We start from the raw sequence: 144179 nt of genomic DNA, 5'->3' as shown, positions 1-144179 counted from the left end.
TAGTTTTCTGAACTCACACTCATATTCAAAAAGCATTCTCTCTTGTTACTTGTACTATGACCTATTTTTCAAGTCCTGCTACCTGCGTTTACTATATCTTTCTTCTTTGAACTGGTATATCCTGATTAAGATTCCAGCATCACAACAATGTGTTTACTTAATACCTTTACTTGCATATCTTCCTACTGCTTGTGTTTAGTTCAGTGTTTACTTTAGCATGCCATAATTTCCTTCTATTATGAATCCCAAACCCCCTACCCCAATGTGTTCGATGCTTAGGGTTTGTTTGAGGCATGACAGTACTGAATATTACTACCCTTGACTCAAGCTTGATCCCTGGGATCCTAACCTCTATGACTCTCTGCTATTGTATGGTCTGGTAGGCTTATAGGTTTGCCAGCATCTTCTATTGCTGTGCACGCCCAAAGCTTACCCTTGCCTAAGCATAGGCTTTTTGCAACTTCCCTACCCCCTGAGCCCCTTTGTATGAAGTTATCAACTTGTTTGTGGCTGTTTCCCTCTCCTTTATTCCCTCTGAACTCTATTTCTCCACTTGCACTCTCTCTTAGACTTTAAGTTCTGGCCCCCTCTTGTGAGCCTTGCCTTGGGACCCATTGAGCTCCCTCTGAACTTGGACACTTGAGGACTGACCCTTCCACACTACACTTATCCCCATTTTGATAATACAATTTGGGTGTGAGCACTGCCCGGAGTCCCATTGAGGCTCTTAGGAAACTCTGACATTCTCAAATTGGAGAAAGGCTTCGGATCAATGGTCTTTTGAGTTGGTCTATCTCATAACTCAGAGAGGAAGTCAAGAATCAGGCTTCCTCTGGTTGTACTCTCTTTTTTACTTTTTTTGATGTAATTTTGTTCATTTTGGCTTGTAATAAGTTGTAATAAACACTTGGGGTTGGCTAGTGAAAAAAAGTGTGGGTAACTATGCATGCAAAGGGTAGAAATCATGCCTATAAGTCTGTTCTAATTCTGCATATTCAAACTTCATATAGAAATCATGCCTATAGGTCTATTCTAATTCTGCATATGCAAACTTCATATAGAAATCATGCCTATAGATCTATTCTAATTCTGCGTATTCAACTGCATCTAGATATTATGCCTATAGGTTTAAAACAAATTCCTGCACTTAGATACTATGATTATAGGTTTAAAATGAATTTCTACATTGGATACTATGTCATACGGATTTTTCTGCATTTCGACACCAAGTCAATAAGGTTTAAAATCAACAATGTATAGAAAGCATGCCTATAAGAGTTTCTGAACGAATCTGATTCGCTTAACTCAATGTTAGATCTAAAAAATCAGTAATAATGGATACTATCAGTTGCAGAACTTGTAATCAATTCGTTTAAATTCTACCTCTCGTTTGATAATCTGAGTCCCTCACTTAACTAGTTTAACAAGTATGCATATAGGATTTCAAATAATTCGTTTCGAGTTTTAATGTCTTATTACCTCCTGAATCCAGTAGATACCATGCCTATAGGATCCTCGTATGAACACTTAGGCAAGTCTTAGGGTAATAACTATAAACTGAATCTATTTCTATTAATTATTACAACCAGCAGGCATGCCTAATTCGGACTTCTTATCTGAGTTATGAAATAAACCAATCTGCCTCAATATTTAAAATCCTTCGTCTTTAATTTTTTAATCAGACCTTAAACAGTATGTGAAAGTCATGCTAATTATATGCTTTTCTGTTTAAGGAGGTATACCTGAGCCTTTGTTTGTTCACGTGCTTTTCCCCATAATATGCAATATGTGTTTTGTATGTCGCCTTAGCGTTTTTACCCTTTGAAACCTCAAATAAGCCTAATATCCCTCCCTTTTAGGATTAGTAGTCCTAAGTGCCTCCGAGACTGATAGGAGTGGGATGGGTAATAACATGCAATAAGTAATCAAGACCGATCCGCGCTTTAAATACCTTAACGGGTAGGAAGGGTAGATATGGATATGATGACCACGCGATAATGTCATGTGTAGCCCCTCATTGAGGAGTGATTACTGGACATTGTGTGGGGTGATCTATATTTTTAATAAACCTAGGACTCCCCTCCCTTTATTCTTTATTTCTTTTTTTGCATTTAAGCTCTTTCTTTTAAAAATCAGCTTTTCTAATTGTTCTTTCAAACTTTGTTTACTTTCAAACCATTATGTGTTAAAATCTCATCTTATTTGAGCCTTATCTGCTTATATGTTAAATGCATTCTAAATTCACAATAATTGTCTTGCCGGGAACCACACTAGTAGATTCTGAGGGGTGCCTAACACCTTCCCCTTAGAATAATTTCAAGCCCTTATCCTATCTCTGGTTATTCAAATCAAACTCTTTTGGTGTCCTAATGTACCCTAATCATTAGGTGGCGACTCTTCAAATGCAAACCCAATTCCCAAAAGGAATGAGTTATCCTTCCAAATGTCATAAACCCGATTTCGCGAGAAAAAAGGGCGCGATGGCATAGCGACTCTGCTGTGGATCATTTAGGCTTTTACCATGTTAGACTATTATTGTGACTTTATGCCTCTTTATGTGCAATTACTTGTTTAATTCCTTTAAGCATTCAATTCACTTTTCAACTACAAAACTAACTTGTCTCTTGTTTCTTTCCTTTACTGCTTTCCTTTACTACTGCTTTAAATTATGAAACTGTTGTATTTACTGCTTTCTTAAACGTGCAAATACGTGACAACATGCCTTTACTTGTTGCATAATCATGCTCAATATCATACTCCACTCGTGCCAAAACAAATGCCATAGCAACACTTATAATGAGTGGTTGCGCTCTTCCGATATTATCACCCCTAAATCTGGAAAAAGGCATATTTGCGGTAAAACCAGTCGATCAACGGTGTAGTCGACGGTTCCGTGCCTTTTCCTCTTGAGTTGTCCGCTCAAGGTTACCAGTCTAAAACCCTATAGAAACTTTACTCTGTTTAACTGTGCATGTATCATGGTCAAACCTAGTCGAGTCAATTATGTTTTCTGCATAATGACACTTTAAGATAGCCTTGTCCAAAGTCCACTGGTATCCCCTAAACCCAAATGGACACTACCACGTTCTGTGCATTCATTTGGAGAACTAAATGCTTTTATACTAATTATTGATATTTAAATAGTTGAGTCTGGTGGGGGTAAGGGCCTAACCCTTTTGTCTTGCAGAAATATGAGGCACGAAGTCTCCAGATTCGGCATGGTCACTAACATCCACACAAAATTGCTAAGCTGGTGGGAGGATCTTCACTCCAGTGATCAGACTCTTATCCGAAAATATCTGGGAAATTTACCTTCCCTCTTGGAATTCCAACCCAACAACAAGATCATAGAAACTGCTACTCTATTTTGGGACTGTGATAGGTCCGTGTTCCACTTCGGGGATATTGAAATGACACCTTTGCTGGAAGAAATAGGAGGATTGGCCGGTATACCATGGGAAACTCCGGGTCTGCTAATGCCTGAGAACCGCAAGGGCAGGGGTTTCCTCAAAATGATGGGTCTAAAGAAGAATCCAGATTTGACATGTTTGAAAGAATCCTACATCCCTTTTGATTATTTGTACGAGAGGTACAGTCACAACAAATCCTACCGCACCTATCCTGACGAGTTTGCTCTCACCTCATTGGAGCATATTCACCGAAGGGTCTTTGTCTTCATGTTTTGCTTCTTGGGGATGATAGTGTTTCCGATGAAGAAAGCAAGGATCCATACCAGGTTGGCTATGGTAACTAAAACTCTAATGGAGGGAATTGGTGGACAACCATTTAGCATCGTTCCCATGATTATTGCGGAGATATACCGATCCTTGGAAAATTGTCAACAAGGAGCCAAACACTTCGAGGGCTGCAATTTGCTACTCCAGCTCTGGCTCATGGAGCATCTCCAAAAGGGTGAATACCGACAAGAGATTCAGCTAAGGGACTGGGATGATTATATTGCCTTATATCATCGAAGACGAATGAATTACATGCCCAACATGTTTGCTCAACTGGGAGGCGCCAAGGGATGGGTAGAGTTGTTTGAAAATCTAACTGAGGATCAAGTACAATGGATGTTCGAGTAGTTCCCTACTGAGGAGTTTATCGCCCGATCTAGGGATGCACCATTTTTGATACTAATTGTTCTGAGAGGAACATATCCTTACGTCCCTCTCCGGGTTATGAGTCAAGCTGGTAGGAAGCAGGTTGTACCCAGGGTCGATAAGATGAGTCATTTCCGGGCTGAATTTCAGGATGATGATAGCCCTTACAATTGCCAAGCCCAGCATATGTGGCACTGCAAAATCATCATGGAAAAGGATACCATCGAGCCAGATAGATACCACACCGGTTGTGCTCCCTACTATTCAAGCTGGTTGGAGGATATTCATAATGGTTTGGGTCAGCCCGAGTTTGTTCGAGGCCACAAGATCATAGATGAAAAGGTCGAGGCACATGTCAAATACAATCAACTGCGTAAGAGGATTCAGGAGTGTGAAAGCGAGCACCGTGAGATACAAGAAGCCAACCAAAAGCTGATTGAGGAGTGGAAAGACATGGCTGTCAGTGCTAATAAGCGACTGGGATACTTGGAGCGGGGCATAGTGGAGCTAGAAAGGAAATTTCTCGAAAGAATCGAGGATTGCTAGAATGCTGAAGGAAATGAGGGCGGACACCTAGCCAGAGCCTACCTATTGCTGGGACTTCACGAGCTAGGAAAGCTATTCGACGGAGCCAAAGATGCTGAGTCTGGGGAATGTCCTTCAGGGACCAAATATATAGGAGTTTTTCTCTTTTTGCTTTATGAAATATAATAAGGCCAATGACCATTAGTGACTTTTATTTCCTGTTATTTAGTGTCGATTTGGGATTCGTCTACTTTTTATCAATAAAATGAGGCATTTAGCATTCCAAGTTCTCCAAATTAATTTATCGCTAGGCCTACCTCGGGCACAAAGAGGTCCCCAAATTAGGACACGATTTACATTCTTGCATTATGTGTTTAAATAGCGCAACATCTTCTTATAATCCTGACTAACTTGGTTACCTCTTGTTTTTATTATTCTCCTCCCCAAAGGTTAGTTCGTGTACTCTAGCAACATTATCTTATTCCACGAGATCCAGGGGCCCTCCACCCACTCCTCCTCTTAGTCCTGTCAAAAACAAGAACAAAGGGAAGATGAAAGATTTGAACATTGCCAGAAAGGAGAACTCAACTGAATGGGTAGAGGTCACTCATGGTCATGGTACTCAGGTTTCCAAGGAAAATGCATCACAACTCAAACAAAAGCTGTTGAAATTCCAAGAAGAACTTGATCAGGTTCGGAATCTGGAAAATCTGTCATTTTCCCTCACCACTCCGGATGTTAATTTCCCAAATGCTCAGAATCCCACACCGCCACAAAATATCCCAAAGCAACAAAACCATCCCGCTCCTCACCACCACTGCAACACCTGCCATACTTCTAACAATACTCCATTGCTCATCCCAGAACCCTTGAACTATACAAATGACCACTTCCACACTCATCATAACACCCCCATCTACGTGGAGACCATGCCACACTACACCCAACCCATCTCAAGCACACCCGAGTCTGATGATAAAGACTCACTTATCAAGAACCTGGATAAAGAACCGAAGAAGCTAACTAGCCGAATTCAAGGCGTCGAAGGGAGCAAGGGAATTGAAGGGCTAAACTATGAAGATCTTTGTATACAGACCGGCGTTGAACTGCACAAGGGTTACAAACCTTCAAAGTTCGAAATGTTTGATGGTACAGGGGATCCAAGAGTCCATTTGAGAAATACTGTGACAAGCTAGTCGGAGTAGGGAAAGACGAGAGGATCCGCATGAAGCTTTTCATGAGGATTCTGAAAGGAGATGCTCTGTCTTGGTACATTAGCCAAGACCCGAAGAAATGATCAAACTGGGTGAGTATGGCGTCCGATTTCATGGACATGTTCAGGTTCAACACAGAGAATACACCCGATGTGTTCTACATTCAGAATCTAAAGAAGAAGCCTATAGAAACATTTCACGAGTATGCTACTTGCTGGAGGTCCGAAGCTGCTAAGGTCAGACCTACCTTAGAGGAGGAACAACTGAACAAATTTTTCGTTCGGGCTCAGGACCCGCAGTATTATGAAAGGTTGATATTGATTGAGAGCCATAAATTTTCTGACATCATCAAGTTGGCTAAAAGAATCGAAGAATGCATCAAAAGCGGTATGGTTACGAACTTCGAGGCCTTGCAAGCAATAAATAAGGCCTTACAGTCAGGTGGTGTGTCCAAGAAAAGGGATGTAGGAGCCGTAATGGTTGCACAGAGAACCAAATCTCTTATCAAATACCAAGCCTACCCAATACCTCCACTCACATATCAGCTTACTCTGAACTACCAAGCACCCTAACTCTCTTACCAAACTCCACCACCCACTTATCAATCACCTCTGCCTCCCGCAAATCAACCCACTTCACCCAAATATTCCCAACCCACACATGTTTACCAAGCCTACAATTCTCAACTATCCCACTATCAATCACCTCATACACGCCAAAACATCCCTAGACCTCGACCAAATTTTGATCACGGACCTCCTAAACAGTATACAACCATTGCTGAACCTATTGACCAGTTGTACGAAAGGCTCAAAGCTGCCGGTTATGTCACCCCTATCCCTGTTGTTACCCCTGAGAACCCTTATCAGTAGGTTAATCCATACAAATCCTGTGCATACCATTCCGGTATAAAAGGACACACCATCGACGAGTGTCGCTCTTTGAAGGACAAAATCCAGGCTTTGATTGACAATAAGATTATTGTGGCAAAGGAACCCGCTCAGAATGTCCGCGATAACCCTCTTCCAGACCATAAGGGTAGAGGTGTGCACATGATTGAAATAGAGGATGATTGGGATCCCGAAGGATTGCTCGAGTTGATCGCAAAAGGTAATGATCCGAAGAAACCAATAGTTACCCTTAATCCGATCGTGGTTTAGATTCAGCCCTCTGGGGACGCTGAGGTGAACATGTCTGTGACACTTGAGTTTGAAGCAACGTTGTCACACCTCCTTTTTGCGCGCCCGCCCCGAAGGGTAAGATGCGTGGGTGGAGTTTTTCCAATTTAAGTGACAATATTCGAAATGTGATTATTTATTTAATTCAGAGTCTCCACTTGGGAAAGGGTTGGCTTTTGGTGTCCCAAGTCACCGGTTTATCTTGGATCCCAAATCGAGGAAATTTTCGACTTTTCCAAATGAAGTCTGCGAACCAGAAATTCTAAGTAAGGAATTCTGTTGACCCGAGGGAAGGTGTTAGGCACCCTCGAATCCCGTGGTTCTAGCACGGTCGCTTAAATTGTTATAATGGCTAAATATCTGATTTAAATACATGTTATGACTTACGTGCTTTTATTAAGTTTAAACCGCTTTTATTATTATCATTTATTTTTATAGAATTGCAACGTCGTGAAAATGCATCTCGAACCACGTCACAATCAATGCACCCGTAGTTGTTAACACATTTCGACTCCGTTGAGATTTGAATTTGGGTCACATAAATGCGCACCCGAATTTAAGAATGTAATTTAATTAAGTCGCGCCTAAAGAGTCTAACGCGTTATTATCTTTGGGGAAGGCAGTGAAATTCACTAAACGGCCTATCCTGAATTCTAAATAATTATTATGTTTATTTATTGAGGGCCCCGCAATTTTGCATTTTATTTAGCGAGGCTCATCTCTATTTTAGAACAAGGATATCCTAAAGTGGCTATATTTCTAATACATTTGTCTCTAGGAAGATAAAGGAGAAAAATACTAAACTTACATGTTTAAGCAACTAACATGCTAAATCCCTACTATATATGATGAATCCAAATTTTTGCTTGATCGCCTAATTGGTTGTTTATGAGGTAAGAACTATCTCATGCCTCGCCTTTAAGGAGTGAATAAGTTTTGTTAATTTGCTAAGGGGATTGCAAGCAAACTAATAACGTACACTAAATTTGCATTAAGAAACGACCTTCCAGTTCGGATTGCAGAACTAGCCCATTTGGTCTTGATAAATGAGATTAGTTGTTTATTAGGAAAACCACTGTTGATTGAACTCAGAAAAGTAGTCGCGTTATTTCGAAACGATGAATCTATATTGAAGCTCGTATCGAAACTATGTAGAAAACAAGTAGTCCAGTAGAAGAGTCAGCATACGTTATTACCTTGTTAATGTAACGCTGCAAGAGAATTAGTTTGGGGCACATCTTATCTTGGAGTCAAATAGAAACGAATGTAGCAAATTCGATGGTTCAGAGATATAGGCAAAATACATACATGTGCTTGCTATGATTCTATGTTTATTGTATCATAACTGAAACAAAGCTAACGATTGCATGCTTTAAAACACATCTGATTTATCAAGCCAATGCTATCTACTTGTTCATCTCAACTTAGAATACATGTTAATTTATACAGAATGTTTGCAGTTTGCAGTTAAACAAATACAGGCCCAACTAACATTCAACCTATTTTTAACACCAATGTTATAACATAAACAGATGTTCATTTCTTTATTTCTGCTTCAACTTCAAACTTTCAACAATACATGGTTTCAGAGGTTGTGTACCTGGAAATATTTGACAATTGAAGAAGAGGGCAGTCAGCAGAGTAACAATGACAACAAGTGCAGCAGCAGTAACAACAGGTAACAAAATCCCAATGCAAGATGCAGTTATAGCCAATGGGAAAAGGTAACAAAATGACAGCAACAAGCAGGGGAGTGGGCTCAGAACTCAAACGGTCTAACTCCAAAAGAAAACAAACCAATAAGAACCAAACAGCAGAAACCTGACTGATACTTGAGAGGAAACCAACACTTGTTTGAAACAGGTCAAACAAACTGGGAATCGAACAATTAGCAGGAAGAAAAGACAGTTTATGCTTTCTGTATAGCCACCCTCTATCTCCTTTCTTTCCAAAATCCAAAATCAGTGTTCAGTTTTGAACTTATGCTTGAATTATCAAAAGAAACCTTTTCCAGTTCCCTCTATCTCCTTTCCTAACATCAGGTGGTATTCTTTTCCTCTCCTCCTATATTGTATGTCTGTGTCTATTCCCTCTGTCTGTATCTCTGTCTGTGTATCTCTATCAGCTCTCTCTTTTCCTCTTCTATCCTCACAGTGTGTGTATTCCTCTCCTATAATCTTCTGGGTCCTTCCCCTTTTTCAGATGTCCTCTAACCTCTCTTTATAAGCCTTCACATTACCCCCTTTAACAGCCTGTTTAGAATATCACCATACCCCTCCCTTGTGCCTTCCATTTTCAGTTCCACTTTAGCTAATTAAGTATTAAACCCCATCATTCCCCTGGCAGGCTTAAACTTTCCCATTTTATTAACTAAAAGCAAGCATGGGCAGCAGGATGTAGTCTGACAGCACATGCTGTCAAACCATTTTTAAATCCAAAGCCCTTTTATGCAGGAAACAGGCTGTGCACAATGCACATGCTGTGCACAAGTGCACATGCCATCAACTCAGATTTCAATTAACAATCTACCCTCAGATTCAAATATAGCAACTATAAGTGAACCTACTTGATCCTTACTTTGATTCAAACAAAGTTGCAGCAAAGCAAATCGATTTATTTTTGTTTAGACAGTTGAAACTAATTGACGACACATGTCGACTCGACTATATTAGTTATAACACATACAATCATAGCCAAAAATCCGACATTTAACAGTATCACACAAGGTTCGCATTATATTGACTAAGCAGAATTGCACTCGAGGAGTCAACTAGTCAGTCCAAATTTGAAAATCAGCTAATTGCACAACACTTACATTCATATTATCAGAACAAATGGAAAGACTTAATCAAACAACAGAGGTTCAGGCAAAGTGGTCAAGGCACAGTTGATAAAAGTCAAGGACATAAACAGAACATGAACAGACCCTTACAACGATCAGATGAACCAAAACAAATAAGAAATGAAAGAACTCACCTTAAACCTTGAAAAATCAAAACCTTAAACTCGGACTCGGTCAGGCCTTTCTTAAGGCTGAACGGACTTTAATCGAAGTGTTTCTCAGATGAGAAACACTTCGATTAAGGTCCATTAGACCTTAATCTCTTCGGTTTGGACCAGGTGGACCAGTGATGAGGAACACTAAGTTTCAAAAACTAGATCCGGGATTCATGCTTCCCTGGTCAGATTCGGACCAAACCAAGTATGGTTTGGTCACGAGGGGGTCTGGGGAGTGTCTGGTATGAGTTTAGGGCAGATCGGTGTAGATTAGGTTCCGACTCGAATCTTCAAATGAAGATTCGAGAAGGTGGGATAGGATTCGAGGTGTGTGGTTGGTAGATTTGGGTTCGGGACGGCAAGGGGGGTTCTATGGTGTTAAGGGCGAGGTCATCGGCGTCTGTGCCACCGGTTTTCATGGTGAAGGATGCAGGGGCGGCTCTAGGGTTTGATGGGGAAGATGGTGAAGACGGGAGCTGGGGTATCAGATGGGGGGGCAGGGTAAGGTTAGAGACTTATATAGTTAGTGGGTGGGCGGATCCTGGCCGTTGGATGAGATGTGATGAAGGGCCAGGATCCTTCAGCTTGAGGGAAACAGTGTCGTTTCATCTTTTAGAGGGTTTGGGTCGGTCCGGGTGGAAACGGGTCGGGGTCATTAGTGGGTTATGGGGAGGCGATCTTGGCCGTTGATCAATCTGAGATCAACGGCCCAGATCGGTTTGGACCAAAACGGCGTCGTTTGGACACCCTGGGTATCAGCTGGTGCGGACCGGGCAGGCCTGGTTTGAACGTTGTTTGTTTGGGCCAATTTTAATAAATTGGCCCAATCTGGAAGAAGAAAAGATTTTTTTTTCTTTTTTTTTTATTTTAAAAACAAAACTAAGCAAAAAAAAAATTAAATTAAAATTAAATACATACTCAATACAATTATTTGCACACACACTAAAATACTTCAAAACAGGTAAAATCAAACAAAATAAAATTACGGACGAAGATGCCTATTTATGATTTTCTGTTTAACGACCGGATTACGGTTCGAATTATGCATGACACACACATTTTTTGTATTTTGTTTTAATAAAGTAAAAATGGGCAAAAATCGTAAATAACCAACAAAGTGCCATGTAAAAATCCAAAATTTGTACAGCAGGGCCAATTATTATTATTTTTTTATTTCTTTTGGAGCGATTGTCGTGCGAAACAAAAATCACGTGCTCACAGCTGCCCCTCTTTGTTCGGAAACACGAAGAGTTTTCGTGCAAAGATAAAGTGAGCGTGTATGAGCGATTTTTGCCTATGGACCACTCCGTATGAAGCATGTTTTTGAAAGATCTGACCGAATCTTGCTTCAAAGATTTCCTACATATCCTGGGCTAAACAGGAATCAGGTCAATGTAGTTCGAGAAGTTTTGGTAGCTGGGACTACCATGGGATTGCAATGCTTGCTGCTACTGCTATTGCTGTTGTCACTGCTGCGTCACTAACCGCCTTATTACAACCAAACGAAAATTGGAAACTGAACTAACTACTTATATGCATGTCAACTGCTAGTTACAAGATTCCTATCTATGATTCTTTTACGACTTGGTCTTGGGTCTTAGCTGATTCTGCTTGTAGACTCCGATCTGAATCTTGATGCTTGCGAGTTGCGGCGACTTGTTTAATCTCTGGGATATTGAGTGAGACGCGATTGGCAGGGTTCAGGACCTTAATCAAATGTTGGAGTCAATCCGCCTTCCATTTACTCCGATATCTCGGGACATCTTCTTTTTTTTCTTTTTCTTCTTTGATTGCGAACTGGGACACATCTCGTGGGTCATTTTGATCCATGTGGCTTGAGGTTAGACCTGCGGGAGGAAACAAACGAACGAAATTTTCTGCCCCAGTTTCACTAGGAAAATTTCGTTAATTATTCGCCGGGAAGTTCATAAAATTGATGAAAGAGGATATGCATGCTCAGTTCAGGGTTCGAGCCCTAATACCGACTAGCTGGGGAAGGGTTCAGTTTAGGGTTTAAAACCCTAATGCTGACTAAAGGAAAAAGTTCAGTTTAGGGTTTAAAACCCTAATGCTGATTTATGGAAAAGCTCAGTTTAGGGTTTAAAAACCCTAATGCTGACTGGAAACAAGAGCTCAGTTTAGGGTTTAAAACCCAAATGCTGATTGCATGAAAAAACTCAGTTTAGGGTTTAAAACCCTAATGCTGGCTGAAAGGAAAAAGTTCAGTTTAGGGTTTAAAACCCTAATGCTGACTAAAAGGAAAATTCAGTTTAGGGTTTAAAACCCTAATGCTGATTGCATGGAAAAGCTCAGTTTAGGGTTTAAAACCCTAATGCTGGCTGAAAGGAAAAAGTTCAGTTTAGGGTTTAAAACCCTAATGCTGACTAAAAGGAAAATTCAGTTTAGGGTTTAAAACCCTAATGCTGATTGCATGGAAAAGCTTAGTTTAGGGTTTAAAACCCTAATGTTGGCTGAAAGGAAAGAGTTCAGTTTAAGGTTCAAAACCCTAATGCTGACTAAAAGGAAAATTCAGTTTAGGGTTTAAAACCCTAATGCTGATTGCATGGAAAAGCTCAGTTTAGGGTTTAAAACCCTAATGCTGGCTGAAAGGAAAATTCAGTTTAGGGTTTAAAACCCTAATGCTGATTGCATGGAAAAGCTTCAGTTTAGGGTTTAAAACCCTAATGCTGGCTGAAAGGAAAAAGTTCAGTTTAGGGTTTAAAACCCTAATGCTGATTGCATGGAAAAGCTCAGTTTAGGGTTTAAAACCCTAATGCTGGCTGAATGGAAAAAGTTCAGTTTAGGGTTTAAAACCCTAATGCTGATTAAAAGGAAAATTCAGTTTAGGGTTTAAAACCCTAATGCTGATTGCATGGAAAAGCTCAGTTTAGGGTTTAAAACCCTAATGCTGGCTGAAATGAAAAAGTTCAGTTTAGGGTTTAAAACCCTAATGCTGACTAAAAGGAAAATTCAGTTTAGGGTTTAAAACCCTAATGTTGATTGCATGGAAAAGCTCAGTTTAGGGTTTAAAACCCTAATGCTGGCTGAAAGGAAAAAGTTCAGTTTAGGGTTCAAAACCCTAATGCTGACTAAAAGGAAAATTCAGTTTAGGGTTTAAAACCCTAATGCTGATTGCATGGAAAAGCTCAGTTTAGGGTTTAAAACCCTAATGCTGGCTGAATGGAAAAAGTTCAGTTTAGGGTTTAAAACCCTAATGCTGACTAAAAGGAAAATTCAGTTTAGGGTTTAAAACCCTAATGCTGATTGCATGGAAAAGCTCAGTTTAGGGTTTAAAACCCTAATGCTGGCTGAATGGAAAAAGTTCAGTTTAGGGTTTAAAACCCTAATGCTGACTAAAAGAAAAATTCAGTTTAGGGTTTAAAACCCTAATGCTGATTGTATGGAAAAGCTCAGTTTAGGGTTTAAAACCCTAATGCTGGCTGAATGGAAAAAGTTCAGTTTAGGGTTTAAAACCCTAATGCTGACTAAAAGGAAAAGCTTAGTTTAGGGTTTAAAACCCTAATGCTGGCTGAAAGGAAAAAGTTCAGTTTAGGGTTTAAAACCCTAATGCTGACTAAAAGGAAAATTCAGTTTAGGGTTTAAAACCCTAATGTTGATTGCATGAAAAAGCTCAGTTTAGGGTTTAAAACCCTAATGCTGGCTGAATGGAAAAAGTTCAGTTTAGGGTTTAAAACCCTAATGCTGACTAAAAGGAAAAGCTCAGTTTAGGGTTTAAAACCCTAATGCTGGCTGAAAGGAAAAAGTTCAGTTTAGGGTTTAAAACCCTAATGCTGACTAAAAGGAAAAGCTCAGTTTAGGGTTTAAAACCCTAATGCTGGCTGAATGGAAAAAGTTCAGTTTAGGGTTTAAAACCCTAATGCTGACTAAAAGGAAAAGCTCAGTTTAGGGTTTAAAACCCTAATGCTGGCTGAAAGGAAAAAGTTCAGTTTAGGGTTTAAAACCCTAATGCTGATTAAAAGGAAAATTCAGTTTAGGGTTTAAAACCCTAATGCTGATTGCATGGAAAAGCTCAGTTTAGAGTTTAAAACTCTAATGCTGGCTGAAAGGAAAAAGTTCAGTTTAGGGTTTAAAACCCTAATGCTGACTAGAAGGAAAATTCAGTTTAGGGTTTAAAACCCTAATGCTGATTGCATGGTTGTCTTGGATTAGACCTGTTTCAACCTTTCAGACAAAGAATCATTTGTTAGTTCGGAAATGACGGTCGGTTTGGTGACCTTGATCGTTCCCAGTTGCTTTCTTGCGTCTTTATTTCTGTTGTGAAGTTCCGCCATTGATTTGATTCGAATGGCGAAACCCTTCTAGACTGTTCAGGCTTGTATTTCCAGATTCTGCGATGATTTGCCTCGTAAGGCCTCTTTTTTTCTTTTTTGTCCCGTTTTGATTGGAGGTTCTCAACGGGGATTTTATTGGAGGTGTTCTGTGGGAATTTGCACAAAAGGAAGCTCTGTGGGGGGGAATATTTACAAAGTGGATTCTTTGTGCGGATTCTGTACAATGGGGTATGCTGGTTTTTTTTTGTTTCAAAACGAGTTTCCCAGGGTTTGTTGGGTAAGCTTGTTGGGGAATATTTACAAAAGGATTCGCTGGGGATGTGCTGAGGAAACTCCAACGGGGATTTTTTTTTTTCATACTGGGGAGACTCTGTGGGAGATTGTACAGAAGGAGAGACTCTGTGGGGATTTGTACAGGGGGAGACTCTGTGGGGATTTGCCCGAAGGCGGACTTGCTGGGGAAGATTTCAAGATTTCTCTCTTTCCTCTTTACTCTAAAACACCCTCAAACGTCATGATTCATCATGCTTGGGTAATCATATCAACGAGATGAGGTGCTTTCCTTCATGAGACGGGATTCCGTGCAAACAAACCATGCCACCTACTCTTTCCGGTGTGTCCTGAACTCGGGGTTAAAATGCAAAAGGGATTCGAAAAGAAACAAAGCAGGGGAAAACAAATCAGAAAAGGAATACCCTTTTCGGGACGAGAAAGACTTATCTGAGGAAGATAACGCTGGCTTTAAATGACATGACATGCTCTTTGGACTGGACGTCCGACCTTCCATGAACTTGCGTTTTCCTGAACCAGAACAGATCTGTGATTCCAAAACCGGTGGAACTTTGCCGAGACCTTCTTGGGGTGGCGTCATTCCTTTTCGGCCAACAGCGCCCTTTGCGGGTTTTCACTGGCTGACCTCTCTCATTTCTCTTCCTGTCATCGCTTGATAGCACTCTTTGCGAGTTTTTACTAAACAAGCTCTCTCATTTTGGTTTCTCTACTCCCGTCGCCTCGTGGTGCCCGAAGGTTTTCACCGCCGAGACTCTCTCATTTTATCTTTCTCAATTCAGAGTGTGCTGGTCTCCATTTGTGACGCTTATTGGTTCCCCACCATATTTGGTAATTGATTTGAAGGCTTGTGCTTGGTAAAGAGAGGTAGATGATACTAACTTCTCAACTGCTCGACGTGCCCCGGTTTTCAATTTCAGGGTGAATGGGATTTTATTGTCGGTGTGACTGAACCTCAGGGAGAGGCTGCCTACGTATCCTTTCGGAATCAAGTCAAACGTAGTTCAGGCCTCAATCAATGTTTTGTTTTGTTTTTGTTTTTTTGTTTTTGTTTTTGTTTTTTTGTTTTGTTTTGTTTTTGTTTTGTAAGCTGCTCAAAAGTTGGTAGAGAGAATTGGGTAGTGTTTGGGGAGTAGTGGGGGATAAAACCTTCGCCCTTTTCAAGCGTGTCAGGACCACTGGAGTATGATTTAGACGTAGTACCTCTTGACTGCATCTGCATTTACTGCTGTGTCGGGGTCATTTCCTTCGATATCACCCAGATACAATGCTCCTCTTGGCAATATCTTCCTTACGATGTATGGGCCTTTCCAATTCGGAGCAAACTTCCCTTTTGCTTCCTCATGATGCGGCAGAATACGCCTCAGTACCAATTGTCCTACTTCGAAATTCCGGGGTCGGACTTTCTTGTTGTAAGCACGGGCCATCCTTCGTTGGTATAACTGTCCGTGACAAACTGCGGTCATCCGCTTTTCATCAATCAACGTCAATTGCTCTAACCGAGTCTTGACCCACTCGCTGTCCTCGATTTCTGCTTCGACAATGATTCGAAGTGAAGGAATTTCTACCTCTGCCGGTATTACAGCCTCGGTCCCATAAACCAAAAGATAAGGAGTCGCTCCCACCGATGTGCGTACCGTAGTGAGGTACCCCAATAATGCAAATGGTAACTGCTCATGCCACTGTCGGGAACTTTGGATGGTCTTCCTCAAAATCTTCTTGATGTTTTTGTTTGCCGCTTCCACAGCACCATTGGCCTTTGGCCGATAAGGCGTGGAATTCCTATGCGTTATCTTGAATTGCTCGCATACATCTCCCATCAAGTGACTGTTCAAGTTTGCTGCGTTATCTGTAATGATAGTCGCAGGAATACCGAAACGACAGATAAGATTTGAGTGTACAAAATCCACCACAGCTTTCTTAGTGACCGACTTGAGGGTGACAGCCTCTACCCATTTTGTGAAGTAGTCTATGGCAACCAGTATAAACCTGTGTCCATTCGAGGCCTTTGGTTCAATTGGTCCAATGACGTCCATGCCCCAAGCGACAAATGGCCAAGGTGCGGACATGGGATGCAGTTCCGTGGGAGGCACGTGAATCAAATCACCGTGCACCTGACACTGATGACATTTCCGAACGAAGCTAAAGCAATCCTTTTCCATGGTCATCCAGTAATAACCTGCTCGAAGGATTTTCTTCGCTAAGACATACCCGTTCATGTGAGGTCCGCACACACCTGCGTGTACTTCGTGCATGATCTTCCTCGCTTCCTCGATATCGACACATCTTAGGAGATTGAGGTCCGGGGTCCTCTTATATAACAATTCACCGCTCAAAAAGAAACCACTTGCATGTCGCCTAATGGTCCTCTTTTGATCTCCAGTAGCGTGCTCGGGGTATTCTTGCGTCTTCAGGAACCTCTTGATGTCATGGTACCAAGGCTGCGTATTTGATCCCGCCTCGATTACACTGCAGTAACCGTGTCTTTCCTTGATTTGGATTTCCAAAGGATCGACGTGGGCGTTGCCCGGGTAGGGTAGCATTGAAGCCAAAGTAGCAAGTGCATCTGCCAGTTCATTGTGACACCTCGGGATATACCTGAACTCTATTGATGTAAAGCGCTTGCTGAGGTCCTCCACATGCTGTCGGTAAGGGATAAGTTTGACATCCCGAGTTTCCCATTCGCCTTGAGCTTGCCGGATAATCAGGTCAGAATCTCCCATAATCAGTAAGTCTTCGACATCCTGATCGATTGCCATATGCATGCCCATGATGCAGGCTTCATACTCAGCTGTATTATTTGTGCAAAAGAAACGAAGTCTAGCTGTGGCGGGATAATGCTGACCAGAAGGCGAGATCAAAATTGCCCCAATCCCTACACCCTTGGCGTTCACGGCTCCGTCAAAGAACATCTTCCAAACATGAGCTTCCTCCGAGATCACTTCTACGGTGTTTACCTCTTCATCTGGAAAGTAGGTATCCAATGGCTGGTATTCCTCATCGACCGGATTTTCGGCCAAATGATCTGCTAATGCCTGGGCTTTCATTGCCGTGCGAGTGACATAAACTATGTCAAATTCTGTAAGCAAGATTTGCCATTTAGCCAGTGTCCCAGTAGGCATTGGTTTCTGAAATATATACTTCAAAGGATCCAACCTGCTTTTGAGGAACGTAGTGTGGGCTTGGAGATAATGTCTCAGCTTTTGAGCAACCCATGTGAGAGCGCAGCATGTCCTTTCCAGCAGAGTGTATCTGGCCTCGTAGCTAGTGAATTTCTTGCTCAAGTAGGAAATTGCTTGCTCCTTCTTTCCGGTTACGTCGTGTTGCCCGAGGACGCAACCGAAAGAGTTCTCCAAGACTGTCAGATACAAGAAAAGTGGCCTCCCTGGTTCTGGAGGGACCAAGACTGGGGGATTCGAAAGGTATTCTTTGACTTTATCAAAGGCTTCTTGACACTCAGTTGTCCATTTGATCGCCGCATCTTTCCTTAAAAGCTTGAATATGGGCTCACACGTGCTTGTCAGCTGGGCAATAAACCGACTGATGTAATTCAACCTGCCCAACAGACTCATCACGTCTTTCTTTGTTCTCGGGGGAGGTAGATCTCTGATGGATTTTATCTTAGTTGGATCTAGCTCGATTCCTCTCCTGCTTACGATGAAGCCCAAAAGTTTGCCCGACGGAACTCCGAAAGCGCATTTGGCTGGGTTTAGCTTCAAGTCATACTTCCTTAATCTCTCGAAGAATTTCCTCAAGTCTTGGATGTGATTATCCTGCGTCCTGGACTTGACTATCACGTCGTCCACGTACACCTCTATTTCCTGATGCATCATGTCATGGAAAATGGCAGTCATGGCCCTCATGTAAGTAGCCCCCTCATTCTTCAGACCAAATGGCATGACCCGATAACAGTAGGTGCCCCAAGGCGTGGTGAAGGCAGTTTTCTCGGCGTCTTCTTCATCCATCAATACCTGGTGATACCCAGCATAACAATCTACAAAAGACTGTATCTTGTGTTTGGCACAATTGTCAACGAGGATGTGGATGTTGGGCAGCAGGAAGTTATCTTTAGGACTCGCTTTGTTCAGATCTCGGTAATCTACACATACCCGAGTTTTCCCGTCCCTTTTTGGTACCGGAACCACATTCGCCAACCATGTTGTATATTGGACTACCCGGATCACTCCTGTTTTCAGTTTCTTGGTGATCTCCTCTTTAATCTTGTCACTGACCTTAGTTTTGAACTTTCGTTGCTTTTGTTGAACTGGAGGACAATCAGGATGAATCGGCAATTTATGAACCACTAGATCAACACCTAGTCCCGGCATGTCATCATATGACCAAGCAAACACGTCTTTGAATTCAAGAAGAAGTTGAATTATCGCCTCTCGCGTTTTCTTGTCCGTGTGAATGCTTATCTTGGTCTCCCGGATTTCTTCCGGGGTTCCTAAATTTACCGGTTCAGTGTCATTCAGATTTGGCTTAGGTTTATTCTCGAAATATTCCAACTCTCGGTTTATCTCCCTAAAAGCCTCTTCCGCATCATATTCTGGTTCTGGGTTCATTAATTCGCAGTTAAATAACTCATTGTGATCTGGGCGTGAAGTCCGCAAGCATGTCATATTTAAAGCCGCATTATTAGGACTGAAAAGAAAGATAAAAGGAAAAATAATAAAATCAGAACAAAAGAAAGAATGGGAAAGCAATGATGATTTTTTTTTATATTTTCTTTGGAAAGTTGGAAGACAACAATGTTTACAACTATGAATTCAAAGCAACAATCGAAAAGAAGAAAACGTTCAAGTCATGTCCTGGAGATAACTTGCGACACAGGAAAGGTGGCAGGACAGGTCTACCCGGACTTCCATCTAGTCGGGAATGGCGTGGCCTCCCAGTTTTGGAGTTTGGCGTTTGGCCCCATGTACATCATCTCAGCAGCGCTTGTGCCTTCACCTGGTTGAACCATGTGGACCTCGTAGAGCATCTCTCTCATTGCCCCACATACCTCCTCGATTTCCTCAGCTGTGAAGACCTCATCATCTTCTTCTTCAATGTACCTCGGCCTGATGAAAGTTGCATATAAATCCGGCAGCGGTTGAGGTAACTTCCAACCTTCATTTTTCCTTTTCTTTGCCCACTCTTCGTCTGCTGGAGTAGGTTTGAAACCTAGTCCAAAAGGTTTCTTGATGATTGGCAAAGTAATGGGTTCTGTTATTCCCTGAAGGGTTCGCCCAAGCCCCTTCCCCGGCCTAAATCCATGCCGGATCATCTCTTTGGCCACCATAAACGAGGCGTTAGACAGGAAAGGCTGGGGGCAGGGTATTCCCTCTTCGTGCTGCTCTGCCAGTACAACCTCGAAAGCTTGATAGACCGTATGTTCGCTTCCTTCTCTTGGTTCAAGGTACGGGATGGATGGGTCCCGATAAATGGCATGCTCATCTTCCCCATGGACCACGATCTCTCGGTCTTCGTACTCGAACTTCACCATCTGGTGAAGAGTGGAAGGAACGGCTCCTGCCGCATGGATCCAAGGTCTGCCAAGGAGAAAATTGTAGGATGTGTCCATGTCGATTACCTGGAAGGTTACTCGAAATTCGACTGGTCCTATGACCAACAACAGGTCTATTTCTCCCATGGTATCTCTCTTGATGCCGTCGAAAGCTCTTACGCAGACATTGTTGGGTCAAATTCTTCCTGTCCCAATTTCCATTCTTTGTAGCGTGGAGAGCGGGCAAATGTCAACACCTGATCCCCCATCCAACATTACCCGCTTGACATAGTAGTCCTCGCATTTAACTGTTAAATGCAAAGCCTTGTTGTGTGCCGCTCCCTCCGGGGGTAAATCATTCTTGCTGAAAGAGATTTGGTTGACGGCGAAGAATCTTTCTGTCATACGCTCTAGTTGCTCCACCGAGGTTTCAACTGGTACATATGCTTCATTCAGGGTTTTCAGCACGATCTTTTGATGCTCGGTTGACCTCATTAATAATGACAGCATGGATACTTGCTCAGGGTACTTGCGCAGCTGATCTATCACTTCGTAATCCGACATTTTCATTTGTTGGAAGAACACTTCCGCTTCTTCAACACTCACGGGCTTCTTTGGCGGGAAGCGCCTTTGTGTGGCGTTGTTCAGTTCTTGGGTATTTGAATACCTTCCAATGAAAGTATTTTCTGGAAGTTCTCCCATGACCTCTTTACCTTTGTACATCACCAAAGTCTTTTGATAATTCCACGGCACTGTGGACGGGTTGGTCATTGGCTTTTGTGGCACGCGTCCGATAACCACTGGCTCATTCAGCCGAGGTGGTTGAATCGTCCCCCGGACCACATAGGCCCCTTTTGGCACGTACATAGGTTTTGTCTTTTTGATCCCGAAGTTCTGCGTCTTCTCAGCTCGACCTCGTGGTATGTAAAGAACTCCACCCTTTCCTGGTACCACTTTCTTCTCCACCTTCTTCTCAAGCACTTTCTTTATAGTTTTGGCCTCTTCCCCCTTTTCTGGTTTTTGGTTTGTTTCAGGCCTCTTCCCCGTGTCGACAATGGCAATTATGGCTCTCAGAGCAGGGTTGAACTCTTTGTCTTCACAAATCATTCCGATCAGTGGCCCATTATTGTGAGCGGGCAATGGATTGTTAGTCACATTCGGGATCTCTTCGTCCCTTAGCACTATTTTCCCCTGCTCTATCAAATTTTCGACCACTCTTTTCAATGACCAGCAGTCGTTTGTATCATGTCCCTCGGCCCCTGAATGATAGGCGCATCTGACTCCGGCTTTGTAAGAAGGTGATGTTGGGTTTTGCCTCGTTTGGGGAATTGGTTGCAAGAAACCCAACTGGACTAGCTTAGGGAACAAAGTAGAGTATTGTTCACCGATGGGCGTGAAAGTCCGTCGTCGAGGTGGCTCCTGAGGGCGAAAGTTATTCTGTGGGGGTTGTGGGTTATAGTGGTTGCGGTATGGAGGCTGATTTCTGGGAAGTGGAGCTGGGCCTCGGTTGGCTTGTTGTGGTGGATGGTTATAAGGTTGGGCGTTCATGACCATATAAGGTTGATGAGCATATGCCAAATTTGAGTGGGGGTAGTAGTGTTGTGGGGCTCTTTCCGAAAAATGGGGCCTGGGATGACGATACTCCCTTGCTTCAGAGGCTGCCATAGTCGTTTCTTCCTTCTTCTTCCCCCTCGTCGTTCCTCCGGACCCGCTTTGGACGGCCTGGGAGGTCGCCCTTATGGCTGCTTGACTCAAAATTCTACCCGTTTTCAAACCATTTTCCACCATCTCTCCAATCTTGATCGCTTCCGCGAATGGCTTACCCATAGCTGACATCATGTTTTGGAAATAGTCAGACTCTTGAGCCTGGAGAAAGGTAGTGACCATTTCCACTTCATCCATGGGAGGCTTCACTCTCGACGCCTGTTCACGCCACTTAATAGCATACTCTCTAAAGCTTTCCGAAGGCTTCTTCTTCAAATTCGACAGAGAGTTTCGGTCTGGCGCAATGTCGATGTTATACTGGAATTGTTTTACAAAATCTCTGGCGAGATCATCCCATATATGCCATCGGGACATTTCCTGATCCATATACCATTCCGAAGCTATCCCTACTAGACTTTCCCCAAAATATGCCATTAGCAGTTCTTCTTTTCCGCCGGCTCCCCGCAATTGGTTGCAGTATTTCTTAAGATGTGCAATGGGGTCACCGTGCCCATCGTATTTCTCGAACTTTGGGGTCTTGAAACCCGTTGGCAGGTGCACGTGAGGGAACATGCACAGGTCGGCGTAAGAGACGCTCTTCTGTCCGCTCAATCCTTGCATATTCTTCAAACTTTGTTCAAGGCTTCTCATTCTCTTGGCAATCTCATTTTGTTCTGCAATTCTGGGGTTCTGATCCTGCCCGGGTGCAAGCTCGCACTGAGGCGGTAGAGGATTAGTGCTGGTAGCGAACCTAGTTGGTTCCATTGAGAACGATGGTGCTTGGAATGTAAAAGAGGATGAGTCAAAGCTTGGCTTGTACGTGGTAGGCTGTGCCGTAATCGGGCAAGGCGATGCAGTAAAGATGTTCATGCTTGCATCAGTGGATGACATTCGGGGATGAGGCTCAGAAGGCGATCCAGCAGAGAAGGCTGAGGTGGCTGGGTACCCGAATGGGGTAGCAGGATAATTTATGGGGACATTAGAAGTCCCACTTGACCTGGAGAATAATTCAGGGAATCCGGGGACGACACTTGGCGGCTCTTTCCCATTATTCCAGTCGTCCAGCATTTCCAACATGCGGAGCCGTAGGATTCTATTTTCCTCCGCAGTTGCGGATTCAGGTGTGAGGACGGCTGAGATCGAGCTTTCCTCGGAAACAGGGATTGTTTGCAATGGAATTTCTGAAGACATTTCCACACTTCCTTTTGACCTGGTGAAGTAAGTGTGAGTACTGCTTCTGGCCCTAACAACAGGTAGTTGAACACTTCTCCTTGACCTCGTGAAATATGAGTGCGAGGCCAGACTTTCACCAAACCAACCGTCTTTTCAAAAACCCTGGAAATACTCAATGACAAACGCACGGTTAATTTGTAGCAAATAACAGATAGTTAATCTCACGTTGGGCATGATGCACCTATACAGTTAAGTGGATTACTATATGTTTGCTACGAGAGCATGCGTCATTCCGGCATTTTTATTCTTTCTTTTCTTTTTCTTTTCTTTTTCTTTTATGTTATTTTTGCAGTAAAAGAAATGCGACCGGATCCGATGAGGATTGCCTACGTATCACGATGCCTACGTGAATCAGATCATTACATAGTTCGAAAAACACAAATGGCGTAAAAGAAGCAACCTTTTTATTGTTGAAGTGGTCTATTACAAACTACATTTTGCGAAAGAAAAAGCAAACTTCGAAAATAAACCTAGACTCAACATAGACTAAAATCACCCTGATGGAAAACAGGCAGAAAATGCTAAGATACAAATTGACTTATGAGTGCATTATGGTTTTGAAAATTGGTGTCCGCGGGGCATCGTTCGGCCTCGCCGCGGTCCTAGGCGTGAGATCCCTCTCAAGTTGCTCCAGCTCGTGCATAGTCTGCTTGACATAACCCATTACTGCCGAGAGGACGGTAATGCTGGACATGTTCTCACATCGTAGGCATCGTCTAGTGATGGCATGGGCAATGGCTTTGATCCTATCTCTGGTCTGCTTCTTTTCTACGAGCAGGCGTTTTATCTGATCGCTGCATATCTTGAAGACTTGAGCATCTTGTACATGCTGATGCTTCAGTCGCCGTACTTCCAACTTCATCTGGGCTATTGAGTCGTACCAGTATCTGCTCTCAATTTTGAAATCCTTGGCCTGATTAACTGCTTGGATCTCAAGTGTAGCCAACTCTCTCTTCATTTTAGCAACAGTCTTCTCGTGGTCGCCTTCCAATCGATTCAAATATCAGCGATGCTTATCTGCTCTTGTATCCCATTGTGCCCTGAGCTCCGCTATGACGTTTTCAGATTTCTCCAAACCATCTCGCCATTCCCTGATTTCATTTTTTAACCTTTTTATCAGCTGCTCGTCTGATCGACGCCTCGGCTGTTTATCTGCATCCACCCTTATCTGTTTGATTTGGCTTCTGAGTATTTCGTTCTCCTGAACTAACCCGTTCCGTTCTCCCAAATTGGTAGCAGTTTGCACATTATGTTCATATTTCAATTTTTCCACTTGTTGCTTTAACCTGCTGATTTCGGTGCAATAGCCTCTTTCTTTTGCTAACCAATCCCACTGCTTTTGTGATGATTCGGTAAAATTCCGGATGTGGGGTCTCTTAGCTGGCCTTTCATGCTCGAGTTCCCTTCTGTACCATGCAAGGTAACCTGGCGCCGTTTCTCCTTTGGCTTGATCCCGCACGCAAGTATCTGATTTCAAATATTGACCCTCATTCCAGATTTGGCGAATCTTTGCTTCTGGGAACTGTCCGTTAGGACTTATCTCAATTGCTTGAGTGCTTAGATCTTCCTCATGAGGTACTGTCTGGCATTTTCCGAACTGTCTTAAAACTCGGCCGGGTGCGTAAGGTTGAATGCTCTTAAGCCCCATCAGCAAGAAATGAGTTTTAGCCGCTGACATATATAAGACCTCATCAACGGGCAACCATCCCAACTTCCATTGTATTTGGCTGGCAGTAAGAGCTTGAAAGAACGAGGTCCAAGCCAGGACTCCTTCGGGCAAACTGATCTCTTTGGCTCTCGCGTAAGATTCTTCTATGCGGGTCTTTTCCGGGGAACCATGGCTCAAAATCTCGGAATGATGGCAAAGGTGCTCGGTCATCCATATCTGCAGGAGCAAGTTACAACCTTCGAAGAAATTTCCCCCAGCTTTACAAGCTGTGAGAGCTCGAAAGATGTCGGATACCACCATAGGCGCGAGAGTACTGTCACTTTGCGTGAGTAAAGTGCTGACGACCCCAGATATCTTCAAATCAATGTTTCCATCTTTCCTGGGAAATACCAGAAGACCCAGAAACGTTATCATGAACGCCACCCGTCTGTGCTCGTCCCACTTCTGACGAACTCCTTTGCTGCACAGTTTGTTGATTGGATTATTGAATCCCCCCTCGTGACCGTATCTATCATATATGAAGCATGGAGTACAGAATCCGGCTGCTAGATCCGGGTTGTGGACTGTTCTAGGTATTTTCAATGAATCCAGGAACCGATGTACCGTGACGACTCTTGGGGCGACCAAGTATTTTTCCCTCAACGGAAGTTCAGTATTCCCGATGTATCCGGCCATTTCTTCCAAAGTTGGGGTGAGCTCAAAATCAGAGAAATGGAAAACATTGTGCGCCGGGTCCCAATAGGTAACCAAAGCTCTTATGATATCTCCCCGAGGCTGGATTTCCAACAGACCCACAAGACCTTTCAGATATTTCTTAACCTCATTTTGTCCTTCAACACCTAGATCATTCCACCATAGCCGTAACTTGACAGGGATTTTGGTCATTATTGAAAAATGTTCATTTTGCATCGTGCTCATCCTGCACATTTATTAAGGTGATTTTAAGAAAAATGACTTGACTCAAAATATTTTACAGAGGGGATCAAGTTTTGAACACGGTCTTTAAACACTTCGGGGACGAAGATTTTAAGGCTGTGTGGGTCTACTGGACAAAATGCTAAAAAAGACCCAAAAGGTGGCTATTTATGCAAAGTCAGCCTTCCGGCGTCCCTTTCGGGAACATTCGGCTATTTATGACAAAACAACGTCACCTGACTTATTTACGACTCTTTTAAAATTTTGACACATTTTTTTTATTTATTTATTGATTTTGGCTATTTTAGCGAAAATGGGGTTGAACCCGACGAGGGTTGCCTACGTATCTCACATCCGGTAAGAATCAAACCGGCGTAGTTCGGACATGCCGTAAATAGGGAAAATCGAATAAACCTAGAAATCAAGAATACGTATTTTGATTTTTGAAAAGAGATAAAGACTAAAGAAAATATTTATTATATTTTTTAGGAAAATTGGACTATTAGTCTGAATTCATAAAAGGGGTACTATGAAAGAAACAACATTTTTTGAATTATGAACTTTCCATTTTTTTTACTTTTAAAATAAATACCTTTTCTCTTTTTTTTTTTGATTTTGAAAGTGATAAAAGAAAATTATATTTTTTTAACTTTCAATAAAAAGACAACTTTTTTTTTTAAGAAAAATTCCGGCGAGGTTTTGATACTACTTGGACATTGGTTTTATTTTCCAAAATAAGTAATTATCTCCCCTACGCTGCTATTTTTCTTTTTTTTTTAGGAACCGGTCGACATGCGGAACCGAAGCAAATAAATGCACAACACAAATAGGAATGCAGCATGATGGTCTTTTCATTTCAGGTTGCCTGTCCTAGACGGACCCAACCCCTGTGTTGAGTCCCCTAAGTCAAATGCAACATGATGCAAATAAGCGTTCCTACTAGGGATCCGGCATGAGGTTTCGTTATACTAGGTTTATAACATGGGCATTTGTTCTAGAGTGTGTACCCGAGCGGACAACTCGAGTCGAGGAGGGGGCTACGTACCGGGGACCCGCGAGATCGTCCGGCTTTGTAACTTGTCCGACCTCTTTCTTATTTCAGGTATTGACACTAACAGAATAGGGAGTCTCGACCAGCGAGCTTCTCCCCGGAGGTAAGAAAAGAAGGGTTTCGGCACAGTTTATATACAGTTCAGATAATATCAAAGCGGTAAAAGACAACATTTAGCACGTTATGCAAAAACATGTAATAAAGATCAGATAATAAAGCCAAATATAACAATTATTCTAAGCTCGAATTCTTGAACCCTGAACCAGTGGTTCTGGGTTACCCTCCCCAGCGGAGTTGCCAGAGCTGTCACACCTCCTTTTTGCGCGCCCGCCCCGAAGGGTAAGATGCGAGGGTGGAGTTTTTCCAATTTAAGTGACAATATTCGAAATGGGATTATTTATTTAATTCAGAGTCGCCACTTGGGAAAGGGTTGGCTTTTGGTGTCCCAAGTCACCGGTTTATCTTGGATCCTAAATCGAGGAAATTTTCGACTTTTCCAAATGAAGTCTGCGAACCAGAAATTCTAAGTAAGGAATTCTGTTGACCCGAGGGAAGGTGTTAGGAACCCTTGAATCCCGTGGTTCTAGCACGGTCGCTTAAATTGTTATAATGGCTAAATATCTGATTTAAATACATGTTATGACTTACGTGCTTTTATTAAGTTTAAACCGCTTTTATTATTATCGTTTATTTTTTATAGAATTTGCAACGTCGCGAAAATGTATCTCGAACCACGTCGCAATCAATGCGCCCGTAGTTGTTGACCATTTCGACTCCGTTGAGATTTGGATTCGGGTCACATCAATGTGCACCCGAGTTTTAAGAATGTAATTTAATTAAGCCGTGCCCTAAGGGTCTAGCGCGTTATTATTTTGTAGAAGGCCATGAAATTCACTAAACGGCCTATCCTGAATTCTAAATAATTATTATGTTTATTTATTGAGGGCCCCGCAATTTTGCATTTTATTTGGCGAGGCTCATCTCTATTTTAGAACAAGGATATCCTAAAGTGGCTACATTTCTAATACATTTGTCTCTAGGAAGATAAAGGAGAAAAATACTAAACTTACTTGTTTAAGCAACTAACATGCTAAATCCCTACTATATATGATGAATCCAAATTTTTGCTTGATCGCCTAATTGGTTGTTTATGAGGTAAGAACTATCTCATGCCTCGCCTTTAAGGAGTGAATAAGTTTTGTTAATTTGCTAAGGGGATTGCAAGCAAACTAATAACGTACACTAAATTTGCATTAAGAAACGACCTTCCAGTTCGGATTGCAGAACTAGCCCATTTGGTCTTGATAAATGAGATTAGTTGTTTATTAGGAAAACCACTATTGATTGAACTCAGAAAAGTAGTCGCGTTATTTCGAAACGATGAATCTATATTGAAGCTCATATCGAAACTATGTAGAAAACAAGTAGTCCAGTAGAAGAGTCAGCATACGTTATTACCTTGTTAATGTAACGCTGCAAGAGAATTAGTTTGGGTCACATCTTATCTTGGAGTCAAATAGAAACGAATGTAGCAAATTCGATGGTTCAGAGATATAGGCAAAATACATACATGTGCTTGCTATGATTCTATGTTTATTGTATCATAACTGAAACAAAGCTAACGATTGCATGCTTTAAAACACATCTGATTTATCAAGCCAATGCTATCTACTTGTTCATCTCAACTTAGAATACATGTTAATTTATACAGAATGTTTGCAGTTTGCAGTTAAACAAATACAGGCCCAACTAACATTCAACCTATTTTTAACACCAATGTTATAACATAAACAGATGTTCATTTCTTTATTTCTGCTTCAACTTCAAACTTTCAACAATACATGGTTTCAGAGGTTGTGTACCTGGAAATATTTGACAATTGAAGAAGAGGGCAGTCTGCAGAGTAACAATGACAACAAGTGCAGCAGCAGTAACAGCAGGTAACAAAATCCCAATGCAAGATGCAGTTATAGCCAATGGGAAAAGGTAACAAAATGACAGCAACAAGCAGGGGAGTGGGCTCAGAACTCAAACGGTCTAACTCCAAAAGAAAACAAACCAATAAGAACCAAACAGCAGAAACCTGACTGATACTTGAGAGGAAACCAACACTTGTTTGAAACAGGTCAAACAAACTGGGAATCGAACAATTAGCAGGAAGAAAAGACAGTTTATGCTTTCTGTATAGCCACCCTCTATCTCCTTTCTTTCCAAAATCCAAAATCAGTGTTCAGTTTTGAACTTATGCTTGAATTATCAAAAGAAACCTTTTCCAGTTCCCTCTATCTCCTTTCCTAACATCAGGTGGTATTCTTTTCCTCTCCTCCTATATTGTATGTCTGTGTCTATTCCCTCTGTCTGTATCTCTGTCTGTGTATCTCTATCAGCTCTCTCTTTTCCTCTTCTATCCTCACAGTGTGTGTATTCCTCTCCTATAATCTTCTGGGTCCTTCCCCTTTTTCAGATGTCCTCTAACCTCTCTTTATAAGCCTTCACATTACCCCCTTTAACAGCCTGTTTAGAATATCACCATACCCCTCCCTTGTGCCTTCCATTTTCAGTTCCACTTTAGCTAATTAAGTATTAAACCCCATCATTCCCCTGGCAGGCTTAAACTTTCCCATTTTATTAACTAAAAGCAAGCATGGGCAGCAGGATGTAGTCTGACAGCACATGCTGTCAAACCATTTTTAAATCCAAAGCCCTTTTATGCAGGAAACAGGCTGTGCACAATGCACATGCTGTGCACAAGTGCACATGCCATCAACTCAGATTTCAATTACAGACCAAGCCTTAGGTTTCTGAAATCATATTAACAACTATAAGTAACTGAACTTGGTTCTTAATTGATTCAGGCAATGTTCAACAGAAGCAAATCGATTTATTTTTGTTCAGACAGTTGAAACTAATTGACGACACATGTCGACTCGACTATATTAGTTATAACACATACAATCGACACCAAAATCAGACATTCAAAAGTATAGGACACATGATTCGCATTATATTGACTAAGCAGAATTGCACTCGAGGAGTCAACTAGTCAGTCCAAATTTGAAAATCAGCTAATTGCACAACACTTACATTCATATTATCAGAACAAATGGAAAGACTTAATCAAACAATAGAGGTTCAGGCAAAGTGGTCAAGGCACAGTTGATAAAAGTCAAGGACATAAACAGAACATGAACAGACCCTTACAACGATCAGATGAACCAAAACAAATAAGAAACGAAAGAACTCACCTTAAACCTTGAAAAATCAAAACCTTAAACTCGGACTCGGTCAGGCCTTTCTTAAGGCTGAACGAACTTTAATCGAAGTGTTTCTCAGATGAGAAACACTTCGATTAAGGTCCATTAGACCTTAATCTCTTCGGTTTGGACCAGGTGGACCAGTGACGAGGAACACTAAGGTTCGAAAACTAGATCCGGGATTCATGCTTCCCTGGTCAGATTCGGACCAAACCAAGTATGGTTTGGTCACGAGGGGGTCTGGGGAGTGTCTGGTATGAGTTTAGGGCAGATCGGTGTAGATTAGGTTCCGACTCGAATCTTCAAATGAAGATTCGAGAATGTGGGATAGGATTCGAGGTGTGTGATTGGTAGATTTTGGTTCGGGACGGCAAAGGGGTTCTATGGTGTTAAGGGCGAGGTCATCGGCGTCCGTGCCGCCGGTTTTCATGGTGAAGGATGCAGGGGCGGCTCTAGGGTTTGATGGGGAAGATGGTGAAGACGGGAGCTGGGGTATCAGATGGGGGGCAGGGTAAGGTTAGAGACTTATATAGTTAGTGGGTGGGCGGATCCTGGCCGTTGGATGAGATGTGATGAAGGGCCAGGATCCTTCAGCTTGAGGGAAACGGTGTCGTTTCATCTTTTAGAGGGTTTGGGTCGGTCCGAGTGGAAACGGGTCGGGGTCATTAGTGGGTTATGGGGAGGCGATCTTGGCCGTTGATCAATCTGAGATCAACAGCCCAGATCAGTTTGGACCAAAACGGCGTCGTTTGGACACCCTGGGTATCAGCTGGTGCGGACCGGGCAGGCCTGGTTTGAACGTTGTTTGTTTGGGCCAATTTTAATAAATTGGCCCAATCCGGAAGAAGAAAAGATTTTTTTTTCTTTTTTTTTATTTTAAAAACAAAACTAAGCAAAAAAAAATCAAATTAAAATTAAATACACACTCAATACAATTATTTGCACACACACTAAAATACTTCAAAACAGGTAAAATCAAACAAAATAAAATTACGGATGAAGATGCCTATTTATGATTTTCTGTTTAACGACCGGATTACGGTTCGAATTATGCATGACACACACAGTTTTTGTATTTTGTTTTAATAAAGTAAAAATGGGCAAAAATCATAAATAACCAACAAAGTGCCATGTAAAAATCCAAAATTTGTACAGCAGGGCCAATTATTATTATTTTTTTATTTCTTTTGGAGCGATTGTCGTGCGAAACAAAAATCACGTGCTCACAAACGTCATCCGCAAAGGGACTGGTACCAATTGAGGCCGAATTCGTGACTCCAGCAAATGCACCTCCACCATTTGAAGTTGTGGTTTTACCACCCAAAGCACATATTTCGTTCGGAGCGAAGATAGTTGCGCCGATCCCAGTGGCGATGTCAGCCATAACATCATTCCATACTAAGGCTATACCATGGGACTATACAGCCGAGGCAAGGAGGAAAGGCAAGGTTAGGTTCGAGGAAACTATTGCCACACAGGGTATGACAAGAACTGGTAGGGTCTATACCCCTGAACATCTAGCCGAGTCAAGCAGGCAGACCTCCAACCGGCCACCCATTATTGAGACAAGTCTAGACGATCTTAGGAGACAGATACAGGCCAAGGAATACTCGGTCATTGACCAGTTGAACAAAACACCGGCGCAAATCTTCATCCTTGCTTTGCTACAAAATTCTGAGGCACACAAGAATGCTCTGTTGAAGGTGCTGAGTGAAGCATACATACCAAGCAACATCACTGGCGGGGAAATGGCCAATATGGTCGGACAGGTATTGCAAAGTCACAAAATTACTTTTCATGAGGATGAGCTACCGCCTGAAGGGTTGGGGCACAACAAAGCCTTGCACATCACTGTGCAATGCGAGGACTACTTCATTACCAGGATCCTAATTGATGGGGTTTCCAGCCTCAATATTTGTCCGTTGGTCACACTCAAGAAGTTGGGTAAGGGACTGCACGAGATAAAGGATGAAGCTATCAACGTGAAAGCCTTCGATGGTTCCCAAAGGTCTACCATTAGGGAGATTAGTCTGTGTTTGCAAATGGGGACAACTTGGTTCGATGTTGATTTCCAAGTGATAGACGTGCCAGCATCTTACAATCTGCTGTTGGGGCGGCCATGGATTCATGTTGCTGGAGCCATAGCATCAACACTGCATCAGGAGGTAAAATTTGAATGGAATCACCAAGAGGTGATCATTCATGGAGACGGTAGTAACCCTATATATAGTCGCCAGACCATCCCGTCAATCGAAGGAAGAAAGAAGCTAGGAGGAGAAACTTACCATCACATCAAACGAGTAAATGTTGTTGACAAGGACAAATGGTGGGATAACAAGATCGAGAGTATACTCAATTGGTGTGGGTACGAACCTGGCAAAGGGCTCGGTAAGAACCTCCAAGGAATCGCTAAGCCCATAAAGCTCAAGAAGCATGGCACTACTTTTAGTCTAGGATATGAGTATACCTGGGAAGAATTCAACAACTGGTCGACACCATGGAGTGGTCCTTACTATCCGTTGGAGCAGCCAGTACCACGCTTGGAGAAGACTTTCCAACCGGTCGATGTTATCTATGGGTCAGAAGAAGAGGAAGCACTGGCAGCTATGAGAAACTTGTTCTTAGAGGACAATGATATAGATTACTGCGTTGTTCTTGAGGAGGAGGGGGAGGAAGGCCCTTCCATACAGGCCGTAAGCAGAGGGGCCCGCCTCAACAATTGGACCATCAGGACAACCAGAGCCCGACAAGCCTCGGGGTAGCAAGGCTAAAACAAGTACTATTTTATTTACTAAAAGATTTTGTTTTTTTCATATTTTCAATTCGCGCAATAAGTTCTTCAATGTTCAAAACAATTGTGCAATTTATCAAAGCATTTTAACTCTTTTTTATGAATCAACACTTATTACTATTGTTTCTCTCATTACTTTACTTATACAACATTACTATTACTTATCTTGATGAATCAATTACTGTGACATGCAACGAGACAACACAACAAACGGACATAGATTCAGAGGAATATGACAGACCAGAAGAGATTGTTAAAGAAGTTGAGAATTTTGAGAACAGACCTAAGTCCAACCTGGACGAGACAGAAGTTGTTAACCTGGGGGATGTAGAAAACGTCAAAGAAACACGAATCAACGTTCATTTGTCGCCATTAGAAAAGAAGGAATACACAAAATTTGTAAGGGAATATAAGGACATATTCGCCTGGTCGTATGACGACATGACTGGTCTGAGTACATCTATTGTGGCCCACAAACTGCCAACCGATCCAACATGTCCACCGGTAAAGCAAAGGCTCAGAAAAATTTAATCCCGATATAAGCTTGAAAATCAAGGAAGAAGTTACTAAGCAGGTCAAAGCTAAGGTTCTCAAGGTAATAGAATACCCGACATGGTTAGCCAACATCGTGCCAGTACCAAAGAAGGACGCGAAGGTCAGAGTCTGTGTCGACTACCAGGATCTCAACCGGGCTAGTCCGAAAGATGACTTCCATTTGCCGAACATACACATCTTGATTGACAATTGCGCCAAGCATGAGTTGCAATCATTTGTAGATTGTTTTGTTGGATATCATCAGATCTGGATGGATGAAGAAGATGCTGAGAAAACGGCTTTCATTACGCTGTGAGGAATGTACTGTTACAAGATGATGCTGTTTGGGTTAAAGAATGTTGGGGCCACCTATATGAGGGTCATGGCTACTATTTTACATGATATGATACACAAGGAGATATAGGTGTACGTACATGATGTTATCATCAAATCCAAGAAGGCTACTGATCACATGAAAGATTTGAGGAAGTTCTTCAACAGGTTGTGAAGGTACAACCTGAAACTGAATCCCGCAAAGTGTGCATTTGGGGTTCCTGCTGGAAAATTACTTGGGTTTATTGTGAGTCGGCAAGGGATAGAACTGGATCCATCAAAGGTCAAAACTATTCAAGAATTGCCACCGCCAAAGAACAAGAAGGACGTAATGAGTTTCTTGGGGAGACTTAACTACTTCAGCCGGTTCATAGCACAATCTACAGTTATCCGTGAGCCAATCTTTAAGATGTTGAAGAAGGACGCCGATACCAAATGGACTGATGACTGTCAAAAAGCTTTTGACCAAATCAAGGAATACATGTCAACACCACCAGTCTTGGTCCCGCCCGAGCCAGGTAGACCTCTATTACTCTACCTCGTAGTATTGGATGGAGCATTCGGTTGTGTTCTGGGGAAGCACGATGAAACGGGGAGGAATGAGCAGACCATCTATTACCTCAGTAAGAATTTCACCCCGTACGAGGCACGATATTCACTGTTAGAGTGCACCTGTTGTGCTTTAACTTGGGTAGCCCAGAAGCTGAGGCACTACTTCTGTGCCTATACTACATATCTCATATCAATGATGGATCTTTTGAAGTACATCTTTCAGAAGCCCATGCCCACCGGCAAGCTAAACAAGTGGCAAATATTATTGAGTGAATTTGACATTGTCTACATAACTCAGAAGGCAATCAAGGGACAGACACTAGTAGACCATATTGCTAAAAATCCCATGGACGGAGAATACGAACCCCTAAAAATGTATTTTCCTGACGAAGAGGTATCATTCATATGAGAAGATATTGCAGAATCCTATGACGGTTGGAGAATGTTTTTTGATAGAGCAGCAAATTACAAAGAAGTTGACATAGGAGGGGTCCTAGTATCAGAAATCGGTCAGCATTATCTGGTGTCTGCCAAACTTAGGTTCCCGTGTACCAACAACATGGCCGATTACGAAGCATGCATCCTAGGGCTTAAGATAGCTATGAACATGAACATTCAAGAGTTGCTAGTGATCGGAGATTCAGACCTACTTATACATCAGGTCTGAGAAGAATGGAAAACCAAGAACTCAAAGATACTCCCATATCTTCATCATGTACAGGAGTTGAGAAAGAGGTTCACAAAGATAGAATTCCAACATGTTCCAAGAGTCCAGAATGAGTTCGTCGGTGCATTGGCTACCCTATCATCCATGATACAACATCCAAACAAGAACTTCATTGATCCCATTCCAGTAAAGATCCATGATCAGCCAGCTTATTGTGCCCAGGTTGAAGAAGAAGCAGACGGAAAGCCTTGGTTTCATGATATTAAGGAATATTTGGCAAAAGGAGAGTACCCAGAGCTTGCAAATCCTACTCAGAAACGCACGCTTCGGAGGTTGTCCAATAACTTCTTTCATAGTAGAGGAATCCTATATAGGAGGACTCCTGATTTGGGATTACTAAGGTGTGTCGACGCAAAACAAGCATCCAGGCTACTAGAGGAAATTTACGTTGGGACCTGCGGTCCGCATATGAACAACTTTGTCTTAGCAAAGAAGATACTCCGTGCTGGTTACTTTTGGATGACTATGGAGATGGACTGCATCCAGTATGTTCGGAAATACCACCGCTGTCAGATACATGTAGACATGATAAAGGTACCTCCAAACGAGCTTAATGCAACAAGCTTACCATGGCTGTTTGCCGCTTGGGGGAATGGATGTTATTGGACCAATGGAGCCCGTTGCTTCCAACAGACACAGGTTTATCATAGTAGCCATTGACTATTTCACCAAATGGGTCAAAGCAACATCTTATAGAGTAGTAACTAAGAAAGTCATGACGGACTTCATCCGCGACCGCATCGTTTGTCGATTCAAGATTCCAGAATCAATCATTATTGATAATGGTTCCAACCTCAACAGTGACTTGATGAAAGCTATGTGTGGAACCTTCAAGATCAGGCATAAGAATTCTACAACCTACAGACCTCAGATGAATGGAGTCGTAGAAGCCGCCAATAAGAATATCAAGATGATACTAAGGAAAATGATAGAGAAGCATAAGCTGTGGCACAAGAAGCTATCATTTGCTCTGTTGGGGTATCGCACCACAGTCCGCACATCAATAGGGGCAACCCCCTATATGCTGGTTTATGGTACAGAAGCCGTCCCGCCGAAGTAGAAATTCCCTCCTTAAGGATCATACATGAAGCAGAACTCGACGATGCAAAGTGGGTGAAGAGTCGTTACGAGCAGCTGGCTCTTATAGATGGAAAAAAATGAATGCAGTTTGCCACGATCAGCTTTATCAGAATAGAATGTCCAGAGCCCTCAACAATAGAGTCAAGCCAAGCAGTTCACGCCGGGGCAGCTGGTGTTAAAGGAAATATTCCCGCATCAAGATGAAGCCAGAGGGAAGTTCTCTCCCAACTGGAAGGGTCCATACAAGGTTCACCGGGTTCTAACAGGAGGAGCCCTCATACTAGCAGAAATGGACGGAGAAGTCTAGCCAAAGCAAATCAATTCAGATGCAGTCAAGCGATACTATGTGTAATCTTTATGCTTTCCTATATGATGTAAATTGAACTATGCCTAACTTGATTCCCGTTTAAGAGGGGATACGTAGGCAGCCCTATGGGTTTGGTCATAATTCAATAAAATTTTCATTTCCCCGTGCAATTGGAAACTGGGGCAGAATTTTGAGGAGGACCCTCAAAATTCCGAAGTTGATTTTAGCCGGTTATCGCTAGCAACAGTCGAAAGCATCAACCCAGTAAACTGGGGCAGAATTTTGAGGAGGACCTCAAAATTCCGTAGCAAGAAAGGTCACAATGTCTTGAACCACGTCACAGTTGTCGGTTCAACTAAAGAAAACTATTCTCAATTATGTATTTATATCATATTTCTACAAAATCATGCATGTTTATTACCAAAATTGCCTTGTTTAGCAAATGCTACCCCAATGATACGCACAATATCACCAAATCGGAGCCAAGTAGGTCAAGCAAAGCCAGCGGGGATGCAAACTAACCTTTCCCCCTTTACTAACTCACAATTTTTCTTTGGATGCAGGCACTTGAGTTGCAAAATCATCAAAAATACTATACACTCACAAGACTCACATTGTTCAGAAATACAACTCTCAGAGTCGTTGCACTTACTCATAGTTGCTATCCGCACGCAGTATTCCCAATAGGCACAATGTCCCCAGCAACCATAATATCACAATCAGCTATCAGCTAAGAAAACTCTGTTACCATCTGCCTTTTATTTCTTGCATAAAGCTACCATTCTGCCTTCTGAGTTTAAGCTCTACCTCCATTCGCATTTTTACACTGCATAAGGATACCATTCTGCCTTCCGAGACTAAACGCTGTCTCCATCTGCATTTTGCATTACATAAGACTACCATTCTGCATTCCGAGGTTAAGCTCTACCTCCATCTGCATTCTTGTATTGCATAAGGCTATCATTCTGCCTTCCGAGACTAAACGATGTCTCCATCTGCATTTTGCATTACATAAGGCTGCCATTCTGCCTTCCAAGGTTAAGCTCTACCTCCATCTACATTCTTGCATTGCATAAGGCTACCATTCTGCCTTCTGAGGTTAAGCTCTGCCTTTGCATTGCATAAGGCTACCATTCTACCTTTCGAGGTTAAGCTTTACCTCCGTCTGCATGGCTGAAAGATCGCCGCCTTATTTACACCTACATGGCTGAATAATCGCCGCCTTATTTACACCTACATGGCTGAAAGATCGCCGCCTTATTCACACCTGCATGGCTGAAAGATTGCCGCGTTATTTAAACTTGCATGGCTTAAAGATCGTCGCCTTATTTACACTTGCACGACTGAAAGATCTCCACCCGCTACATTTACATGGCTGAAAGATCGCCATCTTTACATTTGCATGGCTAAAAGATCGCCATCTTTACATTTGCATGGTTGAAAGATCGCCACCTTCTTTATTGCATAGGCTGAAAGATCGCCAAACACTGCATCTCATGGGCTGAAAGATCACCAAATTATCCAAAGTCGTCATTGTTCGGAGTCACCATTTTCATATCCCGAGAACACCATATCATGGCCTGAGGACCCATTTTTAATCTTTTGCATATCATTATTCAAAGGAATCATGGTTCGGAGGCATCATTCTCATAGCCCGAGAGCATCATTTCATGTCCTACAAATCCTTTATTATATACTTCATGGCCCAGGACATCATGGTCTAAGGACGTCATCCTAACCGTCCGAGGACAAACATTCATGGTCCGACGGGAATTTACATCATGTTTAAATTTACGCACAATATATGCTTGTATTACTTATTTGCAGGTGAACCGGCGAGAAATGGTCATCTCGGCAGGAGCGATTCTGCTCCAGTTCCCGCAACCCTATTAGACTCTAACCATTCACCCCGTCCTACATACTGCGTCCGTTCTTGGAAGTCTCCATCGGCATACTCCTCCGACGGATCCTGAACTACATATGACCTGATTCCTGTAAGACCAGGGATATGTAGGCAACTCAGGAACCAAATCATGGCCAAACCTCTTCAAACTATTTCGTTCGGTCAAAATTGGCCATCATATCTTTACCCGTTAACTCTTTCATTCTTCCCGGGTAAAGAGGGGCAACTATTGATACCTAATTTTTCTCTGTATATTTTTAATATGCAAAATAATTTTAAAATAGCATGTATATGTATATACAAGTATGGACCCATGTTTTATTATTTTTCCTAAATTTTTAAAGATTTTTAAATCAATTTATTACCCTATTTTATCAAGAAAACCCAATAATTATCCCCGAAATTATCATTTTTGGTGATTCATTTATTAGATTCTCATATTTATACTAAAATATAGCTAACATAATATTTGCATATTTTTACCAATTTATTTAGTATTTTTAAAACTAAATTGCATATAATTGCAATATTGGCCTCTTTTAAGATTTAATTGTAATTATATTTATAAAATTGACTTCATTATTTTTCATTTGATAATTATGTATTATTAATCATTTTAGTGCCTTTAATTTATTTCCAGAAATTATACTATTTTTAAAATCAAACAAGGGAAAAATGGCTATTTAAATACTAGCGCCGTTTATTTCAATTATAGCCCTAAATCAACCAATAGTTAAACCTAGCCTGAGGCCCAATTACCTTGACCCAAATCCTAATCTACCCGACCCATGACCCTTTTAAAAACAACCCGCATGGATCCCCTACCTACCCATTCAATCCAGGCCGTTGATCAAAATGATCAACGACCACCCTTAACCCTTTCCTAAATTAATCCCGACCTACCCCCAAACCCTAGTCATTTTTAACCTGCAGCCACCCTTGAATTCCCCCTTCTCCCAATTCTCTCTCAAGCTCCTCTCAAACCCTAGCCGCCTCCCTCCGCTTCCACCCTAAAATCGCTTGAATCTATAGCTTCCAAAGCCATTAAAGGCATGTATCTGCCACCTATGACTCCTACATGCTCAATTACTATGGTTTCAAGGCCAAACCTTGAAGAAGCTTGGCCCAGACCCTGGAGGATTTCAGTTCTATGCTGTCTCCGACCTTGCTTCGGCCAGCCATGGCTATTCAAGCCCGATCTTGACTTCTCCTACTTAGATCGATGAGTTTTCGAGACTTTCTCACCATTTGGGGTTCTTCTGAAACCCCAACCTTCGAGGTTCTTCTGATTCTTTTAGATCCATTTTAGATCTGTGTTTTCCCTAAACTTTTAAACGTTTTCTCGAGATTTCTTTCAAAGCTCTGCCTTCAAAACCTCTTTTACCTTTTTCCGATTTAGGGTTCTGTTAAGTCATTTCGAGGTTTTTTCTGATTTTAATATGTTCTACTATGTTTATTTATGTTGTTCTTCTACTGGAGTGTGCATGTTAAAAGTCTTAGTCCTCTTTGAGATTTCTGAATTTATGTGTTAGTATGCTTTGCCTGATTTACTTGTTTTCATCTCTATACTCTATTAATGGTGAAAACCCTAGATTTTGGGGTTCATTCAAGTTCCGAGATTATTTGATATGTGATTTAGTTGTTAATCATGCCCTGAATTCGATGGGTTTCGAAACTCTAATTCCTTTGGACCTATTCGAGTTTCTGAAGTTGCTTCATCTGTTGTTCGATTGAATTTCTAAATCCTTTGTTTCTTTATGTGATTCTGACTTCCTGCTAAACTCTTCTATAAGGTCTCTTTACTTGACCCCTTTGCATGGTATTTGATACTCTTTCTTTTCTCTATATTGAGTTACTAAGATTGACCTATGTGACTACTATGTTCCTATTGTCCACTACTTACTGGCTCTGTGGTTGCTTGACACTTCTCTTTGTCCTAAATTCAGCCTTGCATGCCTAATACTTATGTGCTCTTTTATATGCTAAATTTTCTTCTAAAATGACCTTCAATTTTGGGATTGATTTCAAATCTCCTTGAATAATTTTGATTGCATTCATGTGTTAAGTGATTGACTCTTTCCTTGTTTCGCCTTACTGATTTCCCTGTTTCTTGAGTTGATTTGAAAACTTTCCTTAGACTTGCAATTCTCCCGTTCCTAACCTGATTTCTTTGTTTATTCATGGGGAACCCCTGTTATTATCCCCAAAATCAGTAATGTCAAATCCCTGACTCCTCGATTTACTATGTACTGATTGTCTCTATATTCTGCAACTTTACTTTGTTTTCTTACCTTATTTGGTTAACCGAGTCTTTCAAAGATTCTTCCCTTAATTAAACCCCTATGTATTTACCCCTAATTGTCTACTTTGCACAAGATGTTTACCTTATATCTTTCCTTAAATGATTTCTGCCCATTATCGTTTAAGTTTAAACTCCTTAATTAAAGGAAGTTCTTATACTGATTGATTTTAATTGGTACACAATTCTATAATTATTTTCTTGCCTTATTTTCTGCCTATTTTCACACTATAAATACATGGTTTTCTCATTACCACAGACACACACGAACACTTTTAGTTTTCTGAACTCACACTCACATTCAAAGAGCATTCTCTCTTGTTACTTGTATTGTGACCTGTTTTCCAAGTCCTGCTACCTGCGTTTACTGTATTTTTCTTCTTTGAACTAGTATGTCCTGATTAAGATTCCAGCATCACAACAATGTGTTTACTTAATGCCTTTACTTGCATGTCTGTCTACTGCTTGTGTTTAGTTCAGTGTTTACTTTAGCATGCCATAATTTCCTTCTATTATGAATCCCAAACCCCCTACCCCAATGTATTTGATGCTTAGGGTTTGTTTGAGGCATGGCAATACTGAATATTACTGCCCATGACTCAAGCTTGATCCTTGGGATCCTAGCCTCTATGACTCTCTGCTATTGTTTGGTCTGGTAGGCTTATAGGTATGCCATCATCTTCTATTGATGTGCACGCCTAAAGCTTACCCTTGCCTAAGCATAGGCTCTTTGCAACTTCCCTACCCCCTGATCCCCTTTTGTATGAAGTTATCAACTTGTTTGTGGTTGTTTCCCTCTCCTTTATTCCCTCAGAACTCTGTTTCTTCACTTGCACTCTCTTTTAGACTTTAAGTTCTGCCCCCTTCTTGTGAGCCTTACCTTGGGACCCATTGAGCCCCCTCTGAACTTGGACACTTGAGGGCTGGCCCTTCCACACTACACTTATTCCCATTTTGAAAATACAATTTGGGTATGAGCACTACTCGGAGTCCCATTGAGGCTCTTAGGGAACTCTAACACACTCAAATTGGAGAAAGGCTTCAGATCAATGGTCTTTTGAGTTGGTCTATCTCATAACTCAGAGAGGAAGTCAAGAATCAGGTTTCCTCTGGTTGTACTCTTTTTTTACTTTTTCTAATGTAATTTTATTCATTCTGGCTTGTAATAAGTTGTAATAAACACTTGGGGCTGGCTAGTGAAAAAAGGGTGGGTAACTATGCATGCAAAGGGTAGAAATCATGCCTATAGGTCTGTTCTAATTCTGCATATTCAAACTTCATATAGAAATCATGCATATAGGTGTATTCTAATTCTGCATATTCAAACTTCATATAGAAATCATGCCTATAGGTCTATTTTAATTATGCGTATTCAACTGCATCTAGATATTATGCCTATAGGTTTAAAACAAATTCCTGCACTTAGATACTAAGATTATAGGTTTAAAATGAATTTCTGCATTGGATACTATGTCATAAGTTTTTTTTTTGCATTTTGACACCACGTCTGTAAGGTTTAAAATCAACAATATATAGAAAGCATGCCTATAGGAGTTTCTGAACGAATCTGATTCACTTCACTCAATGTTAGATCTAGATATCAGTAATAATGGATACTATCAGTTGCAGAACTTGTAATCAATTCGTTTAAATTCTGCCTCTCGTTTGATAATCTGAGTCCCTCACTTAACTAGTTTAACAAGTATGCATATAGGATTTCAAATAATTCATTTCGAGTTTTAATGTCTTATTACCTCCTGAATCCAGTAGATACCATGCCTATAGGATCCTTGTCTGAACACTTAGGCAAGTCTTAGGGTAATAACTATAAACTGAATCTATTTCTGTTTATTATTACAACCAGCAGGCAGACCTAATTCGGACTTCTTATCTGAGTTATGAAATAAACCAATCTGCCCCAATATTTAAAATCCTTCATCTTTAATTTCTTAATCAGACCTTAAACAATATGTTAAAGTCATGCTAATTATATGCTTTTCTGTTCAAGGAGGTATACCTGAGCCTTTGTTTGTTCATGTGCTTTTCCCCATAATATGCAATATGTGTTTTGTATGTCGCCTTATTGTTTTTACCTTTTGAAACCTCAAATAAGCCTAATATCCCTCCCTTTTAGGATTAGTAGTCCTAAGTGCCTCCGAGACTGATAGGAGTGGGACAGGTAATAGCATGCAATAAGTAATCGAGACCAATCCGCGCTTTAAATACCTTAATGGAGTGGAAGGGTAGATATGGATATGATGACCACACGATAATATCACGTGTAGCCCCTCATTGAGGAGGGATTACCGGACATGGGCGACACCCGAAGCAACACTCGCTCTCCGATCATGAATGTCACATCACGAACCTTACGGTGGGCATAACTCTTTTGCCTGGACTAAGCTACATGAAGCCTATCCTGAATGATCTTAATATTGTCCAAGGCATCCTGGACTAAATCCGTACCCAACAACCGAGCCTTTCCCAGCTCGAACCACCCAACCGACGATCGACACTGTCTACCATATAGTGCTTCATAGAGAGCCATCTGAATGCTCGACTGATAACTGTTGTTGTAGGCAAACTCCGCAAATTGCAAGAACTCATCCCAAGAACCTCCAAAGTCAATAACATATGCTCGGAGCATATCCTCCAAAAGCTGAATAGTATGCTCGGACTGTCCGTCCATCTGTCTGAGGATGAAATATTGTGCTCAACTCGACCCGTGTACCCAACTTATGCTGAACTACTCTCCAGAAATGCAAGATAAACTACATACCTTGGTTGGAAATGATAGACACAGTCAAACCATAAAGACGAACAATCTCCCGGATATAGATCTTAGCTAACCTCTCTAAAGAATAGGAAACTACCACAAGAATAAAATGTGCTAACTTGGTTAGCCTATCAACAATAACCCATACCGCATCGAACTTCCTCTGAGTCCGTAGGAGTCCAACAACGAAGTCCATAGTGATACGATCCCACTTCCACTCAGGAATCTCAATCTTCTGAAGCAAACCACTAAGTCTCTGACGCTCGCACTTTTCCTGCTGACAATTCAAACACTGAGCTACGTATGCAATAATATCCTTCTTCATCCTCCTCCACCAATAATGCTGCCACAAGTCCTGATATATCTTAGCGGCGCTCGGATGAATAGAATACCGGGAACTATGGGCCTCCTCTAGAATCAACTCTCGAAGTCCATCCACATTAGGCACACAAACTTGACCCTACATCCTAAAAACTCCATCATCTCTCATTGTAACCTGCTTGGCACCACCGTGCCGCACTGTGTCCCTAAGGACAAGCAAATGAGGATCATCATACTGCCAATCTCTGATACGCTCGAATAATGAAGACCGAGCGACTATACAAGCTAGAACACGACTGGGCTCAGAAACATCCAACCTTAACTAATTGGCTAAAGCCCGAACATCTAAAGCAAGTGGTCTGCTCGACCAGAATATACACAAGGCTGCCCATACTGGTTGACTTCCTACTCAAAGCATCGGCCACTACATTGGCCTTCCCCCGATGATATAAGATGGTGATATCATAGTATTTCAATAGCTCCAACCACCTTCTCTGCCTCAAATTGAGCTCCTTTTGCTTGAACAAATACTGCAAACTTTTGTGATCCGTGAACACTTCACATGACACGCCATAAAAGTAATGCCTCCAAATCTTCATCGCGTGAATAATGGCTGCTAGCTCCAAATCATGAACTAGATAATTCTTCTCACGAATCTTCAACTGTTGTGAAGCATATACAATAACCTTACCATTCTGCATCAACACCGCACCAAGTCCAATATGAGATACGACATAATACACTGTATAAGGCCCTGAACCCGTGGGCAAAACCAAAACCGGTGCCGTAGTCAAAACTGTCTTAAGCTTCTGAAAGCTCGCCTCACACTCGTCCGACCACCTGAACTGGGCACCCTTCTGGGTCAACTTGGTCATCGGGGATGCTATAAATGAAAAACCCTCCACAAACCGATGGTAATAACCTACCAAACCCAAGAAACTCCGGATCTCTACAGCTGATGTAGGTCTAAGCCAGTCCTTGACTGCCTCAATCTTTTTAGGATCCACCTAAATACCCTCTGCTGATACAACGTGACCCAGGAATGCTATTAAACTCAAACAGAACTCGCACTTCGAAAACTTAGTATACAACTGACTGTCTCTCAAAGTCTCAAGAATAACTCGAAGATGCTGCTAAAGCTCCTCTTGGCAGCGGGAATAGATCAAGATGTCATCAATGAAGAAAATCATAAAGGAATCCAAATAAGGCTTGAACACCCGGTTCATCAAATCCATAAAAGTTGCTAGGGCATTCCTTAACCCAAATGACATTACTAAGAACTCATAATGCTCGTACCGAGTGCAAAAAACTGTCTTAGGGACATCAGACGCCCTAATCCTCAACTGATGGTAGCCAAATCTCAAATCAATCTTCGAAAACACTTTAGCACCCTGAAGATGATCAAATAAATCATCAATCCTAGATAATGGATATTTGTTCTTGATGGTGACCTTGTTCAGTTGCCGATAATCTATACACATCCTCATCGATCCATCATTCTTCTTGACGAACAACACTGACGCACCCCAAGGCGAGATACTAGGTCTAATAAAGCCCTTATCAAGCAAGTCTTGTAACTATTCTTTCAATTATTTCAACTCTAGCGGGGCCATACGATATGGCGAAATAGAAATGGGTTGAATGCCCAGAGCCAAATTAATATAAAAGTCAATATCCCTGTCGGGTGGAATCCCTGGCAGGTCTGTAGGAAATAGCTCTGGAAACTCACGAACAAGGGCACAAAATCCATAGAAGGAACCTTAGCACTAGAATCACGAATATACGCCAAATAGGCCAAACACCCTTTTTCAACCATGCGCCGAGCCTTCATATATGAGATAACCCTGCTAGTAGAATGACTAGAGTCCCTCTCCAATCCAAACGTGGCAACCCCGGCAATGTTAAGGTCACAGTCTTGGCATGATAGTCCAATATAGCATGATAAGGTGACAACTAATCCATCCCCAAAATGACATCGAAGTATACTATATCGAGAAGTAGGAGATCTACACAGGTCTCAAGACTCCCAATAATGACCATGCATGAACGATAGACACGATCTACTATAATAGAATCACCCACCAGTATAGACACATAAACATGAGCACTCAAAGAATCACAGGGTACAACAAAATACGAAGCAAAATAAGAAGACACATAGAAGTATGTAGACCCTGGATCAAATAAAAATGAAATGTCTCTGCTGCATACTGAAACCGTACCTATGATAACGACATCTGATACCTCGGTCTCAGGCCTGGATGGAAATCATAACATTAGGGCTGGGGCCTACCACCCTGAACTATATCTCTAGGACGACCTCTTGATGGCTGGCCTCTACCTCTAGCGGCCAGGCCTCCACTTCTAACGACCTGACCTCCACCTCTAGCGGGCTGACCCCTACCTCTGGTTCCTTGACCCCTGCCTCTAGCTGGCTAGGTGAGTGGTGCCAGAATCATGGCACGAGAACTCTGCTGTTGCGACTAAACACTCATTAATCTCGGACAAGCCCTCCGGATATGACCATACTCACAGAACTCAAAACATCCACCTAAATGCTGCGGCTGAGGAAACTGAGACTGACCCTAGCGGGTCGACTGACCATGATAATAGCTTTAAAGAGGAGGTGCTCTAATAGGAGTTGGCTGTCCTAAGGAGGTACATAAGAACCACGTCCCCTTGAAGCTTCATGAGATGCCTGAAGTGCTGAGTGAAATGGCCTGGGAGGATGGCCCCTACCAAAAGAATCTCTACCTCTAGACGAGGCACCACTGAACCGACCCGAATGAAGAGGTCTCTTATCAGACCCCTAACCACTCCCCTAAGATAGAACTGCCTCAACTCACCGGGCCACAATGGCCGCATCCTGTAAAGGAATCTCGCTCCCGGTCTCCTTAGCCATCTGCAATCTGATAGGCTGAGCGAGTCCCTCAATAAACCTCCTCACCCTCTCTCTCGGTGGGAAGTATAAGAAGAGCATAACGGGCCAAGTCAATGTATTTGGTCTCGTACTGAGTGACGGTTATAGAACCTTGCCGGAGACACTCAAACTGCCTCCAATAGTTTTCCCTTCAAGTGATAGGGAGAAACTTCTCCAAAAATAGCTGTGAAAACTGATCCCAAGTCAAAGTAGGCGACCCAGCTGGTCTAGCCAAACAAAGTTCCCTCTACCATTTCTTGGCGGAACTTGATAAGTGAAAAACAGCAAAGTCGACCCCATTGGTCCCCACTATCCCCATGTTCTGAAGAACCTCATGGCAACTGTCCAAATAGTCCTAGGGATCCTCTGTAGAAGTACTGCCATAGGTAGTAGTGAAAAGCTTGGTGAACCTGTCCAACTTCCACAAAGCATCAGAAGACATACCTGCTCCATCACTGGTCTGAGCTACCACACCCGCTGAACTACTCCAACTAGCTGAGCTGCTAGAGTTTGAAACTAAGGAGCCATATGCTCCGGAGTGCGGGTAGCGGGAGTCTATGCTCCTCCCCCAGCCTGAGAGATGGCTGGTGCTACAAGAAGTAAGCCTGATTGGGTGACACTCTCCATAAGGCCCACTAGACGGACCAGAGCATCCTAGAGTATCGGGGTGGCGATGAACCCCTCTGGGACCGGAGCTAGCCCTGTTAGAACTGTCTGGGCCAGAACCTTATCCTCAAACTCTACCTGAGGCTCCGCCGCTAGTGCTGCTACTCGAGGTTTAGGCTGAGCCCTGCCCCTACCTCGACCTCTAGCGCGACCTCGGCCTTGTCCTCTGCCCCTCGTAGGAGCTGCCACTGGGGGCTCAGGCTGGTGATCAGCTGATGAAGCGGTACGTGTTCTCACCATCTGCGAAAGAACATAGTGGAAGTTCAATTAGCATTGAGGAACCAAGTCGCACGACAGGAAAGAATAGATGTAAAGTTTTCCTAAACTCTGTAGCCTCTGAGGATAAGCACAGACGTCTCCACACCGATCCCCCAGACTCTACCTAGCTTGTTCGTGAATTGTGAGACCTAATCAACCTATAGCTCTGATACCAACTTGTCACGACCCGAATTTCTCACCTTCGGGGCCGTGATGGCGCCTAACATTGAACTCGCTAGGAAAGCCAACATCACAGTTTATTCACCCTTTTCCTTTATCTTTCAGATATATATATGACTCAAAAAGATGAATCAAAATAAATAAATGCGGAAGAAACAATTTAAAAGCTTAACTTGAACATTTACGAAATCTGAAATAACATCTACCCAGAACTGGAGTCACAACTCACGAATTAACTACGATTACTACAAATAATGGTCTGAAAGAACAATATACATCTGTTCTTAAGGTAAAGTAAAAACAGAATACAGTAAAAGTAGAAGGGAACGCCAGGGCCTGCGGACACCTGCAGGACTACCTTGGGTCTCCTGAACTGAAGGCAACACCCTCGAACTTTGATCAGCCACTAGCTCCGAAATCTGCACAGGAAGTGCAGAGTGGAGTATCAGTACAATCGACCCCATGTAATGGTAAGTTCTGAGCCTAACCTTGACGAAGTAGTGACGAGGCTACGATGGGGCATACAACATATACAACCTACAACAGTTTATACTAATGGAAAGGAAATAAAGAATGTACATAAATAATAACCAACATTAAATAAATCCAGGATCCAACTATACTACTACTTTTCAGCTATAACCAATCCTTAGAGGGCTTTTCAATATCTCAATAATAGACTTTCAATAGAAATACATACCAAGAAACATAACTGATATGGCGTGCATCCCGATGCCACCATATAAACAGCATCGGTATCAATAATCTAACAATAATAGTATCAATATTCAAGGATAACAGTATCAACATTCTCCCTTATTCCTCCTTGTTGCAGTGCGCAACCCGATCCCATCTATCCTTCCTTATTACTCCTTGTTGCGGCGTGCAACCCGATCCCACCAGACAATCACTTTCCTCCATTATTCCTCCTGTTGTGGCGTGCAACGTGATCCCAACATATGTATATATCAACACCAATCACAAAGAGAAAATACCAAGAATTTTACAAGTTAACTCAATTTCTACATTTCTACACTTCAACTCGTATAATGGGTTATCACTACGATTACGAACTTCACCCATGACGGCTAATCAGCAAGACCAACTAAAGTGCACCATAAGGCACCAACAACCTAATACAAGCTAACAATATAAATAAACGGAACCATGAAACAATTAGATACTCCAAATACGAGGGCAACAATTAATATAAATCAATTAGACATGGAGACATTTATGGCAAATAGCAATTAAAGCATAGAAACAATTTAAGCAGGTAGCAATTAAGACAAGGAATGATATAATAGGAAACGGGGAAGGGAAACAGCTAAACATGGTAATTTTGGTGGCACATAGGTACTCGTCACCACACCTATACACTAGACACATAGAATTTCACATAGCAAATAAGTCGGCGATTCCTATTCCCTCAAGTCAAGGATAGACCAAACACTTACCTCAAGCCAACGGGTAATTCAACACTCAACCACCGCTTTGCCTCTCGATTCCACCACCAATTCACTCGTATCTAGCCATAATTAATTTAATAACATTAATAAATGATAAATAAACCAATTCTGATGCATGAATATGAATTCCCAAATGTTTTCCCCAAAAACTCAAAAATCGGCCTCGGCCCCGCTTGGTCAAAACTCGAAGTTCAAACCAAAACCTGACTACCCATTTACCCACAAACCCAGATATGAAATTAGTTTTAAAATCCGACCTCCAATTGAGGTCCAAATCCCCAAAATTTGAAAAACCTAATTTCTACCCAAAAACACTCAATTCCCTAAGAAAAACCCTAGATTTTAAGATGAAATCATGTGAAAAGATGAAGTAGATTGATAGTAGACTATATTACACGATGTAGATGCATTTATGCTCTAAGTTAACAATACTTTATTGATGTTTTAAGTGCTAAATGATAACAAAATGCTCTAATTGAGGTTTTTATGCTTTGCAGGAACTACTCCAAGTTAGGAGGAGGATATAGAGTGTTTTGGGGTCAATTATGTAGATAAAAGGCCAATCGAGAAGAGCCCAGATGAAAATGAGAAAGAAAAGGTGAAGTAAAACTGGGCAACAATCCCTCGCGACCGCGGTGGGACCGCGGCTGGAACGCGATGAAAGAAGGCGAAAAACAGAAAGGTTTAAAATGACTCCGGTTGTACCGCGGTTGTTCCGCGACCACGGTCGATCTGGAGAAGGCCCAAGAAGTTTAAGGGCTAAAGTTAAAATCGTGTAAAACTTATCCTAACCCTATATAAACTCAACAAACTCGCCCAAGTAAAGGAAAAAGCTTTTTTTTTGACTCAATTGGAGGCAAGAACAGGTGTGAGAAGATCAAGACACCATTAGAGTTTTTCATTCATCTTCTTGTTATCATTATTTTGTGAATTATGAATGATTTTATGGTTTTATCTTGTTTTACTATAAGTAGCTAAACATTTAATCTAGGGCTGATGGAACCAATTGTTAGATGAAAGTTTGACTCAGTTTTGTTATAATCGAGCTGGGTTTATTATATGATTATTCAACTATGTTTTGTATGGTGATTAATTGAATGGGCCCTTGATTAATCGTGTCTAATTGCCTTGTGTTGCTTGAGAAAGAATACTAGGTTAGATAGTTGTTGAACAACATTACTTTTGGGTAATTAAAGAGATTTATTACTTTAATTTAAAAGTGGGGTTAGAAATAACGAAACTTTGGTGGCATAATTTAGAGGTGCATAAATTATCAGCTAGAGTAGCTCGAGAGAATGCTCTAGTAAGTTATCGTAGTTAATCGAGAGATAATTGCTGTAACCCATAGCTCATAATCCTCATAGAGTATTATGGCGAGATTATAGCAAAAGAGTTAAGAATTAAACTAGCAATTGAGGAAATCAATACCCTAGATATTTTTACCATTGAATTATCTTTGATTTGGACTATTGTTAGTTTTAAGATCATTTTTCTTTAGTTAAGCAAATCCAAATATTTATTGATAAAAATCTTGTATCCGGAAATTATTTGAGCTTGTACTAGCATCATTAAGAGTTGTAATAGATAGGTTAGTTCCCAGAGGATTCGACTCCGGACTTGTAGACTGAATTATATTTGCAACGACCACTTTGTCTATTATAAGGCATAGTTGGGCGTGATCAAATTTTGGCGTAGTTGCCGGGGACTTAACGGTGTTATTTATTGTAACTTTGAAGAATTGCTAGGATTATTAGTTTAGATCAAATTTCTGTGGTGTTATAAATATTTCCATTGAAATTCTCACGGTTGAACTCTTCTGTAACTCATGTGCATACCTAGAAGCTCTTTGAGAATTTGTAAACTCTTTGAAGGACTCTCAGATCCCGAGAAAGCATTCCGGACATTGAACGGGGATAACAGGAAGAGCAAACAACTACAACAAAATGAACAAATTGAAATTGAAATGGGTGACGTAGATAACGTCAACGGGAACATCAGGAATGATCAAGATGACCCAAACGTCAGAGTGGTGGCACCTCTTGTGCCAGAAGCTGCACTTTATGATTGGGCACAACCAACAACTGACAACCTAGCCACTGCCATTGTTGTGCCCCAAATACAAGCGGAAACATTCCAGATCACCAACAACATGCTGCATCTTTTGCAGAATAAGGGATTGTTCTCCGGGTCACACATTGAAGACCCTCAACAACACCTGGAAAATTTTTTGTCGATTTGTGTGACCCAAAGGTAGCCAAATATGACCCTAGAAGCCATCAAGCTATTACTTTTCCCGTTCTCTATGACTGGGGAAGCTTAGACTTGCCTGAATTCGCTCTTAATAAATTCCATTGCCACTTGGGAGGAATTAGTTAGTAGTTCCTGAACAAGTTTTACCCACTTAACAAGATTGCAAGACAGATTGATGAGATATTGTAGTACAAGCAGCAGCCCACTGAGACCTTGCAAGAAACTTGGGAAAGATTCAAAGGGATGCTAGTGAAGTGTCCCCACCATGGTATTCCAGACCAGATGCTCGGCCAGAGATTCTACATGGGGTTAGTAGACAATTTAAATGCAAATGTTGATGCTTTAGCTGGGGGTGCATTTCTGAGCAAGACATTCACAGAGTGTAAAATCCTTCTTGACAAGATGTCCCAAATTCGGGTTGGATGACAAGAGGTATGACCTGACACCAATAGTGCATTCAGTTCCTCTTGACCCAAATAATTCACATGTAGAGAACATAGCCACACTCATGACTCAGATGAGTATAATGACAAAGAAGATTGATGAGATGGGTACAAAGCAAGTGCATATCGTTGACACAACAAATGGAGGACTGTGTACACCTTGCATTAATTAGTTGTATGTGTGTTCATGGAGTGGAGAAGGTGACAACCAAGGGTTAAGAGAGGATATGAATTATGTCAACAATTTTGGGGGTAAGAGGCAAGGAGGACAACAATGGAGACCAGCACCCAACCAGCAGTCCATACTGAACATGCCACAACCTGGAGGTATGCAGCCCCAAGGCCAAATAGTGCCATACCAGAGACAACAGGGTTATCAACAGCATCACCAGCAACAATTGACATATCAGCCACCTCATCAGCAATAGGACGACAACATGGTAGAAATCAGGGGTATGCTGCAATAACTCATTGGAACAAATGGTAAGATGCAGGAAAAGTTGGTAGCTCATGACTCAGCAATTAAGGGTATTGAAACTCAACTGGGGCAGTTGCCCATGGCCTTAAATAACCGCCCCCAGGGAACACTGCCAGCTGATACAAACATTAACCCCAATGAGCAAAACCCGAATCAACTGATGGCAGTAAGTCTCCAGAATGGGAGATATTTAGAAAAGGAGCAAGAAGTTGCTCAATCCAGAAGAGAGACTACACCAGCCACTCCAGTTCCATTAGAGATAGATAAATTAGCAGAACTCACTGAAGTGGTGGTTGAACATGCTCAGGTTGTTAAGGGTAAGGCTAAAGAAAGTGAACAAGTTGCAGAATAGGTGGTACCTCTTGTGCCACAAAATTCCAACAAAGAACATCCAGCAAGGATTGGACAAAGAGTGATGCCTGCACCATTCCCATAGAGACTGGTAAAACAAAAGAAAGAAGATCAATACCAGAAATTCATGGAGATGCTTCGTCAGATTCAATTGAATATCCATCTGATGGATGTTTTGAGGGAAATGCTAGGCTATGAAAAAATGATGATGGACCTGATGTCATGGAAATTTGACTTTTAGGACCTATCCACAGTAACTCTGACACAGACATGCAGCGCGGTAGTGACAAGACCCATGGCTCAAAAGATGTCTGATCCAGGTAGCTTTACTATTCCATGTATTATTAGGAGCTATGCTTCTGCAAAAGCGTTGTGTGACTTAGGAGCCAACATAAACTTGATTCCTTTGGTAATATATACAAAACTGGGCATTGATAGAGCTAGATCAACTTCGGTGCTGTTGCAACTGGTTGACCATACAGTTGAAAGGCCTCCCCTGGATTCTTGATGATGTGCTGGTACATGTGAGAAAGTTTGTATTCCCTGCAGGCTTTGTTATTCTGGATTGCCAGGTAGATGAGGAGATACCCATCATTCTTGGAAGGCAATTCTTAGCCATTGGGAGAGCATTGATTGATTATGAAACTGGGGAATTAAAAATGAGGTTGAACGATGAAGAAGTAATATTCAACGTTCAATAATCCATGAGGAGACCTAGTTAATATGCAAATTGCTCAATAGTGGAAGTTGTGGATGTGATCCTGCATGAAGATGATGAGACCCTGAATGCCAAAGATCCATTGGGAGCTTGCTTGACAAATTTAGAGGAGATGGATGGTGAAGGGTTGGCAGACTGGGTCATGGCACTCGAAAGCCAAGGATTCTGGAAGAGGGAACCTCAGTTCGAGCCCCTTGAATTAGAAAAGAGAGCTACACCACCTGCAAAACCATCAATAGAGGAACCACCACAGCTGGAGCCAAAACCGCTTCCAGCCCACCTCAGGTATGCTTTCTTGGGTCCCAATTCTACTTTTTCTATTATTATACCATCTGGTTTGCTAGTTGTGTATGTAGAACAATTACTGCAGGTGTTGCAGGAATGCAAAACTGTCATTGGTTGGACCATGACAGATATAAAGGGTATCAACCCGGCCTTCTACATGCACAAGATTCGTTTGGAAGAAGGGAACAAACCTTCCAGGGAACATCAACGAAGGCTGAACACGAATATGAAAGAGGTAGTGAAAAAGGAAGTAATCAAGTGGCTGGACGCGGGCATCATCTTTCCTATCTCTGGAAGTAGTTGGGTAAGCCTTGTCCAGTGTGTACCGAAAAAGGGTGGAATGACAGTTGTACAAAATGGGAAGAACGAGTTGATCTCAACTCGTACAGTCACAACGTGGTGAATTTGCATGGATTATAGGAAATTAAACTCAGCCATCCGAAAGGACCATTTCTCCTTACCCTTTATTGAACAGATGTTGGATAGGTTAGCTGGGCTATCCCATTTTTGTTTCTTGGACGGATACTCGAGGTACAATCAAATCTTAATAGCCCCGGAAAATAGATAGAAAACGTCATTCACATGTCCGTATGGCATCTTCGCCTTTCGGAGGATGCCCTTTAGACTTTGCAATGCACCAGCCGCATTCCAACAGTATATGTTAGCCATTTTTACCGACATGGTTGAAGACATTATGGAGGTTTTTATGGATAATTTCTCCGTGGTAGGGGATTCATTCGAAGATTGTCTTCACAACCTTAAAATAGTGCTCAAATGATGTATAGAGACAAATATGGTGCTAAACTGGGAAAAGTACCATTTTATGGTACAAGAAGGCATAGTGTTGCGGCATAGAGTGTACAAAAAGGGGATTGAAGTAGACCATGCAAAAGTTGATGTGATTGAGAAGCTCCCAACACCCACTTCAGTGAAAGTAGTGAGAAGTTTTCTTGGGCACGCCGGATTCTATAGGCGGTTCATCAAGGATTTTTCAAAAATTGCTAACCCTATATGTAAGTTACTTGAAAAAGACCAACACTTTATGTTTTTTATGATTGCAGGTTAGCATTTGAGGAGTTGAAGAAGAGATTGGTGACTTCACCCATCATGGTTGCACCCAAGTGGGAGCAACCATTCGAGTTGATGTGTGACTCTAGTAATTACGCTATAGGAGCAGTTTTGGGGCAGAGAAAGGAAAAAATTATGCACCCAATTTACTATGTAATCCGGACGCTTAGTGGTGCACAACTAAACTACATGGTCACGGAAAAGGGAATGCTCGCTGTAGTGTTTGCCTTCGACAAATTCAGGTCATACCTGATTGGCTCGAAAGTTATTATTTATACTGACCATGCAACTAATAGGTACTTGATGGCAAAGAAGGAGTCAAACCCCCGCTTGATTCGCTGAGTTCTGCTGCTACAAGAATTTGACCTGGAGATTCATGACCGAAAGGGGACAAACAACCAAGTAGCAGACCACCTCTCGCGGTTGGAAGGGGCAGAAAAGAGAACGGAGGTTGAAAATATCCTTGAAATATTCCCGAATGAGAAAGTACTTGTTGTGACAATGGAGGAGGCACCATGGTATGCTGATATTGCTAATTACTTAGCATGTGTATTGTACCTCATGATCTCACCTCAATTCAACAGAAAAAAAATTCCGTGATTGTCAGGCGTATTATTAGGATGAACCTCTTTTGTTCAAAATATGTATTGATAACATGATCTGGTTGTGTATCTTCGAGCAAGATCAACCCTCTGTTTTGTAGGCTTGCCATGCTTCGCCATATGGTGGACACTTTGGAGGAATTCGGACAACAACAAAGGTGCTGAAATCAGCCATGTATTGGCCTACATTGTTCAAGGATGCCTATGCTTGGGTCAAAAACTGTGATGAATGTCAAAGGACGGGCAACATATCCCATCATCATGAGATGCCAATGGCCACAATCCAAGAGGTGGAAGTGTTTGACATGTAGTGGATCGACTTCATGGGGCCTTTCGTCAACTCATACGGTAACATTGGTTGCCATTGACTATGTCTCCAAGTGTGTCGAAGAAATTGCTCTCCCAACCAATGATGTGAAAGGGGCGACCTGTTTCCTAAAGAAAAACATCTTCACACGTTTTGGCACCCCCCGAGCCATAATCAGTGATGATGGCTCTCATTTTTGCAATAGAGCGTTTGCATGCCTATTGGAGAAGTATGGAGTTCACCACAAGGTAGCCTCACCATACCACCCACAAACAAGCGGGCAGGTGGAAGTGTCCAATAGAGAAATCAAAAGTGTCCTCTCAAAAATAGTGAATGCAACAAGAACTGATTGGGCAAGGAAGCTGGATGATGCATTGTGGGCATACCGCACAGCCTTCAAAACTCCAATTGGTATGTCACCATACAAGTTGGTATTTAAAAAGGCATGCCACCTTCCGGTTGAGCTCGAACACAAAGCTCTGTGGGCATTGCGGAAGCTGAACTTAAATATGGAGACAACGGGCACCAATAGAGTTAATGGGTTGCATGAGCTTGAGGAATTCCGGTTTCAGGATTTCGAGAGTGCTATAGTATATAGAGACAGGATGAAACTGATGCATGACAAGCACATATTGAATCGGAACTTCGAACCCGAAGAATTAGTGTTGCTATATAACTCAAGATTGAGGTTGTTCTCGGGTAAGTTGAAGTACCGATCATCAGGACAGTTCAGAGTGGTGCAGAAGTTCCCAAGTGGAGCTGTGGAGATCGAATCTGAAGATGGGACGAACAAATTCACAGTGAATGGGCAGAGGTTGAAACATTACCTTGGAATGACTAAAGAAAAAAGGGACAACCTGGAGATAATGTTGGAGGAGCCCCAATACACAAATGAGGAGTGATGATATGAGCATGTATCATGTTGCGACGTTAAATCAGGCGCTGCGTGGGAGGCAACCCATGTTTTCTTTTGTTGTTTTTTCTTATGTTTTGATATTATACTTGATGTGTATGAAACTAACCCTTTTATTACAATATATATATATATATATATATATATATATATATATATATATATATATATATATATATATATATATATATATATATATATTATGGGAAGCCCGTGACCGCGGTGGGACCGCGGCCCAGGCGCGGTATTTTCGACTCCTTCTGTTTCTGGGCCACCATGACTGCGGTGGGACCTTGGCCCAGGCACGGTGAATCGAAAGTATTCTGTTTTGTTTTCTTTGTCCACCGCGACCGCGGTCGGACCGCGGCGCGGGCACGGTGAATTAAATCGGTTCTGCCCGCCCAGGTAAGTTTTAATTACTTTTATTACTTTTTTTTTCTTTTTCTAATTCTCTTTTTATCTTCTAAATAACCTCCCCCCCCATTTTCCCCAGTCCTCATCCTCACGCTAAACCCTAACCCCATGCCCCTTCTTCTTCTTCTTCTTCTTCTTCTTCTTCTTCTCATCTCTCACAAACCCATTTCTCTCTCCCACACACACTTCCGCCTCCCTCATCCCCAACTTTCATTAATCTACACTTCTAAAAGATCCAGACATGTCATACTTTCCATCTCTCTTCTTGTACCCTTCTATTTTGCAATTTTAATACTTGAATAGTTGCATTATCTATAGTTAAATTTTGGTTTTCTTTTCTTCTTTTTAGTGGATAATGTGTAAAATATTGTAGAGAAAGGAATGGTATTGTTGTGTGAAGTTAATTGTAGTGGGGTGGAGTTAGTTTTTCATAATATATATATTATGGGAAGCCCATGACTGCGGTGGAACCGCAGCCCAGGCGCGGTATTTTCGACTCATTCTATTTCTGGGCCACACACACACACTTCTGCCTTCCTCCTCTCCAACTTTCATTACTCTCCACTTCTACAAGAACCAGATATATCATACTTTCCATGTCTCTTCTTGTACCCTTCTATTTTGCAATTTTAATATTTGAATCGTTGTATTATCTATAGTTAAATTTTTGGTTTTCTTTTCTTTTTTTTTAGTGGAATGTGTAAAATGTTGTAGAGAAGGGAATGCTATTGTTGTGTGAAGTTAATTGTTGTGGGGTTGGGATATTTTCCCATTATATATATATATATATATATATATATATATATATATATATATATATATATATATGGGAAAAGGTGACCGCTGTGGGACCGTGGCCCAAGCGCGGTATTTATGATTCATTCTGTTTCTGGGTCACCGCGACCGCAGTGGGACCGTGGCCCGGGCACGGTGAATGAAAAGTATTCTGTTTTATTTTCTTTGTCCACCGTGACCGCGGTCGGACCGCGGCGCGGGCGTCGTGAATTAAATCGGTTCTGCCCGCCCAGGTAAGTTTTAATTACTATTATTACTTATTTTAATTTTTTTATTTTTTTATTTTTTCTTTTTCTGTTTCTCTTTTTATCTTCTAAATAACCTCCACCCCCATTTCCCCCACTCATCACCCTCACGCTAAACCATATATATATATATATATATTATGGGAAGCACGTGACCGCTGTGGGACTGCGGCCCAAGCACGGTATTTTTGACTCATTCTATTTCTGGGCCACCGCGATCGCAGTGGGACCGTGATCCGGGCACGGTGAATCGAAAGTATTCTGTTTTGTTTTCTTTGTCCACCGAGACCGCAATCGGACCGCGGCGCGGGCATGGTGAATTAAATCAGTTCTGCCCGCCCAGGTAAGTTTTAATTACTTTTATTACTTATTTTATTTTTTTATATTTTCTTTTTCTGTTTCTCTTTTTATCTTCTAAATAACCTCCCCTCATTTCCCCCACTCCTCACCCTCACGCTAAACCCTAACTCTTTTATTACTCTATATATATATATATATATATATTATGGGAAGCCTGTGACAGCGGTGGGACCGTGGCCCAGGCGCGGTATTTTTGACTCATTCTGTTTCTGGGCCACCGTGACCGCGGTGGGACTGTGGCTCAGGCACGGTGAATCGAAAGTATTCTGTTTTGTTTTCTTTGTCCACCGCGATCGCGGTCGGACCGCGGCGCGGGCGCGGTGAATTAAATTTGTTCTACCCGCTCAGGTAAGTTTTAATTACTTTTATTACTTATTTTATTTTTTTATTTTTTCTTTTTCTATTTCTCTTTTTATCTTCTAAATAACCTCCCCCCCACCCCCACATTTCCCCACTCCTCACCATCACGCTAAACCCTAACCCCACGCCTCTTCTTCTTCTTCTTCTTCTGGGTATATCTATATATAAATATAAAGTTGGGAATAGAAAAGATGATGTGACATGCCTCTTTAATCAGTATGACAATTTATCTTTTTTTCTCATAATTTTGAACCTTTTTCTTATTTTCTGTCAAAACAATTGCCAAAAAATCTCATTATTACTCCATTTATTTCTATTCATCAAATCTCATTTAATCTCTCTTTCTTCCGGTTTCTTCATCATCATATTATTACATTTATTCATTTTCCTCAAATCCCTCTTTCTTCCTTACTTTTCTTCCGTTTTCATTTTCTTCATTATTACTCTATTTATTTCTTCCCACAAATCCCTCTCTCTTCCTTCTATGTTTCCATTTTCTTAGAATTTTTTTTTCAATCTCTCTATAAATTCTAATGCCCTTAAGGTAGGCAAAAGTATGAGAAGAAGTCAATCTTGGAGAAAACTTCCGGTAATAAATTTTTAGCGGAGAAAAAGGCGAAGGTTGTGAAGACGCAAGATTTTTCTTTTTATCGTCGCCACCAACTTTTTGCCTTCTACTTTTTTTTTGTGTTTTCTACATTTTCGTTTCCTATTCTTATTGATGTTAGTTAGAACTTGGAAGTATTGTGTCACGACCCAAACCCAGACCCGGTCATGATGGCGCCTCTCGTGAGGACAAGGCCAACCAACTAAACCCAATTCATTTTTTTAAAGTAGTTAAACAGTTCATAAGCAGTTTAAATATGATTTAATGATAATAATTAGCGGAAGTACAACCTGATACAGCCCAAACCGGGGTGTCACAAGTCACGAGCATCTATTAGAGTATAAATACAACAAAAGGTCTAAAATATACAAAACATGACTAATGAACAAAGAGGGAGAAATGCGGTGCTGCGAACGTCGGCAACCACTTTGCTAAACTCCGGTAACCCAGCCTCCGATCAGTCAAACCCGCTACCAGGTGCATAAATACCTGGATCTGCACCCAAGGTGCAGGGAGTAAAGTGCGTACTCCAATTTAGTGAGTAATAAAGGTAAATAACAACTAAGCAGTAAGAAATCTCGTAAAGCGTATCAACGTGCCGTACAGAAGCAGTGTAAAAGTCATTTAAGAAAAACAATGAAGTTGTGAAATCTCTTAAAAACATCTTAGCTCAGTTTAAACCTCTTTTGAAAATGACTTTTTCAACACTTATGCAAAACAATTAGTGCAGATAAGCACAAGAATCCGCCCCTCGAGCACAACAATCAATTAACAGGTAATGCCAGGCAATCAGGAAGATAACACATAAAATAACACAATTAATAGGTAATGGCAGACAATTCAAGTAAAGTAAACACATAGATTAATACTAGCCCCTCGGGCTCTCTCTCAAAACAATATCAGCCCCTCGGGATCACTCTATGATCACAATGGGTACCCGCACTCACTAGGGGTATGCAGACTCTGGAGAGGCCCCTTACAACCCAAGCGCAATATCAAGTCATCTTGTGGCATCAAATCTAGGCCCTCGGCCTCATATCACTCAAGCCACCTCGTGGCGTATATATGTATCTCAGGCCCTCGGCCTCATATCACTCAGTGTATCCTCACATCTGGCCCTCGGCCGCACTCAGTCCGAAAATCATCACAAGTCCCTCGGGAAATAGTAAACCAGTTGTTCTCAGCCCAAAACATCATTTGGAAATATCATTTAAACCTCAAAACTGAGTAGAAATGGCTAAGTTGTAAAACAGTGAAAAACAACAGGACTGAGTTCAAGTAATAAGTCAAACAGTGAGGAAATAGTGATAAAAAGCCTCGAAGGGTTCAAATAGTTGGCACGAAGCCTAAATATGGCAATCAGCCCAAATCATGATGACAACAAATAAGTTTCAGTCAAATACGCGGTAAAATCATCATTCGGGACGGACCAAGTCACAATCCCCAATAGTAAATGACCCCACACTCATCATCAACGTGTGTCTCACCTCAATATAGCACTACGATGTGCAATCCAGGGTTTCAAACCCTCAGAGCATCATTTACAATCATTACTCACCTCGAATCGGCGAAATCTCTAGCTCGCGACGCCTTTGCCCCTCAAATTGGCCTCCACGCGCGTCGAATCTGTCCAAAAACAGAACTAATACATCATAATATGCTAAGGGAACAAAGCCCAAGCGAAAACAATCAATATCGGGCACAAATCCCGAAATTACCAAAACCCGAGCCCCGAGACCATTTCTCAAAACTCAAAATTTTTCACATCATTAGATTTCTTATCTCCCCACGAGTTCATACATATCAAAAGTTCTCAAATCCGACCCCAAATGGTCTTTCAAATCCCAAATCAAAAGTCCAATTTCTCAATCCCTAGTTCTTCAATTTTAGGCTTAGTTTCCACGAATTTCTAGGTGGATTTCACAATACAAACGAGTTTTAGGTTCAAAAATCTTACCTCCGATCGATTCCCCTTGAATCCCTCTTTAGTCTCCACAAAGATGCTCTCAAAATGATCAGCTATGGAGGAAAATGACCCAAAAATCGCGGATGAAATAACTTAAAAACATTCTGCCCAGTTTTGATCCTTCTTCATTGCGATCGCGACCTTAGCCTCGCGATCGCGAAGCACACTTTTAAATTTCCCAACATTAACCTTATGCGAACCCGACCCACTCTCTGCGAATGTGATGCACCAGTTTTTTACACTTACGTGAACGCGATCCCTCACACGCGAACGTGAAGAATAAATGCTCTTGGACACCATTTCTTATACGCGAACGCGAACAGCCTCATGCGAACACGAAGCACAAGATCCCAGCCTTTCGCAAATGCGAGGTCACCTATGCGAACGCAAAGGTCTAAATTCTGGCCTTCCAAATTCCTTCTACGCGATCGCCATCGCGAAGGCTTAATTTCTGCAACACCCGAACACAAAAATCTGCAACTCTTAAACTTCAAAAATGGTCTGATTGACCACCCAAAACTCACCTGAGGCCCCCGGGACCTCAACCAAAAGCACCAACACCCCCTAGAACCTCATTCAAACTTGTTCCAATCATCAAAACACCTCAAACAACATCAAATTACCCTTAACTCATCGAATTCAAGCCTAAGTTTCTAAAAACTTCCGAAATACGTTTTTGATCAAAACCCAACTAAACCACATCCGAATGACCTAAAATTTTGCACACACATCCCAAACGACATAACAAAGATACTGCAACTCTCGGAATTCTAATCCGACCTCTATATCAAAATCTCACCTATCCACCGGAAAACGCCGAAATCTCACTTTTGCCAATTCAAGCCTAAACCTTTCACGGACTTCTAAAATGCATTCCGATCACGCTCCTAAGTCCCAAATCATCCAATGGAGCTAACCAAATCATAAAAATTCCTATCCGAGCTCATACACAAATAAGTCAAATCTTGAACAAACCTTTCAAATTTCAAGCTACAACTGAGAACTATTCTTTCAAATTCATTCCGATTTTCGTGAAAACCAAAACCAACGATTTACATCAGTTATAGTACATCACACGGGGCAAGTCATGCCCGAGAACTGGCGATCAAAGTGCAAAAGGTCAAAATGACCGGTCGGGTCATTACATCCTTTCCCATTTAAACATACGTTTGTCCTCGAACGTGCCCAGAGTTGTTCTAAAAGCCAACCAATCGCGACGCCTTTGCCCCTCAAATTGGACTCCACACGCATCGAATCTGTCCAAAAACAGAACAAATACATCATAATATGCTAAGGGAACAAAGCCCAAACAAAAACAATCAATATCGGGCACAAATTCCGAAATTACCAAAACCCGATCCCCGAGCCCACTTCTCGAAACTCAGAATTTTTCAAATCATTAGATTCCTTATCTCCGCACGAGATCATACATATCAAAAGTTCTCAAATCCGACCCCAAATGGTCTTTCAAATCCCAAATAAAAAGTCCAATTTCTCAAGCCCTAGTTCTTCAATTTTAGGCTTAGTTTCCATGAATTTCTAGGTGGATTTCACAATAGAAACGAGTTTTAAGTTCAAAAATCTTACCTCCAATCGATTCCCCTTGAATCCCTCTTTAGTCTCCACCAAGAAGCTCTCAAAATGATCAACTATAGAGGAAAAATGACCCAAAAATCGCAGATGAAATAACTTAAAAATATTCTGCCCAGTTCTGATCCTTCCTCATCGCGATCGCGACCTTGACCTTGCGATCGTGAAGCACACTTTTAAATTTACCAACATTAGCCTTATACGAATGCGACCCACTCTCTGCGAACGCGATGCACCAGCCTTTTACACTTACGCGAACGCCATCCCTCACACGCGAACGCGAAGAACAAATGCTCGTGGACCCCATTTCTTATACGCGAACGCGAACAACCTCATGTGAATGCGAAGCACAAGCTCCCAACCTTTTGTGAACGCGAGGTCACCTATGCAAACGTGAAGGTTTAAATTTTGGCCTTCCAGATTCCTTCTACGCGATCGCGATATACCCTACTCGATCGCGAAGGCTTAATTTCTGCAACACCTGAACACAAAAATCTGCAACTCTTAAACTTCAAAAATGGTTCGATTGACCACCCGAAACTCACCCGAGGCCCCCCGGGACCTCAACCAAAAGCACCAACACACCCTAGAACCACATTCAAACTTGTTCCAATCATCAAAACACCTCAAACAACATCAAATTACCCATAACTCATCGAATTCAAGCCTAAGTTTCTAAAAACTTCTTAAATACGCTTTCGATCAAAACCCGACCAAACCATATCCGAATGACCTGAAATTTTGCACACATATCCCAAATGACATAACGAAGCTACAACAACTCTCAGAATTCCAATCCGACCTCTATATCAAAATCTCACCTATCCACAGGAAAATGCCGAAATCTCACTTTCGCCAATTCAAGCCTAAACCTTCCACGGACTTCCAAAATGCATTCAGATCACACTCCTTAGTCCCAAATCACCCAACGGAGCTAACCAAATCATAAAAATTCCGATCCGAGCTCATATACAAATAAGTCAAATCTTGGTCAAACCTTTCAAATTTCAAGCTACAACTAAGAATTGTTCTTTCAAATTCATTCCGATTTCCGTGAAAACCTAAACCAACGATTTACATCAGCCATAGTACATCACACGGGGCAAGTCATTCTCGAGAACTGGCGATCAAAGTGCAAAAGCTCAAAACGACTGGTCGGGTCATTACACCCTTTCCCACTTAAACATATGTTCGACCTCGAACGTGATCAGAGTTGTTCTAAAAGCCAACCAATCGCTGAATAACCTTACCATGAATATACCCGGGGGTGATTCCCACGTCCCCCTATCTCATATAGGTATTTCAACTGAAATTGCACAATCCAATCTAGCCCATAAGCCATAGAACCACATCTTCACTTCTGAAACCATTAATACGATCAAAACCTCACACTTATACTCTGAATAGACCCGAACCAGCTGTAATAACACATGCCTGCAACCTCGGGAGCAATCCCATGATATACCGCATAACTCAAATACTCGTAGAGATAGCTTTTATTCACAGCAGCTGCACACAATGCCCGAATACCGGTACAAACCTCTTATCAACTAAAGTCTCATTCCAACACTTTCATATACCGCCAACGATAAATGAAATACACAATAACCACGACCATTTCTCAGGTCAACCATTCATGAATCTATTCCTCCTTTGGCAAATTCCATAGCAAATTTTTGAGCCGAACCTCGATATTATCCTTCCAACAAGCTGAAATCAAATATGTTCATATTCATTAATGATCCCAACAATCTCCTCTAATCCAACACACCACTCTGGTGACATGACACGTCAATAGAGGCCTAGGCCACAACTAGCATAATACGCGCACCAATAAGCAACGGTCTGAACATACTCAAGTCATGAAAATAACCCAAATGAAAGAGCTGTCCCTCAAGCTCACTAGTGCCATCACAACACAAGGCTGAGAACCCGTCTCACATCATAGAAATAGAACACATGAATTTAACCCGCAAGGTCATATCTCCACATAGCTTCGCTGAAAAGCGCGATCCTAGCAAACACCGCTCCACATGAAACACCTCAAGTCACTACGCTCGAAAGAGACAACCATGCACAATTTGATGTCTGGAACCAAAGCACATCATCATACGCACAGCGAAACAAATAACATATACCACACAAACCTGATAGGGCATAACCGATACGACATTCACCAAGTAACACCCATTTACTCTTCCCGCTCGACTTCCACTATGAGACCCCAAATGAACCGCACCATATGTGCCCATAACCAACAGATCATAACATCTCGCAACACATAAAGGTAACTCATTGATCTCCCCAAATCACTAATAATCTCAATACCGGTCGAATCAACCTATCCCTCAACAATACAATTTGGGGCCAACCAAGCCGACTCAAGCTAGAACACGCATCCACATTGGCCTGCCAATAAACTCCTTACCAAGGAAGCCTGAAGCTGGTCCTTCCACTACTATAACTCCTGCTGGTGCCATACGATACGGTGCCTGATACCAAATCAATACCGAAATCATCAACCTTGCCCGACGACATGCCCGACCACAAGAAACACATCCGAAAAGTCCCTCACCACCGGAACTGAATCAATGGTAGAAGCCTCTGCATTGACACCATCATGAAGGTCCAAATAAGAGCAAATCCTTCCCAGCCATCCGCTAGGTCTTTGAAATATAAACCACTCTACTAGAACATAATCTGACGCACCTCGCCACTCAACCCGTGGCCTTCCCGGCATAGCCCATAGCACAATAGTCCAGAATAACCCAACACGGAGACAACCAATCTAAACCTAAATATCACATCCAAAATCTAACATACCAAGAAAAGAAAGATCCACTCGGGCCTCCAAATCCCAATAGTTGCTAAACAGTGCCGATACACACGATCTACAACTACAACATAGCATGAATATGAGAACTTCCGTCTCCTAATCCACACGGCATATGAATCACCATATCCGATCCTAATTTCGTCGTCCGAATACATGCCACACCTTTAATACCCAATCATTTCACGAGAAATACTTTAAAATTCTTCTGTGCCACCAAGCAGACTCAAATATCAGCAAATGATCTAGCCAGAGAGTGCTGCAATACTACCAAAGTGCCCTCGACTTAATCACATTGCCCTTTTTTTAAACATATACTCTCGTCAAATCATTTCCAATTAGCAGTACCATTTCCTTAATTATCTGAGGCTACTCGCTGCCTAAGAGTTTATGAACTTCCTTTCAGAACTGAATTGTAACGTTACACACGCAAGTCTCGATCCTCCACAACATACCGCACATACCATACCATCCTAAGATAACATGAGAACTTCATCTCCCTTCCGAGCCGCAGACATCTACGTACTCAACTAGTCAAGAACTTTCCATTGGTCCCATCTAGAAGAAAAATAACTATACATCCCATGCTCCGCATGCCCATAGAAAATATACATCTCCAAACCACGATAAAAACCATCAAGAGCCCTCCGAGTTCCCTTTGCACAAATCAGACCTGCCAGGACTGAATCCTTCTAACTCGACCAAGCTAAGCAAGTCATCAAAACCTAAGAAAATTGCTGCAAAATACCTGTAAGAACTCATTGCCTCGAACACGTACAAAGAATTAGTCATATCCTTACCATACCGATCCAGTCCACTATTAAGCTACTCCACCTATCTAGATTTCCTTCTGATTCATCTTCAACTTGATATTCCCTCTCATTGTAGCACCATGATTACTCAACCCCGGCTCACCACATAAGAGCCAAGCATAAAATCACACTGTCTAAGACCCATAAGCTACAGAATACTCTCTTAAATATTCCCAAAAGTACCACATTCCAAAATACTTCCTCTAACAAGTCTCCCTACGAATCCAAATCCGTTACCTTTACCTTTCTGATACTGACACATAGAATCCCACAATTAATATAGAAATACCACAATTATTGACCTCTTCCAATTAAAACTCAGTTCCTAACCACATATGCAACTTTAGAATGCTCAATTGATATATGCAGAATCTTGAACATATTAGAACCATTCTCGCAGGTCATCCACTCTCCTCAAACCGCAATTAGCCCGACCAAAAGAATCGACCAACTTGTGCCTCATAAGTACTTCAGATACCGCAGAATGCAACCTCATCCCAGTACAACCAAACCACTCCTTGCTCTATGCACCGATCATCCTTTACTAACAACAACTCCAAACATTCCGTGATTCTCATACCCTATGAAGTATAATATAACCTTTGACAAAATCTTTCCTTTACTCGAGCCCTCCTCGGTCTCAACTTCCGCAAGCCATAACTGACCCACTCACTCGCCTCAAACTGGAACCAGCATAGCACCTACCCGTGTAATCAACTAATCAACATCAGACTCCCCCACTTGGCTCAAAGCCATATATCAAAATACACTCAATAACTCATAACACTTATACTCGGTTGATGCCATAATACCATAGTGAGATTAGACTCAAATCCTTTATAAGCTTGTGGAAACACAAATCATCTAGAATTTTAACTCTTCTATAAATCTCGCATTCACTCTCGCAACAGTTAAGCCCACTCTCTTAAGCGACCCAAATTTAAATTCCAACACATATACTTCACTTGTAATGAGATCTTCTAATAGAAAACATAAGGATCATACAATCTCAGAACACTCCACAGGAGATAACCCACCTGTTTTGCCTCCAACTAACATTCCTATATACCTTCCACCATCATAAACTGTACGCAGCCACTTAGTCTTCCTGAGTCTGAACTCATACCGCAACATGAAATTTACTTCACTCTCAACTGGGAAACATGAATAGGTCCTTCATACGCCCATAACTCGGGGCTATATCTCGAATCAAGATGGCATTCCAGCACTTAATAGTTCTTCTATCCTCCAGCAGACCCTCCTCGTCGCTTCCAAATCATATGGACACGTCTCGCAGCACTAACATACTCATAACATAGCTACCCAACCGTCACTCCCACAAATAGTGACACTACCGAACATAAGTTCAACAACACTTGCTCACACAATCAGCACCTTGTTGCTCAAGCTATAGGCAAAGATCCAGCCTCAAGTCCTCTAGACTGGCCCAATATCAAACTCACAGAGATCACATCTCGCCCCTCGAGCAGGGAATCACAAGCCATCAAGGCACATTTGATACTGAGCGTTCATGCGCGCATGCGAACGTGTGGAAGGAAGCAAGAGTTACTCTTCAAGCTGAATTAAGGACGCACGATAAGAATTCATGAAAGTGAAGTTTTCCTAAAGGTTTTGCAGCCTCTCGAGGATAAATAGAGACATCTCTATACCAATCCGCGAGACTCTACTAAATCTGCTCATGACTCGTGAGACCTATATAACCTAAGCTCTGATACCAACTTGTCACGACCTAAACCCAGACCCGGTTGTGATGGCACCTCTCGTGAGGACAAGGCACTACAAAAAAATGTTGCATTTGCGGAGGTTTTATCTACATACTGCGGCGGTCATAAACCTCCGCAATACACTTTTACGGCGGTTTCCAAAACCTCTGCAATAATGTTCGCTGCAACCAATTTGCGGGGGTTTTCTGACAGACCACCGTTATCATATAGCGGCGGATATTTGGCGGCGGTATAACCTCCGCAATTTGGTAGTTGGGTGTCGCTTATTAAAACAAATAGCGGAGGTCTAAACCCCCACAATTTCTTTATTAAACCCCCACAATTTTTTTATTTAACCCCCACAAATTTTATAACACAATATTATCATAGGTTAAATAGCGGCAGTTATAACCTCCGTTGTTCATTGAATATTTTTTTTTCCTGCAATATAATGTTACTCCATAATTGTTCCAATTTCAATTATATTAATATAATGAAGCATCAACAAATTATATAAATTGCTTAGTGGAATCAAGTAACATCAAAATATTAATAAACCACAAAATACATTAAAGTAAAATATCATTAGTCTCAAAAATTTGCTTTAAACACAACTACTCCAACCATTAAACACAAAACATCAATTTTATAAGTCTTAAAACTAACATTAAACATAACATCCACTCCAACCATTATGGACAAAAGATCTACTATGATCATTCAATCGAGAACGATACATAATTATCTAATATATTTGCAAGCAACTTCAATGGTTGTCGTTAGGATTACTTCCACCGGATGATCTTCTTATATCTGTGGGTAAAATGGATCTGCTAGCCGCATCACTTGGCTACAAAACAATCAAAAGAAAATATAATTAACAAAAAGTACCTCAACAATATCCTATAACTAATTATACTTGGACTGAACAATCATACTTTACAAAATTAAATAAGAAAGTTATGAACTAGTCTTACCGTTGAACGAGGAGGAGAAACAAATATCCTTGTAAATTCTTCAGGTATTTTCCCTTCTTTCATTATCATATACGCCTTAAAAGCATTCATCATTTGACTGTTAGCATTCATCATTTTTCTGTGGTTCTCCTGGCTTTGATTGTGAGCATTCAACATTTGATTGTACTTCTCTTGGCATTGGGAAGAACATGAACCATTATTATGACTTGAAGCATTCAAATCACTATAACGAGGTCTTGTTTGTCTAAAAGCTCTACTAGGAACAACTCCTAATCCTAAGCACCTTACCTTTCCAGAGTGTTTTTTTTCCAACACCTTACCAATAGCATCATTTGGCGAAATTTCAGACTCATCCACGGTGCTTTGGGTCAATGCTAGTTCAATTTTTTCCTAAATACTTTACACACCAAAAGAAAGTGTCCTTACTTCAATCAGTGATTGACAAGTTAGCTACACATAGAAAAGCAAGCTATGAAATAAAAACTTGATCTTTTAGATGAAAAGAGGCATCATGGTGGACATCTTTCAGGATGTTGTAGAAGAAGAAACCAAAGACAAGAAAATGAAAGAATGCATAGAGGAGGGAGATTCCAAGGTAACAACAGAGAAATACAGCAACAAAAGAAGCTCCAATAATAGTAACAACAGTAAGGAATCTTCTAAATCTTCAAATCTCAAAGAAATAGTCCTCAATGGTTAGCCTAAGTCAGCCAACTTTTCTCCTACCTATGCTGCTTCAAAGAAAGTACGTACATACTTTAGTTCTTTCTCATCTACCAAATATTTCCTATTTATACCCCGTTTCACTGATAGAACCATTGACATAATATTACTCTCATCATAATTTCCCATGGAAATGCATAGCAAAGAGGCTCAAGCAAGAAATGCTAGTACTCTGTGCCCAAAACTTTTTTGTTCCAAAGCTACTATTTCTCCATATTGTATTAGTTCTTGCTAGATTACATTGTCAATGAACAAAGAGGGAGAAAGGCGGTGCTGCGAACGTCGGCAGCCACCTTGCTAAACTCTGGTAACCCTGCCTCCGATCAGTCAAACCCACTATCAGGTGCATAAATACCTGCATCTGCACCCAAGGTGCAGGGAGTAAAGTGAGTACTCTGACTCATTGTGTAATAAAGGTAAATAATAACTGAGTAGTAAGAAATCTCGTAAAACGTACCAACGTGCCATACAGAAGCAGTGTAAAAGCCATTTAAGAAAAACAATGAAGTTGTGAAATCTCTTAAAAACATCTTAGCTCAGTTTAAACCTCTTTTGAAAATGAATTTTTCAACAGTTATGAAAATGAATGCAAAATAATTAGTGCAGATAAGCACAGGAATCCGCTCCTCAGGCACAACACTCAATTAACAGGTAATGCCAGGCAATCAGAAAGATAACACATAAAGTAACACAATCAATAGGTAATGGCAGACAATTGAAGTAAAGTAAACACATAGAACAGTACCAGCCCCTCGGGATCACTCTCAGAAAAATATCAGCCCCTCGGGCTCACTCTGCGATCACAATGGGTACTCACGCTCACTGGGGGTGTGCAGACTCCGGAGGGGCCCCTTACGGCCCAAGCGCAATATCAAGTCATCTCGTGGCATCAAATCTAGGCCCTCGGCCTCATATCACTCAAGCCACCCCGTAGCGTATATACGTATCTCAGGCCCTTGGCCTCATATCACTCAGTGTATCCCCACATTTGGCCCTCGGCCGCACTCAGTCCGAAAATTATCATAAGCCCCTCGGGCAATAGTAAAACAGTAGTTCTCAGCCCAAAACATTATTTGGAAATATCATTTAAATCTCAAAACAAAGTAAAAGTGGATAAGTTGTAAAACAGTGAAAAACAACATGACTGAGTTCAAGTAATAAGTCAAATAGTGAGGAAATAGTGACAAAAATCCCCGAAGGATTCAAATAGTTGGCACAAAACCCAAATATGGCAATCAACTCAAATCATGATGACAACAAATAGGTTTCAGCCAAATATGCGGTAAAATCATCAATCGAGATGGACCAAGTCACAATCCCCAATAGTAAACAACCCCACGCTTATCATCAGCGCGTGTCTCACCTCAATATAGCACAACGATGTGCAATCCGGGGTTTCAAACCCTCAAAGCATCATTTAAAATCATTACTCACCTCGAATAGGCGAAATCTCTAGCTCGCGATGCCTTTTCCCCTCAAATTGGCCTTCATGCGCGTCGAATCTGTCCAAAAATAGAACGAATACATCACAATATGCTAAGGGAACAAAGCCCAAGCGAAAATAATCAATATCGGGGCACAAATCCCGAAATTACCAAAACCTGAGCCCCGGGACCACTTCTCGAAACTTAGAATTTTTCACATCATTAGATTCCTTATCTCCCCACGAGTTCATACATATCAAAAGTTCTCAAATCTGACCCCAAATGGTCTTTCAAATCCCAAATCAAAAGTCCAATTTCTCAAGCCCTAGTTCTTCAATTTTAGGCTTAGTTTCCATGAATTTCTAGGTGGATTTCACAATAGAAACGAGTTTTAAGTTCAAACATCTTACCTCCAATCGATTCCCCTTGAATCCCTATTTATTCTCCATCAAGAAGCTCTCAAAATGATCAACTATGGAGGAAAAATGACCCGAAAATCACAGATGAAATAACTTAAAAACATTCTGCCCAGTTCTGATCCTTCTTCATCGCGATCACGAAGCACACTTTTAAATTTCCCAACATTAACCTTATGCGAATGTGACCCACTCTCTGCGAACGCAATGCACCAGCTTTTTACACTTATGCGAACGCGATCCCTCACATGCGAATGCGAAGAACAAATGCTCGTGGACCCTATTTCTTATACACGAACGTGAACAGCCTCATGCGAACGCGAAGCACAAGATGCCAGCCTTCCGTGAATGCGAGGTCACCTATGCAAACGTGAAGGTCTAAATTCCGGCCTTCCAAATTCCTTCTATGCGATCGCGATATACCCCACTCGATCGCAAAGGCTTAATTTCTGCAACACCTGAACACAAAAATCTGCAACTCTTAAACTTCAAAAATGGTTCGATTGACCACCCGAAACTCACCCGAGGCCCCCCGGGACCTCAACCAAAAGCACCAACACACCCTAGAACCACATTCGAACTTGTTCCAATCATCAAAACACCTCAAACAATATCAAATTACCCATAACTCATCGAATTCAAGCCTAAGTTTCTAAAAACTTCTTAAATACGCTTTCGATCAAAACCTGACCAAACCACATCTGAATGACCTGAAATTTTGCATACACATCCCAAACGTCATAACGAAGCTACTGTAACTCTCAGAATTCCAATCTGACCTCTATATCAAAATCTCACCGATCCACCGGAAAACGCTGAAATCTCACTTTCGCCAATTCAAGCCTAAACCTTCCACGAACTTCCAAAATGCATTTCGATCATGCTCCTAAGTCCAAAATCACCCAACGGAACTAATCAAATCATAAAAATTCCGATCTGAACTCATATACAAATAAGTCAAATCTTGGTCAAACCTTTCAAATTTCAAGCTACAACTGAGAACTGTTCTTTCAAATTCATTCTGATTTCTGTGAAAACCAAAACCAACGATTTACATCAATCATAGTACATCACACGGGGCAAGTCATGCCTGAGAACTGGCGATCAAAGTGCAAAAGCTCAAAACAACCGGTCGGGTCGTTACATATTGTGCTTTGTGTTTAAGGCCTTTTTCTCCTTGAATTGTTGAAATAGCATGTTAGCCTCTGGTGTTATATATATTGTAATTTCATTGTTTATGACTTTTAGGTTTGGTTGTCTTTGAAGGTTAATTTTGATGGATTTGGATTGTTTAATTTTTGAAGATATTGTTAGAGCTGTTTCAAAATTAGTATTTTGAAGGGAGTTTCGATTGAGTTGAATTTTCTTGTAAGAAAATAAAAAATAGGCTTCACGTACAAGTCTAATTTCGCAAGAAATAGAAAGGAATATTAAATAGTTTCTTAGTTTCCTCTTTTCTTTTTCCTTTCCCATATCTTTTTCTTGCTTGGTTTTTTATTTAGTGAGCGAAGCTTTTGTCTCTATAAAAAAAGTGAGTAATGCGCAGTTATAGTAAAACCTTTTGGTGAATTGGATGTGAAGAATTTAAAATATATTTATCATGCACTTCTATTAGTAGTAGCTAGAAGACAAAAAAGGATTTAATTGGTATTACAATATTGTGATAAAATTCTAACTTTTTTGAGTGTAATAAAGAACAATAGAAGAGTGAAATTTAAAACTACAACATTAATGTTTTTTGTTCGATTCTGTCCTAACATGGAAATTTGGCATTGTTTGTTCTTTTATGTTTTTCTACTTTAATTATTTCTTTCCTTAAAAAAAACTTTGAGAATATTTGGGATAAAAAAATCACATCTTACACCACGTGTATAAACATTAGATTTTAAATAAAATAAAGAAAATCAAAAGTACAACTTGAATTATTTTAGTTCAATTCTCTTTGAACATGCAAATTTGGCATTGTTTGTTTTTATATTTTTTCCTACTTTGATTAATTCGTTTTTTTACTTTGATTAACTTTGTTTTTCTTTTATAGATCTTATATTACATGTATAAAAATTGAATTTCAGATAAAAGAAATATAATCAAATAAAACTAAATATCCACCTAAAAACCATTTACTCAAAAGCATATAAATTTATTTATAAGAATATATATAATAGAATTACTATTTGAGAAATTCAACCAAATATATCTTCTACAACACAATATAATGAGAATAATCCTATAAGAATTGTAAAGTTTCTAGCAGTGATTAATATTCTAAAAGTAGTCGAAGATAATTTCTTTTGCCTTATATTATCCTAAAATTAAAAGAACAAAAGTAAAACATTAATAGAAAACTCTAATCGAAATCTAACCCATTTTACCTGGAGCATTTTTTTAGAGCAAATTGATGAGTAAAATATTCAAATTATTAAACGATATGTAATAATAAAAGAAACTCTACTTTTTCTTTCCTCTTATTAAACTTTTGATTTTCCTTTTTTTGTTTTGGTAATTGACCATTTTTCTTTATTTTCTCTCCAATCAATAGATTTTTTTTTTGTTATATTCACGAAATAAATGTTATATTAGAATTTCCGGATGTGATAGTAACCTAGAAGTACTGAATAGTGATATTGTGTGATGGGCGATAGTTTTATTTGGATTCTACCGTAAATTCTCATTCAAAAAGGATTTAAAAGCAAATATATATACTTTTTCTTTCATTGTTCTACTTGGCTAAATTATCATTGGTACAATATTAGTACACCTGATTTATTCATATATAAATATAATTTATTATTTCTCGCGATATTTAATTTTTCAACAGAACTCACAAAAAGAAATTATTTTCTTGAAGTCATTTGCGTTCTTTCGGAAAAAACCGCGTGAAGCGCGGATTAATTTACTAGTTTTATATATATTATGGGAAGCCCGTGACCGCGGTGGGACCGCGGCCCAGGCGTGGTATTTTCAATTCATTCTGTTTCTGGGGCACCGCGACTGCGGTGGGATCGGTGCCCGGGCACGGGGATAGGTGTGTGATTTGGGGGGAGAGTTTATGCTTCCATAGGATAGGTGTGTTAAATTATAGTCCATGCACACCAGGTGCTTATAAAATTGCCCTAAGGGAGCTGTAATGGCTAATGTGACCATGGTGGTGGTGAAGTTTGGGTAACCACCAAGGGTTCACACAACTCAAACCCTCACTAATAGTAGCCTCTATTTTTTTTAGGTAGAATGCATCAGTTAAGGAAAAGACGTGAAACAGGTTCCTCCGCTAGTGGATCAGGAGGTTCATCTAGAGGTCGAGCTCAGGCTAGTGCGGACCAGTTTGACCGCACTCGATTTGTCTCCAAAGAGGCTCAAGATAGGTTTAATGAAAAGTCATCCAAGAAGATGTTTCCTGAAGTACACATTGACAGGCATGCCTTGCAAATTGAATGCCCAAGTATCTATGAAGAATTAGGGAGGCGTCAGTTGGACATCTTCTTTAATGAATCGGAAGAGGGCAATGTACTGATGGTAAGGTAATTTATGCAACCTACCCGGAACATGTTGATAGGGTTGTCATGGTAAGAAATACCCTGTTGGATGCGTCTCTTGAGGCCATCCGCCGAGTGTACAGGTTGTTGGTTTTCACTGGAGAGATAGATTATTACCAAGCTTATTAGCGCAAACCTGTCTGGTGGCAACCAATTTGTCAAACAATCTATGTGGCTGACCAGGATCCAATATGGATAAAGCCGAAAATTACCCTGAACTCCCAGTCTCTCACTTGGGAAGCTAAGTGTTGGCTAACATTCATCAACAGCCATTTGCTGCCATCCAGCAACACTACAAATGTTAATGGGCCAAGAACAGTAGCAATTTTCTGTTTCGTAAACCACCACGATTTTGACGTGGCCCGGCTCATTCAGGATGAAATGTTCATTCGCTCCCCAGAAATACTCAAAGGGTTCTACTTCCCTTCCCTGGTCACCAAGCTGTGTCGTGCTTCACGAGTTCCTAAAAATCCCATAGTAGATGGGAAGTTGCCATTAAAAGCCACATTCAAGGCTAGCAAAATCACAATTGGGAAAGAGCAGGCTGTGGCGGATAATGAGGATGGTGATGCCGATGATGATGAGGGAGCTATGCATGCTGCTGCCCCACCGGGGCAGAGTGCTGATGAGGTGGCCCATCACAGGCTCACCGAAGTACCCGGATGACTGCCTTGGAACAGGATATGGTTGACCTACGTACTTCGGTCACTGACCTGAGTGCTAGAGTTGACACTTTGGCTACTCAAAATGCTAGGTCAGATAAAAATATCATGGGTTGGCTCCGAGCACTAGGACGAGTGTGTCATCTCGATCCTGGCACCGTCTCCGATCAGGACTGAGCACCAGGGAAGTCCTCTTACCTTACTTTGCTTTAAATTCCTTAACATGGGGACATGCCAAATCTTTAAATGTGGGGTTGGGGATAATTGTTGTTGTTGTACAATTGTATAGATTTGTTTGGTATTTTTGGTTGCTGTTAATTAACTTCGACTTGGCTTGAAGACGGACACCTCTCGATGGGTCTCTTGAGGGACTTAAGTCGAACAAAAAAAATTCTTCTATTAGGTAGTGTATCAAATCCCCCGTGGTTTTTCTTTAAACTACGGTTCTTTTCCAAGGGTTTTTATTTGAACCGGGTGTAGTTACTTTTATTTTTTTTATTGTAGGAATTTTTGGGCGAAGAATAGAAATAGGATCCCTTAACTCCATAGTACCTTGAGTAGAGATTGCTTTAGTGTGACACTTAGGCTCATTAGTTGACTCTAGCAATAAAGCCTTAAATTGTGTGTTCTTGAGTTGGCTTAAGCACCTTGAGCAGAGTGTCTGATGGTCCTTTCTGAATTGAGTCATGTGCCATGTGTGAGTGAGGCTTTGTGTATTCTATGCTAACACTCAATGCCTATAACTTGCCATGTGTGTGTACGAAGCGAAATGGTAGTCTTAATTGGTCTAGAAAGTGATATAGGCTTTTCCTTGTTGAACTTATCTATATATGTTTTCACCCACCTGATTGTGTATATCCTAGTTAACCTCTTTAAGCCTGTAATCATGTTTCTTTGGCAACCACATTACAAATCTTACCCAAGTTGTGAATTGTCTATTTTTTTTAACCCTATCACTTCTTAGAAGCACTTGAATTGTAATGAATATGGAAAAGTTAAAGTGTGGGGTGGTTGGTTGGGCTTTTGAGTGGAGCTAATGAAATAAGGAGAAAGGTACATTGTGTTAAAAAAAATAAGAGCCACTTGAATTGAAAATAAAAAATAAAAAAATTCCTTGCTAAGTGTTGACTCTTGATGGAAATGTGCTTAAAGAAGTAGGGGGTGTAACTCAATGATGTAAAGGTGGAATGAAGGTTTGACAAAGGTATGGGCTTAAAAGTGAAAAATATATTGAAGTGCTTAGGGAGGTGTAGTCATTATACCCATATGTATCCTACCTATCCCGTAGCCAACATTACAACCAAATAAAGTCCAACTTGATTCTAGACCAAATGTACTCGATTAGTCGAGTATTACACTACGGGCAAGCCTATAGTGAGTTGTTTGTGGCATAAGAATTTATTTCTGAGGGTGAGTGAAATCTTACGTATCTGAATTCCTCAATGTGTGAATTATAATGACATGGCACAAGTCTCTTTTGTGGTGAGTAGGCACATGGTTCATGAAGGAAAGGTAAGTCTGGACCTATGACTGAGAGTATGAAAGCCAGTAAGGGATATTACGTGGCTAGAGAGAAAGTCCACTCTTGAGGTTAGGAGGTTACGCTAAGGTAGTCTATCTATGTGATTATTCTTGGTATAAGGAGTAGGGAAGTGACCCAGTGATGATTAGGCCTATAGAGTGTGGTTTTGTTGCTAGAGGACTAGCAACGGTTTAGGTGTGGGGTGTTGATAGTAGCCTATATTATACGATGTAGATGCTATTTATGCTCTAACTTAACCATAATTTATTGATGTTTTAAGTTCTAAATGATAACAAAATGCTCTAATTGAGGTTTTTATGCTTTGCAGGAACTACTCCGAGTTAGGAGGAGGATATAGAGTGTTTTAGGGTCAAATATGTAGATACAAGGCCAATCGAGAAGAGCCCAGATGAAAACGAGCAAGAAAAGGTGAAGAAAACTGGGCAACAGTCCATCGCGACCGCGGCTGAAACGCGGTGAAAGAAGGCTAAAAACAGAAAGGTTTAAAATGACTGCGGTCATGCCACAGTTGTCCCGCAACCGCGGTCGATATGGAGAAGGCCAAGAAGTTTAAAGGCTAAAGTGTAAATCATGGGAAACTTATCCTAACGCTGTATAAACTCAAAAAACTCGCCCAAGTCAAGGGAAAAAAGCTTGGTTTTTAGACTCAATTAGTGTGAGAAGATCAAGACACCATAGAGTTTTTCGTTCTTCTTCTTGTTATCATTATTTTGTGAATTATGAATGATTTTATGGTTTTATCTTGTTTTACTATGAGTAGCTAAACATTTAATCTAGGGTTGATGGAACCAATTGTTAGATGAAGTTTTGACTCAGTTTTGTTATAATCGAGTCGGGTTTATTATATGATTGTTTAACTATATTTTGTATGGTGCTTAATTGAATGGGCCCTTGATTAATCATGTCTAATTTCCTTGTGTTGCTTGAGAAAGAATACTAGGTTAGATAGTTGTTGAACAACATCACTTTGGGGTAATTGAAGAGATTCATTACTTGAATTTAAAAGTGGGGTTAGAAATAACGAAACTTTGGTGGGGTAATTTAGAGCTGCATAAATTATCAGCTAGAGTAGTTCGAGAGAATGCTCTAGTAAATTATCGTAGTTAATCGAGAGATGATTGTGGTAACCTATAGCTCATAATCCTCATAGAGTATTACGACGAGATTATAGCAAAAGAGTTAAGAATTAAACTAAAAATTGGGAAAATCAATACCCTAGATCTTTTTACCATTGAATTATCTTTGATTTGAACTATTGTTAGTTTTAAGATCATTTTTATTTAGTTAAACAAATCCCAATATTTATTGATAAAAATCTTGCATCCGAAAATTGTTTGAGCTTGTACTAGCATCATTAAGAGTTGTAATAGATAGGTTAGTTCCCTGAGGATTCGACTACGGACTTGTAGACCAGATTATATTTGCAACGATTGCCTTGTCTTTTATAAGGTATAGTTGGGTGTGATCATAGATTAAAAGAAATAAGTTAGAAGTTGCTTACCTACGATTTGGGGAAGAACTTTTCCTTGAAATATCGCCTAAGGGAGCTTAGGGTTTGAAAAATTGAAAGAATGAATTGGAATCCCATCAAAATTCCACTTAACAGGTCGCAGATGTCACAATTGTGACTGGAGCTTCGCAATTGCGAAGCTCGCAAATGCGAAGGAACATCACAAATGCGAGAACCATCGCACTACTGTTGGATGTTCGCAATTGCGAACACCAACCTCCGCAATTGCGGAAAAAAGATCTCAAATGCGATCAGTCCCTCCCCAGATTGTACTTCGCAATGGTGAAGAAGAGTTCGCAAATGCGAACATGGCAGGCCTGGGCTTTCTTCAGAAATGCGATCAAGCGCTTACAAGTGCCAAGCTTGTTGGGCTCACAATTGCGAAGCCTGACCTCGCAATTGCGAGATCAAAGCCTGCAACACATACCAACTGCAACATAAATTTTATCTAAGTCCAAACTCACCTCGTGGCCTATCCAAAACTCACCCGAGCCCTCGGGGCTCCAAACCAAACATGCACGAAAGTCTAATAACGTCATACGGACTTGCTCGAGCGATCAAATCTTCAAAATAACATCAACAACTATGAATTTAACCTCAAATTCATGAAATTCTTTAAGAACACCGAAATTTTCATTCTCTCAACTAAAGGTCCGATTTATACCAAATTAACTCCGATTCTTACCAAATATCACAGATTCAACTTACGTATTATTTTAAACTTGTACGGAGCTTCGAAATCAAAATACAGGCCCGATACCATCAAGAACACACACCATTTCATTTGCTTTTGCAGCAAATAATTTTCTTTAAAAAAAAATTTCTAGGGCTAGAGGCCTCGGAATTCAATTCCAGACGTACGCCCAAGTCCCATATTTTACTACGGACCATACAGGACCGTCAAATTATGGGTCCGGGTTCGTTTACCAAAAATATTGACCGTCAAGAGATGCTTTTAAAGCCCCGGAACACAGATTTGATTTTTAAAACAAGAGATGACCTTTTGGGTCATCACAATTTCTCCTAGGAAAATCATGTAGTAAAAATCATGGCCTCCTTATGGAATAAGACCCCTTTATATAGCCATATATTTTAGGGTTTAAAACCTTTTTCTAAACCTGTTGGGTCTTCCTTTTCCACCAAGAAATAGACTTCCATTTAATTCCTAATTCTTCAGTCACAGCAGGGGGCACCTTATTTAATTAACGAGGCTTTCTATTATTGACTTAATTCGAAATATCCGAATTAATACTACCATTATAAATTACGAATTATTTCACTAAATATTCGTAACTGCACTCCTCCGTTCAATTTCGAAATTCTTCAATTAAATCTTGTTTAACTCCCCATGTTAAGATTCAGATACTAATCAAATAAATTAAATTACTGACAATTTAATTTATTGATTATTTCCTTTGTACTTTCGATTAATTTATTTCATGTGACGAATACAAAATCCACCTACATGATTTACACATAAAAACTTATAAGTTTTCATAAAGGTGTATCATCAATCTCTAGACCGAGACATGGATTCCATCAACTAATTATTACTTTGCAAATGTATATCATTATTGTCCAATTTATCAGGCATATTGACCCACAAAAAAATCTCACTTTTTAATAAATCAAAATAATAATAATATATACAACTAATAATAATTATATCAAGATTAAGAGTATAAGTACATTTAATGACTAAATAATTTATTTTATTAAGTCGGTATAAAATACTTATCTCTACTTGGTCAGTTCAATACACACAAAATATACTAGCACAAGAAGTCGGAATTAAACCATTCTCATAATCAAGATAAATTATATTTAATCTTGTGCTACAATCATTCCTGATGGTTTGTCCAATTCCATCATTAGATTGTGAACATGATCTTTATACTTATAAGAACCGATGATTTAATCTTTCGTGTATTAGCTAAACTCTATACACTAAATCACCTACTATATAAGTAAAGAACACAAATGAATATATGATCTATTTAAAAATTTATTAAAATTGAATAAATAATTTTTCTATAATAAATACTATATCGAAACCAAAATCCATGGTTAATAGTATATATCACAATAATTTCTCACTTAGACTTTTAACCATGATAATTATTAGAATATACTATCTCTAAATGCATGTTTAATAGTATATGCCCTAACAATCTCCCACTTAGACTCATAACCATGCATCTATAACTTTCACAGTTATCATTTTGCAAGACTATTAAAAGTCTCTGCCAATTTGCTAAAAGGAACTTGCCAAGTTATTTTCAAATGCAATCTTTGTCTAGTAGTGCTTTGTCGTAACTAACTAGTTTAGTATTAAACTCTTCAGAGATCTTTGCGACGAAGTACTACTAATATTATCTTCATTACCTTGCGGTATTGAAATATTGATGACTTCTTCCTGTAGTGTTCTTTGTTCAACATTACTCCCACTACTTGAAGGTAGTAAATTTTATCTATTAACGTTTCTTCCACTACTTAAATCCAATGGAACGTCAATTCCGACATATAAAGTTATATGTTCTTGAGCACTTTAATTTTAGATGATTCACACATTATTTCTTTGCTTAGTTCCTGGAGAACTAGTTTACATCTAGGAACATAGTTTATTAAATAATCCTATTATAGAGTACTGGTATTTGTACTGACAATTACCTTTTTTCTTTAGGAAAAATAAAATAAACCTCCTTTCATTCCCTTGGATATCCAATAAACGTGCATATATTCGTCCTTGATTTAATCTTATCCATTTTTCCTTTCAGTATATGTCACGATCCTAAACCCGGACCCGATCGTGATGGTGCCTTTCGTGAAGACAAGGCCAACCGACACACACCCAATTCATTTTAAGCAATTAAAATAATATAGATTAAGTCCTTAACATAATAAAAATTCCAAAATAAAGGTGAATAATACAATTTGCAGAATAGACATAGCCCGACATCGGGGTGTCAACAGTCATGAGCATCTACTATTCGAATAAAGATAGGAAAAGTCTACATAGTCTAATACAGAACTAAAACAGAGAAAATAAGATAGGGAAGAAGCATTGGGTTGCGAACGCCGAGCAGCTATCTCTGAAATTGCCTGAGCTAGAAGAAATCAACACTCGCTAGCGGGACCTGAAGCGCCTGAATCTGCACACATAGTGTAGGGAGTAAAGTGAGTACTCTCACTTAGTGAGTAATATAATAAATGAAGACTGAGCGATAAGAAAGCACGTAAAAGCACATCAACATTCTATAAAGAACATTATAAAACCCGTAAAAGCAATGAAACAGTGAAAACATATAAAGACACCTTAGTTCAGAAGAAGCTTCTTTAAAACACCTTTTTAACAGTTAAACAATTAAATGAAAGCAGCTAGAATAGATAAACACATAAAATCCGCCCCTCGGGCTCAATGTCAATAGAATCAGCCCCTCGAACAATATCATGGAACAACACCAACCCCTTGGGCTATATCTCATATCACAATGGGTACCCGCGCTCACTAGGGGTGTACAGACTCTGGGAGGGGCCCCTTACGGCCCAAACGCAATATCAAGCCATCTCATGGCATCAGTAGGCTCTTGGCCTCATATCAACAAGCCACCTCATGGCGTACAATCTCAGGCCCTCGGCCTCATAATCATAAATCAATGTATCATCACAACACAGGCCCTCGACCTTACTCATTCAGAATCTCATAAGCCACCCGGGCAACAGTAAAACATGATGCTCGGCCCAAATTATCATTTAGAGTATCATTTAATGTGTTAAAACAGAGTAAACATGGCTGAGTTATGAAAACAATAGAATATAGCATAACTGAGTACAAGTATAAAGTCAAAACAGTGGGAAAATATCAGTAAAAATCCCCTAAGGTCCAAATAGTTGGCACGAGGCCCAAATATGGCATTCATCCCAAAACATGATGATAGCAAATAGTTTTCAATCAAATACGCGGTAAAACAATCATTCGGGATGGACTAAGTCACAATCCCTAACGGTGCACGACCCAATGCTCGTCATCTAGCGTGTGTGTCACCTCAATGTAGCACAATGATGTGTAATCCAGGGTTTCATACCCTCAGGACAACATTTACAATCATTACTCACCTCTATCCGGTCCCGCAATACTTTTCCTCTCAAATTGGCCTCCGGATGCTCCAAATCTAACCAAAATCAGTGCAAAACCATCAAAATATGCTAAGGGAACAAAACTCACTCGAAATAAATCAAATTACAACACAAATCCCGAAATTGGCAAAACCTGACCCTCGAGCCCACGTCTCGGATCCCAATAAAAATTACATTAATAGACTCCGTATCATTCCCCGAGTTCATTCATATCAAAATCACCAAAATCCAACCTCAAATGATCCCTCAAATCCCAAATTTTAGGTCTCCAATTACAAGCCCTAGTTCTCCAATATTAGGCTTAAATTCCATGATTAATTAGGTAGAGTTCACATTAGAATCGAGTATTAAGTCCACAAATCTTACCTTCAAGAGTTCCCCCTTGAATCCCTCTTCAATCCTCTTCAAAAAGCTTCAAAATCACCCAAAAATGGTGAAAGTTAACCCCAAAATCGCAGACAATGGCTATTTAAATGTTCTGCCCAGGCATTCAAAACCTTTCTTCGCGAATGCGGTCAAAGTCTCACGTTCGCGAAGTACAAACTAGCGTTGACCACAAATTCCTCTTACACGAACGCGACCATTACCTCGCGAACGCGATGATTCCACAGCTCAAACCATCGCGAACGCGTCTGATACCTCGCGAACGCGATGCACAACGACCCCAGCCCTTCGCGAACGCAGAACCTCCCTTGCGAACGCGAAGGCTAAATCTTCAGCCTCACCTACTAACCCTTCGCGAACACGAGGGTCCACTCGCGAACGCGAAGCACTGTTGTCTGCAACACTTCAGGAGATTTTTCTGCAACTTTCAACAACTAGAAATGGTCCGTTTAACCACCCGAAACTCACCTGAGGCCCCCGAGACCTCAACCAAACATGCCAACATATCCCATAACATCATTCAAAAATTTTCCAATCTTCGGAACGCTCAAAACAACATAAAAACACCAAATTCGCATCGGATTCAAGCCTAAAAATTCCAAAATTTTCCAAATTTTGCTTTCGATCAAAAAGTCTATCAAACCATGTCCGAATGACCTGAAATTTTGCACACACATCACAAATGACACCATGGACCTACTGCAACTTCTGGAATTCCATTCTGACCCTTATATCAAAATCTCACCTATCAACAGGAAAACGCCAAAATTCCAATTTTGCCAATCCTGGCCTAAATCTACTCCGGACCTCCAAAACACATTCTGATCACGATCCTAAGTCCCAAATCACCTCCTGAAGATATCCGAACCATCGGAACTCACATCCGAGCCCTTTAACATATAAGTCAACATCCGGTTGACTTTTCATACTTAAGCTTCCACAAAAGAGACTAAGTATCTCAAACCTTACCAAAACTTTTTCGAACCCGAGCCAGCCAACCCGAACACACATACAACCGATAAATAAAGCAATAAGAAGCAGAAATGGGGGAAACATAGTAGTAACTCGTGAGACGACTGGCCGGATCATCACATCCTCCCCCTATTAAACAAACATTCGTCCTCGAACGAGTCAAGAAACATACCTGAAGCCTCAAAAAGGTGAGGATATCTGCTTTGCATCTCCCACTCGGTCTCCCAGGTAGCCTCCTCCATAGGCCGACCTCTCCACTGCACTTTCACTGAAGCTATATCCTTTGATCTCAACTTTCGAACCTGACACTCCAAAATAGTTGCTGGCTCCACATCATAAGTCAAATCACCATCTAACTGCACCGTGCTGAAATCCAGAACATGAGACGGATCCTCAATATACTTCCGGAGCATAGAAACATGAAATACCGGATGCACACTCGACAAGCTGGGTGGCAAAGCAAGCTCATAAGCCACATCCCCAATCCTCTGAAGCACCTCAAAAGGCCCAATGAATCGAGGACTCAATTTACCCTTCTTCCCAAACCTCATAACACCCTTCATGGGTGAAACCTTCAGCAGAACCTTCTCACCAACCATGTAGGACACATCTCGAGCCTTCCTGTCAGCCTAACTCTTTTGTGTCGACTGCGCTGTATGAAGCCTCTCCTGAATTACCTTCACCTTTTTTAAAGCCTCCTGCACCAAGTCCGTCCCTAATAGCCTAGCCTCACCTGGCTCAAACCAACCAACTGGAGATCTACACTGCCTCTCATACAAAGCTTCATATGGAGCCATCTGAATACTCGACTGGTAGCTGTTGTTATAAGCAAACTCTGCAAGCGGTAGAAACTGATCCCATGACCCTCCGAAATCAATGACACAAGCACGCAACATGTCCCCCAATATCTAAATAGTGCGCTGGGACTGCCCGTTCGTCTAAGGGTGAAAAGCTATGATCAACTCAACCTGAGTACCCAACTCTCGCTGCACAGACCTCCAAAACTGCAAATTAAACTAAGTGCCCATATCTGAAATGATGGAAACTGGGACATCATGCAAACGAACAATCTCCCAGATATAGATCTCTGCCAACCGCTCGGAAGAATAGGTAGTACACACAGGAATAAAGTGCGCGAACTTGGTCAGCTGATCCACAATCACCCAAATAGCATCAAACTTCTTCAAAGTCCATGGGAGCCCAACTACAAAGTCCATGGTGATCTGCTCCCACTTCCACTCTGGAATATCCATTTGCTGAAGCAAGCCACCCGGTCTTTGAACTCATATTTCACCTACTGACAATTGAGACATCGAGCTACAAATACCACAATGTCCTTCTTCATTCTCCTACACCAATAATGCTGTCTCAGATCCTGATACATCTTTGCGACACTCGGATGAATGGAATACCGCGAGATATGGGTCTCCTCCAGAATCAACTCTCGAAGCCCATATACAGTGGGCACACATATTCAGCCCTGCATCCTCAACACCCCATCATCACCAATAGATACATCTCTGGCATCGTCGTGCTGAACTCTGTCCTTAAGGACAAGCAAATAAGGATCATCATACTAGCGCTTTCTGATGCGATCATATAAGGAAGACCGGGAAATCATACAAGCCAATACCTGACTGAGCTCCGAAATATCTAATCTCACAAATCGATTGGCCAAGGCCTGAACATCAACTGCAAGAGGTATCTCCCCAATTGGAATATATGCCAAAATCCTCATACTCACTGCCTTTCGGCTCAAATCAGCGGCCACCACATTGGCCTTCATCGATGGTACAATATAGTGATATTATAATCTTTTAGCAACTCCAACAATCTCTGCTGCCTCAAATTGAGATCCTTCTGCTTGAACAAGTGTTGGAGGCTACGATGATCCATAAACACCTCACAAGACACACCATACAAGTAATGCCTCCAAATCTTTAAAGCATGAACTATGGCAGCCAACTCTAAATCATGAACGGGGTAATTCTTCTCATGGGGATTCAACTAACGAGAAGCATAAGCAATAACTCTACCCTCCTGCATCAATACACAACCAATACCAACTCTTGAAGCATCACAATATACGGTATATGAACCTGAAGTTGATGGTAAAACTAACACCGGAGTTGTGGTCAAGGCTGTCTTGAGCTTCTATAAGCTCTCCTCATACTCATCCGACCATACAAAGGAAGCACCCTTCTGAGTCAACTTGGTCAAGGGCAATGCGATAAATGAGAATCCCTGAACAAACCGGCGATAATAACCCGCCAAACCAAGAAAGCTGTGAATCTTTGTGGCTGAGGATGGTCTAGGCTAACTCTAAACTGCCTCTATCTTCTTCGGATCAACCTGAATACCCTCACTGGGCACCACGTGCCCCAAGAAAGCCATTGAACTGAGCCAAAACTCACACTTGGAGAACTTTGCATAAAGCTTCTCCTCCCTCAATCTCTGCAACACAACTCTCAAATGCTTCGCGTGCTCCTCCTGACTAAGTGAATACACCAGAATATCATCAATAAAGACTATGACGAACGAGTCAAGATAAGGCCGGATCACGCCATTCATCAAGTGCATGAGCGTTGTTGGGGCATCGATCAGCCCAAAAGACATCACCAAGAACTCATAATGACCATATCGGGTCCTAAAAGTTGTCTTAAGAATATCAGAGTCCCTAATCTTTAATTGGTGATAACCTGAATGGAGATAAATCTTGGAGAACACTCTCGCTCCCTGAAGTTGGTTAAACAAATCATCAATACGAGGCAAAGGATACTTATTCTTAACAGTTACTATGTTCAACTGCCTATAATCAATGCACATCCTCATAATGCCATCCTTCTTCTTCACAAATAGAACCGGCGCACCCCAAGGCGACACACTAGGCCGAATGAACCCCTTATCAAGGAGTTCCTGAAGTTGTTCCTTTAACTCCTTCAACTCCATTGGTGCCATACGATACGGTGGAATAGAGATAGGCTGAGTGCCCGGCACCAGGTCAATACCAAAATCAATATCCCTATCCGGTGGCTTGCTCGGTAGGTCTGCAGGAAACACATCGGGAAAATCCCACACGGCTGGAACCGAATCAATACTGGGAGTTTCTGCACCGACATCCCTCACAAATTCTAGATACAAAAGACAACCCTTCCCAACCATACGTTGGGCCTTCAAGAATGAAATTACCCTACTAGGAACATAATCAGTCAAACCTCACCACTCAATTCGTGGCACACCTGGTATAGCCAATGTCATTGTCTTAGCATGATAGTCCAGAATAGCACGACATGGAGATAGCCAATCCATGCCCAAAATAACATCGAAATCCACCATGCATAACAAAAAAAGATCCGCTCGGGTCTCCAGACCCCCAATGGTCACAACACATGACCAGTACACACGGTCTACAACAACAGTATCACCCATCGGAGTAGATACATGAACACGTGAAACAAGAGACTCACGGTGTGTATCCAAATAACGAGCAAAGTATGATGACACATAAGAAAAGGTGGAACCGGGATCAAATAATACAGAAGCATCTCTGTGGTAGACTGAGACAATATTTGTAATAACATCATCAAAAACAATAGCATCGAGTCTAGCTAGAAGTGCATAGAAACAGGCCTGACTGTCACCTGATCGACTTCCCCCTTTGGGACGGCCTCTAGCTGACTGACCTCCACCCCTAGCTGGGTGGGTGGGTGGTGGTGAAGTAACTAGCGCTAAAGCTGATGGCTGACTCCTCTGCTAAGATGAACCCGCAAGATGACGAGGACACTACCTCCACATATGACCCATCTCACCACACTCATAGCAACTCCCGTGTGCTGGAGACGGGGACTGAAGGGAACCCCTAGCACCGGAATGACTAGCAAATGCACCTGGCATAGAAAAGCCCTGACCTGATGGAGCACGGGATGAACTCTGAGCTGGAAGGGTGCTAAGTGATGACTGGACCTGATGAGAACCGTGAGAACTATGACCCGATAACGCCCCACGATAACCTGCGCGAGCTGGCTGAGCATGCCTAAATGGACGGCCTCTATCATGCTAAAACTAACCTCTTGAAGGAGCATCACCATAACTACCAGATCCTTGAGGCCTCTTGGTCTCCCTCTCATCTCACTTCTAGCGACGAACTAACTCAATCTCGCGATCAATGTCAACAACCTCCTCAAAAGTAGCACCAGACACCCTCTCCCTGGTCATGAGAATACGAAGCTGATAAGTGAGACCATCCACAAACCTCCTAATCCTCTCTCTATCTGTCAGAACCAACCAAATAGCATGACAATCTAACTCAGAGAACCTCATCTCATACTGCGTCATAGTCATCTCTCCCTGACGCAACCACTCAAACTACCTATGCAGCTCCTCTTTGCGCGACTGCGGCACATACTTCTCTAGAAAGAGAATGGAAAACTGCTGCCAAGTAAGGGGTGCTGCACCAACAGGCATATGCCTCTCATACGCCTCCCACCAAGTGAAGGTAGCTCCAGAAAACTGAAAAGTAGTAAAAGTGACCCCGCTGGTCTCCAGAATACCCGTTGTGCGAAGAATCCTCTGACACTTGTCCAAGAAACCCTAGGCATCCTCACCCTCTGCACCACTGAAAGTCGGAAGCTGAAGTCTACCAAACCTCTCCAACCTACGTTGCTCGTCCTTTGGCATGGCAGGAGCTACATATTCCTGAGCAGCTATAATCGGCTAGGCTGGATGTGCCCCCGGTGTCTGAAGTCCCTACACGACCTGCTCAGGTGTGTGAGCGGTGGGAGTCTGAGTGCCTCCCCCGGCCTGAGAAGTAGTTGCGGCTGTAGTAACTGAGACTGTCGAGTTAGGCCAGTGCATACTGATAGAATCTGAGCCAAGGCCTCCTAAAGACCCGGAATCACAATGAGCACAGTTGGTGCCTTAGCTGGTATTGCTGGAGCGTCCACAACTGGGACCTGATCCTGAACTGGGGCGACTGGTGGATTTGCAGGTGCTGCCCTAGCTTCTGTACAGGCCACACCCCTGCCCCTACCACGACCACGATCGCATCCTCGGCCTCGAGTGGCCACATCTGGTAGTACTGGTGGTTGTCCATCTTGACCGGTAGCGCGTGTCCTCACCATCTGTGAGAGAATAGAATAACAGAAGTTTAGTACTCGGATCAGTAAATTTGCATGACAAGAATTTCAAGAATATGAAGTTTTTCCTAAAGGTTTTGCAGTCTCTCGAGGATAAATACAGACGTCCTCGTACCGATCCGCGAGACTCTACTAAACATGCTCATAACTCGTGTCACGACCCCAGTTCATCCTCCGTGAACATGTCATGATGGCACCTAGTCTATACGACTAGGTAAGTCTAACAATGTGGAAAATAACTAACTTGCGAAATAAATAATCAAAACTGAACAACTGGAAGAAAACAGTATATAAAATGCCGCTCGGCATATACAACTCAACATCACAGCACCCTACAATACTATCCCAAAACCCGAAAACTCATAGGAACACAAGTTAGAAGGAATACAGTAAAGTGCTCTAATCTCCAGAAATGTCTACATCAATAGTACGAATGAAGGGCTAACACTACAAGATAGAGTAAAGAAGGAGACTCTTCGGTCTGCGGATGCAGCAGATGTACCATGAAGTCTCCAAAATGCTTCCTGCCTCAAGGATGGTAAGCCTGTGCAGAGGTACCTGGATCTGCACATGAAAAACATGCGCAGAAAGGGCATGAGTACACCACAGTGGTACTCAGTAAGTGCCAAACCTAACCTCGATCGGGTAGTGACGAGGAAGGTCAAGGCCCTATTGAGGTTAAACATAATATAAAGTTTCAACAATACGAAATAGACAATATAAATGAGTACAACAGTGAAATAAGACAGGTTATACAAGGCAACAACAAATATACAAGAACGGAGTAAACACGAAAATAAGAACCGCTCAATACCAATGGCAATAATGAGGATCTACCAGGATACCCTCCTGTAGTCCCTTTCATCAATTGTCCAATGGATCTCCTGGGATACTGTCCCGTAGTCCAATTATCAATACGTGGGGATCTACCGGAACCCCGGTCCATAGTCCCAAATGTAAATACCCAGTACTGTGGGAATCTATCGGGTGCATTCCCGTAGTTCCATATAACTGTGCAGGGGGATCTACCGGGAATCTAACCCGTAGTCGCAAAGTAAACAAACAAGGGGGAGCTACCGGAATCCCACATCCGTAGTCCTAATGTAAATAGGCAACAACAACAAGAAGATATTTAGAAATGAAATTTCTCATCACGGAAAATGAGTAATTCTAGCCTAGCATGCTTCACGTAGTGCAATCAAGGCAATTTAAACAAATAGGCAATTTAAGTCAACTAAACATGCTCTTCTAGCAAACAACATGCTAAATTTACAAGTATAATAAAGCAGGAAAAGAAACATGCTAATAAATACTTTAAGAAAATCGTATTTCCAATAATTTGCACAAGTACGCGCTCGTCACCTCACGCACAAGACAATTCAATTACCAAATATACCAATCCTAAGAGGAAGGTCCCCCACACAAGGTTAGACAAGCCACTTACCTCGAACCGGCTCAAAGTCAACTAGAAACCACACTTTTGCCATGAGTATCCGACTCCAAATGACCCAAATCTATTCAATTCCATTTCATAATATAAATAATACTTCAAGAAGCTGATTCTATAATTAAATTCAATGTTAAAGCGTGAAATTTTGTAAATGACCAAAATGCCACTCAGGCCAACATCTCGGAATCGGGTGAAATTTATATTTTCAGAATCCTCACACTCACACGAGTCTAACCATATAAAAATCTCTCAAATCGGATGTCAAAAACCCAATCAAAACTCAATAATTCGGCCTATGAAGTTTTATCAAATTTTCATTCAAAATCCAAAATTAAAGGAGGAATTCATGCTTAGATTAGTGGGTTACAATCAAAAAGGAGTTAAAAATCGTTACCCAATCGATATCTCTGAAAATCCCTCAAAATCTCGCTCAAATCCGAGCTCCCAAGCTTAAGTTTTGATAAAAATGTCTAAACCCTCGATTTTGAAATCTTATATCTGCCCAGGTGTATTGTGAATCGCGATCGCGAAAGAAGGCCTGCCATCGCGAAGAGTAAAAATGAAGTCTCTAGGAAATGGCCTACGTGAACACGAGACGAGGCATGCGATCGCAAAAGAGAAGGAGATGACCTTACGTGATCGCATCTGAAGGCTCGCGAACGCGAAGGGGAAATGGGGCTACGTAGCCACCGGCTCAGTTTCTACTACGCGAACGCAAAGGTGCAACTGCGAATGCGAAAGAGGAAGGGGCAGTGCTATGCAATCGCGAGCCAAGTCATGCGATCGAGAATAAGAAATTGGGCCCCTTCCGGAATTACTCTATGTGAATGCGAGAAGGAGGTTGCGATCGGGATGAAGAAATGTCTGCAACACTTGAACCTGAATTTTTGCAACTTTTTAACAACTCAAAATGACCCGTTGAGCATCCGAAACACACCCGAGGCCCCTGAGACCTCAACCAAAAGTACCAACATAACATAAAACATCATTCAAACTTTTTCCAACCTTCGTAACGCTACAAACAACACCAAAACACCTATTTTTCATCGAATTCAAGCTTAAAATTTCTAAAAACTCTTAAAACACATTTTTGATCAAAAAGTCTATCAAACCTCGTCCGAATGACCTGAAATTTTACACACACATTCCAAATGACATGATGAAACTACTGCAACTTCCGGAATTTCATTTCAACCCTCGGATCAAAATCTCACTATCGAACCGGAAACCTCCAAAATTCAAACTTCGGCATTTCAAGACTAAATTAGCTACGGGCCTCCAAAACACAATCCGAATACGCTCCCAACCCCAAAATCACCCAACGGAGCTAACTGAATCATCAGGTTTCCATTTCGAGGTTGTCTTTACACTGTTCCGACTACGGACCATTTTCCAACACTTGAGCTCTCATTTAGGGACTAAGTGTCCCAAAACTCTCCGAAACTCAAAACCGAATATTCCGGTAAACCAAAATAGCAGAAATAAACTTGGGGGAAGTAGTTAATAGGGTATCGGGGCATTAATTCTTAAGACGACTGACCGGGTCATCACATCCACCTACACTTAAACATTCGTTCGTCCTCGAACGAGCATAGAGACATACTTGAAGTAGTGAAAAGATAAGGGTAACGGCTGCGCATATCCTGCTCGGTCTCCCAGGTCGCCTCCTCGATCGGCTGACCCCGCCACTAAACCTTTACTAAAGCAATGTTCTTTGACCTCAACTTTCAGACCTACCTATCCAATATATCCACTGGCTGCTCAACATTGGATAGATCCTTGTCCAACTGGACTGAACTGAAATCCAATACGTGCGACGGATCATCGTGATACCTCCGGTGCATCGAAACATGAAATACCAGATGAACTCCTGCCAATCTGTGAGGTAAGGCAAGCTCATAATCAACCTCCCCAACATGCCTCAATATCTCAAAAGGGCCAATAAACCTCGGACTCAACTTCCCTTTCTTCCCAAATCTCATAACGCCCTTCATAGGAGAAACCCAAAGCAGAACCCGCTCTCCAACCATATGGGAAATATCGTGAACCTTCCGGTCCGCGTAACTCTTTTGTCTGGACTGGGCTGTATGGAGTCTATCCTAAATCACCTTAACCTTCTCCAAAGCATCCTAAACCAAATCTGTGCCCAATAGTCTAGCCTCACCCAGCTCAAACCAACCCACCGGAGATCTACACTGTTACAACCCATATCCACATGCGTTAGTTCATGCCATATATTAGTTAACATAAATTCAAGAAGGAATTACCTTTGAGATGATAAGAAGTTAATCCTATTGGTCTTAAGTGATACAAGGGTGTATAAGGGTGATTAACAAGTATTAGAAGTTAAACGAATCAAGGATGTGGTAACTCGTATTTTCATGTAAACTTAGAGGTTATTAATACACTCAAGGTCATGTATTAAGGTGTTTGAATCATATAATACCCGTATCATAAGTCTTGAAGTCAAACGAGTTATGAAACAAAAGTTGAAAACGTTGTTGCAACTTAGGTTCATAATTTTACTTAAACATTAGGTTAAATGTTTCTAAGTTTTTCTCCTAATTTACAAGGAATTATGGGGTGATCTACCCACCAAACTAAAGATCTACGAGTCTAGTTTCCAACGCACTAAACCATTTGTCAATACGATCTCGGAGTATAGAGATATTCATATTTTCGCAAGCCTGCACAGATTGGTAGATGACAAGTAGGTGCATCACCTACTTGCCAAAATGATAGGACAAAATTAAAAGACCTCGGTCGGCCGAGAGAGGACTTTTAAGGGGTTATGAACTCAGTTATTTCATCAATATTTCAGACCTCAAAACCAAAGTTAACCCCTGCAACTCCTCTACTGTGAATTCATGGTAATTCGTTCTATACATGTAAGAACTCACGGGACGGTGATCGGAAGCCCGTGAGTTCGAGTTATTCACTTGTAGCGGACTGTTTGTGAACTGTTTTGTGTTGCTATTGTGCTGCGTGTTTTACTATTATTTTGTGGAGTTTTGGAGGTTGAATGGTGTGGAGGAACACCATATATATGTAGGGTTGTGGGTTGATAGTGATTCGTAACATTTTCGGGTCGTTTGACACGACTACGGTGGTCGTCGTATGTAGGATGTAATTAGGTTATGCGTGGACTATTTTGGGAGGCTCAATATGTTTATTATTGATGTTATTTGGGCTGTTTGGTGATTTTTTGGAATGGTGTGAAGTCATATATATAGGGGAGGTGTTGTCAGTTTCAACGTAAAATAGGTTGTGGTCGATACATAATAGTTATGACGCTTAAATGATAACGATAATATCGTTTCTCTTATTGTAGACTAAGGAGTTGTGACAATTGCATAGCTTGTGATTGGGGAAGTATATACAAGGTATGTGAGGCTATCCCTTTTCTTCTTTTGCACGACTCCGATTGTACATAATGTAATGAACGAGCTTCCAAAGATACTCTACTCTTAGAAGCTAGCAGTACTTACATTGCTTTCCCTCTTATGGAACGATTGATGTTAATGTTGCTTCTCTTATTCTTATGTTATCAATGTTGTTGGTACTTCCTGATTCTTATAAGGTTCGTAATGAAGAATTGGTCCTAATAACGTGTACAGAGGATACCGACCTTACATTACTCCGAAAGGCTTAGAATGTGATTTTATGAGTCGAGCATGCATTATATATATGTATCTATTTTACTCTACCGAGCCACGTTATAGTCGGCCGGGTATGGCACATATTGTGCAACCACTGATCAGTTGGGCTTTACCGAGCTCCACGTGGCCGGGTATGTTTTTACCAAGCCTATTATGGCTGGGTACGATATGATGATGATGATGCCCACAGAGGCGTATGTTTTAAACATTTATGTATACATACATATGTATCATGCATTTCATGTCAGTAGCCCTCAGAGGTACTCAGATGTTCCAGGTTGTATATTCTCTATCCTTACTTACATTACTGTTCATATTTATGGTTCCCTACCTTACATACTCAGTACTTTATTCGTACTGGCGTCCTTTTGTTTGTGGACGCTGCATGTCGTGCTGCAGGCCCTAATAGACAGGCAGGTGCAGCTCCCCCACCACAGTAGGTTGTCCAGTTCAGCAGTGATTGGCGATATCCCTTCTCCGGACTTGCGGTGGTCTTGGTATGCATTTTTGTTATAGACATTATGGGTATGTCAGGGCCCTGTTCCGGCCATGTTGCAGTACTTATGTTCCTATAGAGGCTCATAAACAAGTGTCGACTCATGTATAGTTTAGTATGCCTTATCGGCTAGTTTTTATTGTATAGTCTTTCATGGTAGCGTGGTAGCTCGTACCTTATATGTAGTTTCTTGATTGTCTGGTCATCCCCTGCTATGCATGTTCATGCCATCATATTTTATTGCTGGTTGTCCATGATTTAGGTCTACCATTTATATTGATCTCGTCAACCCTAAAAGATAATAAAAAAAAGGTTAGATAAAATGTACGTTGGTGCTCGACAAGTATGGTCGGGTGCTAGTCATGGCCCTCCAGTTTGGGTCGTGACAAACTTGGTATCAGAGCAAGTCTATCCTAGGGATTGTCTATGATCCGTGTCTAGTAGAGTCTTGATTATGGATGTGTAGCGCTCCACATTTATAATTAGGAGGCTACATGACATCTAGGGTTGTTACCTTCTTCGGGAATCTAGATCGTGCGTAGAGTTGAGTTGTAGGTGTTTGTCTCTAATATTCACCTTGTTTTCTTTCAGTGATGCCTTTGACTAGGAAGCAAACAATTAGTAGACATCTTGATACAGCTGCGGGAGAGGGTACCAGTCAGGTGCCCCAAGCCAGAGCAGGCCAAAGTGAGGCTCAGAGTGAGATGTCGTCTCATACCTCATCTACCTCGTCTCCTCCAGAGGATATTAGGAGGCACCCATCGCCTCCAGTTCCTCTGTCTGGTACTACAGACCAGGATATGCGGAGTGTTTTGCAGTTATTGACTAGCTTGGTAGCTGCTCAGGCTCAGAGGCAGAATACAGGTGCTGCTGAGAAACCAGTTAGTATGAGAGTTCATGATTTTATTAATCTAGACCCTCCAGCGTTTACCGGATCAGACCCCAAGGAGGACCCGTAGACTTTTATTGACCAGGTTCATCGTACATTTCGGGTTATGCATGTTAGTGATACAGAGGCATTAGAGTTGGCTTCTTATCGGCTACGGGATTTAGCGGTTCTCTGGTATGATAGTTGGGAGAGATCCAGAGGTTCGAACGCTCCTCCAACTGTGTGAAAGGAATTTTCTGAGGCCTTTCTTCATCACTACTTGACAGTTGAGATACGACGAGCTAGAGCTGATAAGTTCTTGACCTTAAACAAGGTAATATGAGTGTGCGAGAGTACAGTATGCAGTTCAATTCCTTAGCAAGGTACGTTCCCCATATGGTGGCCGAGATGAGTGATAGGGTGCATTTGTTCGTGAACGGATTGGGACCACATCTGATAAATGAGTGCATGACAGCCTCCTTGGTGTAGGGCATGGATATTTCCCATATTTAGGCTTATGCCTAGACCCTAGAGGATCGTAAGCGCCAGCAGAGGGCAGATATGGAGCAGGATAGGGGCCAGCATAAGAGGGCGAGATTTGCAAGGTATTCTAATGACTTCAGAGGCAGCGTCAGGCCCCAGTCTTCGAGGAGTTCGGCGCCACCTGTAGCTAGTGCTCCCCCACAGTTTCAGAGGCCTCAATATGATTGATTTACCCATTCTGGTCCAGGTTAGAGTTCGCAGGCATCAGGCTCGCAACATCATAGGGATACTAGTCAGACGATACCCACAATACCACGTTGTGATCATTGCGGCAAGGCCCACTTTGGACTGTGCTGTCGAGGTTCTGATGCATGTTATTCTTGCGGACAGCCTGGCCATATGATGCGGGATTGTCTTAACAGGGGAGGTGATAGTATGGCTCAGCCGACTAGATCTGTGTCTGCTTCTTCCTTATCAGTTCGACCTCTAGGACGAGGTTTTCAACAGTCGACAGGTCGTGGTAGAGGTAGAGGTGCAGTGCCGAGTTTGAGGGCTGGTCAAAATCGAACCTATGCTCTAGTAGGTCGACAGGATCTCGAGTCGTCTCCAGATGTTGTTATAGGTATTTTATCTGTGTTTTCTTATGATGTATATGCGCTGATTGATCCGGGATCTACATTATCATATGTTACACCCTTTGTGGCTAATAAGTTTGGCATTGAACCTGAATTGATAAGTAAACCCCTTGCGGTATCTACTCCGATAGGAGATTCTGTGATTGCTAGAAGGGTATATAGAGGTTGCACTGTGATGATTTGTAGTCGTCAAACCTCGGCAAATTTATTTGAGTTAGAAATGGTTGATTTTGATGTGATAATAGGAATGGACTGGTTGGCCTCATGCTATGCAAATGTTGACTGCCGTACGAAGATGGTTAGGTTTCAATTTCCTAGTGAACCCATCATTGAATGGAAAGGGAATATTGCTACACCAAAAGGTAGGTTTATTTCCTATCTTAAGGCAAGGAAAATGATCTCAAAAGGTTACATTTATCATTTCGTTCGCGTTAGGGATGCGGAGGCGAAACCGCCTACTTTACAATCAATCCCCGTGGTCAACGAATTCCCAGATGTTTTCCCAGATGAACTCCCGGGCCTTCCTCCTAAAAGGGAGATTGAGTTTAGCATTGATGTGTTGCCTGACACTCAACCGATATTTATCCCTCCATACAGAATGGCCCCGCCAGAGTTGCGAGAGTTGAAGGTGCAGTTGAAGGACTTGCTGGATAAGGGCTTCATTAAACCTAGCACTTCACCTTGGGGTGCACCAGTCCTATTCGTGCAGAAGAAAGACGGGTCGTTACGGATGTGTATCGACTATCGACAGTTGAATAAGTCTACTATAAAGAACAAGTATCCACTTCCAAGAATTGATGACCTATTTGACCAACTCCAGGGTGCCAAGTATTTCTCCAAGATTGATTTACGTTCAGGGTATCATCAGGTGAGGGTTAAGGAGAAGGATATTCCAAAGACGGCCTTCCGGACAAGATACGGGCACTTTGAGTTCTTGGTGATGTCGTTCGGGCTAACAAATGCCCCAGCAGCTTTTATGGATCTCATGAATACTATATTTAGGACCTATCTTGATGTGTTCGTGATTGTATTCATTGATGACATTCTAGTATATTCTCGTTCGGAGGCAGAACATGCGGTCCACTTGCGGATAGTATTACAGACGCTTTAGGATCGTAAGTTATATGCTAAGCTCTCCAAATGTGAATTTTGGCTGAACTTAGTAGCGTTCCTTAGCCATGTGATATCTGACGAGGGTATTAGTGTCGACTCTCAGAAGATCGATGAAGTAAAGAATTGGCCGAGACCTACAACACCATTAGAAGTTCGCAGTTTCCTAAGGCTAGCAGGATATTATAGGCAGTTTGTAGAAGGGTTTTCCTCTACATCATCACCATTGACTAAGTTAACATAGAAAGCTACCAAGTTCCAGTGGTCTGACACTTGTGAACGTAGTTTTCAGGAGCTGAAGAATCGATTGACATCCGCACCAGTGCTCACTCTCCCTGAAGGAACAGAAGGTTATGTGGTATATTGTGATGCCTCAGGTATAGGTTTAGGGTGCGTATTGATGCAGTGTGGGAAGGTGATTGCTTATGCATCAAGATAATTGAAGAAGCATGAAAAGAATTATCCAACCCATGATTTGGAATTGGCTGCAGTAATATATGCTTTGAAGATATGGCGGCACTACTTATACGGTGTCCATGTTGACATCTACACAAATCACAAGAGTTTACAATACATCTTCAAGCAGAAAGAGTTGAATTTGAGGCAGCATAGGTGGCTTGAATTATTGAAAGACTACGACGTCGAGATATTGTATCATCCCGGTAAAGCCAATGTTGTGGCAGACGCTCTCAGCCATAAATCAATGGGAAGCTTAGTACATATTGAGGCAGGTAGATGGGGGTTGACTAAAGAGCTTCATCAGCTAGCCAATATGAGAATCAAATTGTAAGACTCTGATGACGGAGGTGTTACTGTACAGAATACATCAGAATCATCTTTGGTAGCCGAGGTAAAAGCACGGCAATATGAAGATCCTATCTTAGTACGATTAAGAGAGAGCATTCAGCAGTGTAAAAGTATGGCTTTTGAGATCGGAAGAGATGGGGCACTGAGATACCAGGGCCGATTATGTGTGCCTAATGTGGCAGGGTTGCGAGAGAAGATTATGAATGAGATTCATCAATCCTGATATTCCATCCATCCCGGCTCGACAAAGATGTATCATGATGTCAAGCAGCAGTATTGGTGGGATAACATGAAGAAGTCTATTGCAGAATTTGTAGCCCAGTGTCCCAATTGTCAACAAGTAAAGATAGAACATCAGAAACTTGGTGGATTGCTTCAGAATATAGAGATTCTGACCTGGAAATGGGAGGTGATTAATATGGACTTCATTATCGGATTACCTCGCTCTTATCATAAGTTTGACTCCATCTGGGTGATAATTGATCGACTTACAAAATGTGCCCATTTTCTGCCAGTTAAGACAACTTACACGGTTGAAGATTATGCGAAGTTGTATATCAAGGAGATTGTTAGGCTTCATGGTGTGCCGGTATCTATTATATCAGACCGAGGAGCTCAATTTACAGCTAATTTTTGGAGGTTTTTTCAGAAGGGTTTAGGCACACAAGTGAATCTCAGCACTGCATTTCATCCGCAGACTAACGGACAGGCTGAACGTACCATTCAGACACTGGAAGATATGCTACGAGCATGTGTTCTAGATTTTAAGGGAAATTGGGATGACCATCTTCCACTCATAGAATTCACCTACAATAATAGTTACCATTCCAGTATTAAAATGGCCCCATACGAGGCACTATACGGGAGAATATGTAGATCACCAGTTGGATGGTTCGAAGTCGGTGAAACAGAATTATATGGGCCAGATTTGATTCACCAAGCTATTGAGAAGGTGAAAGTGATACAGGAGCGATTGAGGACAGCACAAAGCAGGCAAAAATCTTATTCCGATGTCCGACGTCGTGATCTGGAGTTTGAGGTTGGTGATTGGGTTTTCCTGAGGATCTCACCAATGAAGGGTATTATGCATTTTGGGAAGAAAGGTAAGCTGAGTCCAAGGTATATCGGGCCGTATAAAATTCTTTGACGGATTGGATAGGTTGCTTATGAGTTAGAATTGCCATCCGAATTGGAATTTATCCACCCGGTATTTCATGTATCTATGTTGAGGAAATGTATTGGAGACCCTTCTTGAGTCGTCCTTATCAAAGATGTACAGGTTATAGAGGACCTATCATATGAAAAAGTGCCAGTGGCTATATTGGATCGACAAGTCCGCAAGTTGAGAACAAAAGATGTAGCTTCCATCAAAGTATTGTAGAGGAACAAGAATATGGAAGAAATAACATGGGAAGCAGAAGAGGAGATGAATTCTAAATACCCGTACCTATTCCAGAATGAAGATAACAAGGATGCTGGCGGAACACATGATACATTGGAAGGTGAAATGGCTCTATGAGGTAAGCAATAACTTGAGAAAACTCTTCCTTAATACAAAATGGCGATATGCAGATAATGTACATGTCCATAATGCTTTGTATACTCTTGTAAGGCCATGCGTTGAGTTAACCGCTTGCAAGTTTGTCCTCTATTTATGGGAGAAACTTGATCGGAATCCACGATGATTTAAACTCCCCATGAACCCTTACATTCGAGGACGAATGTTCCTAAGGGGGGAAGGGTGTTACAACCCATATCCACACGCGTTAGTTCATGCCATATATTAGTTAACATAAATTCAATAAGGAATTACCTTTGATATGATAAGAAGTTAATCTTATTGGTCTTAAGTGATACAAGGGTGTATAAGGGTGATTAACAAGTATTAGAAGTTAAACGAATCAAGGATGTGGTAAGTCGTATTTTCAGGTAAACCTAGAGGTTCTTAATACACTCAAGGTCATTAAGGTGTTTGAATCATATAATATCTGTATCATAAGTCTTGAAGTCAAACGAGTTATGAAACAAAAGTCGACAAACGTTGTCGCAACTTAGGTTCATAATTTTACTTAAACATTAGGTTAAATGTTTCTAAGTTTTTCTCCTAATTTACAAGGAATTACGGGGTGATATACCAACCAAATTAAAGATCTACGAGTCTAGTTTCCAATTCATTAAACCATTTGTCAATACGATCTCAGAGTATAGAGATATTCATATTTTCGCAAGCCTGTGCAGATTGGTAGATGACAAGTAGGAACATCACCTACTTGCCAAAATGATAGGACAAAATTAAAAGACCTAAGTCGGCCAAGAGAGGACTTTTAAGGGGTTATGAACTCAGTTATTTCATCCATATTTTAGACCCTCAAAACAAAAGTAAACCCCTGCAACTCCTCCCCAAAAATCTCACACAAACCCTAATCGATTTTCCCTCTCTTTCAAGTTCAATTTGAAGGTAAAACCTAGAGTTTGAAGAACCAAGGGAAGGGCTGAGTTATCCAACAAGTAAGGTAAGTTACTACCATCTTTAATACATTTTCCTCTGCTGTGAATTCATGGTAATTCGTTCTATACATGTAAGAACTCACGGGACGGTGATCGGAAGCCGTGAGTTTGAGTTATTCACTTGTAGCGGACTGTTTGTGGACTGTTTTGTGTTGCTATTGGGCTGCATGTTTTAATACTATTTTGTGGAGTTTTGGAGGTGTAAGGGTGTGGAGGAACACCATATATATGTAGGGTTGTGGTCTGATAGTGATTCGTAACATTTCCGGGTCGTTTGACACGACTACGGTGGTCGTCGTATGTATGATGTAATTAGGTTGTGCGTGGACTGTTTTGGGAGGCTCAATATGTTTATTATTGATGTTGTTTGGGCTGTTTGGTGATTGTTTGGAATGGTGTGAAGTCATATATATAGGGGAGGTGTTGTCCGTTTCAACGTAAAATAGATTGTGGTCGATACATAATAGTTATGACGCTTAAATTATAACGATAGTATCGTTTCTCTTATTGTAGACTAAGGAGTTGTGACAATTGCATAGCTTGTGATTGGGGAAGTATATACAAGGTATGTGAGGCTATCCCTTTTCTTCTTTTGCACGACTCCGATTGTACATAATGTAATGAACGAGCTTCCAAAGATACTCTACTCTTAGAAGCTAGCAGTACTTACATTGCTTTCCCTCTTATGGAACGATTGATGTTAATGTTGCTTCTCTTATTCTTATGTTATCAATGTTGTTGGTACTTCCTGATTCTTATAAGGTTCATAGTGAAGAGTTAGTCCTAATAACGTGTACAGAGGATACCGACCTTACGTCACTCCGAAAGGTTTAGAATGTGATTCCATGAGTCGAGCATGCATTATATATATGTATCTATTTTACTCTACCGAGCCGCGCTATAGTCGGCCGAGTACGGCACATATTGTGCAACTACTGATCAGTTGGGTTTTACCGAGCTCCACGTGGCCGGGTACGATTCTACCGAGCCTTATGACGGCCGGGTACGTTTTTATCAAGCCTATTATGGCTGGGTACGATATGATGATGCTGATGTCCATAGTGGCGTATGTTTTAAATGTTTGTGTATACATACATATGTATCATGCATTTCATGTCAGTAGCCCTCAGAGGTACTCAGATGTTCCAGGTTGTATATTCTCTATCCCTGCTTACATTATTGTTCATATTTATGGTTCCATGCCTTACATACTCAGTACTTTATTCGTACTGACGTCCTTTTCTTTGTGGACGCTGCATGTCATGCTGTAGGCCCTAATAGACAGGTAGGTGCAGCTCCCCCACCACAGTTGGTTGTCTAGTTCAACAGTGATTGGTGAGATCCCTTCTTCGGACTTGTCGTGGTCTTGGTATGCATTTTTGTTATAGACATTATGGGTATGTCGGGGCCCTGTTCCGGCTATGTTGCAGTACTTATGTTCCTATAGAGGCTCATAGACTAGTGTCGACTCATGTATAGTTTGGTATGCCTTGTCGGCTGGTTTTTGTTGTATAGTCTTTCATGGTAGCGTGGTAGCTCGTACCTTATATATAGTTTCTTGATTGCTGGTCATCCCCTGCTATGTATGTTCATGCCATCATATTTTATTGTTGGTTGTCCATGATCCAGGTCTACCATTTATATTGATCTCGTCAACCCTAAAAGATAATAAAAAAAAAAGGTTAGATAAAATGTATGTTGGTGCTCGGCAAGTATGGTCGGGTGCTAGTTATGGCCCTCCAGTTTGGGTCGTGACATACACCGCCTACCATATAAAGCCTCATACGATGCCATCTGAATGCTGGACTGATAGTTGTTGTTGCAAGCAAACTCTACCAATGGCAAAAACTGATCCTAAGACCCTCCAAACTCAATCACACATACACGGAGCATATCCTCAAGAATCTGAATGGTGCGCTCGGACTGTCCGTCCGTCTGAGGGCGAAATATTGTACTCAACTCTACCCGAGTGCCCAACTCTCGCTGAACGGCCCTCCAAAACCGTGAAGTGAACTGAGTAACTCTATCTGAAATAATGGAAGCTGGAATACCATGCAGACGAACAATCTCCCGGATATAAATCTCCGCCAACCGCTCCGAAGAATAAGTAGTACACATAGGAATGAAATGAGTGGACTTGGTCGGCCGATCCTCAATCACCCAAATAGCATCAAACTTCTTCAAAGTCTGTGGGAGTCCAACTATGAAGTCCATGGTGATTCGCTCCCACTTCCACTCAAAAATCTCTAACTGCTGAAGCAACCCATCGGGTCTCTAGTGCTCATACTTCACCTACTGACAGTTGAGGTACTTAGCTACAAATCCAATTATATCTTTCTTCATCCGCCTCCACCAATAGTGCTGCCTCAAATCCTGATACATCTTCACGCCACCCGGATGGATAGAATACCGCGAACTATGGTCCTCCTCCGGAATCAACTTTCGAAGCCCATAAACATTGGGTACACAAATCCGATCCTACATCCTCAACACCCCATCGTCTCCAATAGTCACATCTCTGACATCCCCGTGCTGAACCTTGTCCTTGAGGACAAGCAAACGAGGGTCATCATACTGCCGCTCTCTGATACGATCAAATAAGGAAGACCCGGAAACCACGCAAGCTAGAACCCGACTAGGCTCCGAAAGGTTCAATCTCACAAGCTGGCTAGCTAAGGCCTGAACATCCATCGCCATAGGCCTCTCTGATGCTGGTAAATATGCCAAACTCCCCAAACTCTTCGCCGGGTGACTCAAGGCATTAGCCATCACATTGGCCTTGCCCGGGTGATACAAAATAGTGATGTCATAATCCTTTAGCAACTCTAACCACCTTCTTTGGCGCAAATTTAGATCCTTTTGCTTGAACAAATGTTGCAAGCTCTGATGGTCAGTATAAATCTCACAGGGAACCCCGTATAAATAATGGCGCCAAATCTTTAGGGCGTGAACAATGGCAGCTAACTCAAGGTTGTGAATAGGGTAGTTCTTCTCATGTATCTTCAATTGTCTGGACGCGTAGGCAATCACCCTACCGTCCTGCATCAACACTGCTCCAAGGCCAACCCTCAAGGTATCACAATAGACTGTATAAGACCCCGAACCAGTAGGCAATATCAAAACTGGGGTTGTAGTTAAAGTTGTCTTGAGCTTCTGAAAGCTTGCCTCACACTCCTCTATCCACTGAAATGGAGCACCCTTCTAGGTCAATCTAGTCATAGGGACTGCAATCGATGAAAACCCCTCCACAAAATGACGGTAGTAGCCCACCAAGCCAAGGAAACTACGAATATCTGTAGCTGAGGACGGTCTGGGCCAACTCTACATGGCCTTTACCTTCTTCAGATCCACCCGAATACCCTCACTCAATACCACGTGGCCTAAGAATGCCATTGAATCCAACTAAAACTCACATTTTGAGAACTTGGCATATAACTTCTTCTCTCTCAGAGTCTGAAGCACGGTCCTCAGGTGCTGCTCATGATCTTCCCGACTCCGGGAATACACCAGAATATCATCAATAAAAACAATGATAAATGAGTCAAGGTAGGGCCAAAACACATTGTGCATCAAATGCATAAAAGTTGTTGGGGCATTGGTCAGCCCAAATGATATAACAAGAAACTCGTAATGACCATATCGAGTCCTGAAGGAAGTCTTTGGGATATATTGCTCCCGAATCTTCAATTGATGGTAACCTGAGCGCAAGTCAATCTTAGAAAACACCTGTGTGCCCTGAAGCTTGTCAAATAGATCATCAATACAAGGCAAAGGATAACGGTTTTTCATTGTAACCTTGTTCAACTGGCGATAATCGATACACATACGCATAGAACCATCCTTTTTCTTCACAAACAAGACAGGAGCACCCCAAGGTGAAACACTAGGTCGAATGAAACGCTTATCAAGCAATTCCTGTAACTGATTCTTCAACTCCTTCAACTCAGGAGGAGCCATACGATACGGAGGAATAGAAATAGGCTGAGTGCTTAGAAATAGATCAATGCCAAAATCAATATCTCTATCAGGCGGCATGCCTAGAAGATCAGTTGGAAACACATTGGGAAAATCCCGTACTACTGGGACTGAATCAACTGAAAGGGTATCAATACTGACATCTCTCACAAAATCTAAATACGTGTCACACCCCTTCTCAACCATGCGTTGAGCTTTAAGGAAATAGATAACTCTACTGGGAGTGTGATCTAGAGTACCACTCCACTCGACACGCGGTACACCTAGCATAGCCAGCATCACGATCTTGGCATGACAATCAAGGATAGCATAATGGAGCGACAACCAGTCCATGCCCAAAATAATATCAAAATCAACCATGCTGAGTAGCAATAAATTGTCTCTAGTCTCAAAACCATGAATAGTAAACAAACACGACCGATAAACGCGGTCCACAACAAGAGAATCTCCCACAGGAGTAGAAACATAAACATGGGAACTCAAAGAATCTCGGGGTACACACAAATGCAGAGCAAAATAAGAAAACACATAAGAATAAGTGGAGCCTCGATCGAATAGAACCGATACATCTCTGTGACAAACCAGTATAATACTTGTGATGACAGAATCAGAGGCAACAACCTCGGTATGGGTAGGAATGGCATAGTATCTGGCCTGGCCTCCCGCCCTAGGGCGACCTCTACCTCCCCGACCTCCACCCCTAGCTGGCTGGGCAGATGGGGTAGACGCTAGTGCTGGAACCATAGCTTGAGAACTCTACGGGGCACGCTATGGCTGAGAAGTCTATGAAGGTGCACCCCTTCCAAGTCTGGGGTAATCTCTGACCATATGGCGTGTGTCACCACACTCAAAACAAGCAATGGGAGGACGTGGTAGTTGTGATGGCTCGGGCCAGGTCTGCTGGACTAATCTCTGAAAGCACCCCGCGTAGGAGGCGCGCTAGAAACCGGAGGTGCATAGTAAGGCTCTTGAGTCCTAGGAGGAGCTAGAGCACTGCTGGCTGCTGGAAGAGCTGAATGAATGGGGTGACTTATATAACCCCTACATGTCGACCTGAAGCTGGGGTACGGGCACGTGAGAAATGGCCCGACTCTCGAGACCTCTTGGCCTCCCTCTCTTCTCTCTCCCTAGCATGCATACCCTCAATCCTCCTAGCAATGCTCACCATCTGCTGATAAGAAATATTCATCTCCAACTCACGAGCCATGTAAGATTTGATGGGAGGAACAAGCCCCTCAATAAATTGGCGAACCCTCTCGCGAACAGTAGCAACCAAGGTTGGTGCATGCCTAGCCAAACTGGTAAACGGATGGCATACTCTGAAACAGTCATAGTACCCTGGTGCAAATGCTCAAACTCTGTGCGTTATGCGTATCTAACGCTCTGAGGAACATACTCTCTCAAGAATATATCCGAAAACTGAGCCCAAGTCAGTGAAGCAGCCGCGTCTTAACTGTCTAACTCATAGGTGCGCCACCAATCATAGGCGGCTCCTCGAAGCTAGAAAGTAGTGAAAGAAACCCCGCTCGATCCAGAAATACCCATAGTACAGAGAATGCAGTAACACTCATCAAGAAATCCCAGAGCATCCTCCGATGATAGACCACTGAACTCAGGAGGCTTGAACCTCTCAAGGCTCAACTGCTCATGCTCGGAAGCTGTTGTCATGCCCTCGAGTTGAACTGGCACTGTAGGCGGTACAGGAATAATCTCTGGGACCTGCTCAACATGCACTCACTGCTCAGGAGTGCGAGCGGCGGGAGTCTGATCTCCTCCCCTAGCCTGGAATGTGGCTGCAGCAAGGGGAAGCAACTTTGCCTGAGCCAAAGTGGTGTACATGCTCATGAACTGCGCCAAAGTCTCGTGAAGGGCTAGAGTAGTAGTAGTAGGCATGTCAGTTACCTGGACTCTGGCTGGATCTGCTGGTGGTACCTTGGTGGCAGCTCGTGCAGGTGCTCTCGCTGCACCACGTGCGCGTCCTCGACCTCTACCACGGCCCCGGCCTCTAACGGCTATAGTAGGGGGCACGGGTGCTTGATCATCCCGAGTAGCACGTGTCCTCACCATCTGTGAGAGAATAGAAGATAGAAGTTTAGAATTGTGATAGCAAAATATCGCACGACAAGGAAATCAAATGAAGTGCAGATTTTTCCTAACAGTTACATAGCCTCTCGTAGATAAGTACAGACGTCTCCCTACCAATCAGCGAGACTCTAATAAACCGGCCTGTGTTTCATGACTCCTATGAACCTAGGGCTCTGATACCAACTTGTCATGATCCCAGTTCACCCTCAGTGAACATGTCGTGACGGCACCTAGTCTCTACGACTAGGTAAGCCTAACAATCGGAAAATAACTAACTTGCAAAATAAATAATCAAAACTGAACAACTGGAAGAAAACAGTATATAAAATGACGCTCGGCATATACAACTCAACATCACAGCACGCTACAATACTATCCCAAAACCCGGAAACTCACGGGAACACAAGCTAGAAGGAATACAGTAAAGATCTCTAATCTCCAGAAATGTTTGCATCAATAGTACGAATGAAGGGCTAACACTACAAGATAGAGTAAAGAAGGAGACTCTTTGGTCTGCAGACGCGGCAGATGTACCTCGAAGTCTCATAAATGCTCCATGCCTCAAAGATGGTAAGCCTGTTCAAAGGAGCCTGGATCTGCACATGAAAAACATGCGCAGAAAGGGCATGAGTACACCACAGCAATACTCAGTAAGTGCCAAACCTAACCTCGGTCGGGTAGTGACGAGGAAGGTCAGGGCCCTAATGAGGTTAAACATAATATAAAGTTTCAACAGTATGAAATAGAAAATATAAATTAGTACAGCAGTGAAATAAGACAGGTTATACAAGGCAACAACAAATATACAAGAACGGAGTAAACACAGAAATAAGAACAGCTCAATACCAATGGCAACAACGAGGATCTCCCAGGATACCGTCCTGTAGTCCCTTTCATCAACTGTCCAATGGATCTCCCGGGATACCGTCCCATAGTCCAATTATCAATGCGTGGGGATCTACCGGAACCCCAGTTCGTAGTCCCAAATGTAAAATACCTAGTATTGGGGAAATCTACCAGGTGCATTCCCGTAGTTCCATATAACTATGCAGGGGGGTCTACCGGGAATCTAACCCGTAGTCCCAAAGTAAACAAACAAGGGGAAGCTACTGGAATATCACATCCGTAGTCCCAATGTAAATATGCAACAATAGCAAGAAGATATTTAGAAATGAAATTTCTCATCACAGAAAACAAATCATTCTAGCCTAACATGCTTCACATAGTGCAATCAATGCAATTTAAACAAATATGCAATTTAAGTCAACTAAACATGCTCTTCTAGCTAACAACATGCTAAATTTACAAGTATAATAAAGCAGGAAAGGAAACATGCTAATAAATACTTTAAAAAAACTGGATTTCCAACAATTTGCACAAGTACGCGCTCGTCACCTCACGCACAAGGCAATTCAATTACCAAATATATCAATCCTAAGGGGAAGGTCCCCCACACAAGGTTAGACAAGCCACTTACCTCGAACCGGCTCGAAGTCAACTAGAAACCACAGTTTTGCCACGAGTATCCGACTCCAAATGACCCAAATCTATTCAATTTTATTTCATAATGTAAATAATACTTCAAGAAGCTGATTCTACAATTAAATTCAAGGCTAAAGAGCGAAATTATGTAAAATAACCAAAATGCCCCTCAAGACAACGTCTCGAAATCGGGTGAAATTTATATTTTCAGAATCCTCACACTCACACGAGTCTAACCATATAAACATCTCTCAAATCGGATGTCAAAAACCTAATCAAAACTCAATAATTCGGCCTATGAAGTTTTATCAAATTTTCATTAAAATACAAAATTAAAGGAGGAATTCATGCTTAGATTAGTGGGTTACAAGCAAAAAAGAGTTTAGAATCATTACCCAATCAATATCTCTGAAAATCCCTCAAAATCTCGCTCAAATCCGAGCTCCCAAGCTTAAGTTTTGATAAAAATGGCTAAACCCTCGATTTTGAAATCTTATACATGCCCAGGTGTATTGCGAATCGCGATCGCAAAAGAAGGCCTGCGATCGCGAAGAGTAAAAATAAAGGCTTCAGGAAATGGCCTACGCGAACGCGAGAGTAGGCATGCGATCGTGAAAGAGAAGAAGATGACCTTACGCGATCACGTCTGAAGGTACGCGAACGCGAAGAGGAAATGGGGCTACTGATCCACGGACTCAATTTCTCCTACGCAAACGCGAAGGTGCAACTGTGAACGTGAAAGAGTAAGGGGCAGTGTTATTGTCACGATCCAAACCCAGACCCGGTCGTGATGGCGCCTCTCGTGAGGACAAGGACAGCCAACTAAACAGTTTCGTCTTCTTAGAACAGTTAAATAGTGCATAAGCAGCTTAAATATAATTTAATGATATAATTAGCAAAAGTACAACCTGACACATCCCTAACCGGGGTGTCACAAGTCACGAGTATCTATTAGAGTATAAATACAAAACAAAGTCTGAAATATACAAAACATGACTGTTGAACAAAAAGGGAGAAAAGTGGTGCTGCGAACGCTGGCAGCCACCTCGCTAAACTCCGATAACTCTACCTTCGATCAGCCAGAACCCGCCATCGGGTGTATAAATACCTGCATCTACACACAAGGTGCAGGGGGTAAAGTGATTATTCCAACTCAGTAAGTAATAAAGGTAAATAACAACTGTGCGGTATGAAATCACGTAAAGCAAATCCACATATTGTATAGAAGTAGTGTAAAACCTTTTGAGTAAAACCAATGAATTTGTGAAATCTTTAGAAACATCTTAGCTCAGTTTAAACCTCTTTTGAAAATGACTTTTTCAAAAGTTACGCAAATGAATGCAAAACAGTTAATGGCGATAAGCACAGAAAATCTGCCCCTCGGGCGCAAATACCTCAGTATAACAAGTAAAATGACAAGTAAATATGAAAGATGAACACATAAAGGTTTGCCCCTCGGGCACAACTCAAAACAGTACCAGCCCCTCGGGCTCACTCTCAGAACAATATCAGCTCCTCGAGCTCACTCTCAGAACAATATCAGCCCCTCGGGCTCACTCTCAGAATAATATCAGCCCCTTGAGCTCACTCTTATAACACAATGAGTACCCGTGCTCACTAGGGGTGTACAGACTCCGGGAGTGGCCCCTTACGGCCCGAGCACAATATCAAGCCATCTCGTGGCATCAAATCTCAGCTCTCAGCATCATATCACTCAAGCCACCTTGTGGCGTATATATGTATCTTAGGCCCTTGGCCTCATATCACTCAGTATATCCTCACATCTGGCCCTCGGCCGCACTCAATCCGAAAATCATCACAAGCCCCTCGGGCATTAGTAAAACAGTAGTTCTCAGCCCAAAACATCATTTAAAAATATCATTTAAGTCTTAAAACTAAGTAAAGTGGATGAGTTGTAAAACAGTGGAAAACAGCATGACTGAGTTCAAGTAATAAGTCAATACAATGAGGAAATAGTGATAAAAATCCTCGAAGGGTTCAAATAGTTGGCACGAAGCCCAAATATGGCAATCAGCCCAAGTCATGATGTTAACAAATAAGTTTCAATCAAATACGTGGTAAAATCATCAATCGGGACGGACCAAGTCACAATCCCCAATAGTAAACGACCCCACGCTCATCATTGAGCACATGTCTCACCTCAATATAGCACTACGATGTGCAAATTCGGGATTTCAAACCCTCAGAACATCATTTACAATCATTACTCACCTCAAACCGGCTAAATCTCTAACTCGCGACGCCCTTGCCCCTCGAATCGGCCTCCACGCGCGTCGAATCTATCCAAAATCAGAACGAATACGTCACAATATGCTAAGGGAACAAAGCCCAAGCCAAAACAATCGAAAAATACCAAAAAATCTTAAAATTAGCAAAACTCGAGCCTCGGGCCCACTTCTCGAAACTCAGAAATTTTCACAACAACGGATTCCTTATCTCTCCACGAGTTCATACATATCAAAAGTTCTCAAATCTGACCCCAAATGGTCCTCTAAATCCCCAATCAAAGATTCCAAATCTCAAGCCCTAGTTCTTCCATTTTTAGCTTAAGTTTCCATGAATTCCTAGGTGGATTTCACAATAGAATCGAGTTTTAGGTCCGAAATTCTTACCTCTAAATGTTTCTCCTTGAATCTCTCTTTAATTTCCTTCAAAAAGCTCTCAAAATGATCAATAATGGGGGAAATGAGCCACAAAATCGCGGATGAAATGACTTAAAACATTCTGCCCAGCTCTGCTCGTTCCTTCATCGTGATCGCGGCACAAGCCTCGCAATCCCGAAGAGCAAATTTCTAAGACCTCAACAATATACTACGCGAACGCGACACAGACCCTGCGAACGCGATGCTTCCGCTTCCCACACCTACGCGAACGCGACACCCCTTATGCGAACGCGAAGGCTAATTCCTGACCTTCCTCCCTTCCTTCTTCGTTTACGCGAGGCTCCTCACCCGAACGCGAAGAGATAATCTCTGCAACATCTGAACTCCCAAAATCTGCAACTTTCAAACACCAAAAATGGTCCGATTGACCACCCAAAACTCACCCGAGGCCCACGGGACCTCAACCAAAAGCACCAACACAACCTAGAACCTTATTCAAACTTGTTCCAATCATCAAAACACCTCAACCAACATCAAATTATCCAAAACTCATCGAATTCAAGCCTAAGTTTCTAAAATCTTCCGAAATACGCTTTCGATCAAAAACCAAACCAAACCACATCCGAATAACCTGAAACTTTGCACACACATCCCAAATGACATAACGAAGCTACTTCAACCCTCGGAATTCCATTCCGACCCCCGAATCAAAATCTCACCTATCAACCAAAAATCACCAAAATATCAACTTCGTCAATTCAAGCCTAATTCTACTCCGGACCTCCAAAACCAATTCCGATCACGCTCCTAAGTCATAAATCACCTCCCAAAGCTAACCGAACCATCGTAACTCACATTCGAGCCCTCTAACACATAAGTCAACATCCAGTTGACTTTTTCAACTTAAACCTTCTTAAAAGAGACTAAGTGTCTCATTTCTTACCAAATCCTCTCCGAACGCAAACTAATCAACTTGATCACATGAAACACGGATAACGAAGCATAAAGAATCAGAAATGGGGGAAACGGAGCGGTAACTCATGAGACGACTGGCCGGGTCATCACATTCTCCCTAGCTTAAACAAACGTTTGTGAGCACGTAATTTTTGCCTCACAAGAACTACTCCAAAAGAAATCACAAATAATTTTTCTTTGTATGCAATTTTTGAATTTTTGTGGCATTTCGTCTGTGCATGTTCATTTTATTCTAATTAAGGAAAAATACAAAAAAAATGGTAATGCAGATGCATATGCATTCAGGAATTAATATTGCATTTTTAGAATTAATTAATCATTGGTTTATATAAAAGGATAATATAAAAATAATATATTTAGGAAATTATAAACCATAGTTTGGTTTTAAAAGAAGGAAAATCACAAAAAAATATGTAATTGTTATAATTTTTGTCATTTAAGTATGCCTTTGTGTGATTTTGATTTTTAACTAAATGTTTAATTAGTGTGATATTTATTGTCAAGTGTTAATTGATTTTACAATTTAATTAGGAATTGTGTAAAATTAGGAATAAAAGTAGAAAAGAGAAAGAGTTGGAAAAAATAAAGAAAATCCGGTTTGGGCCAAAAATTAAAATGAAAGCAAGCCCAAAACGAGCTGGCCCAATGCGTAAACTGGTCCGTCTCCTCAGAGGTGCCCGAACGGCACCGTTTTTGTCACAGTTGAGCGGGGCCATTGATTTCACCTGATCAACGGTCCAGATCAATCCCCATAACCCGATCCAATTTGCCCTCCCCGGGCCAACCCATACCCCTATTTAAACTAAACGACACCGTATAATTTTAACCCCTTTCATCCTGACCATTAATCGTAATAGATCTAACGGTTAAGATCAAAACAACCCCTCACTATATAAGCCCCAAATCCTTACCCCACCCCCCAAACCAAACACCCCCCCACTTCTTCCTGTTCATCGTCTCCTTCAAAGACAGACCCAAACCCTAGCCGCCTTAGCTCCCCTTCACCTGAAACCCGACGGCAACTACACCGCCGGCCACCACCTTAACACCATAGCTTCCCCACGACATCCTCTTTCCAGATATGATGCTAGTTTCCTTCGAATCATCACCGATCTTCTCGAATCTGCAGTCGAAGAGTTCGTCTGAAACTTCACCTATTCCGATGACCACCAAATTAACACCACAACATCCCCTGACCACCCTCGTCATAAATCTGGTAACCGTTTAGTTCGAATCTTCCCGGAACTTCTCGAATCTTCAATCGAAGATTCGAGCATAACTCAACTCACACCAAACCATCCCAAATTAATACCTAACACTCACCTGACCCCCCCCCCCCTTAGTCCTACACCAATGAAGGTTTGGTTCAAATCAAGCCGAAAGTGTTCGAACCCCAAATCAGACCCTCAAGAACCCTAAAAATCCAAATCATGGAATCAGTCCAATTAAATAAAGATTTGGGGTCTAATAGACCTTAATCGAGGTATTCTCAGTTGAGAATACTTTGATTAAAGTTTGTTCAACCTCAAAAATGTCCAAATTCAAGTTCGAGCCTGGGTCCGTATATTTCTGAGTTTCTGAGGTACTTTATCTTTTCTTCATTTTTGTATTCATGTTTTTCTATATATGTATCTATTTAATTTAGTTTTATTAATTTTCCATGTTTATCAATTAATTCTGCTCATCTCAATAGACCTTTTATTTGGTCCAAATCTGTCATTTTGTTTATGATTGCTGTAATTATTATGTGTGTGATCGATTAATAAGTTGCGTCGATTAGTTAGTTTCCATTTTTATTCTGTCAATAACACTGAAATTACCCGAATGACCTATTTCTTTGTTTGCTGATTTGATCAATGTCAGTTGTAATACGTAATCGTTCAATTAAGTTTCATTGAGTAGTTCGTTCGTATAGTTTGAATCAATTGGCATTCTGTTGTTTATAATTTTCAAATTGTTAGTCATCCGGTTAGTTCAGATGTTGTTTTGAGTATGAGCATTATTCTGAATCACTGGAACCTTCATATTTGATGTAGTTTCTGCCGTAAAATGCTAGCTGAATTGGTTATAGCTGTTAATCAAGTCAGTATTGGTTAATTGATTAGTTAAACAGATTTTGATACAGTAGTTGCATCGGGCTAGGACAGTAAATCACAGTGGTTTTCAGGGGCAATTTGGGAATGAAACAGTAGGAATAATATATTAGTATTAGTGTGTTATTAGTGGAATGTTAATGGCTTTAATTTAATGTGATAATGGGGAACAAAAGGAAATAGGGGGCTGAAAATCGGGAAAAAGGCTTCCTTAATGGGATTTAAAGTAAAAAGAGCAGATTTTGAGTGGGGAATTCTGATTTTTTGAAAAGAAAAAGGGTCGGGCAGATTGTATAAAGAGGGGGGCAGACTGGAAGAGAAAGGGGTCTGGAAAAAATCAGACAGAGATTTTAGAAAAAAAGGCAAACTAAAAAAGAGAGAAAACTGGACAGAATTTTTCGAAAAACAGTGACATTAGACTGTACTTCTTAACCTAAAAGACCATTGTATTTTCAAGAGGGATAAGGCTGAGGTTTATTTCAATAGTATCAGTTTGTTTCGTCTGAGTGTTCAAAGAAGGCAACTATTGTTGCTTTGCATCTATTTCTCTTCTGCTTTGACTGTGGCTGCATTTTGGTATTACTGGGATTCGTTTGGCGTTGCTGTTAATTTTGCCTGAAGCTACTATTGGATATTCTTAAGTTTGCTATTGGTTTTTCAATCTACTACTGGTTTATCTGTTATTGGTTTTACTGGTTGTATTGCTGGACACTGCTGAACCTACTATTGTTGTTGCTGTTGTTACTGCTACTTTCTGCACTGATCCTCCTCTTCTTCTCTTTGCTTTTCAAATACCAGGTACACAAATTGATACACTGCTTGTAGGTTAAAACTTGAAGCATGAATATAAAGAAGTGAAGAGTTGAAGTTTTAAGTTCATTATAGTTGTTTATTTACTTGTATACGTATTAGAATACCTTTTTCATTAGAATCATGTAAGTGTTTATTTATGTATAACTGGACTTTTTTTTTTGCAATAGTTTAGTAAGAAAACTACCCATGTATGTTTAGTTAAAAAGGATTGATATAGTAACTCTTGCTCTGTTAGCTTCAGTATTATTTGTTAAATTGCATATATCAAGAGCATGTTAGCCCATTTAGATTATTATCAAGCATTCAATAGTTATCTCATTGAATAAATGGCCTATTTCGGAAACTGATAGGAACATGGTTTAATTAGATACAAGTAGTTGATTTAATGCATATAAATGGTTTTTTTTTAAAAAGAAAATTTAATTAGATTTCCAAGTTCTTACATTACAGTAGAACGCCACTTTAAATTTGAAGGAATTTGTTAATAAGATGATACCATTTTTTACAAGCTATGAATGTGTAGAAACCATTAATTAGCCCTATTGGATTAAGGATAGCCTGGGTCCAATTTTACCTCACATACGTTGGACTTGGGTCCAACAAATGGTAAACAGATCGCCCTTATTGCACCATTTTCAGAATTAACAAACCGTACATGAATCTTAACCAATAACCCGCATGCATGTAAATAAATTAGGTACCCTTTCTTATTTTATTTTAGAGATGGACGGAAATAGAAAAACATAGTTACTATAGGATGATTCTTTTAAAATAAAAATGGAGGTGTGCCTCGCCATAGGAAATCACAAATTGTGGGGCCCTCGGTAAATATTTTTTTAAAATTACTTAGACTTCGGGATGAGCCGCTTTTAGCAAAACTCCACGGCCCTACCCAAAAATAGTAATACGCTAATTGTTGTAGGCGCGCATTTTAGTAATCTTACCCTCTTAAACTCGGGTGTGTATTTCATGTGACCCAAATCCAAATCCCAAAACATTGAATAAAATGCGTTCCGGATTGCGGGTGCATTTCATGTGCCGCAATCCAAGGACAAATTTTTATACGATGTTCACATTCTTTTAAAATATAATAATAAAAGCGGTAAAGGGATAAAATTTGTACAGGAACTCATAATTGTATAAAATCAAATAATCAATCCAAATATAACAGTTGAGCGACCGTGCTAGAACCACAGAACTCGGGAATGCCTAACACCTTCTCTCGGGTTAACAGAATTCCTTATCCGGATTTTTGATTCGCGGACTGTTAAACAGAGTCATTCTTTTCCTCGATTCGGGATTCAATCGGTGACTTGGGACACCATAAATCTCCCAAGTGGCGACTCTGAATAAATAAATAAATCCCGTCTCGATTGTCCTTTAATTGAAAAAAACTCTTTCACCCTTCGCGGGTGTAGTGAAAAAGGAGGTGTGACAGCTCTGGCGACTCTGCTGGGGAACAGACCCAGAACCACTGGTTCAGGGCTAGAAATTCGTGCTTATATAAATTGTTATATTTGGTTTTATCTGATTTTGTTACATGTTTTGTCTCAATGTGCTAATTGGTTGCCTTTTACCGCTTTGATATTACGTGAACTGTATATAAACTGTGCCGAAACCCATCTCCTCTCTTAGTCTTCTGAATCATGAAGAAGGGTGCACTTCGTGTGACTTCTTTTCTGTATAGTGTCTAATTCCCAATTTAGAACGAGGTTGGATAAGTTGCAAAGCTGGTGAAGCTTCTGTATTCCCGGTACGTTGCCTCCCCCTCGGCTCGAGTTGTCCACTCGGGTAAGTCAGGTCTAGAACAAACACCCAGGTTCTGAACCTAGAATAACTCAGCCTCATGCCGGATCCCTAATAGGAACGCTTATTTGCATTATGTGCATTTTGACTTAGGGGACTCAACATAGGGGTTGGGTCCGTCTAGGGCTAGCAACCTGAAATAAAGACTGTCCTGATGCATCTTATTTGTTTTATGTGCATTTATTTGCTCGGTCTTGCATGTTGACCGGCTTCTGAATCTCGGGAATGTTAAAAAAAAAGTTAAAATTCAAAAATATTTCTTTAGACGTCTTACTTTTCAAAAAAAAAATCTTCGTCCTCAAGGGTCGTATTTGAAAGCCGAGTCATTTGGAATATAGATAGTTTTGAGTCAAATAAAAGTTTTTCCTTCTTTAAATCACCATAATAAATGTGCAGGATGAGCACAAGTCAAAATGAACCGTTCTCAGTCTGTAGCGAGGTCCCTTTGACACTCCACATGTGGTGGAACGATATGGAAAATGATAGTAAAAAGATAGTGGAAAGGGTTTTGGGAGGTTTTGTCGATCTGTTGAATATCAAGCCAAGAACAGATATCATCGAGGCGCTAATACCGTTCTGGGACACAACCCGCAATGTATTCCGTTTTGTCAACTTTGAACTTTCACCTACGCTAGAAGAAATCGCAGGATACGCGGGAATGAATGGAAAATTAAGGGGGCAATATTTGCTTTCACCAAGACCGGTATCTCCGCATGGATTTTTGGATTTGCTAAATATTAGTCGAAAGGTGCAAAATGATGACTTGTCGAAAGGGTGTTGTGCTCTCCAATTCTTATATCAACGGTACGGTGTTCCTCAGGGTTTTGAAGAGCCGAATCTCGGGTTAACTCATGCTGGAAACAGGAACAAGTGGGAGGCGAGACGTACTTTGGCATTTATAACAGCATTTCTGGGGGTCGTGGTTTGTCCACGCAAAGATAAGAAAATAGAGATAGGCCTGGTAGGGATGGCTGATGTTGCAATCAAGAAAACTAACAGTACTGTGGTCCCTTTGGTTTTATCCGAAATCTACCGAGCCTTAACTATATGTCGAGAAGGAGGCAATTTCTTCCAAGGATGCAATCTCTTACTCCAGCTGTGGATGCAAGAACACCTTTGTCACCGAGTAGGATACATGAATCACGGGTTGACCGAACAAAATTGTATTAGTGGTTTTGAGAAACGGATGACGGGCGTTGTATTCCCTGAAGGTGTCGAAGCGTGGCTTGCACGATTAAGAACAACAACAGCAGACCAAATTGAATGGGCTTTTGGGTGGTTGCCTGATATTGAGGTAATATACATGGCGGCCGAGGAATGTCATATTGTTTTGATGGGAGTTCGCAGTATCCAACCATATGCTCCTCATCGGGTACTGCGCCAACTAGGAAGATTTCAGGTAATTCCCACTGATGAGGATCTAAGCAAGCACGCCATTGAGTTGAGTCCAGGAGTCGTGTTCCCCGAAGGAAAAATTAGAAAGCTGTGGCACGAATGTAGATTCCTTGAACCCAAGACTATGGTTCGAGAGCTGGCTAAGGGTGAGGTAGACCCAAAATACGATGTTTGGTTCGGGAAAAGGTTCCAGATTCGTCAGAGGCCTGCTAAAAGAGCTCACGTCCAACAATTTATGGATGATTCGCAAGAACAGTGGGGCTGGTTAGTGAGAGAGGAAGGCTACCTGGCTGAAATCGGAAAGCTAAAGCGACAAATTGAAAGGCTTATGTTTGAAAACAACGTGCAAGTAGCCTCAGAGCAGGGTGAAAGAACAAATTAGCCAAAGAAAACCAGGCACTGAAAGCCCGAATTCGCCAAGTCGGTAAGAGTGATAGCGACCGACAGAAACGTCGCTCTGATGAAAGGTTGATAGCAGAATTGAGAAATCAAGTCAGCAAAAGCTGAGAAGACTTAGAGAGATCCAAGGCTTGTATAGCAAGAATGCGGGTCAGGTGGGCCAAAGTTACAGCAGCACGGAGAGAGCACATATGGCAAGTGAAAAGGGACTACGAAATGAGTGTTACGACATTGAGAGAAATAAACTCCATTCTCAATAATCGGGTCCTTAAACAAGCTCGGGATGCTAGAACAGATAGGGAACGCTGCTATGAGTCAATAGCCCGAATGGAAGAACAAATGGAGAGGTTCCAAGATCAGCTCATTGACAATACTCGAATATTGGGACTAAAGAATCAACGGATAGAACAGCTGTGCATAGAGAGGGATAGAATCAGGGGTAGGATCAATGAGATAGGGCGCTATATCACCACGAAGTGCCTAACATGTGAAGAGATGCCCCGTGGTATCCTTTTTCCTCAGTCATGGATTATGTCCACCGGATCATGGAGGAACTAAAAAGCTTGCAAAGAAGCCTGGCACCAAAGCCCGCGGAAAGGCCGAACGATGCCTCACGGGCACCAATATTCAAGGCTTTAATGTATCCCTAGTTCAATCTTGCACTTGTTTGTTTTTCAGAGTATGTTGTCTACCCTTATGGTCTCTTCAAACATTCTTAAAAAAAAGTATAGAGTCTGTATTTTCGTTTGTTTTTTTTATGATGGCTTGTAATAGCATATTTGAGTAATAAAAGAAAATATTGGGTCTTTGTTTTTATGGCACGAATTACGCTTGGTCTGATTCGTGCGGGGTCACGATACGTACGTAATCTCTATAGGATTCGACCGTAATTATGAAGAAAAAAATGGAAAATATATATATATCTGTCAGAGCAAGAATAAGCCGGGATGATGCATGCGGTCAGAGCAAAAGCATATTAGAAATGATTAACTGCCTAAGAACATTGCATCCCCAACGTGCAATTACAATATCTGTTAAGACTCTAACACTGACAAGTTTGTTGTTTTTCCAATCAATACCAGTTAGTTGTTAGAGCGTACTGGCACCGTACCATTATCAAACAAGATCGAAAGGTCCTATACCAGAAAGCATGACTGGATCAGACAACAATGCTGAGTCGGAAAAGACGGCAAATCAGATGCTAAAGGAAGCCATGGAAAAAATGGAAAAGATGAGGCTGGAAATGAATGAAATGCAGATAGCCTTAGCCAGAGCCCAAAAGGGGCAGGAACTACCTGTTACTCCTACTCTCTAACCAGGACACACGTCAGAATACCCCTCTCCCGGTCCTTCAACGAGTTTCCCAAGCCATCACTACTATCAGGGAAGAGAGGCTTATGATCCCCAAGCTCCATCACCCAGTCAAAACCCTCCTCCACCAAATGTTCCCGTCTTTGTGGCACCTCCCCCAGCCCCAATGCACAGATCATCCAATGAGCCACTGTTTCAGGCTCACAACACACAATATTACCCCCCTGAACTCACATTCAAAGCACCCGAGCCACATACCTATAATCCCCACTTTGAGGTCCCGGCGGAGATTGAAAAGCCGGTTAAGAGCCTAGAGCAGGACGAGGTGATGCGGAAATTTAAAAGCCTGGAGCAGTCCTTCAGGAACATACACGAGTTAGGCAACCAGGTCAGCGTGGCCTACAAGGATCTATGCCCTTTCCCTGACGTTCAATTACTAGCAGGGTTCAAGATGCCCAAGTTCGATTTGTACGAAAGGCATGGTGATCCTATGGCACATCTATGGGGCTTTTGTAGCAAAATGAGGGGAGCAGGGGGAAAAGATGAGCTACTGATAGCTTACTTTGGCCAGAGTTTGAGCGGGTCGGCACTGGAGTGGTATACAAGATAAGATCCGAGCAGGTGGTACACCTGGGATGACTTGGCACAAGCTTTCACAGGACACTTCCAATACAACCTTGAGATAGTCCCGAACCGTCTCACATTGTTAAAGCTTGAGAAGAAACCCAGAGAGAGCTTCCGGGAATTTGGGTTCCGATGGAGAGAACAGGCAGCCAGAGTTGATCCCCAAATGAGAGAGGGAGAAATGGTAGAATACTTTCTACAAACTCTCGAGCCAACTTACTTCGGTCACTTGGTGACGTCAGTTGGCAAATCATTCAATGAAGTGGTGAAAATGGGAGGTATGATAGAAGAGGGACTTAAGTCCAATAAGATCCTGAGTTACTCGGAAATTAAGGCAACAACTCAGGCCATTCAGAGCGGTACGGGAGGTGCGCTCGGAAAGAAAAGGAGAGAGGAGGTCACAACAATAGAGGCGGGCAATTGGTCCAGATCTAAAGGCCCTTCCCCTCATTACCAACCCAGACCCCATCATCTAAACTACCCACACAATCCATACAACCCTACTACCCACCACAAGAACAACATTTTTCCGTACATCACGCCCAAACTTACACCCAGCCTCCGGCTCGTCCGTAATGGCGTGTACCGGCTCCCCAACATACATATCTACCTCCACAAAACACATATCCACCACCGAGGGCCTACAGGAATCCTTCAGGGCCAAACTTCCGCGGAGATCAGGCTTTCAGGAACGAAAGGATGCAGAAGCCAAGAACATTCACTCCGTTGGGAGAAACCTATACTACTCTGTTTCACAAGTTGAAGCAGATAGGCCTACTAAGTCCTGTTGAAACCAAATTTCCAAATCCCCTTCCCAAAAATCTGGACCATTCAGTAAGCTGCGAATATTGTTCGGGTGCTCCCGGGCACGACACTGAGAAATGTTGGAAGTTGAAGACTGCCATACAAGATCTTATTGACACAAATAGGATCGAAGTTCAGGCACCAGGGGCACCCAACATCAATGAAAATCCATTACCGGTGCACCATAAAGCCCACATGATTGAATTAGTGCACGAGGGAGGGAAACCAAAAACACCCTCACAAATGGTAATGATGATTCGCGCCAGTACTAATGAAGCGTCGACTAGTGGAAAGGCAGTGGTACAGTCGGGAAAGGTATATGACAAGCCCTTTGTGATAGAAGGGAAAGGGTCATCTATTACTGCGAAGAGGCCAGAGTCAGGCAGAGCAGTGTTGCAGGGAGTAGCAAACAAACCAAGGTTGGTAGTAAAAGGGGTCCATGTGGGACCAGTTGTTATCAAGCCGGTCATACAGTTGCCGATAACAAGTGAGAAGGCTGTGTCATGGAGCTACAGTCAAGTGACGGTGACGCATAAGGGGAAGGAGGTTGTGGAAGACATATGCGAGGCACAAGGGTTAACTCGATCGGGAAGGTGTTTTGCTCCCGCAGAGTTGAGAAGGGTCAATCCTGAAACAATAAAGAAACCTGTAACAGAGGAAGAAGCAGAGGAATTTTTTAAGAAGATGAAGGCGCATGATTACTCAATTATAGAGCAATTAAGAAAGACCCCAGCCCATATTTCATTGCTATCCTTGTTAATCCATTCAAACGATCACTGTCAGGCCTTAATGAAGATTCTGAATGAGGCCTATGTCCCGGACAAGCTCTCAGTGAACCATTTGGAGAAAGTAGCGCACAAGATCTTTGAAGTAAACCGAGTGACATTCTCTGACGATGAGTTACCGGTAGAGGGTACTGAACACAACAGAGCACTCTATCTGACGGTAAAATGCGAAGAATCGGTGGTCACTCGAGCATTAATTGATAACGGGTCAAGTGTCAATATCTGTCCTTTGGCCACTCTCAACAAGCTAAAGGTTGTTGATGACAGGATCCACCATAACAGTGTATGCGTCCGAGGTTTTGATGGGAGCGGCATTAACACAGTAGGTGATATCGTACTGGAACTAACCATTGGCCCAGTCGAGTTCACCATGGAATTTCAAGTAATAGATGTGGTAGTGTCGTACAATCTTTTGTTGGGGCGACTATAGATCCATGCAGATAAGCCAGTGCCTTCTACACTGCATCAAGTGGTCAAATTTGAATGGGATAGACAAGAGATTGTGATACACGGGTATGACGGCACACACACCGTCAGTGATGTTATTGTGCCCTTCATAGAAACCGACGATGATAAGGGCCCATGGGTTTATCAAGTTTTTAATGCAGTCTCAGTAGACAAAATTCCTGAGGGTGAGGGCCTTCCACTTCCCAGAAACACAGCTGCAACCTTCATGATAGCATCAGAAATGTTGAATAACGGGTTTGTCCCAGGGAAAGGTCTGGGGATTGATCTGCAGGGAATGATCCAGCCAGTTTCTTTGCCCAAGAACCTGGAAACTTTTGGGTTGGGATTTAAGCCTACCGCAGCGGATGTGAAGCGAGCCCGCAAATTGAAGAAAAGAGTTTGGGTCCTTCCTAAACCGGTCCCACGCCTGTCCAGATCATTTGTCAAAGCAGGGTGCAGAAAGTTGTCGGTCCCGGAAGTTCTTGGACCTCTGATGGGGCCAAACGGAGATTTGAATGAAATCTTTGGAAGAGTGTTTGCTGACGTCAACATGATAAAAGCTGGAGAGGGTTCCAGTAAGGCAGACATACAGTTTGTGGGTCCTAAGGTCAAAGTCAACAATTGGATAGCTACTCCTCTTCCTACTTGGAGGGAGTCCTGGTAGTTGGCTCTGATTTTCCTTTTCTGTTTTCTGGATTATTCCAGGGTTGTAATCCAGATTTTTTTATTGTGTTCAATAAAGTGTGAAACCTTGTTATCCCATAATTCAATAAAACGAAAAGTTTCTTCTTTATTTCTTATTTTATTTATTATTTTTAATTTTGTTTCTTTCATTTCTTTTTCTGAACAGTTCTTTTCATACTGATTCTAATGACATGGCGTGCACAACGGATCTTCAACCTAGTCTAAAAGAACAATCTGATTCCGAGTTAAACATACAAGAGGTGGATTATGATAATGAATCGGAATACAATGAGGATGAACCATTCGAGGAGATAAACAGGGAGTTGAGCCAGTTTGAAGAAAAATACAAACCCAACTTAAATGACACAGAAGCCATCAATTTAGGGGATGCCGGCGATATCAGAGAAACTAAAATAAGCATACACATTGCACCAAATATCAGGGAGGAATTGATCAAAATACTTATTGAGTTCAAAGATGTTTTTGCATGGTCGTATGATGACATGCCGGGGTTAAGCACAGATTTAGTGGTTCATAAATTGCCCACTGACCCTGCATGCCCTCCCGTCAAGCAAAAATTGAGGAAGTTCAAAACGGATATGAGTGTGAAGATTAAAGAAGAAGTAACCAAGCAGCTGCAAGCAAAGGTTATTCGTGTCACTCGATATCCTGATTGGTTGGCTAATGTGGTGCCGGTACCAAAGAAAGATGGAAAGATCAGGGTGTGTGTCGACTACCGCAATCTAAATAGGGCAAGCCCTAAAGACAACTTTCCTTTACCCAACATCCATATCTTAATCGATAATTGTTCCGGACGTGAGATCGGATCTTTTGTGGATTGCTATGTTGGGTATCATCAGATTCTGATGGATGAGGAAGATGCAGAAAAGACAGCCTTCATTACGCCGTGGGGAACTTATTGCTACCGGGTAATGCCATTTGGTTTGAAGAATGTTGGGGCAACGTACATGAGAGCAATGACCACTGTGTTTCATGACATGATCCATAAAGAAATTGAAGTGTACGTAGACGATGTAATCATAAAGTCCAAGCAGCAGGAAGACCACGTAGCAGACCTAAGGAAGTTCTTTCAAAGACTTCGAAGGTATGATATTAAGCTCAACCCGACTAAATGTGCATTTGGTGTTCCATCTGGGAAGCTTTTGGGATTCATCGTCAGTCGGCAAGGTATTGAACTGGATTCGTCAAAGATCAAATCTATCCAAGATTTGCCACCACCGAAGAACAAGACAGAAGTAATGAGTCTGTTGGGAAGGTTGAATTACATCAGCAGATTTATTGCTCAACTCACAGCAACCTGTGAACCCATTTTTCGGCTATTGAAGAAGGATGCTACAGTAGGATGGACGGCGGAATGCCAGGAGGCATTCGACCAGATCAAAGAATATTTATCAAATCCACCTGTATTGGTTCCCCCTGAGCCGGGAAAACCATTAATTCTTTATCTAACGGTCTAGGAGAATTCGTTTGGTTGTGTGTTGGGGCAACACGACATTACAGGAAGAAAAGAGTAAGCCATCTATTATCTCAGCAAGAAGTTTACAGTATATGAGGTTAAGTACACTCAACTCGAGAAGACATGTTGCGCCCTAACCTGGGTGGCCCAGAAATTGAACATTATTTATCCTCATTTACTAATTTTTTCATTTCCCGTTTGGATCCGTTAAAGTATATTTTCGAGAAGCCTATGCCCACAGGAAGGTTAGCAAAATGGCAAATATTACTCACAGAGTTTGACATCGTCTATGTGACGAGGACAGCCATGAAGGCCCAAGCGTTGGCAGATCACTTGGCTGAGAATCATGTTGATGAAGAATACGAGCCGTTGAGGACGTATTTTCCTGACGAGGAAGTAATGAATATAGATGAGTTGGACTTACCTGAGGAACCAGGTTGGAAGCTTTTCTTTGATGGAGCCGCAAATGCGAAGGGAGTTGGAATAGGAGCAGTGCTTATTTCTGAAACAGGACATCATTATCTTGTTACAGCTCAACTGTGTTTCTATTGTACCAACAACATGGCTGAGTACGAGGCATGCATTTTGGGTTTGTGATTAGCTGCAGACATGGATGTCCAGGACGTCTTGGTCTTGGGGGACTCGGACCTCCTGGTACATCAGATTCAAGGTGAATGGGAAACACGGGATTTGAAGCTCATACCATATCGACAATGTTTGCATGATCTGAGCAAGCGATTTCGATCAGTGGAGTTTAGACACATCCCAAGAGTTCACAATGAGGTTGCTGATGCATTGGCCACTTTAGCATCAATGTTGCATCACCCAGACAAAATTCATGTTGACCCGTTGCACATCCAGGTTCGTGATCAGCATGCCTATTGCAACATGATAGAGGAAGAAGTGGATGGCGAGCCATGGTTTTATGACATCAAAGAGTACTTCAGGACGGGGATATACCCGAAGCAAGCCACCGGAGATCAAAAAAGAGCCATTCGGCGATTGTCAAATGGTTTCTTCCTCAGTGGAGGAGTGTTATACAAAAGAACCCCAGATTTGGGATTGCTAAGATGTATAGACGCCAGTCAAGCCATGACAATTATGACAGAGGTACATGCTGGAGTTTGTGGGCCACATATGAGCGGATATGTATTGGCGAAGAAGATTCTTCGAGCAGGATATTATTGGCTCACTATGGAGCATGATTGTATCAGTTTCGTACGAAAATGCCATCAGTGTCAGATACATGGAGATCTGATTCATTCTCCACCAACGGAATTGCACACAATGACAGCACCATGGCCATTTGTGGCATGGGGCATGGATGTCATTGGGACTATTGAGCCGGCGGCTTCGAACGGTCATAGGTTCATTCTGGTGGCCATCGACTATTTTACTAAGTGGGTTGAAGCCAAAACTTTCAAGTCAGTAACCAAGAAGGCAGTGGTGAATTTTGTCCATTCCCATATCATCTGTAGATTTGGGATCCCGAAAGTGATAATCACGGACAATGGTGCTAATCTTAACAGCAATTTGATGAGAGAAGTATGTGAACAGTTTAAGATTACACACCGTAATTCCACACCATATCGTCCCAAGGCAAATGGAGCTGTTGAAGCAGCCAACAAGAACATCAAGAAGATACTAAGGAAGATAGTAGAAGGATCTAGACAATGGCATGAAAAATTACCATTTGCATTGTTAGGTTATCGCACTACCGTCCGGACTTCAGTAGGTGCAACCCCTTATTTGTTGGTATATGGAACTGAAGCAGTAATACCGGCGGAAGTTGAAATTCCATCCCTTCAGATTGTCGCCGAAGCTGAGATTGATGATGATGAGTGGGTCAAAACCTGTTTGGAACAGTTGAGCTTGATTGATGAAAAGAGATTGGCAGCTGTGTGTCATGGCCAGTTATATCAAAGGAGAATGGCAAGAGCCTACAACAAGAGGGTGCGCCCCAGAAAATTTGAAGTGGGGCAACAAGTGTTGAAACGAATCCTGCCACACCAAGCAGAAGCAAAGGGCAAGTTCGCCCCGAATTGGCAAGGACCATTCATTGTAACCAGAGTATTGTCCAATGGCGCTTTATGTTTAACAGATATCGAAGGAAAATGCGTCGACATGGCTATCAATTCTGATGCAGTTAAGAGATATTATGTATGATCTTTTTTTATTGTAATTGCCATTTATTTGTGTTTGGCATTTATCGGAGAATGAAATGACGGAGGCAATTCTTTCTTCTATCAAAACACTTTAACCTTTGCTTACCCTTTTGAGCCTTATTTATTCTTTCATATCCCTCTTTTGGAGTCAGTAATTAAAAATAAAGATAAAAAGAGAGAAAAACAATAATAAAGACAAAAGAAAAATCACAAGAAAAATAAAGGAATTGGGAACTACGTTTGACCTGATTCCTCAAAGAAGGATACGTAAGCGCCTCACAGCTCAGTCATAGGGTAAACGAAAAATAAAAATCCCCAAGTAAGAAGAACTGGGGCAGAAGTTGTGAAAAGAAAGTTTGATTCCAAGAGTTGTACTGTTTCACCCTCCAAATTATTTTAAACTTTTGATACCCCTTTTCCTTTTAGCCATACACAAAAAACCATATTGATGTCCAAAAAAGACCTCCCGATCAGTATTCAAGAAGTGCCAAGTTCATGCACGTGGAAGTCAGGAACAACACTTTGATCCCCAGCAGAGAAGAGGATCATAAACTGGAAATGAATTGATAGCCGAAAGAATCCCCAACAAAGAGCGTCATATCGACAAACGCTCCAATCCCCAACTGAAAAATAAAATAAAATGAGAGAGTCTTATTGGTAAAAACCTTCACAGGCACCATGAGGCGACGGGAGTTGAGAGAAATGAGAGAGTCTTATTAGTGAAAACCCCTCGAAGGGGCACTATGAGGCGACAAGGCGAGATTGGCGGAAAAGGTCCACCTTTGGCAAAAGTTGAGTAATTATTTATCCCCAGCGAGATAAGGCCATCCGAAAGATTGATTGATACAAATAGACTGGGTTGATCAATCCGGAATGTACGACATGATCGTTGGGATTGGTTATATCATTCAGATAAGTTCTTTTCTTTTCTTTTTCCCCGGCGTTTGTTCAGAAAGACTTCTTTTCTATCTTTAAAATTATCACTCTTTCATTTCTTAGTTTAAAAGATTTTATTTCCCCAGTAGTTTATTTTTTAAAAGGATTTTCAGAGTTTACTACCAATTGCCAAAATGGAGAAAGGCGAAATGCGAAAAGGACAAGCCAAAGATAAGGTGACAAAACGAAAGGAAGTTCGTCGCAAGACCAAATGATGAATGGGTCTAGATCCTAAGAGGCCCAAATTTCAAAGGGAAGTTATGGATCAAATTTCAAGATGATCCTCAGTAGATTTGCGAGATACAGGGACAATTCCGACAGATTCTCGACCAAGCTCGACAATGGTCGGACGACACGGAGCAGGGAAGGAAGAGAAACGACAACCATCCCCAGCGGGAATATCTGCCCCAGCAATCAATATTCTCCCCAGCAAGTTTTATAGCAATACAAGGAAAAGAAAAGGGAAAAAACCATCCTCAGCAGAAGTGGCACAACCACTCGCCCCATTTTAAACTAATAAAATTTTCTTTGATGTGAAACAGGGAAAAAAAATATCATTGACCACAGGAAGACAGGATCACAGAGAAGATCATCAAACTGGGGCAGAAAATTTTCTCTCATTATGAAAATTTTCTTAAAACCAGATAGTCATTTGGGAAAGAGAGAAGATAACACAATTGTTGAAGGAAGAAAAATCCCCAGTAGTATACGAGAAAGGAGATACAAGTTTTAAGAGAAAAGCAATCTTGGAAGAAGCAAGATAATCAGTATCATCCCCACCATTGTTAAAAGGAGAAGGATAATTCCCCAGCAGTGTTATTCCCGGCAGGTTTCAGGGAAGTAAAAGCACCAGCTTTAAAGGAAGTAGTCTATAAGGAAGGAAAATGACACATTGATGAAATAAAATATCGGTGTTATCCCCAGCAATTTTCAGAGGAATAAAACACCAATTTTGAAGGAAGCAGTTGAAGAAGTCAGGAGCCCGCCTGGAGAATAGATGTGATAGAATTTAAGAAGTTGTCGAAGTCAGGATCCCGCCTGGAGAACGGAGGTTGTTAAATATTAAGTTGGAGAAGTCAGGAGCCCGCCTGGAGAATGGAGGCTGAATTATTTTGAGCAGTTGTTGAAGTATGGAGCCCGCCTGGAGAACGGAGGTTGTTATATTTTAAGTTGAAGAAGTCAGGAGCCTACCTGGAGAATAGAGGTGATAAAATTTAAGAAGTTATTGAAGTCAGGAGCCCGCCTGGAGAATGGAGGCTGAATTATTTTGAGCAGTTGTTGAAGTCAAGAGCCCGCCTGTAGAACGGATGTTGTTAAATTTTAAGAAGTCAGGAGCCCGCCTGTAGAACGGAGGTTGTTATATTTTAAGTTGACGAAGTCAGGAGCCCGCCTGGAGAATAGAGGTGATAAATTTAAGAAGTTGAAGAAGTCAGGAGCCCGCCTGGAGAATGGAGGCTGAATTATTTTGAGCAGTTGTTGAAATCAGGAGCCTGCCTGTAGAACGGAGATTGTTAAATTTTAAGTTGGAGAAGTCAGGAGCCCGCCTGTAGAACGGAGGTTGTTATATTTTAAGTTGAAGAAGTCAGGAGCCCGCCTGGAGAATAGAGGTGATAAAATTTAAGAAGTTATTGAAGTCAGGAGCCCGCCTGGAGAATGGAGGCTAAATTATTGTGAGCAGTTGTTGAAGTCAGGATCCCGCCTGTAGAACGGAGGTTGTTAAATTTTAAGTTGGAGAAGTCAGGAGCCCTCCTGTAGAACGGAGGTTGTTATATTTTAAGTTGAAGAAGTCAGGAGCCCGCCTGGAGAATAGAGGTGATAAAATTTAAGAAGTTATTGAAGTCAGGAGCCCGCCTGGAGAATGGAGGTTGAATTATTGTGAGCAGTTGTTGAAGTCAGGAGCCCGCCTGTAGAACAGAGGTTGTTATATTTTAAGTTGAAGAAGTCAGGAGCCCGCCTGGAGAATGGAGGCTAAATTATTGTGAGCAGTTGTTGAAGTCAGGATCCCGCCTGTAGAACGGAGGTTGTTAAATTTTAAGTTGGAGAAGTCAGGAGCCCTCCTGTAGAACGGAGGTTGTTATATTTTAAGTTGAAGAAGTCAGGAGCCCGCCTGGAGAATAGAGGTGATAAAATTTAAGAAGTTATTGAAGTCAGGAGCCCGCCTGGAGAATGGAGGCTGAATTATTTTGAGCAGTTGTTGAAGTCAGGAGCCTGCCTGTAGAACGGAGGTTGTTATATTTTAAGTTGAAGAAGTCTGGAGCCCGCCTGGAGAATAGAGGTGATAAAATTTAAGAAGTTATTGAAGTTAGGAGCCCGCCTGGAGAATGGAGGTTGAATTATTGTGAGCAGTTGTTGAAGTCAGGAGCCCGCCTGTAGAACAAAGGTTGTTATATTTTAAGTTGAAGAAGTCAAGAGTCCGCCTAGAGAATGGAGGCTAAATTATTGTGAGCAGTTGTTGAAGTCAGGATCCCGCCTGTAGAACAGAGGTTGTTAAATTTTAAGTTGGAGAAGTCAGGAGCCCTCCTGTAGAACGGAGGTTGTTATATTTTAAGTTGAAGAAGTCAGGAGCCCGCCTGGAGAATAGAGGTGATAAAATTTAAGAAGTTATTGAAGTCAGGAGCCCGCCTGGAGAATGGAGGCTGAATTATTTTGAGCAGTTGTTGAAGTCAGGAGCCCTCCTGTAGAACGGAGGTTGTTATATTTTAAGTTGAAGAAGTCAGGAGCCCGCCTGGAGAATAGAGGTGATAAAATTTAAGAAGTTATTGAAGTCAGGAGCCCGCCTGGAGAATGGAGGTTGAATTATTGTGAGCAGTTGTTGAAGTCAGGAGCCCGCCTATAGAACAGAGGTTGTTATATTTTAAGTTGAAGAAGTCAGGAGCCCGCCTAGAGAATAGAGGTGATAAAATTTAAGAAGTTATTGAAGTCAGGAGCCCGCCTTGAGAATGGAGGCTGAATTATTTTGAGCAGTTGTTGAAGTCAGGAGCCCGCCTGTAGAATGGAGGTTGTTAAATTTTAAGTTGGAGAAGTCAGGAGCCCGCTTGTAGAACGGAGGTTGTTATATTTTAAGTTGAAGAAGTCAGGAGCCCGCCTGGAGAATAGAGGTGATAAAATTTAAGAAGTTATTGAAGTCAGGAGCCCGCCTGGAGAATGGAGGCTGAATTATTTTGAGCAGTTGTTGAAGTCAGGAGCCCGCCTGGAGAACGGAGGTTGTTAAATTTTAAGTTGGAGAAGTCAGGAGCCCGCCTGTAGAATGGAGGTTGTTATATTTTAAGTTGTTGAAGTCAGGATCCCGCCTGGAGAATGGAGGTTGTTAAATTTTAAGTTGGAGAAGTCAGGAGCCCGCCTGTAGAATGGAGGTTGTTATATTTTAAGTTGAAGAAGTTAGGAGCCCGCCTGGAGAATGGAGGTGTTAGAATTTAAGAAGTTATTGAAGTCAGGAGCCCGCCTGGAGAATGAAGGCTGGATTATTTTGGGAAGTTTAAGAAATCAGGAGCCCGCCTGGAGAATAGAGGTGTTAAAATTTTGAGGAAGATGTTGAAGTCAGGAGCCCGCCTGCAGAATAGAGGAGTACATTTCAAGATCAAATAGAAGTCAGTAATGAGGGGGAGTGCAATAAAGATGCCCAGCATAACAAGCTTTAATGTAGGAAGCGGTGTCCGCAGCAGACAGAAGAGAATATATTTATGTTCAAAAAGGCAAAAGGCCAGTGTCATCCCCAGCAGTTTTTCTAAAAAAAGGCACCAGAGGAAACACAAGCCGACAAGAAAGCAAGGCAACCAAAGCAAGGGAAAGACAGATAAGATTTTGTAATTCCTAGCTTAGTCTAGCTTCTTATTTTATTTTGGCATGGTGTAATAAGGAGATCGGTCAGCAGTAGCAACAGTGAGCAACAACATTAACAGCAATCCCATGGTAGTCCCAGCTACCAAAACTTCCCGAACTACATTGACCTGATTCCCTTTTAGCCAGGGATATGTAGGAAACCTTTGAAGCAAGGTTCGGTCAAATCTTTCAAAAATGCTTCACACGGAATAGTCAAACGGGCAAAAATCGCTCATATTCGCTCACTTTATCTTTGTACGAAAACTCTTCGTATTTTCGGACAAAGAGGGGCAGTTGTGAGCACGTGATTCTTGCCTCACAAGAACTACTCCAAAAGAAATCACAAATAATTTTTCTTTGTATGCAATTTTTGAATTTTCATGGCATTTTGTCTGTGCATGTTCATTTTATTCTAATTAAGGAAAAATACAAAAAAAAATGGTAATGCAGATGCATATGCATTCAGGAATTAATATTGCATTTTTAGAATTAATTAATCATTGGTTTATATAAAAGGATAATATAAAATTAATATATTTAGGAAATTATAAACCATAGTTTGGTTTTAAAAGAAGGAAAATCACAAAAAAAATATGTAATTGTTATAATTTTTGTCATTTAAGTATGTCTTTGTGTGATTTTGATTTTTAACTAAATGTTTAATTAGTGTGATATTTATTGTCAAGTGTTAATTGATTTTACAATTTAATTAGGAATTGTGTGAAATTAGGAATAAAAGTAGAAAAGAGAAAAAATTGGAAAAAATAAAGAAAATCCGGTTTGGGCCAAAAATTAAAATGAAAGCAAGCCCAAAACGAGCTGGCCCAAAGCGTAAACTGGTTCGTCTCCTCAGAGGTGCCCGAACGGCACCGTTTTTGTCACAGTTGAGCGGGGCCGTTGATTTCACCTGATCAACGGTCCAGATCAATCCCCATAACCCAATCCAATTTTCCCTCCCCGGGCCAACCCATACCCCTGTTTAAACCAAACGACACCGTATAATTTTAACCCCTTTCATCCTGACCATTGATCGTAATAGATCTAACGGTTAAGATCAAAACAACCCCTCACTATATAAGCCCCAAATCCTTACCCCACCCCCAAACCAAACACCCCCCCCCCCCGCTTTCTGTTCATCGTCTCCATCGGAAACAAACCCAAACCCTAGCCGCCTTAGCTCCCCTTCGCCTGAAACCCGGCGGAAACTACGCCGACGGCCACCACCTTAACACCATAGCTTCCCCACGACATCCTCTTTCCAGATCGATGCTAGTTTCCTTCGAATCATCACCGATCTTCTCGAATCTGCAGTCGAAGAGTTCGTCTGAAACTTCACCTATTCCGATGACCACCAAATTAACACCACAACATCCCCTGACCACCCTCGTCATGAATCTGGTAACCGTTTAGTTCGAATCTTCCCGGAACTTCTCGAATCTTCAATCAAAGATTCGAGCATAACTCAACTCACACCAAACCATCCCAAATTGATACCTAACACTCACCTGACCCCCCCTTAGGCCTACACCAACGAAGGTTTGGTTCGAATCAAGGCGAAAGTGTTCGAACCCCAAATCAGACCCTCAAGAACCCTAAAAATCCAAATCATGGAATCAGTCCAATTAAATAAAGATTTGGGGTCTAATAGACCTTAATCGAGGTATTCTCCGTTGAGAATACTTCGATTAAAGTTTGTTCAACCTCAAAAATGTCCAAATTCAAGTTCGAGCCTGGGTCCGTATATTTCTGAGTTTCTGAGGTACTTTATCTTTTCTTCATTTTTGTATTCATGTTTTTCTATCTATGTATCTGTTTAGTTTAGTTTTATTAATTTTCCATGTTTATCAATTAATTCTGCTCATCTCAATAGACCTTTTATTTGGTCCAAATTTGTCATTTTGTTTATGATTGCTGTAATTATTATGTGTGTGATCGATTAATAAGTTGCGTCGATTAGTTAGTTTCCATTTTTATTCTGTCAATAACACTGAAATTACCCGAATGGCCTATTTCTTTGTTTGCTTATTTGATCAATGTCAGTTGTAATACGTAATCGTTCAATTAAGTTTTATTGAGTAGTTCGTTCGTATAGTTTGAATCAATTGGCATTCTGTTGTTTATAATTTTCAAATTGTTAGTCATCCGGTTAGTTCAGATGCTGTTTTGAGTATGAGCATTATTCTGAATCACTGAAACCTTCGTATTTGATGTAGTTTCTGCCGTAAAATGCTAGCTGAATTGGTTATAGTTGTTAATCAAGTCAGTTTTGGTTAATTGATTAGTTAAACAGATTTTGATACAGTAGTTGCATCGGGCTAGGACAGTAAATCACAGTGGTTTTCAGGGGCAATTTGGGAATGAAACAGTAGGAATAATATGTTAGTATTAGTGTGTTATTAGTGGAATGTTAGTGGCTTTAATTTAATGTGATAATGGGGAACAAAAGGAAATGGGGGCTGAAAATCAGGGAAAAGGCTTCCTTAACGGGATTTAAAGTAAAAAAGAGCAGATTTTGAGTGGGGAATTCTGATTTTTTGAAAAGAAGAAGGGTCGGGCAGATTGTATAAAGAGGAGGGCAGACTGGAAGAGAAAGGGATCTGGAAAAAATCAGACAGAGATTTTAGAAGAAGAGGTAGACTAAAAAAGAGAGAAAACTGGACAGAATTTTTCGAAAAAGAGTGACATTAGACTATACTTCTTAACCTAAAAGACCATTGTATTTTCAAGAGGGATAAGGCTGAGGTTTATTTCAATAGTATTAGTTTGTTTCGTCTGAGTGTTCAAAGAAGGCAACTATTGTTGCTTTGCATCTATTTCTCTTCTGCTTTGACTGTGGCTGCATTTTGGTATTACTGGGATTCGTTTGGCGTTGCTGTTAATTTTGCCTGAAGCTACTATTGGATATTCTTAAGTTTGTTGTTGGTTTTTCAATCTGCTACTGGTTTATCTGTTATTGGTTTTACTGGTTGTATTTCTGGACACTGCTGAACCTACTATTGTTGTTGCTGTTGTTACTGCTGCTTTCTGCACTGATCCTCCTCTTCTTCTCTTTGCTTTTCAAATACCAGGTACACAAATTGATACACTGGTTCTTGTAGGTTAAAACTTGAAGCATGAATATAAAGAAGTGAAGAGTTGAAGTTTTAAGTTCATTATAGTTGTTTATTTACTTGTATACGTATTAGAATACCTTTTTCATTAGAATCATGTAAGTGTTTATTTATGTATAACTGGACTTTTTTTTTTGCAATAGTTTAGTAAGAAAACTACCCATGTATGTTTAGTTAAAAAGGATTGATATAGTAACTCTTGCTATGTTAGCTTCAGTATTATTTGTTAAATTGCATATATCAAGAGCATGTTAGGCCATTTAGATTATTATCAAGCATTCAATAGTTATCTCATTGAATAAATGGCCTATTTCGGAAACTGGCAGGAACATGGTTTAATTAGATACAAGTAGTTGATTTAATGCATATAAATGGTTTTTTTTTAAAAAGAAAATTTAATTAGATTTCCAAGTTCTTACATTACAGTAGAACGCCACTTTAAATTTGAAGGAATTATTTAATAAGATGATACCATTTTTTACAAGCTATGAATGTATAGAAACCATTAATTAGCCTTATTGGATTAAGGATGGCCTGGGTCCAATTTTACCTCACATACGTTGGACTTGGGTCCAACAAATGGTAAACAGATCGCCCTTATTGCACCATTTTCAGAATTAAAAAACCGTACATGGATCTTAACCAATAACCCGCATGCATGTAAATAAATTAGGTACCCTTTCTTATTTTATTTTAGAGACGGACGGAAATAGAAAAACATAGTTACTATAGGATGATTCTTTTAAAATAAAAATGGAGGTGTGTCTCGCCATAGGAAATCACAAATTGCGGGGCCCTCGGTAAATATTTTTTTTAAAATTACTTAGACTTCGGGATGAGCCGCTTTTAGCAAAACTCCACGGCCCTACCCAAAAATAGTAATACGCTAATTGTTGTAGGTGCGCATTTTAGTAATCTTACCCTCTTAAACTCGGGTGTGCATTTCATGCGACCCAAATCCAAATCCCAAAACATTGAATAAAAATGCGTTCCGGATTGCGGGTGCATTTCATGTGACGCAATCCAAGGACAAATTTTTATACGATGTTCACATTCTTTTAAAATATAATAATAAAAGCGGTAAAGGGATAAAATTTGCACAGGAACTCATAATTGTATAAAATCAAATAATCAAGCCAAATATAACAGTTGAGCAACCGTGCTAGAACCACGGAACTCAGGAATGCCTAACACCTTCTCCCGGGTTAACAGAATTCCTTATCCGGATTTTTGATTCGCGGACTGTTAAACAGAGTCATTCTTTTCCTCGGTTCGGGATTCAATCGGTGACTTGGGACACCATAAATCTCCCAAGTGGCGACTCTGAATAAATAAATAAATCCCGTCTCGATTGTCCTTTAATTGGAAAAAACTCCTTCACCCTTCGCGGGTGTAGTGAAAAGGAGGTGTGACAACGTTCGTCCTCGAACGTACCTAGAGTTGTTCTGGAAGCCAACCAATTACTGAATAACTTTACCATGCATACACTTGGGGGTGATCCCACGTCACCCTATATCATATAGGTTCGATAACATATTGCAACTGAAATTACACAATCCAATCTAGCCCATAAACCATAGAACCACATTTGCACTTCTGAAACCATGAATACGATCAAAACCTCACACCTATACTCTGAATAGGCCCGAACCAGCTGTAATAACCCATGCCTACAACCTCAGGTGTAATTACATGATAAACCACATAACTCAAACGCTCATAGCAATAACTTCTATACACAGCAGCTGTACACAACACCCAAATACCGATAGAAAACTTCTTATCACTAAAGTCTCATTCCAATAATTTTATATATACTGCAAATGATAACTAAAACACGCAGTAAGCCATCACCATTTCCCAGATCAACCATTCATGAAGCCACTTCCCTTTTGGCTAATACCATAGCAGATTCCCGGGCCGAACCTCAGTATTATCCTTCCAACAAGCTGAAATCAAATCCATTCGTATTCATTAATGATCCCAACGATCTCCTCGAATCCAACATATCACTCTGGTGCCATGACACGTTAATAGAGGCCTAAGCCACAACTAGCATAATATGCGCACCAATAAGCAACGGTCCAAACATACTCCATTCATGAAAATAACCCAAATGAAAGAGCTGCCCCTCAAGCTCACCAGTACCATCACAACACAAGGCTGAGAACCCGTCTCACATCATAGAAATAGGACACACGAATCTAACCCGCAAGGTCATATCTCCACATAGCTTCGCTAATATGCGTGATCCTAACAAACACCGCTCCACATGAAACACCTCAAGTCGCTATGCTCTAAAGCGACAACCACGCACAATTTTGATGTCTGGAATCAAAGCAAATCATTACACCCACGATGAAGCAAATAACATATACCACACAAACCCAATAGGACATAAACGATACACCATTCACCTAATAATGCCCAATTACTCTTCCCGCTTGACTTCCACTATGAGACCCCAAATGAACCGCACCATATGCGCCTATAATCAACAATCAAAACACCTCGCAACACAGAAAGGCAACTCATAGATCTCCCCGGATCACCAATAAGCTCAATAACAGTCGAATCGACACATCCCTCAACAATGCAATTTGGAGCCAATCAAGCCGACTCAAGATAGAACACACGTCCACATCGGCCTACCCACGAACTCTTTATCAAGGAAATCCTGAAGTTGTTCCCTCAACTCCTTAACTCTACCGGGGCCATACGATACGGTGCTAGGCACCAAATCAATATCGAAATCAAAAACCTTGCCCGGCCACAAGAAACATATCCGAAGAATCCCTCATCACTGGAACTGAATCAATGGTAGAAGCCTCTGCATTGACATCCATCACGAAGGCCCAAATAAGAAAGGCAATCCTTCCCAGCCGTCCGCTGGGTCTGCGAAATATAAAGCCACTATATTAGGACATAATCCGATGCACCTCGCCACTCAACCCGTGGCATTTCCGGCATAGCCCATAGTGCAATAGTCCAGAATACCCCAACACGGAGACAACCAGTCTGAACCCGATATCGCTTCCAAATCTAACATACCAAGCAACAAAAGATTTGCTCGGGTCTCCAAACCCCGATAGTCACTAATCAGCCGATACACATGATCTATAACCAAACATAGCCTGAAATGAGGACTTTCGGTCTCTAACTCCATATAGCACATGAATCATCATACATGATCCCATTTCCGCCATCCGACTACATACCACACCTCAAATACCTAATCATCTCACGAGAGATACTCTAAAATTCTTCTGTGCCACCAAGCAAACTCAAATATCAGCAGTCGATCTAGCCTGAAAGTGCCACAATACTACCGAAGTGCCATCAACTTAATCACATTGCCCTTTTTCTGAAACATATACTCTCGTCAAATCACTTCCAATTAGAGATGCCATTTCCTTAATTATCTAAGGCTACCCGCTGCCTAAGAGTTTTATGAACTTCCTTTCAGAACTGAATTGTAACCTTACACACGCAAATCTCGATCCTCCACAACATACCGCATATACCATACCCTCCTAGGATAACATGAGAACTTTATCTCTCTTCCGAGCCATAGACATCTACGTACTCAACTAGTCAAGAACTTTTCATTGGTCCCATCTAGAAGAAAAATCATTATACATCCCATGCTTTGCATGCCCATAGAAAATATATATTTCCAAACCGCGGTAAAAACCATCAAGAACTCTCCAAGTTCCCTTTGCACAAATCAGACCTGTCAGGACTGAATCTTTCTAACTCGACCAAGCTAAGCAAGCCATCACAACCTAAGATCATTGCTGCAGAATACTTGCAAGAACTCATTACCTCGAACACACACATGGAATTAATCATATCCTTACCATACCGGTCCGGTCTACTATAAAGCTACTCCGTCTATCTAAATTTCCTTCTGATTCGTCTTCAACTGGATATTCCCTCTTGTTGTAGCACCATAATGCCTCAACCTAGGCTTACCACACGAGACCCAAGCATAAAACCACATTGTTTAAGACCCATAAGTCGATGAATACTCTCTCAAATATTCCCAAAAAATACCACATCCCAGAATACTTTACTCTGAAGAACTTTCTGTGAATCTAAATCTGTTACCTTTACTTTCCTGCTACTGATACATAAAATACCTTAATTAGCATAGAAATACCACAAGCCTTGACCTCTTCCAATGAAAACTCAGTTTCTAACCACATATACAACTTTAAAATACCTAATTGTTCCCTGTAGAATCTTGAACACATTAGAACCATTCTCGAGAGTCATTCACTCTTATTCAAACTGCAATTTACCTGACCCAACGAACAGAACCACCCGTGCCTCATTGGCACTCCGACACTGCAGAATGTAATCCTCATCCCAATACAACCAAGCTACTTCCTCCTCTATGCACCGAGCATTCTTTACCAACAACAACTTAAGACATCCCGTGATTCTCTTACCCTATGAAGCATAATATAACCTTTGTCAAACTTTTCCTTTACTCGAGCCATCCTCGGTCTCAATTTTCGCAAGCCATAACTGATTCACCCGCATGCCTCAAATTGGAACCAACATAGCACCTAACCGTGCAATCAACTACTCACAGCAGACTCCCCCACTTAGCTCAAAGCCATAGATCAAAATACACTCAATAACTCATAACACTTATACTCTATTGATGCCACAATACCATAGTGAGATTAAACTCAAATCCTTTGTAAGCTTGTGAAAACACAGATCATCTAGTACTTTAAATCTTTAGCAAATATCACACTCATTCTTGCAATAGTTAAGCCCACTCTCTTAAGCGACCCAAAATTCAAATTTCAACACTTACATTTCACTTGCACATGAGATCTTCTAACAGTCACATAAGGGTCACATAACTCTAGAATTCTTCGCAGGAGATAACCCACCTATTTTGCCTTCAATTAACATTTTTGTATACCTTCCACCATCATAAACTGTACGCAGTCACTTAGTCTTCCTAAGTCTGAACTCATACTGAAACATGAAATTTACCTCATTCTCAATTGGGAAACATGAAAAGATCCTTCAAACGCCCATAACTCGGGGTTATACCTCGAATCAAGATAGAATTCCAGCACCTAATAGTTCTTATATCCTCCAACAGGCCTTCCTCGTCACTTCCAAGTCATATAGATACATCTCGCTGTACTAACATACTCATCACATAGTTATCCAACCGTCACTCCCACTAATAGGGGCACTACCAAACATATAAGTTCAAAAATACTAGCTCACACAATCAGCACCTCGGTGCTCAAGCCATAGGCAAAGATCCGGCCTCAAGTCCCCCAGACTGGCCCAACATCAAACTCACAGAGATCACATCTCGCCCCTCGATCAGGGAATCACAAGCCATCAAGGCACATCTGATACTAAGCGCTCATGTGCGCATGCGAACGCGTGGAAGGAATTGCAAGAGTTATTTCTCAAACTGAATCAAGGACGCATGATAAGAATTCAAGAATGTGAACTTTTCCTAAAGGTTCTGCAACCTCTCGAGGATAAATACAGACGTCTCCGTACCGATCCGCGAGACTCTACTAAACCTGCTCATGACTCGTGAGACCTATGTAACCTAGGCTCTAATACCAACTTGTCACGACCCAAACCCACACCCGGTCGTGATGGCGCCTCACGTGAGGACAAGGCCAGCCACCTAAACAGTTTCGTATTCTTAGAACAGTTAAACAGTGCATAAGCAGCTTAAATATAATTTAATGATATAATTAGCGGAAGTACAACCCGACACAACCCTAACCGGGGTGTCACAAGTCACGAGCATCTATTAAAGTATAAATACAACTACAAAGTCTGAAATATACAAACCAGGACTGATGAACAAAAAGGGAGAAAAGCGGTGTTGCGAACGTTGGCAGCCACCTTGCTAAACTCCGATAACTCTGCCTCCGATTAGCCAAAACCCGCTACTGGGTGTATAAATACCTGCATCTGCACACAAGCCATAGGGAATAAAGTGAGTACTCCAACTCAGGGAGTAATAAATGTAAATAACAACTGAGCAACATGAAATCACGTAAAGCAAATCCACATGCTGTATAGAAGCAGTGTAAAACCTTTTGAGAAAAAGCAATGAAGCTGTGAAATCTTTAGAAACACCTTAGCTCAGTTTAAACCTCTTTTGAAAATGATTTTTTCAACAGTTACGCAAATGAATGCAAAATAGTTAGCGCCGATAAGCATAGAAAATCCGCCCCTCGGGCACAAATACCACAGTATAACAAGTAAAATGACAAGTAAATATGAAAGATGAACATATAAAGGTTTGCCCCTCGTGCACAACTCAGAACAGTACTAGCCCCTCGAGCTCACTCTCAGAACAATATCAGCCCCTCAGGCTCACTCTTAGAACAATATCAGCCCCTCGAGCTCACTCTCAGAACAATATCAGCCCCTCAGGCTCACTCTCAAAAACAATAGGTACCCGCGCTCACTGGGGGAGTACAGACTCCGGGAGGGGGCCCTTATGGCCCAAGCGCAATATCAAGCCATCTCGTGGCATCAAATCTTGGCTCTCGACCTCACATCACTCAAGCCACCTCGTGGTGTATATATGTATCTCAGACCCTTGGCCTCATATCACTCAGTGTATCCTCACATCTGGCCCTCGGCCGCACTCAGTCCGAAAATCATCACAAGCCCCTCGGGCATTAGTAAAACAGTAGTTCTCAGCCCAAAACATCATTTAAAAATATCATTTAAGTCTTAAAACTGAGTAAAAGTGGTTGAGTTGTAAAACAGTGGAAAACAGCATGACTGAGTTCAAGTAATAAGTCAATACAATGAGGAAATACTGATAAAAATCCCTGAAGGGATCAAATAGTTAGCACGAAGCCCAAATAAGGCAATCATCCCAAGTCATGATGTTAACAAATAAGTTTCAGTCAAATACGCGGTAAAATCATCAACCGGGATGGACCAAGTCACAATCCCCAATAGTAAACGACCCCACGCTCATCATTGAGTGTGTGTCTCACCTCAATATAGTACTACGATGTGCAAATCCGGGGTTTTAAATCCTCAGAACATCATTTACAATCATTACTCACCTCGAACCGGCTAAATCTCTAACTCGTGAGGCCTTTGCCCCTCGAATCGTCCTCCACGCGCGTCGAATCTATCCAAAATTAGAATGAATACATCACAATATGCTAAGGGAACAAAGCCCAAGCGAAAACAATCAAAAAATACCAAAAATCTCGAAATTAGCAAAACTCGAGCCTCGGGCCCACTTCTCGAAACTTAGAAATTTTCACAACAATGGGTTCCTTATCTCGCCACGAGTTCATACATATCAAAAGTTCTCAAATCCGACCCCAAATGGTCCTCTAAATCCCCAATCAAAGATTCCAAATCCCAAGCCCTAGTTCTTCGATTTTTAGCTTAAGTTTCCATGAATTCCTAGGTGGATTTCAAAATAGAATCGAGTTTTAGGTCCGAAATTCTTACCTCTAAATGTTTCTCCTTGAATCTCTCTTTAATTTCCTTCAAAAAGCTCTCAAAATGATCAATAATGGGGGAAATGAGCCCCAAAATCGCGGATGAAATGACTTAAAACATTCTTCCCAGCTCTGCCCGTTCCTTCATCGCGATCACGGCACAAACCTCGCGATCGCGAAGAGCAAATTTCCAATACCTCAACAATATACTACGCGAACGCGACACAGAACTTACGAACACGATGCTTCCGCTTCCCACACCTACGCGAACGCGACACCCCTTATGCGAACGCGATGAACAAAATACCTTAGACCTATCTGACTCACACTCTTCTTCGCGATCGCGTACCATCACTCACGAACGCGATGCACTGATCCTCAGCCTTCCACGAACGCGAAGCCCATCTCGTGATCGCGAAGGCTAATTCCTGACCTTCCTCCCTTCCTTCTTCGCGAACGCGAGGCTCCTTACGCGAACGCGAAGAGATAAACCACCCGAAACTCACCCAAGGCCCCCGGAACCTCAACCAAAAGCACCAGCACAACCTAGAACCTTATTCAAACTTGTTCCAATCATCAAAACACCTCAACCGACATCAAATTACCCAAAACTCATCAAATTCAAGCCTAAGTTTCTAAAAACTTCCGAAATACGCTTTCGATCAAAGACCCAACCAAACCACATCCGAATGACCTGAAATTTTGCACACACATCCCAAATGACATAACGAAGCTACTTCAACCCTCGGAATTCCATTTCGACCCCCGAATCAAAATCTCACCTATCAACCGAAAACCACCAAAATATCAACTTCGCCAATTCAAGCCTAATTCTACTCCGGACCTCCAAAACCAATTCCAATCACGCTCCTAAGTCATAAATCACCTCCCGAAGCTAACCGAACCATCGGAACTGACATCCGAGCCCTCTAACACATAAGTCAACATCCGGTTGACTTTTCCAACTTAAACCTTCTTAAAAGAGACTAAGTGTCTCATTTCTTACCAAATTCTGTCCGAACGCAAGTTAATCAACTTGATCGCATGAAACACGGATAACGAAGCATAAAGAACTAGAAATGGGGGAAATAGAGCGGTAACTCATGAGACGACTGGTCGGGTCATCACAGCTATGTGATCACGAGTCAAGTCGTGCGATCGCGAATAAGGAATTGGGCCCCCTCCGGAATTACTCTATGCGAACACGAGAAGGAGGTTGCGATCGCAATGAAGAAATGTCTGCAACACCTAAACCTGAAGTTCTGCAACTTTTTAAGAACTCAAAATGACCCGTTGAGCATCCGAAACA

This window comes from Nicotiana sylvestris, chromosome 1 (assembly GCF_000393655.2).
Source record: "Nicotiana sylvestris chromosome 1, ASM39365v2, whole genome shotgun sequence".
In the NCBI taxonomy this organism is placed as follows: Eukaryota; Viridiplantae; Streptophyta; class Magnoliopsida; order Solanales; family Solanaceae; genus Nicotiana; species Nicotiana sylvestris.
This window is presented reverse-complemented; position numbering follows the sequence as displayed.